Below are 126,800 nucleotides of genomic sequence, written 5' to 3' on the forward strand. Positions count from 1 at the left end.
AAATCTTAATAGAATTCTTTATTAATCTGAGAAAGAGAGTAATTATGAAATGAGTAATTATGATGAGTGTAATACTAGGCTAAGGCTCGCTCGGGTCCGAGGCTTGAAATAACTTAGAGTTTAGATAAAAACGGCTGAATCAATCAGGATGAACTTTTCAAAGAATATGTTATTAAATCCAGCACAATAGCAAATACTTCAAGAGGGAGGAATGAATAATTACATACATTTTTAAAATACAATTTTAATTATTAAATTATCAATAACATACGATAGCAATAAGTTAGAGAATGTACACAGCGCCATCTGCATTGTACAAATTCTTTAATTTATTAATGTCGTTTGTTTTTTATCATCAATATTATAAGTATAGTAAGCGTACCTACACAAAGCCGTCGATTCCACATTTTATATTATAATTCATAAATATTATGTTTATAAATATACAATAATATCTTTTATTTGTGACATTAATATAGACGGCCCTATTTTTCCGTGATATATATCTTTCTTTCTACAACCCTGGTTCTTTCAAGCGTAGCGTGAAAAGCACTTTTGGGATGGTGCGGATTGCAAGCTCAAATAACCGTGGAGCCAAGAATTTACTTATTTTGATCCTTTTATTCATGACATTACAACACTTATACATTGATGTATTACAAAAATATTTATTACATAAAACCTGCATATTTATTAACTTAACTTTATTAACTTATTTAAAATTTTATCAGTAAAGAACAGATTCATACATTCTCATTCATATATAACTGTCGCTGTTTTATTATCTGTATCATTATTTTTATACATAAACAATGATCTCTATAGGTACTTACTTTTGTTATGCACGATGTCTATTTTGAAAAGAATCTCATTGTCGCACAAAGGCAGTGTAAAATGTAAAAAGAAATTTAATAACTAGTTCATTAAGCAAATAATCACTATGTCTTTAAGTAATTTCTAAGGCCCTGTGTAAATAATAACTAAAATTTTTGTCAGTAAATGCATTGTATAAAAGACAGGAGATAAAGAATTAAGATATATATGTTTGAATTTGGAACGCGAAATAGTGTGTACGTGTACTCGTATAAAATTAATTATTGTTTTATAATAACTATGATATTAACTCGCAAAGAAAAACAGTTATGCAGCTGAAAGTAGTCTCTGTCTAACTAAAAGTCCTTTTATCAAATAGTTTGGTTGTGCATTGTATTTTGTATATAAATTAATATATACCTATTAAGAAATTTAGAACAGAATTATAATAAAAATAAAACAAAATTTCGGTTAATTTGAAAATCTCACATTTTGAGCTGGATTATACCATTCCAAGAAAATAATTCTTACTATCTTCGATCACGATGACACGTGAAGAGCGTACAATAGGTTCATAACAAAAGATTCTGTGAAGCTTCTAGAAACATTCACGTCGCCGATTTTTATTATTAACGCTCAGGATTCACTTTACATGTGAAAGTACTTTCAGTATTGAATATTTTATCTATTAGTTCTCTGAACGGAGATAGTTATATTTGACATATTATTATTACTATAGGGATAAAAAAATATATTCTTCATTTTAGTAACGTTATCTTTTATTATTGAAATTGAAATGAGTACCTACTATTAAGAAATATGAATTAAAATTATAAATGTTTGTAAAATTTAAATAATTACTCGGTGCTATAATTTATTTCTCTTGTACCTATAATAAAGTCTAGCCTTCCCTATTTATAAATCTATAATTATAATTATATAACTAGTTATATAATAATATATATATAAATATAAAAAAAAAATATAATTATTATCTTGACATATGTAATCTATATATGTATATTTAAAAAATGTGTAGAAATGATTTATGAAAAGTATATAAAAAACCGAAATAAATATTAGATAGAGTGGAAAACGTAAAATTGATAATTTATGAACATTATATTTTCTGCGAATTTCTAGTATATTTTTCATTTTAATGGCTTTGATACTAAATAAAACCGTTCTAGCAAGTCTTTTTACTGAGACGTCTTCTATGAGTGATATAGATCTCACGTAAAAACTTTGATACTGGTATTTATTTTATCACGGCGTATTAGGAAGCAATTACTTACATATACTTATTTTGAAGGATTTTCGCATGTATAAGGCTTCCTCTCTTAAAACAAGACATTGTTTTCGTGAATGCGTATAAGCTCTTGTCTTCAATAGCAGGAAAATTAATGCATTCAATTTAACTCATATCTCTTAACGGTGTGCCGACTTTTATAAAACGTAGTGTTATTTTTATACAAAATATTGCATGCCAAAACAATCGCGAAATATGTGGACTATTTTATTTATTTATTTATTAAATTTTTATGCACAAGTATAGATGCATATGGTGGACTTAACACCTTGAGGTATTTTCTCCCAGTCAACCATTGGGCAAATAGAGATCTATGTACGAGTGCATTACTAATGTTCTTTTAATATTTATACCATATTTCAAGCAAATAAACAAAATACACTTCATTTCATTTCTTATTTGACTGCTGTCACAAATGACTGTATAACTTAAACTCAACGAATATAGCGCGCCAGCTTATTTGTGGTCCAGAAAAAGCGGGTCACAAACAAAAAAATGTAATATATATGTTCAGGATTAAGTCAGAAGTAAATGCCTTGACCTAGTTTGGGTTCGCAACTTAATGTAATGGTTGCTATAAATAGACGTCAATCTTTATAATGGCTTCGAATATTCTGTTCGTCACGAGGTTCATCTATCTTAAGAAATATGGAGCGAGTTGAAATGTGATATTAGTAGATGTAAATGTAGTATATTGACAGTAGAAACTGGGGAAGGGGGTTGTTAATAATGGGGACGAGTGACCCAATTGTTAGCAATTTACCATGTCAGGCCGATCTCCATGCAGTCTTGCTTAGAAACCATCGTGGTTAATTCTTAGTGAATTTATCACGATGGGTGAACTGACCTGATGTTATACATCAGCCAGCCAGCAGCATTTTGTTAGCGTAGTGGAGCCACCATTCCATTATCTGTTAAAAAAATTAGTATATACCACTATTATAAAAAATATGACCCATGTTAGCCAAATGTCATTAAATCGTAATTAATATAGAGTTATTTAAGCGTTTACAAAAGCATCTACATTAAAGTGCAACCAATTCTGTAATTCATAGTGAATTAATAATCGTTTGAATCTATAATTATATACCTATAGATTTTATACTTTGCATATACAATAATACAAATATCTAAATAATTAAAGCCCGTTCTTTTTTTAACCATCTTTTATTCTTTATTCAAATTATTTATTGCATGCTAACTTGCCAATGTCATTTGTTATTTCCAAAACTTAAAAGCAATAATGTGGAAATTGAATTTGAAATAAATAATGCAGGTGGTCATCCTATCAAATATAATATTAAGTATTATATCAGCCTGTTGTCACTCTCTACTTAAATACAAATGAATGCAATTTTCGGATATTTTGTGTGTAATGTTTTTAAATATCGAATTTTACTTGTTAGCTTTAAAGTCAGTTTACATACTTAATATTTGTTTAGATCTATTTGATTCGGAACTCATAGGATAGTGATTACTCTTATAACGTAGTGATTACTTGCACATATATGATCAATTCAGATCATATATAAATTAAAAATATTACAAATGTAATTTAAATATTTTTTTATTTACAACTACTGTGCACATAGAGGCTAATGTCCTTATTAAAGTACCTGTCTATTATAATTATATTTTGTCCAAAAGAGTTTTTGTTTTTGAATACAATATTTCGTCCAACAAATGGAACGTGATCTGTAAATTTCCAAACCAGAAACTCTTTTCATGTGGGAATGGGATGACATGTACTGTATTATGGAATTAACGTGACCGAGTTCTCTTTGATTGAATTTTCTTTTCAACCGACTTGAAATAGCAATGGTTTTTATTAATGGATTTATTATATATTACACAATATCTTTAATTTTAAACAACATCTTTGTTTTTATTGACATTATTGTAATTGTTGGTAGAAATATTCAAATGATATTTTGACGGTATTTAAGTAAGATTTTTGTGTGAAGAATATTATAATCTATGTACTTTATTATAGGCATATCTACGTATAGACTTACAAGCGTTGAAATGTTTGGTGGCATTGTCCCTGAAGCTTCATTTAATAAATGTTTATATAATTTAAATACTGGCAGGACATAAAATCAGCATAACGGAGAGTCTCACCATTAAAAGCATAAAATGAACAAGAAGTTTGGATCAGTTAATAACTCAGAACTGCCTTTCTGTTTGCATAATAAAATATTTTTGCTAAGATAAATGTGGGTGTCAAGGTCATAACGCGAAACTTAAAATTTGTATTATTTACTGCTTTCCTGTTACACAACTAGAAATAGAAATAATATTTATTCAAATAATAATACATATTATTTATAATTATTCACAATTACATTTATTGTATACTAGCCGTGCCCGCGGTTTCATCGCTATGAAATTTATAGCCTATACGTTATACTGTTGTATAAACTATATGACTGTAAAGTTTGATCAAATCCGTTCAGTAGTTTTTGCGTTTTTGCGTAACAAACATCCATACTCACAAACTTTCGCGTTTATAATAAAAATTAATAAGATTCACAATGTCTATGACTAATATAGTTGTAAAGATATAAAAATGATTAAAATCCCGCAATCATAGACAACTTTGAAGTGTAAACCATGAACAAGTTCTAAGCAACTAACTATATTGCAAATCCAATTACTAATAATTAATTAATTGTTTCGTTACTCTGAAAATGAGCGAGCCACTTGTCATTATAAATTAGAAAAGTAAGATGTCTGAAGTCTCTCTCTGAAATAATTATCTGCGCTAGTCTGAAACAGAAGTGCTGTCACAACCATAAGGATTTGGGAATAAAAAGAAATGAAATTATATGGCTCGGGTGTAAAATATTTTTAATAGATGATAATGGAATGGAATTCCAAATCAGCGGGGTGCTATTGGAAGATGATAAGATGATCACAAAGTCAGATCAGTTAAGTCACCTTGGCCAATTCTCCGAGAACCGCGAAGAATTTTAAGAATACTGTGTGGCTTGACGTTTGATTTGATATGCTAGCATTTGTAAAGAGATAGAAATGGAGCTTCATTATAAATTAGAAAATATGTCTATCTCAAATAATTATATTCTCTACACTTAAACAAAAGGACCGTCACCATACCATATATCTTAAAGTTTTGGAATTAAAAAGAAATAAAGTAATTTTACTCGAATGTGAGGACTTCATCTAATAAAAGAGATAAACATGAATGGATAACTTGATCTCTTTATAAGTGAAGAATATAAGAATATTCCTAATGTGTAATTAAATAAAACACTAATATACATATAATCTCATCATATTGAATTATCGTACGCCAATTAATAATCTTCACCGTAAAATCTAAATAGTATTACTTACTAGATTTTATAACTTTATAATAGTAAATATAAATACATTTTACGTCATAAAATAAATAGACAGACTATAATAAATCTGAACAATATTTATATTAGAGCTAACACAGGAATAAACTTAATCGACTTGAAAAAGTGTCGCAGAAATCCGGTCGTGGAACATATCCACCGTCGAATTCAGTGTCTATTCCTTTTGGCAGTTACCAATCGCAATAAGCCACCATTGTATACTGTAGATATACATTCAGGGTTGCTGTGGGTATTGTAATTCGAAGTCCCAGATTTATGTAGGCGCGCGGTTTTCATTTAATTTATAGTCCCTATTTACAATACCGCCAATTTAGTAAGGATCTGCAAATTGATCCACAGACCTTTTGTATTGAAAGATGCTGCCAATACAATAAATAATGATGCTAGTAAAGAAAAAATATTTGCTTTAATTTTAAATATTTGAAATGTTTATTAACTTATTAACTCTTTATTGGTATGGTGAAGTTATAGTGATGACGTATGAATGGAATTGAGGACTGTACCTGTAACTCTGAGTGGATCTCTCAATTTAATCTATTTCAGATGCCAGGCAACTTGTTTTGTAATCTATTTTTCGATTGCAGAGTGCAACTAGGCCATGAAATTACAGGCATATGACATTTTAATAATCTAGAACAGTAACGTCATATACGTTACCGTTCTAGATTATGCTATCTCGAGTCTCATATTATAAGGCTGTCTGTAACGGTTTTTATGTATAAAGCTGATTGTTTTTAGGTGTTTGCATGTATATAGGTGACCGCTTACCATAAGATGGGGACGTAAACTCATAAAAATAAATTTTAAAAATGCTTAACGAATAATGTGAAATATAATATGACTGTGTACAAACTCTACGAAATAAAGTCTTGCAAGAAGTTTCTAATCTAGAAAAGTATGTGGCAATAAATTAAAGTACTTAACTTAAAATATTTACTGAATATTGTATAAATCAGAACCCCTGCTTTTTCCCTACAGTGAACCCGAAATTTTCTTCATTAATCAACGTTATCCTAAATTGTTTGGGTATCTACTTTTTGTAGCATAATTTTCGTTGTTAATAATTTGTTTTTTCAAGAGGCAAGTTTGGCCAATTTTTGGGAATGATTAATACGCTAAAGTTAGTGGCTTATTAATAAGTATCAAAAAATATCAGCCATGTCACAATAGAACTGCACTTAATATCCATTTAAAAATAGTCAAAAAACTAAAGTTACTGACTTTAATCACTTCAATATTAGTATTTAACCTTATTAGAGGGAACAAAATATAATAGTCCATCACGTTTAAAATTAGTGCTGTAGAAAAAGTTTTTACAATAGTTCTTAAAAAATATATAAAATAATGAATTTATTAGAAATTCCTTTTTTTATGTAAGTTATTTATCTAAATGATATCTATCCTATGTTAAATATAGATAGGTACTTATAACTGTGAATAATTAGGGTAAAAAGATTTCCATATAAAATAATAATAAAATTTATTGTTAAAATGTTGCTGGCACATTTGAATTTATTCCGAATTCAAATTAAAAACAAAATAGCGTTGGAGGCGGTAAAGATGAATTTAATTTTACTTTGCTATTCATTTCATTTCTGCGTTGTTTTAAAATAAAAAAAAATGGTGATCTACAACTTTTTTTCCAAATTGTTGCTATTCCATAAGTAATACTTGTAATCGTATATTTCTTGCATATGTGTATGATAAATATATTTACTTCAATTTTGAATAATGAAGATATTTTGTAAACATTCTTTCCTAACGCCGCGCCGTTTAGTAAATAGTAAGGTAATTTATAAATATTCCAACTTATTAAAATATTTATGCTTATTCTTTCTTAAAGGTCAAGAACTTAATATACAGCTATTTAATTCATAGTATATAGTTTAAAAAAAAAATGTTAACATTTAACCAAATGTTAATATATTTTTAATCATTTTATTTTATTTTCTTTATTTAAGTATATATAATAAAATTAAGACAAATAGACGTACATCTAAGAGTACAGTAACATATTTTTAGCGTTACGCAGACAATAAGTCTTTTTAAAAATATAACAGTAAGAAAATAATATATACAATATATAGGCGATCAATAATTAACTCTATAAAAATATTTATGTACGGTTTGATAGTTATACCTAAAACCAATGAGACAAAAATAATATACAACCAGCCTTAAAGCTATAATAACATAAGTTTTCTTGAGACGTGTGTCATAAATTAGCGATTTGAGGGTAGAATTGTAATGTTTATTACTATGTTTGTTTAGATTGATATGTAACGATTCAATGCACATAACTTGTAGGAAGAAGACAAGTATTAAACAAGTAAGAAAACAAGATTATAATACTACTTTATACTTTAATGTACAACTACGAACCACGGCAAGACAATGTACATATATCAAAAATAGGACGTATAAGAAGATCTGTTACAAAATTATAAATTTAAAAATAATAAGAAATATCAAAAGAATTCCTGGAGGCCGTTCAGCAACCGAAGAGCGTTAAAATTTTTCTATATTTATACAGTACCAGCTTTGGCAAATGTTTTCAGGCACAGTAGTATTTAGAAACAAGTTCCGATAAAATAGAAAGCGAGACATACAAATAACACATAAATAATTGTATTTCCAGATCAAGACCATGCGTACCTAAAAAAGTACAACAGAAGAAGTGTTGTCGAATACTGGGCCTAAAAATCAAAAGGTTAGGTTGCCGTCGAGTAATCACCGAAAAGCAGGACTGGGCTTGTCCCGCGCGGGACATTTAAATTTACCCCAGAAATTGGGACGTCTCGCTTATACCGATATATCTGGCAACACTGTACCCGACTGGTATAGTACCCAAGAGACTGGCCGTATTGTCTCGTTGAATCACGATGAAAATCCCCTGACCTAAATACAGGACAGCATTCGATCGCCATATAATTTAATTCGATTAGATTTAAATACGATATACTCCTAAGTGTACTTTAAATCCGCCTTCATTTAGACCAAATTATCTTGTGACACCCTTCGTATACCTCAAGCATTACTATTCAAGAAGACTAAAATGGTATACCTCTGTACTCAGTCATCGCAGAACTATATCAAGATATAGAACTATATCAAACCCTTCAACCAAAATGCAGCTTATAAAACAAGCAACTTGGCAGACTTAATTTTTTATCACTATCCAGTTCGACTGGCTGAAATACAGTTCTTCTTTGATTTGTGCATTGTGTGCAATTTGATTCAACTTGAATGCTAGCATAGCTTACATCTCAATCTACAGTCGCAATATTATTTTATTCAAAAACCTTAGCCACATCAACGCGTGACCGGGTCTGCCAGTATACATATATAATAATACGGTTTTAACTTGTGTGATAGGATACCATATACTAATAAGTGTAAAGTTAAATATACTTACAAAGTTGTTTTGTCGTGTTTATAAGTGTTTTACCATTGTTAGTGTGTCGATGTACATGATGATGAGATATACAACTACTAAAAAAGCGGGTAGACAGATATGTCGACTTGTATTAATTGTTTACATCCGCCGCTACCTTCAGTCCACTCGTGACCGTGACGTTTGTAACAACGTCGAAATGTCGGGAGCTCATAAATAATGTTATCGTGGTAAATATCCCGTTTATACTGATATAATGTGTCCAATTATAAATAGTGTATATCCAGTTATATATAGTGTTTAAATTGTAATTATTATTAAACGGAATAATGAAAACTATATTCCTAGAATTGTATTCAAACTTAGGTCTCTAGCAAACATATTGCAAATCCTCCTTCACAGTAGCATTCCTTCGAACACTTCACGAACAAGCGTTAAACAGGCCAGCGTGGACAGGTCCCGTATAATAAAGCAATTAATAACACGGTCCTTGGTCCCTTTCATGAATTATTGATTACCTATTGACATACTTTATAATGCCGATCCTGACATAAAAGATATTTCATTTTCGACCTTATAACCTTGACCATTTGGCTGTTAAACATTGTATTTCTTTCCGATATAGATAAACAATGATGGTAATGGCATTATCCCTCATTTTAATCACCGACTCGTCCCCAAAGGCGTTCTAATCCTTAGCTTCGTAACTATTGGTGTTAATAATAATAATCCAGGATAATGTACACAATGCCATCTATTCCCAAATTAAGAAGAATTGATAAATAAATTATAGAGATATTCAAAGACGTTTTTCGCGCCCAGTGTATGTTTTCGAATCAAATGTATCGATTTTTTAATATTCGACCTTGTATATAATTTACACTTAATTATGACTACAAATTAACACAAGCTATTCAGTAGAATTCAGAGAAATTGTGCGAGTCTTAACCTCTTGACTAATGGTTTGATCTACTCAGCTTTTCCGATGAAAATCTAATTACTAATTAGTTAATGACATCGAATTCCTATTTAATTAAACTGATAATAACGAAATTATTTTTAGATAACATTATCTAATATTATTTTAAATTTAAATATTATTTTTAATGCAAAATTGTATTCAAATGTTTCATGTTTCATCATTACCATATATAAGATAATATTACATATCCCTACTATACTAAGCTTCGATATTTTGTTATCAGGGGTTTTTGCGGAAAACCATGTGTAAACTAACTAACAAAACCAATTAGTTGGGAACACTGGTGTCTAACCGTCAGGCGAGTATACTTCTTACCGTATACTAGCCTGGCGTTATGTTAATAGACTCATGATAGAGTGAGGTGAAACCATAGATAAATATAATATGTACATATAGGTACTTAGAGGAGTGCATACCTATTATTAATGTGCAGGTTTTATCATGGTAGCATTTGATTATCACTAATTGATCAATCAATCGAAAAATTAGTCTAAGCTATAGCTGTCTTTACACGAGACGTTTTTATTCGCGCGCTGTTTAGAACGGGAAAGTCAGTGCGGCCAATCATGAATTTCTTTTTATTCATATATTTCATCGGTTCACTTTTTAGCGCTTGATTGCGCATGCGTTCAAGTCATTAGAGATGTGAAATTTTATTTTATATTCCACAGGCTTTATTAATCGATGATTCGTTTAAGATTTATAAATTATCAATAACTACAATTATGTCAGCTCCATAGATGGTGCCATTTAGAAATGACAATGAATTACAAAAAGGCTCTAAAACACGCATGATTGAAGAACGCGGGAATATACGAGCTGATGCGCGCGAGCGTTCTGTTTCGCTCTCGTTCGACTTTACACGCACACTCTTTTCTGCGTGAAAGCCGATTCGCGTATGAAAGAGCGAATGTGTAAAGGCAGCTAAATCACATGTCATTTAAATTGTATACATAGTTAATATTATAAATAATAGAGTGTGTATGTCTGTCTGTTTTTTGTTACCTTATCTCTACTAAACAGCGGTATGGATTATAATTAAATTTTACATGAAGATAGATTACATGAAGACAATTTTTATATGATACACAGCTATTCATTTATCTATAAAAAAGTAAGATGAATTGCTCTTAGTATAATAAACATAAATGTGTGTCTGTCTATTTGTTACCTTCTCACATCTTACGATATCTTTTTTCCGAAAAAATCAGACAATGTCACTGGTAACAGCAAAATTTCTATATTTTTTACGAGCTAGACCGCAAACCAACAACTAATTAGTACACGTTGCTGATGCGATAATATAGCACACAATCTAAACTGGTTTATCAATCCTTCCGGATTTATTGATTATTTTATTTATGAACTCCAACTTGCAATACGTTAACATAAAACTATTTATACTCAGACAGTAACAATAATTTGGACGTGCTGCAGATTTGTAGTAATTAATTTAAATAGGTTATTTATTCTGTGACCGATAACACTTAGAAATTCCTATAAAGTTTATTCTTAGTTTGTTTATGTTCTGATAAGTTTATCCAGTCATCGTTATATTATCTACGACTGATAGCAAGGGTCTTATTGGGTATGTATTTTCTGTATAAACATCTCTTTTAATTGTAATACTTATCTGTCTTATTTATTACTAGCTGTGCCCGGGACTTCGCATGGAATAGACGACAAATGAAAAAAAATCCATTTCATTCCCTATTTTATTTTAACCCATTTATGACTAAAATATAAATTTAATCAATTTATACAAATTTTATATATAAATATGACATATATTTATTTACACTTAGTCGACAGCCGAAAAAATAAGTTTCAAGCTTTAAAAATGACGATACTTCCATACAACCTTGCATCTTCACTTTCAACCCTTTATTCGCCTTAAAAGGTAGTATATATAAATTTCATTTAAATCGGTTCCGAAATTTTGGTGTGAAAGCGAGACAGAAAGACACAAGTTTTTTTCGCATTTATAATATGAGTAAGGATTATTATGCCTTGGAAGTTACTAGTCAGATTTCAATTACCATGGTCGTGAGGTCAAATTTGGCCGACACCAATTAACTTTACACTTTACGTGCTAATTTATATTTCTTGCTGACTCAACAATGAAGGAAACACCGATAACGATAGGCTGGCCTCCCGCCAAGTTAGATTAAAATATATAGCGAAATGTGCGCATGTCAAGTGCTGCGTTTACCACGATTTGATAATGCCTCTGTCTACCTCATTTGGAATAACAGTCGTGGCGGTATATTATCTATACAATTTTCCTTCACGTCAAGTGCTTTACCACCAATAGCAAACTATGCAATATGTACGCAAACAGTTTTGAATCCTGTTATAATAAAAAGTTGTCGGTGGTATAGCGGTTTAGCATGTCGCTTTACTTCCCATGGTCGCGGGTTCGATTCCTCGCACGGTACCAACATTTGTATTCATGAGTATGATTGTTTGTATCGATCTGGGTGTTTTCTATGTATATTGTATATGTGTTTACAAAAAAAAATTATACATGTATTTATATCAGATGTCTAGTACCCACAGCACAAGCTCTGCTTAGCTTGGGACTAGATACTGTGCCTAACGCACCTTTTTATATGATAATTATATTTTTTTATATATTTAAACACCATTTTATCTTTGTCTTTTACCATCAACGACCTTAACCATACAATCAACATCAACGATTTAACCACAAAGTTAGTAATTCATTTTATGGTAATTGCGTAAGATTCTATAATAAACTGCCAGAGTCTACGCTAAATCTTACAGAGAGGCAATTCAAATCTTATATTAAACAAATGTTATGTAAAAAAGCCTATTATAAAATAGATGAATTTATAGATGATAGCAATATATAGCAAGAATAAGTTTATTTGCGGACAACGTTATAATTTTAATTTTCATACTGCTTTCTTGATATATGATAGCATAGCGGCTTTTGTATTGATTGCCGCATGCATCCTTATGTAAAGTGCGAATACTGTAACTACCATATAGTAGGCTCAAAATCACCAAGGTGGAGAATTAGCTTTATCAGCAAATAAAAGTCTAAATTTGGTGTTTTTAAACAAATTGATATTGTAAATATTACTTAACTATGTTCATATTAACTGTACCTAATATTTTTTACTGAAAAAGTAAAGCACATTTATTAATATTTAAAGAAATAACTTCAAAAATCATTTCGGGAACGCGTCCCAAGTACCAATCTTCAAAAACTAACGTTGAAAATATTAATAAAATAAAATAAGTTTTAAATGTTTTTCTTACTCAATGGCCTACAATTTTATCATAAATCAATTAATTATTGTTATTACTAAAGAAAGAAACGAAATTAAAGAAAATCAAGTCAATATATTGTGTCCCGCAGTGTAAGCATCATTCCAGTGAACGCAATTTTGATTCTCAATAAAAATTTTGTTTTTTATCGCAACCCTTAGTTTTCTATGGTATAGTGATGTGAACGATGTAAACAAACGGTTGTCATCTTTCGTTTTTGCCAAAACAATTGAAAATAAGAGGTAAGCATCTTTCAATTCAATATTTATAGAGCGTACATCAATACGTCATCATACCGGGAATGCGTTTCTAAACTCGGGAAATTGAAATATAAGTTTTGTAGTACTTTATAGCAAATAGTAATCTCAAATATTTTACAATAATAAAACCAAACATGATGTCAAAGATTACTGCGATCTAAAAAAGGCACGCTTATTTAAAAAAGTCATTTCGGGAACGGTCATTTCGGGACCGTTTCCGAAGTTGACGGAGGGTTCTCGAAATGATGATGACGTTCCCGAAATGACTTTTTAAATAAACGCAGCCTGTTATTATTACTAACGGTTAATCAATTCAGTGTATGTTGTGCTAACATATTGTTTAATATATGTTTAATGTTATTTAGCAATATGGAGTCTCATATGGCTGAAAAAAATAAAGAAACGTCCGAAATAGCAAGTTAATAAGAATAGTTCGGTTTACTTGCGACAATGGGAGAATCCAATGCCAGGAAAAAAAATTTTTTAGATAAGATGATGGTGAAAGAGAGAGAAATAAAAAGGGCTAAGGATAGAGCCTATTTTTAGAAAAAAAGCTGTAGAGAAAGTTAAAAACATTGATGAAATCAATGAGAGAGTAAAGCAAAATAAAAAATTGGGAAAGGGGCATTAGAAGTATACAGGGAAGAAAGGAAGGCAATAAGGTATAGTAAACAATACTTTGCCAGATTCGAATGATGAATTAAATGCAGAACGCTTTTTAGGGAGAAAACAACGGAAAGAAAAATTGTTCGGAAGGATAGAGCCAAAGCATAAAATAAAACAACAAGAGAAAACAATTCCTAACATAAAATGTAAATATAAAACTTTAAAGAAAAGACTAAGAAGAAAAGAAAAAAAAAGAACAGGAAATAGTTCAGGTACCAACAACGACTCCTAACAGCAAAGTTGACGCATTGATTTAAAATGTCATAGAACCACCTAAAGTGCGCAAAAATCTCTTATTCAACGAAGTACTGACAGCGCAATTAAAAGAAAAGGCCTGTATTTTATGAAAAAATTCCAAAGAGAGGGAAGTCTTCCAAAAATGTGTTAGCGATAGCAAAGAAATATAAACTGATTCGTATGGCTAAGACTTTTATGCCAAAGAAAGAACCAGTACATTGATTCTGAAGACCGATATCAAAATTCGTGTATATAATGACTAAAAAATAATACGTATAATGTTTAGATGGTTTGATTTATTTACATTTGAATAAAAGATTATTGTCTTTGTAATAAAAGTTTAATATGATTATTAAAACTTTCAAATCAGCTGTGTACAGGTTATTAAAAGACTGTAAAGTGTTTTAAGTTGCGGTTTTTGATAATCAGGAACCGTATGCAAAAATGAATAAATAAGTACGATGTTCCAAAAACATTGTTCATGATTTTTAACCCTAAATTGTATCTATATCGTCATTTAAGGACGTCACACGCATCATTCCGTGAACACCTCATCCCTTCCGGGAACATCACCAAACTCGCAGATAATACATGATTATTTTAGATATTTTAAAAAAAGCTCTAATAATATTAAAATATGACGAACTTCTCATACCTAGAGCATGTTAATTAATATACACGACACATCTATTTCTCATATTTAGATAGTTTAGACTAGAAAATAGTCATAATATCACCCATTTGCACAATATTTTGCTTTCTAACGTCTTTATTGGCAATTTCATTAGATTTCTTTAATTTCTATGTATAGGTAACATATATCCGCTATTGAATAAGGAAAAAAATAAATACTTATGTTATATTTTAATATTATTATAAACCTTACAAAAACGTTCCCGTAATGATTTTTTTCAGCGATAGGTCTCTTTAAAAATAAAATTACAAGAGTTGTAATCAATTCCATGCTCTGCCAACGTAAATATTGTTTAAACATAAGTTTATGGATCATTTAGGCTGATCATCAAAGTAATAGCTGCTAGGTAAATTAATCATAAAACAGAACTTGGAATTTGCCACCTTGGTGATTTTGAGCCAGTAATTTTTGTAGCTGTGACGTGGTCGTGTGGAATGAGTAGTCATGCTCACTAAAATGTCCAGCCATGTGGCGGCGTGGTGGGCCGGGTCATTGGGCTCCCTAAAATATGGTCGAGCGCAGTGATGGCTGGCTCATCCGTCATACTCGTGAAACGAGTGCTGCTTGTAGGGACTGGTCTGCTCTTATCACTACGACTGATTTAATCTTATTGCATATTTATATTTGACCCAAAAATTAGTGCTTGTTGGTAGTTTATATTCACACGTTTCGACTTGTAAATGTAAACTTACAAGGATTATTTAAAAGAGCAACACACAAGTTTCTTGCTCGTTCTTCTTGTGATGAGACAGCTTTCCGAACGAGTGGTAGATAAAAAACAAATTGTTATGACTATTCAAAAGTGCTTAAATTAAGTTTATTTGAATAAATGGTTTTCTATTCTATTCTATTCTATTCTTAATTTCTCTTAATATAAAACTATTAATTACATTATACAGTCCTTAAGAAACATCAGTCGTTAAATGATACCATTACAAACAGATATGCGTTTTTTTTATTCTTAGAGTTTTAGAGACTTATGTACAAATTATAAATACAAGGCAATCAGATTTTACCCTAAAACAATTAACTATTTCTCTGGACCAGTGAGAATGCTGCCTTGCTAGCTCTGTCTGAAGGGTCGCCTAAAACACTTTTAAAGGCGCCTACATCTAATCTGTTTATGGTTTGACATTATTCTCCAACAAATATTATTAATGTTTATTGTATTTTAAATTATTATTGAATTTATTGCTTCTAATTAAAATTTGATTATTTTTCAATTAACATTATCTACTCTATTAATTCTGTTATCTGTGCACCTATAGATTTATTTCCGATTTTAAGGAATGCCCCACAAGATGGAAACTGATAACGGTATATAGGTATGAACGGCACCACTGATGTGACAAAATAGATATTGTGATACTATAATATTTGTTTATTTTACATTTGTTATTATTATTTATTACACACAGAGACATATATATATATATACGTAACCAGATATGCCCGCGGTTTTACTCGCATGAAATTTATAGCCTATGTGTCATTTTAAAGTATAAGCGATACCTACTCCTAAAGTAAAGTTTCCTCGGAATTCGTACACTAATTTGCATGAAAAAGTAACAATCATCCATCCATCTGTCTATAAATACTCAAAAACTTTCGCGTTTATTATCTTAATAATAAACGCGAAAGTTTTTGAGTATTTATAGTTATAGTTATAGTTCAGTTTTTTCGCATTTATAATGTGAGTAAGGATTATTATGCCCTGGATACTAGTCAGATTTCAATTGCCATGGTCGTGAGGTCAAATTTGGCCGACACCAATTAACTTTACACATTACGTGCTAATTTATATTTCTTGCTGACTCAACAATGAAGGAAACACCGATAACGATAGGCTGGCCTCCCGCCAAGTTAGATTAAAATATATAGCGACATGTGGGCATGTCAAGTGCTGCGTTTACCACGATTTGATAATGCCTCTGTCTACCTCATTTGGAATAACAGTCGTGGCGGTATATTATCTATACAATTTCCCTTCACGTCAAGTGCTTTACCACCAATAGCAAACTATGCAATATGTACGCAAACAGTTTTGAATCCTGTTATAATAAATAGTTGTCGGTGGTATAGCGGTTTAGCACGCCGCTTTACTTCCCAAGGTCGCGGGTTCGATTCCTCGCACGGTACCAACATTTGTATTCATGAGTATGATTGTTTGTATCGATCTGGGTGTTTTCTATGTATATTGTATATGTGTTTACAAAAAAAAAGTATACATGTATTTATATCAGATGTCTAGTACCCACAGCACAAGCTCTGCTTAGCTTGGGACTAGATACTGTGCCTAACGCACCTTTTTATATGATAATTATATTTTTTTATATATTTAAACACCATTTTATCTTTGTCTTTTACCATCAACGACCTTAACCATACAATCAACATCAACGATTTAACCACAAATTTAGTAATTCATTTTATGGTAATTGCGTAAGATTCTATAATAAACTGCCAGAGTCTACGCTAAATCTTACAGAGAGGCAATTCAAATCTTATATTAAACAAATGTTATGTAAAAAAGCCTATTATAAAATAGATGAATTTATAGATGATAGCAATATATAGCAAGAATAAGTTTATTTGCGGACAACGTTATAATTTTAATTTTCATACTGCTTTCTTGATATATGATAGCATAGCGGCTTTTGTATTGATTGCCGCATGCATCCTTATGTAAAGTGCGAATACTGTAACTACCATATAGTAATTTTTGTAGCTGTGACGTGGTCGTGTGGAATGAGTAGTCATGCTCACTAAAATGTCCAGCCATGTGGCGGCGTGGTGGGCCGGGTCATTGGGCTCCCTAAAATATGGTCGAGCGCAGTGATGGCTGGCTCATCCGTCATACTCGTGAAACGAGTGCTGCTTGTAGGGACTGGTCTGCTCTTATCACTACGACTGATTTAATCTTATTGCATATTTATATTTGACCCAAAAATTAGTGCTTGTTGGTAGTTTGTATTCACACGTTTCGACTTGTAAATGTAAACTTACAAGGATTATTTAAAAGAGCAACACACAAGTTTCTTGCTCGTTCTTCTTGTGATGAGATAGCTTTCCGAACGAGTGGTAGATAAAAAACAAATTGTTATGACTATTCAAAAGTGCTTAAATTAAGTTTATTTGAATAAATGATTTTCTATTCTATTCTATTCTATTCTTAATTTCTCTTAATATAAAACTATTAATTACATTATACAGTCCTTAAGAAACATCAGTCGTTAAATGATACCATTACAAACAGATATGCGTTTTTTTTATTCTTAGAGTTTTAGAGACTTATGTACAAATTATAAATACAAGGCAATCAGATTTTACCCTAAAACAATTAACTATTTCTCTGGACCAGTGAGAATGCTGCCTTGCTAGCTCTGTCTGAAGGGTCGCCTAAAACACTTTTAAAGGCGCCTACATCTAATCTGTTTATGGTTTGACATTATTCTCCAACAAATATTATTAATGTTTATTGTATTTTAAATTATTATTGAATTTATTGCTTCTAATTAAAATTTGATTATTTTTCAATTAACATTATCTACTCTATTAATTCTGTTATCTGTGCACCTATAGATTTATTTCCGATTTTAAGGAATGCCCCACAAGATGGAAACTGATAACGGTATATAGGTATGAACGGCACCACTGATGTGACAAAATAGATATTGTGATACTATAATATTTGTTTATTTTACATTTGTTATTATTATTTATTACACACAGAGACATATATATATATATATACGTAACCAGATATGCCCGCGGTTTTACTCGCATGAAATTTATAGCCTATGTGTCATTTTAAAGTATAAGCGATACCTACTCCTAAAGTAAAGTTTCCTCGGAATTCGTACACTAATTTGCATGAAAAAGTAACAATCATCCATCCATCTGTCTATAAATACTCAAAAACTTTCGCGTTTATTATCTTAATAATAAACGCGAAAGTTTTTGAGTATTTATAGTTATAGTTATAGTTCAGTTTTTTCGCATTTATAATGTGAGTAAGGATTATTATGCCCTGGATACTAGTCAGATTTCAATTGCCATGGTCGTGATGTCAAATTTGGCCGACACCAATTAACTTTACACATTACGTGCTAATTTATATTTCTTGCTGACTCAACAATGAAGCAAACACCGATAACGATAGGCGGCCTCCCGCCAAGTTAGATTAAAATATATAGCGACATGTGGGCATGTCAAGTGCTGCGTTTACCACGATTTGATAATGCCTCTGTCTACCTCATTTGGAATAACAGTCGTGGCGGTATATTATCTATACAATTTCCCTTCACGTCAAGTGCTTTACCACCAATAGCAAACTATGCAATATGTACGCAAACAGTTTTGAATCCTGTTATAATAAAAAGTTGTCGGTGGTATAGCGGTTTAGCACGCCGCTTTACTTCCCAAGGTCGCGGGTTCGATTCCTCGCACGGTACCAACATTTGTATTCATGAGTATGATTGTTTGTATCGATCTGGGTGTTTTCTATGTATATTGTATATGTGTTTACAAAAAAAAAGTATACATGTATTTATATCAGATGTCTAGTACCCACAGCACAAGCTCTGCTTAGCTTGGGACTAGATACTGTGCCTAACGCACCTTTTTATATGATAATTATATTTTTTTATATATTTAAACACCATTTTATCTTTGTCTTTTACCATCAACGACCTTAACCATACAATCAACATCAACGATTTAACCACAAAGTTAGTAATTCATTTTATGGTAATTGCGTAAGATTATATAATAAACTGCCAGAGTCTACGCTAAATCTTACAGAGAGGCAATTCAAATCTTATATTAAACAAATGTTATGTAAAAAAGCCTATTATAAAATAGATGAATTTATAGATGATAGCAATATATAGCAAGAATAAGTTTATTTGCGGACAACGTTATAATTTTAATTTTCATACTGCTTTCTTGATATATGATAGCATAGCGGCTTTTGTATTGATTGCCGCATGCATCCTTATGTAAAGTGCGAATACTGTAACTACCATATAGTAATTTTTGTAGCTGTGACGTGGTCGTGTGAAATGAGTAGTCATGCTCACTAAAATGTCCAGCCATGTGGCGGCGTGGTGGGCCGGGTCATTGGGCTCCCTAAAATATGGTCGAGCGCAGTGATGGCTGGCTCATCCGTCATACTCGTGAAACGAGTGCTGCTTGTAGGGACTGGTCTGCTCTTATCACTACGACTGATTTAATCTTATTGCATATTTATATTTGACCCAAAAATTAGTGCTTGTTGGTAGTTTGTATTCACACGTTTCGACTTGTAAATGTAAACTTACAAGGATTATTTAAAAGAGCAACACACAAGTTTCTTGCTCGTTCTTCTTGTGATGAGACAGCTTTCCGAACGAGTGGTAGATAAAAAACAAATTGTTATGACTATTCAAAAGTGCTTAAATTAAGTTTATTTGAATAAATGATTTTCTATTCTATTCTATTCTATTCTTAATTTCTCTTAATATAAAACTTTTAATTACATTAGACAGTCCTTAAGAAACATCAGTCGTTAAATGATATCATGACAAATAGATATGCGTTTTTTTTTATTCTTAGAATTTTAGAGACTTATGTACAAATTATAAATACAAGGCAATCAGATTTTACCCTAAAACAATTAACTATTTCTCTGGACCAGTGAGAAAACTGCCTTGCTAGCTCTGTCTGAAGGGTCGCCTAAAACACTTTTAAAGGCGCCTACATCTAATCTGTTTATGGTTTGACATTATTCTCCAACAAATATTATTAATGTTTATTGTATTTTAAATTATTATTGAATTTATTGCTTCTAATTAAAATTTGATTATATTTCAATTAACATTATCTACTCTATTAATTCTGTTATCTGTGCACCTATAGATTTATTTCCGATTTTAAGGAATGCCCCACAAGATGGAAACTGATAACGGTATATAGGTATGAACGGCACCACTGATGTGACAAAATAGATATTGTGATACTATAATATTTGTTTATTTTACATTTGTTATTATTATTTATTACACACAGAGACGTATATATATATATACGTAACCAGTTATGCCCGCGGTTTTACTCGCATGAAATTTATAGCCTATGTATCATTTTAAAGTATAAGCGATACCTACTCCTGTAAAGTTTCCTCGGAATTCGTACACTAATTTGCATGAAAAAGTAACAAACATCCATCCATCTGTCTATAAATACTCATAAACTTTCGCGTTTATTATTAAGATACATACAACAAGGAATTACATCAAAATATTACATTTATGGTTGACATCATGGCCGATACCCAGCTGTTACTAACAACTTTTAAATGTTACAATTTAAAATCTAGATCAGTGATCCCTTATTGATGTATTAGGTTTTCTAAGGAATATGTGCTGTGCTAACAGTATAAGCTGGCACTAGTGGTGGATAATGGCATAGACATGAAGTCAGTTCAGTCAGTATATCGTCGGGAACTCACTAGGTATTGATCATGGTGGTTTCCAGAGAGGACTGCATGAAGATCGATCGTCAGATAGTAAATTGCTAACAATGGGAGCATACTATATATTATAGTCCCCATTACAAATAATTTTCTCCACCGCTTCCCAACTTAATGGGTTATTCATCAACAAGTTTAATCAATATAACAAAAGCATAAAGTAAATGAAGCTGGGTTAATCTAATACGATATTTCGTCCACAGGGAAAACATTGGGCGTTCATCATGAATTAAAGATATAAGTTTGTACAAGTTTCAAAGCAATTAATAAAGATCGAATTAATGGACCCCTAATGGATTTTACTAATCTATTTGGGGTCTAACAGTCAGTAGTAGAAGCAAAAAATGAAGGTCATTTTAAATCGCTGAAGTTGCAGTGAAAATATATTTAGTTAATTGTTGATCGCTTTTATGACATAATCACATGAGCAGGTTTATGATAGAAATGTGTATTTATTATAACTGTAGATGAATTGTATAAGATACGTGTGAACTTTTAAGATCTAACGTTACAAATTAAATCTTTAATTTTCTGCTACGCAAACTCAGATTGTAGAATAAACTACTTTTTTATGGTTTCCCTCACTTGGTATGATTAGGAATATGAAGATGCTTTTAGCTCTTATATCCCTAATCTTTCGTAAGCCTATATAGCCTATATAATACTACTATTATTATATATAACATTATTAATATTTTATTTAATTTTTGTTAAATTCCACACGGACGAATTCGCGGGTGCAGCTACACACTAGCTAGCTGCACCCGCGACTTCGTTCGTATGGAATTTAACAAAAGTTTTAAACAAGCATAAATTGATTTAGTTATAATCTTAGTAACCATATCATAACAATAATAATATGATATATAATAATATAGTAATCATAACATGAGAGAATAAAGAAACACATTAGTCAGTAATTAGTAAAAATCACGGGATCTTACCACGGTTTATTTTTATTTAGTTCCTAATATTTCAGCAGTGATTCAACCGCCATGATCAACGGTAAACGTGGTGATTATTACTAATTATTATTTTATATGTATAAATAAAGACCGCGTCGAATTTAAAACAGTACATTACAATATGTAATACTACTTTTGTAAACTAGAGATTACGCGTAATACAAAATATTAAAAATCATTAATTTAAAAGGATTAAAATGGTACATGACACTGACACTTGAAAATTGAAGATATAAAGTGAGGTTTTCCAATAATGTGTAAACTATGTATTTATTTCCTGATAGCCAACACTATGTTTTAACAACTATTAGTCTACTTCATGTATATACGCAACGAGTGCTACTTTCCATCAAATGGAATTATTGGTGTACACACACCCTATCCTGAGAAGATACAAACCATCGCTGCTAAGAATATTCTTAATGTTTTTGTCCCTGACAGATCTTGGTAGCGAATTAAAAAAAAAAAGGCTAGCACAATAAGTCGCAGTGCTACAGGTGTTAACACCTGGCTATTGCTAGGGCTAAAACCCTCAATATAAAAATATATACACCTAAAAACAATTTTATTAAAATTATGCTAATTTTGTTGTTATTATTTACAGAATCACCATAAAATGGACCGCCTGGCCAAAGCTCCCTATGCAGTAGTTCAACTGGTTTTCAAAATAATACAAGCTGTTATTCGAGGGCTGTTGGATACTGCAGTGAACACAGCATTTTATGCGTTACTCTTAATAGTTTGTACTGTATTTTTATTTGGTGTAGGATACTTGTTAATTAAATATCATAATGCTTGATATGTAGCTTTAAAACTAAGGTAATGACTATGTATATAATAAACGATATTTATTATTAAACTATTTTAATGACAAATATTTTATTAGTTTATTTTACCACATTGTTCATAAATCCCACTCTCTACACAATGTGTCCACACTAACTGGCGAAGCGTTTTGAACAACCTTACGAGGTCGCCAGGGAAAGACACTAAGTATATAAGTGAATGCGTGCAGAGCAAGGATAACCCAGGAAACGATGGTTGGACATCCAATATAACACGAAACAAGCACGGTTATGATGATTATGGTGATGATACGTGTTGCTGTTCATGTAGATACAAAGGTGATGGTTCTTGTTCTCAATTCTAAAAATATCTAGTAAATAACAATAACTTTAAATTAATAATATCCCTAGTTAATTCACATAGCTCCATCTAGTGCCAAGCTAAGTTGAGCTTTTGATATTTGTACTAGATAATTGATATAAATACTTAGATATATTTTTTTATAAATACTTGAAAACACGCGAACAATCATACTCGTGAACTCAAATGCATGTACCATGCGGGAAAGTAATTTATAGAACACTAATAACAATTTACTTTTGATTTACTTGTTCTATCTTAGATTTCGATCTAAAATAAAATATAAATAATATAACAACTGTATCATTTTAGAACGTTCAATGTCTTACAGAGAATTTAATTTTAAATTGTTCTTTATATGCCATTTCACCTGAAAAGGTTACGAGTCTATACATATCGACCGGCAAAAATTTCATGCAGGAGATGGAATTCACAGACGTCTTAAAGAGACTTATTCCATTCTGATCCTACAGTGTAGCTCCCACTGGGAGACTGAACTACAAGTTCATTACACTCTTTATATGATGGATTGACAATACCTCTTCTTTTTACTCAGTGTCATTTTACGTCCAATTATTCACATCTCAGTCAAGTAGAATATATATTTTAAAATTTTCGGATTTCTAAATTGATAACTTGTTTTTCGGATACGAGTAGTATAGGCGCAAAACCTAATTTAGGTTTCCGATGGTTGCGAGTTCGATTTCTTACATGATGCAAACATTTGTATTCATGAGTATGATTGTTTGTATCAGTCTAGGCTTTTTTTATGTATATTATGTATGTATTTACAAAAAAATATATATCTATGTATTTATATTTGTTGTTTAATACCCATAACACCGGCTTTCTTTAGTGTGGGACTATGCTAGCGCTGTTTTAATTGTCCCCTGGACAATTAAAACAGCGCTAGCATAGTCCTCATTTATTTATTTCTTCAGATTTTCTACCTCACAATGGCTTACTATCATTAAGTCGCCTCTATAATGTAGTTTCATGTCAGACTCTTTTATTTTGCACACCTCCTGCCTCTGGAACTCACTACGCAAAGACACTATATATTCATCATAAGTTTGTATGTTGTAAGTAATAAAAAATAAGTTTAATTTTACTAAAGTTGTAAAACCAAAGAGTTTTAATTGTTGTCTTTTACTTTACTTTCTTCATTTTTTTATATTTATATCGACATTCGAGCATAATGGGATGCCGCTTTATTTCTGATGGTCCCTAGTTTGATTCTAGAACAGTACAAACATTTGTATTCATAAGTGTGATTGTTTGTGTTGGTCTAGATATTGTCTATATATATTACGTATGTATTTAACATTATAAATGGTTTTAAATATTAATTGCTTGGTATCCATAGTGAAAGCTCTACTTAGTTTGGGATTAGAAATACGACCTTCTTAGCATTCCAAGAAATTCACCATGCGGGGCTCCACCGTGTAGTAGGGAGGGAAAACTCCGAATAGTTCCCGGGACTCGTGACCCGGGTGTAGCTTAATGTAGGTTATTATAATCTAAGAACCAAGGTGCCTTCTACGGTCTTTTGAATATCTACACAAGCTATAAAAAAAAGCTTACCTACTATTATACCGTATTATTAATATTTAACTATGTACAATAATGTGGAGTAACCTTATAGAGCATAAGTAAGTATTTTTTCAATTATTGATTACAGTGTACCTCATGTCAATCTAACAAAAACTAGTAACTGTTAGAAACACTGTAGTAATAATAAAAAATAATATTCCAAATACCAAACAATAATTCCTTTTTTTTAAATTAGTTAATAGCGTTTTTATTAGTAGATATGTACATACATTATGAGGTCGCTTCCTTTATTCAACAAAGATATAAACCCACAAGTGTTTGTAAATTTAACCCATTGTCTCTTTGATTTAGGGCCGACCTAATTGTAAAACAATAATTAGTAGTAAGCAATTTGCGGCACATTGAATGAATTCAGTGGAATTAATTTATCTTAATTCATAGATAAAGACCTTGTTTATAATAAATAGAGAAAGTTTTGGGCGCGCCTGTCCAATAAATTTACCCCAATTATAATGAAAGATATCTTCATTCAATCGACAATAAATTTTATTAGAATATATCTACATAAATAAAAATTAATTGTTGTAAAATATATATATATGAAAAATATATAAAATATTGCTTATGTAATTCTATCAGTATATATTCTACTTATTAGGTATCTACTAACACTGTAATCTCTGATTAGTTTGGGACCAAATGGCATTATTTAAAATTTTGCGGCAGTAAATTATTCTTGATTATAAAAAAAATATTTACTTACTAATCTATTATCTGTTGTAGATTAGATAAAATAATAAATAATTATAATAATATTATATACAGTAATTAAAATTAAATCGATAAAAACCATCGAAAGTAACTTATGACCTGGATAATCCTGAAATGGAGTTAAGTAACTATAACGAAAATACTACGAACTATCTAATATGATAAAACGTGATTCAAATATAAAAATTGAGGCAAAATTATATGATACTAGATGTGCTCGTGGTTTCACCCGCGTTAAATTTCACTAAAAAATATAGCTTATAGGTTATGCTGATGCATGATATTTTTTGAAGCCATATTACTGTAAAGTTTCATCAAAATACGTTTAGTAGTTTTTGCTTGAAAGAGTAACAAACATACATCCATCCATACTCACAAACTTTCTCGTTTATAATATTACTAAGATTAAGGTAGACACTAATCTAATAAATCAAATCCTAAAAACCGTTTAATACCTAAATATGTATGTTTTTAGTTAACTTAAACACACTATAAATACCATAGAACTGAGAAGCTATTCTATTTTGGTGTCGGTTGTAAAATTAAATACATTATTCAGTTCTTATTTAGCATATGTTTACTATGTATAATTATACTAAATATACATGAATACCTATAACATCAAAACTCAATGTAATTTAGTTAATTAACTTTGGGTTACCGTTAATTGGCGTGGTAAATTGTAAAGTATATATTATCGTCTTGTTTTAATGGATGGATAATTTACATTATATATATATAGATATATCCACAACAATATAAGTCTTATCACTAATTATATAGGAATATTTTTCATTAGTTTTAACTTGATTTAAAATGGAATTTTAATATTAATAATAATGATAGCAGTTGTAAATAATTTTTAAACTTGTGTTATTGGTACTAAATAGCTGATAGAAATACTTAAACATAATATTTTTGTAAATACATGTACATATTAAACGTTCTGACCCATACAAAAGATCATAGTAATAAATATGCGAGAAATCGAACCCGCCAGTACAGGAAGGCGGGGTGCTAAACCGATAGACCACCGAAGCCGTTGTTATTAATAATCATGAGATTTATCTCATGATTATTGATAACGACGGTGTAGCTAGATAAAGTAGGTAGATAAGAGATTTTTTTTAAACCAGTAACCTAAGTTACTCCTTATCACATCAGCTACCTACCAATAAAATTTGCGTTAAAATTGGTCCATCCATTTCAGAGAATAGCCGGAACAAACAAACAGACAGACAAAAATTGTAAAAAATGATAATTTGGTATACCGTATTTATATTCATATGCATGTAGTAAAAAATGGTTATTTCAATATTACAAACAGACACTCCAATTTCATTTATATCTATAGATATAAAATTTATAGCTGTTAATTAGATACCTTCAAAAACGGCTTGACTGTTCTTTTTTTGTTTCAGTACAGGGGTAGTTTAAAAAAAATATTAATAAGCTCCTAAAGTTCAGCTAACGACACAAAAAATAAAATATTGGTAATTTTGTATAGGAATCGTTATTTAAAATGATATACTCAAATTAAATTTCTTCTAAAATGGTCTTTAGGGGTTTTTATTTTGAGTTTCATTTATTCTGATATTCATGATCTGCCATTCATTTTAATTTATCCACTTCGCAGAGCTAACCAAAAATATTTACTCGAACAATAAACTGAGCTTCAAGTTTTCGAAACTAAAAAAATCACAAATTTAAGCCAAAGATGTAGTGAACTATATTGTAGACGATACGATATGACCAGAACGCACTGGGTTACCTAGTAACAATTTGGTGCTAAGGAGCTTGCGTTGTAAGTTGTGTTTCGGTTGTAGAGTAGAGTCCTCTACATACAATGGCAACGCATAAGTGAAATCACGGGTGTTTCCTGACAACGTGATGATTTTCATATATACTGACGATGGGTTACCGCTTACCACCAGGTGGGTCGTCAGCTGGTTTGCCATTCCGAATACATAGAAAAAAGGAACCAAAAATATAATATATATACAGTAAATATAATATATACAGGCAAAATGAGTACTTATACAGGAAAAATCGACAAAAACATAGAGGGAAGGGATCAAATAAATCGTAGTGAGTCGCGCTCACTTAATCAAAGTTCCTGTTGGGCTTTGAAACCGAACGGGCGAGAAGTTGTCATTTATCAACAAGTACTTACCGCGACCACTTTCAGTTGCGTCGAAACTAATTAAACTTGTGCGAATCAATCGCTCCCACTAATCCAAAAAAACCGCAGAATTATCAAGGTCGTAATTTAACTTTTAATCGAATTAAATATTTATTTTATGGGTTGTTTAATTAATTACATATTTATTATATATTAATCGTCTCGGTAGTCTACCTGTTCAAAACACCGATTTTCTGTCGACTATTGCGTGTTACTATTCCTCGCACGATGCAAACGTTTATATTCATATGATTGTTTGTAAATGCATAGACAATACACAGACTAACTGTGTATAGTCTATGCATTTAGAAGAAAAAATATACCAGATATCTAGTGTCCATAGCAGAAACTCTGCTTGACTTCGAACTAGATGGCACTATGCGATTTTAATTATTCATGTATATATGATGTGTAAACATATTATAAATTTGGGGTAAGGGTATTATTATTAGTAATGGGGACCTCATAGCTAGCAATGTACGAGAATCATGTGTTTAATTCCTGAATTTGTCATGATGTTCATTTTATCATAACATAACTTATACTGTTGGCGTAGGCGGTTATACCAATTCGTTATTACCCATAAATATGTATACATTTATTGCTCTTTCTATTATTACATTGTAAAGGAACTCGCATAATATTCTATATTCATCATCCAATTTAAATAGTCAAACAATAATAATATTTCGTTAATATTATGCACTAAAATTATTAAGTTAGTATCTGTAGTAGAGTACATAAATAATATTTATTGTCCCGTTAATCATGATATAGCAAAGAGAAAAGGCATTCACACAAAATCAGTACCCCGAAATGATAGGTTGTACGAGAATTCTTGGACCATAAGTAAAATATTGGGTCACAGGCTATAACTCAACCTTTGCCAATGTTCATGACCATGAATGGAAAATATTGGGAAAACGCCATTTCGATTTCCCCAATCGAATTATTGCAAAAGTTGTTCATACTTTATTATAAACTAGCTACTCGCCCTGGCTTCGCACGGATGTACATGTACTATACATATAAACTTTCCTCTTGAATCACTCTATCTATTAAAAAAAACTGCTTCAAAATCCGTTGCGTAGTTTTAAAGATTTAAGCATGCATAAGGACGGACAGAGAGCGACAGCGACTTTATTTTATACTATGTGATGATGATGACATGTTATAGCAGTAATGTGGAACAATAGTCCGGTGTCTATTGACTGTTGTGAGGCAGGGCAGTACTTCAAAGTAAAGGTAATGGTATATTAAGGTGTCTGTGGCTTGCGTCAGCAGAGAATAGAGGACAAAAGACGTTTACGTTATCACGTGACGCCGGTGGTATTACTCATATTGGGAATTAAAATATCATGCTATTTGGCTGCTATATCTCTTTTAAAAGTAGAATACAGCTTACAAAGTCTGGTGATAGAAACAAAAATATGTAGGCCCTCTGTAGATTCGCCTCTATGTCACAGCTTGGAGAGAGGACGGTACACCTGGATCAGATAATAATGTTGAAAGCGTTGAAATAACATGAAAATCGGAATATAAATTAACATGATTTTTTATGTTACCATAAAGATTTTAGTAGTTTATTTTATGAATAGTTTCAGACTATCACTTACAGGTTTCCGCTTGATAGGTACATCTTTTATGATTAGCTCCCGTGGAAACTGCAATGATATATACATACATATATGTTAATGCCTTCTGAACAAAAAGTGTTTATAATTTTTACTGCAAATATGTATGTTTCCTTTAGAATCTTGTTTGGCGTTGTATTTATTATATTGAGTGTATTTTGCAAGCGTGGGTGCCTTACTTGCATCAAAGGAAACGAGTCGACGGAACATTCCACGTGGATAACCTATCAAAGCTTTTGAAATAATACCAAGAAATACGGTGCAAAATATTAAAATAGTAAGTGTATATATGGTAATCATAATAGTGCTCAATACAAACAAACATAAACATTTCACATATATAAATGTATGATTAAGGGTAAAATTTGTATGTAACTACATAGTAATTATATAACTACATACAACATGACGATCTCAGTCTTACAGAATAGTAACGTATGAAGGGTAATACTTTCGTCTCATGATAACGTGATAAGCGACAACTACCATTTACCATCACGTGAGCCGACAGCATAATTGACATTCTTGTAATATAAAAAATAAGGTTAATAATAAATTGTTGACGTATGCACAATTAAAATAAACAATGCTTATAACACACTTGAAGACCGCTAGTATATGTATGTCTAATTTTATACTTTATATTATAGATACTCTAATATATGTATACTAATATTATAAAGAGATATCAAGTTTGTATGTTTGGGTTAATCTCCGATTTTGCTGATCCGATTTAAAAAATTAATTCATTGGTGTATTATCCCCAAGTACTATAGGCTATATAACACATTTACAACGACCAATAGGCGCATCAATGGAAAATGTGGCAGGAAATGTTAATTTTGAGGTCTTGAGCTGCATCCGCTGCGAAAACTGTTCAAGTTGAAGAAATATTTATCATTTAAAAGTCTTAAAACAAAGTCCGCGACAACATGTCTATCTTTTAAGATTTTTATATATATATTTTTTAAATAATATAGTATTTGAAAATGTGTTTAAATAAATATGATATTAAATAAATAAATATTATAACAAATTATATAAACAAGTTTATTTTCTTTCAATAAAGAGCCAATTTTATCTACAATTGCAAATGGTTCTACAATTATATTACTTATACACAGCCTACGCTCTGTCATTGAGTATATTCAGTTCATTCATACATGAATATTGCAATTACCTCGAAAAAATAACGAAATTAAAATTAGGATCATGTTTTACGCGTTCATTAGAGTATAGTAGAAAAAGTTCACAATTTTTAGTTTACCCACAATGATAAACGAATAAACACGAACTATTTTAAGAAATATAAATAAGCCTTCATGTTTTATTTTTATTCATAGATGTACGAGTACAATGGAAAATATCGAAGACTATTTCGGTCAGACCTCATATATTTTGGTTGGTGATAATCATCCAGTTATTTGTCGTCTTTCCTCAGGATTTTATCTGTATACCATTTAGGCTCTTTATAATACATTGCACGCTTGTTTACGCAGATATTCCGCATGAGATTCGTATTTTCACATTGAGGTATTAGACCGCATCTCTACGGAACCTCATGTCTAAATCGTAATATGTATTGCGATTATGAATTTAGAGAAAAGTTTGTTTGACTTGATCTTCTCACGTAGAAAAATCGAGAAACTTTTCAATGTGTTGTTTAGTGAAGAAAATCACAGGTTCTAAAAATTATTTATAAATGTAAAAAGATCTTTTAATAATAAATATACACCCCTTAAATTTTTTTCTTCTGTTTTCTAATACATTATACCTATTTATTTCCCTATACTTGGCCTTTATTTTCTTATTAATTTAAATCTTTAAATTATTTATTACTGTAACCAACACTTTATATTCAACGCATGTATGTTATTCCTTTATTTAAAATGTGTAACGTTGCGTATTGGATGACTGAGTTGCAATGATAGTACCGCAATTGATTAGGATAGCAACGGAAGTTGCGGTGAGTCCTTTATTGTGTTTGTGGATACGTAAATAATACCTCAATGAATTTGTTACAGCTTTTTATTGCGGCAATGACTGTTTTTTTCTGATTAGCTACACACACTTCCTCTTCTCAGGATTTGTCATGTAATGAAAACCTACATTTTATGTTTATTGCTCGCAGCAACCGTTCATCACAATTTCTTTTTATATATGCCACATGGTCTGAAATATAGTGATATACTTTTACTGTAATAGTTTGTTCATGTGACGAAATATTTAACAAATGTGGATTGACCCGTTAAGAAGATATTTTAACCTTAGATCTGACTATTACTGTGTAAAACTATCTTATCTGTGATAAGTTCATCTGTTTTTTTTAAGTAATAACTATTAAGTAAATTTATAGATGGATGGATGGGGAATGGTTTTTTAATGTTCATTATTAACAGTTGAATGGAGTAACCTTCATCATCAAAATATTTAAAGCTCACAAAAAGAGACAGTAATCTGATGCTCATTCATCAGTTTACTGTATAATGAACATAATGTTAAGATCGTTATTCTATTAGTTAATAGCATCGATCTGAGATACTTAGCTTAGCGTCAGGCACTCCTGACCTAAGGAATGCAATAATTTAGCACATCGTCTTACTTCCAATTGAAGTAGGTTCGATTCTCGCGTGATATGAAATTTATATTGATGATTATGATTGTTTGTAATAATTTAAGTATTTTATATGTATTTTGTCTAAAATAGGACAAATTATTAGAATGAAAAGTGACCCATTGTCCTATATATAAAAGCGGATTGTTGTAGAAGGCAGAATTTGTACTATAATAAGTGATATACTTACATACTTTATTTTATAAATACAACATAACTTACAGTATAATAAATAAGTATAAGTAATTATATTCATTAATATCAATATTTATACTTATATTATATTAATGAGTATAACTTATGCTATTAAGGAGTACTTACCAACAAACTGTACTGCAGTTTGGCAAGCCATTGTATAAAAATAAATGTATAAATGTACCTATTTTTATTAAATAAATAAATAAAAAATCACGAATCGAACCTGCTACAATAGGAGGTAAGACGGTGTGATAAAATACTATTGAAAATTGTTTGTTTTTTATTTCATAGCATAAAGTAAAGTGTGAATTTATGTAATAGACAAAAAATGCTATATCCACGATAAATATCATCATAAGCTGGAAAGAGTACAGACGTTTTCATTCAGCACTGGTTTTTATGGGCGGCTTACGTAGCTATTAAAGCCTCCATTAAGTCTGTAAATGAAAACACAAATTGTAAACGAATGTGGCTCTTATTACCAAAAATATTAAGCGAGAGGTTTTGACATGAACAATTTTAGGGCAAAGTTTGTCTTTATTTCTTAATGTCTTTGGTTATTCTAAAATAACATTATTTTCAAAAGTTAAAATTCTCGTGTCATAATGTTAGTTACGACACTAGAATCTTCCAAAACGACTTGATGAAATTTTATATGCATATTCAGTAGGTCTAAGATCGGCTACTATCTATAAGTAATATGGGTTGTCCACCCCTGACATACATTTTTTATTTTATGGAATATTTTTTTTTATATATACATTGAAAAACACATACAACCCTAAATTTTCACTCTTTTTCCATCAACCCTTAATAATAATTAATAGCAATTTTAATTTATATGACATAATAACGTTTGCGGTGTCAGCTGGTAAATAAAACAACTGTCTCTTTTTTTGAGCTTTAAATATTTTGATGATGAAGGTTACTCCATTCAACTGTTAATAATGAACATTAAAAAACCATTCCCCATCGATCCATCTATAAATTTACTTAATAGTTATTACTTAAAAAAAACAGATGAACTTAGCACAGATAAGATAGTTTTACACAGTAATAGTCAGATCTAAGGTTAAAATAAGCTAAGTATCTCAGATCGATGCTATTAACTAATAGAATAACGATCTTAACATTATGTTCATTATACAGTAAACTGATGAATGAGCATCAGATTACTATATAATGAACATAATGTTGTTAATATTTTATCGTCTGTATGTGAAAATATATTTTTTATTAGTGCCTGCACAGAATTGGTCTATAAACTTTGAGGATCATAGGGTGCTTTCGTAAAATTAATATATGGTGTTTGAAATTTAGCGATCATATCGCACGCTTTGTCTGCATATTGGTAATAAAAGAGATAACTATAAAAGGAAATAGGAGTATAATTTTATTTATGACTTTTAGATCCATACTTATTTTCATATAGTATAGAATAATATCCAAGAGACTATGGAAAGTCAACCGAGAGAATGTCGTAATTTCTAGTTACAAAATTAATTACTACGTCGGAATTATGTAAAAGAAAACTAAATTCCCGAATGTCTGTAAGTAGGTATATTACTTCGTAGTAGTTGTTTGGCAGTTTCGTTTTATTTGTTTGTAATTTTACGAAATAATTCGACGATATATGAATGAAAGAAAACATTCAATTATAATCGAAGTTCAATAAAAATTAAAATCAAATCAAATGTAATCAAATATCATTTATTCATGTAGGACATTTTAGCCGCTTATGAACTTTGAATAATTGTAGTTTTTTGTATCAAATGTAATTTTTAGTATTATACTTTTTTTCGTAACGTCTAATTCAGTCGTCAATTTCGTAACGTCAATTACAGATTCAATTTAGAAGAACTACTAAGTAACTCAACTGAATTTCTTAAAAAATTATATTTAACATCTATGAGTATATTGAAGGCTTCAAGCTTGTTGCCATTTCAACCTACCTAATGGTAACTCGTCTATATACAAGAACAGCACCACGGATATTACCGTTGCTATTCCGAAGGTATATACATATAACATCTTATAATATAGATGTTATATGTATGCCATCAACTGAAACATAGCTTATACAGCAAGCTGCTTGGCGGCTGAAATAGGTGAGACTGAGGTATCCACGTAGACGACTCTACATCTGCGGTCTACATCTGCATAAAAGACTATATCGAACTGAGGAAAAGTCCACTTTACATTTATAGTAAAAAAATCTTTATCCTTACTAATATTAAAAATGCGAAAGTAACTCTGTCTGTTTGTCTCGCTTTCACGCCAGAACTATTAAATCGATTTAAATGAAATTTGATAGACAGATAGCTTAGACTTTCAGAAAGAACATAGGCTACATTTTATGCAAAATGTTAAAAGTTTGTTTTTTTTTATCCTAAAAAAAAATTGTATGTAATAACAATATTTTTGAAGCTATAATGATGCCTTTTTTGGGTTATTGAATATTTTTTCTTGGTCAAAGTCACTATAATACGCGGATGAAGTCGCAAGCACAGCTAGTTGTAAATAAATTAGATGGACTTCTTACGTCACTACAGTTGTAAAGGCGGCCTTATATGAGTGAAAATTCACGTGTCACCTTGAACCAATATGTTACACGCCATTTGCTCATCTCCCCTCGTAACCTAATGAGGATGTGCTCAGGACCCTCGATGAAGCGGCTGTCACCCGTCATAACTCAACTATTTCCAGCTCGTTCGCATGTAAAGTTTTACGCGTGTAAACAAATTACTCTTTATATATATCCCATTTCTTTTACAGTTAATAATACCCATTTTTATTCATGATGGTATTTGACATTCATACGATCTGACTGATGGTAAGTGGTCACCACAGGTCATAGATGTTAGTAACAATCATTATAGATCGGGTCTATATTCAAATCTATTCAGTACCCATGGGTAATTAATAGATTTGAAATAAAATTGAATATTATAGAAATTATTGTGGACGTAAACTTAAGTAAGCACTTATGAATGGTCTTTTTATTTACCACTATTAATGATAATAATATTTTTATTTGCCACATTAACAATTTACATTTAACAGATATGAATGGTAAATAATTTTAGTTATAAGTATCTCTTAAAAAATATATAAAATGTTTCTAAAATATCAGACAGACAATTTCCTACAAAGCACAGCCACCTACAGAATCCAGTCCAAACTATCCAGGAACCCAAATCATTTCATCCAAATCGCTTCGCCCCTTAGGAGTGATATGAAAATCATAGAAGAATTATATATATTAAGATAAGCTACCAAATGGTATAAGATGCAGATGTGAAGATAAGAAGCAAACAATTACAGTAATAAAAATCAGTCGCAGTGACCATAATTGCATAGCTGTATTCACCGTTCTGACCATAATACTCGTGCAATTCAATTGTACGAGCTTAAATGCTTAGTGGTGGAAATAGATGAGACCAAAGACATCTTCATTATCTTACGAGTGTCTATTATTACGGTGATAGGATTTAGAAATAGATTTTTTTTTCTGGAACATTTTCTTACATACTACTCTTTATATACATTCTTTGGGCTAGTCTAGTTACTGTGCGAGGTATCGAACCTAGTACTCAACCGCTAGACCACCGAGGCCTGCAAATTTAATGAGTATATGCTGAAATCAATGTGTCTACGCAATAATTTATAGTTGGTATATGAACATAACAATACATATTACAGTAGCTTCTATCTAAAAATAGTTGGCAGGACTACAAAATGAATGGAACTGATAAAGCTATAGAAATTTTATATTTAATAATTCAATGAATATCGATATTAAGCATCAGGTTCACTGTTAATTGGGGTGTATTGTGTTGAGTCTGATTATTTTTTATTATATACAGGTATGATGACATCTATCATATATCATCTATGATAAAATCCAGATTAATGAAGCTATAGGGGGCAGCTACGGTAAGCACTGTTACAATACTTAAAAAAAAACAGTAAAAAGCGAATTCAAAATTGATCAATAGGTACATAATGTATTAAAGTTTATTCATCATATAAATAATGAAATTGTTTTAGTTAAATCCCTTCAATCAGCAATTATTCCAATCAACTTGTTTGAAACAAATTTTATGTTCTTGAAGCCATTAAATTTAAGACAATAATAAAAGTTACGCTCCATCAATCTGCCATTAAATCTATGATTATTTGAATGAATATAGAATCCATTGAATAAAGATTATGTTACTTTTGTAAATAACATTTAACAGAAGAACATAGGCTACTCTCAAAAAAGAAACAATAGTTTACATTCATGGTTTTGATCCCAGATAGGATACTCAGAGACGACGTCAATTATCCACGTGGTATACAGCACTCGATAAGCCCAAATTTCGTTCTTATATTTATGATAGAAAAGTAAAAAAAAACTTATACAAACCTAACGGAAAAAAATATAAATCAATAAAAAAATGTACAGACATATTGCATTCGAATCCAACAAACATATTTTTTTCGAATCCGACAAAAGAGTATATCTATAGCGTATAGAATGATCTAGCTGTCTATTAAATTAATTTGTTTTTTATCATTGTTTCCATCACTAGAGTCTTATACTTTAAAAACTTTTTTTTTTTTTTGTTATCAGCTAAATTCAAACTCACTATCACTAAAGAAGGCGAAAGATTTATGCATTTTCAAAGAAAACCAGTGAGGCTGTAAAGGCCGTCTACGGCCAACAGAATTTGAATAGTTCGAAAATTCCGTTAAAGAAACTACTAAATCCCTTTGTATAATGCTCAATCTGCAATTGAACAGTTCAAGACGATTCGTCCTAGATTCAAAATAGATAAAGGAAACTACATTTTCCTTCTCAACTTAACTTCAACTGGCTCTTACAATTCAAGTCGTTAAAATGTCATTTTCTGCGTTCTGAAGGAAATGAGCGCAATATTTTTTTTTCGGACGTGTTATCGTGTCCTACTTAATCACGGTCCGTGGACATTTCTACGTGAAAACAAAGCCAAAGGTTCTTTATTTTGGACGCAGAAACGGGAAAAAGTAAAATGGACCCACTCGTGGCGTATCCGGCAGGTTGCGATTTCGGCTTTTATAATTTTTTTCTCGTTGAATCCTACCATTTGTCACGATGACACTTTTTTTGTTAGCGCATTTTAATTGTATATACTTACCTATTTAAATAACATTTGATTTTACGCAAATTTATATATTAATTTTCTCTTTTATATTAATAATCTTTTCGTTCTCTATATTCTCACGATATTTATTTAAGTATGTTTAAATACAATATTTGCAACATTGATGATTGTACACCGGTTGCCAGTCCGATGCATTGCCAACTGTCACAGAAGTACAAATATACGTACAATTATTTTCGTGTGTTATAGTTTTGAACTCCACGGCCTTTCTCTCAAAGCATGGCAGTTAATTGATCTGTCACGGGACTCTCAACAGTTAACAGGGAAAACATTAAAATTCTCACTGCAAATATATATGGTAATATAATGTTGAAACCTATAATCTCTATTCCAACTTTTTCGTCCAGATACGTTTGTTAACATACGCAACTTTGTGCCAAGCCATAAATCAACGTTACCTATCCCGTCTCAGTTCTATCCCACGTAGATTTACGACATTCCAAGTTTCTGAGTGGCCAAGATAAGAATATGACAACGGTTCAACTGTCGGAATGTGAGGCTGGCAACTCCACCGTGACACATTATTTGAGGGTCTTTGAATTAGCTTTATTTTAAAGTATCAGATGCGTTAATTAGTACGAATATACGCATATAACAATAATATTATCTCAGGACAATTCAGCGTTTCACACAGCGTCATCTAGTCTCAAGCTAAGCTAAGCTTGTGTTATGGGTACTGAACAACTGATATCAATACTTAGATATCTTTTTTGTAAATACATACATAATATATGTACATAGAAAACACCCAAACCGATACAAACGAACATATTATTGAATGCATAATGTTTGCACCGCGCGAGGATTCGAATAACATCGGAAGTAAGGAGGTGTACTGAACCTCTACACCAACGAGGACGTCAAACCGTCATTTTCTTAAACAATTCGTTAGCTGTAGTAGTCTTCGAAATATAATAATAATAATAATAATAATAACTTTTTATTGGCCAATAAAACACTTTTACATTCAATACACATTACGGCGAACCACACACTAGACATGCAAGTCTGTATCGTGTGGTTCAGAGGAGATCATTACACATAATTGATATGTTAGGTGCTCGGCTGACTTTAATGAAATAACTTAACAATATCATGCAACACTTATGGCGTTATATTACAAAGTATATATATAATAAATAAATATCTATAAATAGTAATAAATATAAAATATATTAATACATACAATAGACATACACATATTAAGTACTACTGAGGCTTTATGTAATTAAAATTCGGTTTGAAACAATTTCTCACATTGATCATAGTCCAGACTTATTAAAAAATCTTTTATTTTTATTTTGGCTTGAGCTAGAGAACATTTTTTTATATCACATGACTTGCTTATTCTATTATATAAATTTACAGCTATATATGGGCTAAAACGTTTAGCAAAGGTTGTCTGTACCATAGGCAGGGGTATCTGAAAAACTCTTTTTTTAACAGGTTTCCATATTTGGTGGAATTCAGTACATCTTTATGAGTGACTAAAGTCACTTTCCTCAAAAATTGTTTCCTAACACTAAGTACTTTGCATTCCTTATATAACTTAGTTGTAGAATACCTATATCTTTTTTTCAGCATTGTTTTAAGAACTGATCTTTGGGCTCTTTCGACTTCAATCATGCTTGACTTGGCTGCACCTCCCCAGCAGATGATGCAGTACGACAACACAGAGTGACAGAGGGCATAGTAAACAGTCATGAGTGTATTTATGTTAGCCGACTCTCGTAGTTTACGCATCACATGAGTTATGTTTCGAATTTTGTTTGATGTCATTGAGATATGTTTTTTAAAGTTAATGTTTTGGTCAATATACACTCCGAGATATTTTGTGTCATAAACTTTGTTTATACATTGGCAGTCGCACGCCACGTTATTCAAACATTGATTGTGAATTTTAATTTGCAACCCTAAAGGCGGTGCTGACATTCTAGTTTTGTGGAAACAAAAATAATTTGTTATTTTAATATTGATAGTTAGAAGATTCCAATCTAACCATTTGGTTATTTGAGCCATTCCTCTTTCGGCTTTTGAGTAAACACTCTCCCATGATTTGTCCCAAAACAGTAAGACTGTATCGTCGGCATAACATATCATTTCACTATTTTCTAACTTAATATTATGTATATCATTTAGATATAATATAAATAGTGTGGGGCCGAGAATGCTACCTTGCGGTACTCCGAAATTTGTGGTATGGGTATTACTTGTGAACTGTCCCAACCTTAGACAGTGCCTTCTGTGGTTTAAGTAGCTGCTGAACCAATTTAATGCTAAACCTCTGACACCTGACTTTTCCAGTTTTTTTAGAAGCAGTTTATTAGACACTGTGTCAAAAGCCTTAGCCAAATCCAAAAACACACCTACACATTGTAATCCTTGGTCAAGTTTGGAGGTGATAGTTGTAATAAGTAGAGACACGGCATCCTCGGTGGACTTTCCTGATCTAAAACCGAACTGTTTAGGAGATAGCAGATTTTGGTTTTCAAGGTATTTAACTAATCTTTTGTTGACAAGTTTCTCCAGTAATTTTGAGAAAGTTCCAAGTAGTGCTATTGGGCGGTAATTATCTGGAGAGTATTTACAGCCTCCTTTATGAATTGGGTATAATAAAGCTGTTTTCCAAGAGTCCGGAAAGATACCTGATACAAAACTAAGGTTACAAATGTGTACTAGAGGTGTTAAAATGAATTCCTTTATTGTTTTGATTAAACTATTGGTTATTCCATCAATTCCAGGAGATTTATCATTTTTTAACTGAGTAATTAGGTCACCTATTTCAAATTCATCAGTCGGAGCCATGAAAAAAGATCCCAATACGCCATCCATTTTAGGCATCAAGTTCTCCTCTTTTTCTTTTAACTTTTCTAAAATATTATTTGCAAGTGTATTACCAGTGGTTGAGAAATGGATATTGCACATGTCAAGTGATGTCTTTTCGTCAATTGAGTTTTCTATGTATAATAATTCTGTTGATTCTTTCTTGTGTGTTTGAATATCACAAATGTTTTTTATTGTATTCCACAATTTCTTAGGATCACCTTTATTTTTTAATAATTGTTCTTCTTCAAATTTCGATTTCAATCTATGTAAAAGGTTATTGCAAAAATTACGATATATTTTGTACGTTGTTTGTATTATTAAGTTTATATATATGTACATTACAGATGGTATGGAATATCTTTCGGCAACTTGTAAATAACCATATAGAGAAATTAATAGATTTCTGTTTAATAAATAAAGTCATAAGCAGAGGGCATGATGGTGTTCCCAGAGAGACGCGAGGACGGTGCATCGTTTCGCATATTTCTGTTATCGTTAACATTATTATGACTCGCCGTTGATGGAAAGTCATATATGAACTAATCCCAGAGATGGTAAGGCTTGTTCCCTACTCCAATTGCCCCTGCTAACTTTAATTTCAAGTTCACCACGCTGTGGATAGTTAAGAATTTCTCTGACTATCCCAACCGGGATAACGGTCGTGAATTTATGCTTCACTTTTACCTTATGACTTTAACTCATTAGTATGAATACCTCTCTGTTGTCAAATAGTTTTGCGGTAAGCAATGTTCCGGTTTTAAGGATAAGATATACCATATTCAAGCCTTCAAAAAAAACCTATACCTTCTTAAAAGGCAAGAACTTATGCATTAAAGAAATAAAAGATAATTTGCAATTAAGGACATGGCATTTTAGTCCTAAAGAATGGCAATTCGTGAGGTTTTATTAAGTCTATAGGCGAATATATTTTCCATCATCATCGGACTCTTGAATCCTCTGTCAAATGCCACACGAGCTATCTAGTAATAGTACTGCTTCTACTTTACAATCGTAATGATTTGGTTTACATTGCCCGATAACTTAAAAAAATAGTATCATTAATTCTGTTATTCAGGACGTTTGTTAATAAAAATCGGTCCTGATGCCGCTCTCAACTGAAAAAAACGGGTACAAAAAGGTATTTCTATTTATTTACATAGATGAATAATATGTAAATGTTTAATTTCCTTTGTACGTTATATTCAGAGAGTACACATAACTGGTTCAAATAATTACTTAAAGCTGAGTAATATGAAGCGTCTGGAAATTCCGCCTTAACTTGTTCTAAATTAAATTACTTCCGAGTCAGGAAATGATTACCGAGGTAATTCAGAGATTATGGGCGGTTCTACTTTTTCACAATATAGTATTTATATTCATATCTATATACCAATTGCTTTGTTATTCAGAGAAATTAAATAGAAATATATTAAACGAATTAGACATCAGATATAGTCTTTTCAGTCTACGTAATTTGTATTACTTGAACTGTGACTTACCTTTTGTATTAATTCAAAGTTTTGCCTAAATTATAGTGACAGGCGTTTGAGACAAAACCAATTTCAATTTTTAAAGCGCTAGACGTTCTAAATTTATATTTTAAGTTTAACTGTAACTTTGTCAATCCTAAATCCATTGTTTATTTTTCTTTTCTTATGTAATTTGATTGATAAATAAGCTCACCATTTATATAGGTGTTACCATTAAGTAAGACTAAGGTGCTATGTCTCAGTACCAGATAATTTCAATAGATATCTTCCTCTTCCACCGAAACTAATCTGTATTTATACAAAGGAAGTTAATGAGCGGCAAAATTTTAGTTCTTACATTTTTTTTATTCCACCTTATTAACCTTAAAAATATTTCACAGCTTTCGAACCGCATCGTATTCGGTCTATTTGTTTAGAAATGAAATGAAATTAAATGAAATGAATTGGGTGAATGTAGTTTTACAGTGATGGTTTAACATAATTAATGTATATTGGTTCTACACATTAATCATTTCTGACATACAATAGACAACATGTGCTATTTATCAGTTGTATTTATGTACATCATCGCAGCCCGGAAGACTACTGGACATAAGCCGGGAGGCCTATGTCCAAAGATCTCCACGACGATCCTTTTAAGTACATAATACAATTAAAATCTCGAAATTGAAATCAACATGTTCTCATTATATATGTTTCCAAAATGTTAGTCAATAGATATGATAACACAGACAGACATACAGGCACGTGAGATATAGAACACCCCTCATTTTTCAAATATATATCTATTTATAATATTTACTGTAACGTATAAAGCAAACAGCATCAATATTGCTACTTGCCAACCACTCCATACATAATTAGCAATTTGAGTACAATTTAATACATACATGAGTGCACTATTGTGTTTTTTCATCATAATAAATAAGCTAGATAACATTATCAGCTAGATCAATAACAACCGCTTAAACCTAATGCCTTAGCCGTCATTACAATGACTATCATCGCCTAATAATAAAAATAGAGTGTTGTTTTACTGTGCCAAATTCCATATTTCTCGACGACGGGGGATCGATATGAAACCTACGTGGATAGCACGTAGGTTTCGTATCGATCCCCCGTCCAATACAAACGGGGATCGATGATATGGCGGCCTGAGCCGAGGTTCGGATCCTAGTAGTGCCCTCAGACTAAACTCGTATCCGTCAGGCGGGAGTTGGTCTTCAGCCGCTCCATAAGTCCTTCGGCGGGTTTGTAGTGCATTCTGCACTCGCCCCCTATCGTCCGGTGAAGCTGTAAAGGCCAGCTGCAGACAACAGTGTTAGAGTTGTCCGAAAAAAAATGGTTTTGTAAAAGTGGGTTCAATCACATAAAATTATGACAGTTACTCTTAATGTTGAACAATCTACAAAGATATCTAAACATTAATTATGGCACTTATATGTTTTTTTAAAACGATAATTAATACTATTTATTACAATTACTCACTTATCTAGTCAATAATCAGAAAAAAGCAAAGAAATTCACGTAGTACATACATAGAAATTCACATGTGTTTAAAATTTTCAGATATTTGATATCTGATATAAGAGTTAAAATACTAAACAGAGAATTCTTTAATGATCATTAAGTATGACACTTAAGACAGTGAGTTAAAATTTCAATATCAAATATAATGAAAACACGGTTTTTAAAAATAAATTAGTACAATTTTAATAATCACCAAAAAACCCAAAACTCCTAATCATTTATCACATAGAACTCTTGTGCACTTATTTTTTTCTTATTTGACTATACCATCTCTATTGTCCCATTCGGCTAGCTGATTCATTTAATAACAACTGGTATATTGGAAATCAACATGTATATTTTTTTATTATACTATATCACTGTATTATTTCTAAATATAAAATCCCTTGACTGAACTAACGCCACACAAGGTCGTTTCCCCTAATAATCGTTTACAGAGTCATACGTTTTACATTAAATAAAAAAGTATACAATCTCAAAATCATTAAATGATATTTAAAACATTATTACTACCTAATATTAAAAATATAGAACGTTTAAAATAGGAATGAAAGGAATTTCTTTCTCTTATATCGTTAACCCAATATTGGTTTAGTGTTGATTTTTTTATTGCAGTAGACTTATTATAGTTCCCACAAATATGATTTCTCAATATAATCTTTGTTATAAAATTTTGGTCTAAATTATCCTAAAATAGCTTATTGACTCTGTGTAAATATCTATAAAAGTAATGTGTACATACACATTTTATTTATGTATAAAGTATTGATCAAAGATTAAATTTGATAAAGGTGCTGTTTTATTAAGTTTGTGGGCCTGATAAATATTACATCATCAATATCTATCGCTTAAATAATAAGTAAACATGACATAAGTTATTAAATTTTTACAATAATTGAGGTGTACCTCAATTATAGGTATGTATGCCTGCTCTACCTTTAACAGGTCTATCATTAATCTTTTACCTTTATTTAATGTTATATATAAAATTCTCGTGTCACAGTTTTCGTTCCCATACTCCTCCGAAACGGCTTGACCGATTCTCATGAAATTTTGTGAGCGTATTGAGTAGGTCTGAGAATCCGCCAACATCTATTTTTCATCCCCCTAAATGTTAGGGGTAGTCCACCCCTTTTTTTTTTTATTTTAAGGCAAAACAACGTTTGCCGGGACAGCTAGTAATATATATTAATATTTATTCAAAAATACATCGGTACAATTTTATAGATTTCGCCCTGTATTATATTATATTATTATATATTATATTATTTATACTATATGTACCGATTCCATAATCCTTGTGCACATCACATTCCTCGCAATTAATAGTTTCATTTCAGTTCATTTCATTGTTACCTCATTTTAAGTAATATATAATATATATATTAAAGGCAAAACAACGTTTGCCGGGACAGCTAGTAATATATATTAATATTTATTCAAAAATACATCGGTACAATTTTATAGATTTCGCCCTGTATTATATTATATATTATATTATTTATACTATATGTACCGATTCCATAATCCTTGTGCACATCACATTCCTCGCAATTAATAGTTTCATTTCAGTTCATTTCATTGTTACCTCATTTTAAGTAATATATTTTTAATTATAATTTGTAAACCATTAAATACTACAGGTGACGTCATACGACATTTGCTTCTAATTACCTACATAGCTAATTACATTTTAGGTGTAATTTGCAACGTTGAGTGATTTTTAATGCCAGCCGTGATCGTGTGAAACAAAATGCCCCCGTAAATGTCAATGTGATATGGCCTAATCCTTGTACTAAGAATGTGCCGTTAAATTAATTGATAAACTTTTAATGACGAGCCATTAGTCACGAGTGTCTCCCATATTGGCCTGGTGTAGGTAGAGACGACCTATTTTGAGCCCACTTTAAAAGGAGGTTCTAATCCCATTATATATGTATTTTTCGTATGCTTATAATTCGCTAATTTTGGAACCTGACATTGAACTGCGAGTGCATTGGAATAACATTATATAATAGTATACTAAATGTTTTTTTTAAATATATGATTTAATATATAATAAATCATGTCGTATCAACATTTAAAGAGTTTGATGGAAGATCGTGGAAAGTGGCAAGAGCTCCACCGATAAGAGCGTACCTCTTAAATTATGAATGAAATATATAATGTCATAAAAAGACAATTGTCATTAAATTTTTATTTGATCATACATAATTCAATTCTGTGAACTAATTATAAAATAATAAAACTAATCTTGACTTACCCCAGTCATAATCATTTTAACGCTTCCACTAGCGGTGATCAGGTTTCAGCACTGAATATTTGTAATTTCACACATGCTAATGATGGAGGGAGACGAACTTCTAGCATTCTATGGATTTACCATACAGGTGCCGAGTCCATCGTGTGGCAGAGAGGGAAACTCGGAGCAGTTCCCAGTACTTTGGGTCGGGATTAGGGTTCCTATGGCGACTTACATCAACTGCTACGCCTTCACTGCTTTTGTTTCTCTCCCTACCCAGCCAAATCTGGTAGAAGCCTGCTTATAAACAAAGTAAAATAATTAAGGAAACTTCCGCAAAATAACGCCGAATTCTATAAAATATTGTTAAGAAACTCTTTACAACCGATTTTGAAGAAAGGAATATAAAAAGTGTAGCCTTCTCTATTTACCATTTACCAAATTCCATGCTAATTAAGCTAATAAGAGGTAACACTTTCACATTTACAATGACGTGTACCTATCTCTATTATTCACTTATATTTATTACTAGCTGTACCCGCGGCTACGTCCGCGTTGTTTTTATCTTTATTTTCTAAAATAAAAGTAGCTTAAGTTACTCCTTATTACATCAGCTACCTGTCAAAAAAAGTCCCTTCAAAATCGGTTCAGCTATTTCAGAGATTAGTCGGAACGTCCGAGGAATAGAACCCGCGAAACCCAGGGAAGGTAAGCGGTGTGCTAAGCCGCTAGACCACCTGCAATAAAAAATATGCTAACAGTTCCTAAAACATCATCATTATACGCGCTAATTCGATGTTGTTTCAAAACTATATACCTATGTATTTAAAAATACAATAACCTGTTAAAATATAGAATTTAACGAGAATCGACTGCAGTTTCCGGTTCTATTAAACATGACCAAAGTAATAACAGTTTTATGGAGACGTTAATAGATATATTAAAACGCACCATTACTCTTCTAAATTGGTAACAATATATCTAAAACGAAGAAAAGTAGTTAATAACTACTATTTTAAGAATATTTACCAAGGCAGACTTACAAAGCTGTCTGCATGGGCCTCTCTGTCTCAACTAATTCAGCCGCTACGCAAATTGCTTTTATTGGCTGTCTTTTGAGCAGAAAAATTACAGAGTACGAAGCTCATGGCTTCGTACTCTGTAATTTTTCTGATCACCTTACCTTACTCACGGACCTTAGTCATCCAGATTGGCCCTAAAGATCACATGATGCTGTGATGTTCGTACAGAATGTTCCAAAAGTCGACTATAAACCGGAAGCAGGAGATAGCGTATATGCGACGGTCTAGCCTTCACTTTGTTTGCTATTACACATATAAAAAAATACCGTACAGAAATGAGAATAAAATATTCATTGCTTATGTACGAAAATAATTTATATATTAACTTTAGTAACTATTGTATGGTTTTAGAAAACATTGTACAATGTCAATTGTGTCTTTTTATTCATAATTTATTGTACAATAAAATAATACAAACAAAGAATCTTTTATGCAAAGCAAATAATTTAATTATTGGTATCCTCATTGCTTTTCGATGATAGGTTTTAGATTACAGAAGGTATGGCACCTGATTTACCGTTCTAGTAAAAGGTAAGCTCAAAACACTTTCATTCATTGATAAGATATTCTATATCATTGGAAATAAGGTAGATATTACCTCACTTCAATTCACCTTACACCGCACCGATGCATATGAATGACGCAGCCAGCTGTGGACGGACAATGAATCATCCGAGACCGACTGGCTTTAACGATTTTAGGATATCGTTTAATAGCCTTATGCCTATAGGTATACGGTTTATTTTACAACTACATGTTTAATGGGTGTAAAATTGACAATGCGCGGGCGCAAATACGCTACCGCCAGTATTTGAAGAGCGTAAATGGTTAGTGTGTTGAATACGGCCGTTGAAGATTGGTGTGTGTGACGATAGTGAGAAACACCGCGTATTTTTTAGTAAGTGTAAATACAAAAACAGTTCATAGTTTTTTTGTGATGTGATGACAGAAACATTAAGATATGTGACGAGGATTTTTTTAATAACAACATTTTATTACTGCCTAATATGCGTGTTTAAAGAAATTAAACGGTATTGGACTGAGTCAATTGAAGGTAGACGCGACACATCAATTTAATAAAAATGTAAGTACATTCAAACTATATTAGTTAGACCTATAACTATATAAATATATTTGTGTATTTTTATACTTATATTTTAAACTTTAGTTAATTCTAATGTAAGCCGGTGTTTCCCTAATACAATTTATCTATGTAGTATTTTTTTCTGTTTATACTTTTTGATCGTATTGTTATGAATCTGAACCTATATAATTTTTATTTGTAAGATATCTACCTACCTATTATATTTATTGCGAAGTTCTTTCAAACATAATTTTAAGACTGGTGACATCTTTTACGGTAGCCTCGCAGTTAATTATTATATTTATGTTATTATTTAATTACCTGTATTATTCGTTAAACTAAGGCAATTGCTAGTTTTGTTTTATAATAATTTTGACTGTCACAGATGTAGATAATTAATTATAGTTATAAAGTATTTGGAATTACTTACATGAAAAGTTATTTTTTTGGCATTAAGTACTTCAATAATTAATATTATTTTGGTTATGAGAACCTATTCAATATTTTATTTTATATAAAATAAAATTCGACCAGTATTAAGCAATGAAACTATTATTTTTTTGCACATAAATAGAAAAACGCTTAGATATAAGGCAAATGTAAAATAAACAATCATACTCATAAAAACAAATGCTTACATTGTGCGGGAATCGAACCCGCGATGATCGGAATGGAAACAGTGTTCCAAACCGCTAGTCCACCGAGGTCGTCAGATTAATAATAGGTACTTAATGTAATATTATAAATAGAAAATAAAAATTACCTTTCATACAAAACTTACCACGTGAGTGTACATTTTATAGAAAATTTAAAAAATTATTCTCCGTTTACCATTTATCTAACATTAGGAAATTTGTTGTTTTCACCTAAGTTTCAGTTTGTTATATTTCTTTATATAATTTGTGTAATTATATGTTCTCCTGTAGATTATAAATGCCATTCTGTTTTATGTTTTCTGTATGTACCTACCTATCTACCTGACATGGTTTAATATAATGACCTCTAACATAAACGCTTCCAAAAATGTGTCATAAATGTCCCATTCTAATCTATTCAAATTAGAAACCTATTTATATGGGACTTATTAATTTATAATTTACGTTATTTTGTAAGATACATAACAACATGTAATAATAATTTTGTATTATAATTAAAATATGTACATATACGTAATATAATATATTTTATTACAAAGTTATAACAATATACATTTTGATAAACTTATATGGTATAAAACATAGCTGTAATAGTTGTGCCATCATTGTACCTAAAATTCATATAGGTATGTAATATATAACAGTATAACCATGAAATGTAACAAAATAAACAATAAAATAACGTATTAATAATATGTTATTTAATATAATATAATAATTTAATACAGATGATTCAGTGCCATACGTACCTATGAGGCTTTCATTTATCTTTATGGGTGGCAAAAAGCAATGGCATCCTATTTTACCTATACCACAGATAACATAATATTACATACCAATACCTAATTTTTATTTTTGAACTATGTCTGCCTTTTTAGGTAAAAGATCTGCCTACGTCATAACGATAACACGTCAAATTTCATTAGGATCTGTTCAACCATAAAAAGGGACCAAACAGACTGACTCGTCGCTAAGATCGCCAATTTGTATAAGATCAGCTTAGTTAAGTTTTGTCATAAAAATTTAACAAACAGACAAACATTTATTGTTACCGTAGGGATGCGACTGTCTTTATAATTATTAATTAAATGTTTCCGTATATTCCTCAAGTAGGAGCTGAATCGGAAGATTGGATATTATAAAAAAGATTTTTAATTTATTTGACATTTTATAAACACATTCATCAACAATATTATAGTCTTACTTGTTGTTGTGTAATTATGTATATAAAAAACATCTATTCAAAAAGCAACACACAAGTTTCTTGTTCATTCTTCTTGTTATGTATCTGGGTTCCAAATGAGTGGTAGAATAAAAAATATGACTATTCAAAAGTGCTGTCATTGAATTTATTTGAATAAAAATTATTTCTATTTCTAACAATATTCATAAATATGGCATCATTAATATTTACATATCTTTCTTATGCTAATACTTATCTATATTCAAACAGAGAAATACTAGTCTGTTATGATATGGTTTTGTGCATGAAAAATAGATTTAGCAGTACAAATTTCAACCGCACAGTTTAGTTGCCAATTTGCAACAATATTGTTAAATTATTGAGAACAACTGCGCATGGAACTGTTAGGTATTTGTTCATTTGCCAATATTCCAGTGACATACATAAGTTTGTATAACTTTAAACAATAGGCCGACCAATGTTCGTTGTCTTGAAGGTCTGAATTTTACGACAATGTAAAATTCATTTGGACACAAGGTCACATTGGCGGCCGTATTACAGATGAATAGAATAGAAATAATCTATATTCAAATAACGGTTGCCATTTACTGTCAAATGAGCCATTTACTTGTTTACTAATTTAATTATATAAAAAAAATGAATAGCCCTCTTTTTATTCTACGGCTTATTTGGAATGCAGTTTCAGTCAAGTAAAATGAGCAAACTTATCTGTTGTTCTTTTAAACAAATAGTGTACAATTTCACATTTTTAAGTCAACATTACTAATCCGTAGTTAAAATATTAAGTAGATATGTGTAACATGTTGGTTCTAATTATGTAATTGTATTATAAATAATTATTACAATTATGGGGATGTTCACAATTAAAACATCTATCTACCGCAAGATAGATGTTTTAATTGTGAACATTTGACTTGCCTATATCTTCTGCGTAGTTTATTTGTGTTGTGTACGTTGGCAATGACAATTTTTTTAACTACGCTAATGTGAATAGAGAAAGAACGATGATAAAATCAGAAAGTATATAAACTTCGTCTTCATATTATACATATAAATCTTCGTCTTCGTATTATACATATAAATCTTCGTCTTGAACCCCTCTATCTATTGCTAAAAACTGCAGTAGTTTAAAAGCAAAGATAAGCGAACATAAAGCGATAACGGTAGCGATTTCATTTTATACAATGTAAAGATGCACCAATTGGCAAGGGACCATTATTCTATGATCTGTCGCTTGTCAATCCATTTTGATACAAAGATCTATCGAATAGATATTTGAAATGACTTTCCTACAATGTGTACATGGTTTATGCAAAATTGCTCGACGCTTGTGATTGCCACTTGGACGTAAATTGATGCATGAAATAATCCGTCGCGAAGTAGCGAGAACAATGTATGGTTTCCGGGAGATTTGCACGTTCATTTCCTTTAGTGAGCTACGTTTGCAATAAAATCAGTTTATATATGACAACAATGCTTAAATTTAATTTTATGTAACCAGAAAGAGACCTTGTACTATGATGTTCGTGTTTGTACCTCTGTTTCTGCTATTCTGGTGCATAGCTACTTGTTTTGTAGGCTGTGTTTCGGATTACAGTGACATTTTGTAGGGGCAGTGAAATTATTGAATACAGAAACTTAACATCTTAGCCCTGACGATTGGTAATTTATAAAGTAATACAAGCGTCACATATTTATTTTGTGATATTCTTGATGCTGGTCATGTATAGTAGGCGATAGTTTTCATTTCTGTCCAGCTGTCACCTTGTTAACAAATTGAATTAAAAATAATAAAATATAATTGTTTCTCATTACGAAATTATATCTCAATTATTTATTACTCTAGAAACATAATGTATGTGTATAATAAAAATGTAATTGATCAGCATCTTTGGAAGATACTCGTTTATTAGAAAAAACTAATATTATAAACTAAAATTTTGAGACTTTATCAGTCTGATAGAACCCAAAACAATAACTTATATCTTTTTGTTGTGGGTTTGTGAGAACTTATCTCGGAAATTTCTTGGACAATATGGGACCTGTTTTGACCAAATTTCCCTTAAAATTTTGCCTTTTTTATACAATCGGTTTACAGACAAAAGATACTCGTACGTGTTCAAAATTGCGGGCTCGCTTATATGATAAAATATCAAGTAGGTATAATTTTTAAAGTAATTATATGCCTGTACCGTCTCAATTAGTTAATTTTTGACCTCATACGTTATTAACTGGTATGATGTTTGGGTTTAATGAATAACGATAAGAATTATAGGCCACTTACATTCAATGATTACATTATTTATATACAAAAAATTGTACTCATTATTTTGTTGTAATGATAAAAAATAAGATATTAAAAATAAGTTAGACTTAAAATTCTTCAATGGGATATAATATTGAAGAATTTGAAGTCTAATTTAGGCTTTTGAAATAGAAATTCACTGTTGTTAGTTCTTCTGAATGTAATGGTACAACAACACATTATGAAACAAATTCTTTTAAATATGTTATCTATGTAATGTTTTGGCTGTTATGATTATTATGATCTTACATTTTTAGATATATTCAATGCGCAGTGTCATTAAAGTCTGTGCCATTTATCAATATAAGGCGATGATTATTTGCTAGAAGAGTTTTTATTGCCTAACGCCAAAATAAATGTGGGTCATATTTTTAGAAACCTTTAGGTAATCCAAATGAGTGCAAATTGAAAAAATCTATTATTCTAAAGTGCATTTTTTTATAATAGAACATCGTGTTGTACTGTGTTGTAATTGGTATACGCTGTCGGGTATACCATACCAATTACCATATAGTACAGGCGGGCGGGCTTGATGTTCATGCTGCTATCGTCCACCAGTCAATCATAATACGATGAACATAAACTCAGATAAGTTGTTTTAAATTTATTTGAATAAAGATTGATACTATTCCTACACCATTGCGCTATCCTATGACATAAATAAGACTAGGAAGTATTGTAACGTTATTTTTTAAACTTCCATATGATAACCCTACCGTTACTATCTCGTTTATATTTGCCAAAGTAATATACTACATTATTTGTCATATTAGTCACACATACTCTATCTCGTCTTAGGTCTCAACCTTGAATAATAATGTTCTTTGTTGAGAATTATTTATTAATTATGATTGTGATTATTCAATGAAATATGTCATGTCAACCCGTTCCGATCCTACTAAGGAGAATGTTTTTATATTCAGAAGTGATTACCTCTCATTAATATAGTTAATCGAGTCGTAACGCGAATAATGTAATGGTAAATAATAATCTCTTAGTTTTATTAAGTGTCAGTTATCTACAAAATTGACTGCAGTTGCTGTAGCTCTTACATTGGCCTAACAAAACGTTCGGTAACTATGAGGGTCAAAGAGCACAGCAGTAAAAAATCGACAACCTCATAACTTTGGGACTACCGTTCATCTGTCGAATGCTGGAACAAATGACAGCATATAGTTTCTAAAAACCTATCTACTGACTGTCAATATTGCCAATGAATGGAACACAGGGCGATAGAAAATCTCTGATTTCTTTCTCCATTTGCAAGAAAATAATCATTAATTTATTATTAATGATTATTTATTATTCAAGGTTTAGTTGACAATAATTTAAAAGCTGAAATATTAAGAACTATCTACTTATTGCTACATATTAGTCTCTAATTTTCTGGCTCTTTTCTTAATTTGGAAGAAAATGTATAATAATACTAATGACAATAATAATTTAAGATTTTGTTGACAAAAATTAAAATTATAAAGATTCAAATATTAAGAACTAGGCATCTCATAAATAGAATCTTTAGTAATCTGTATTGAAGACGTACCTATGTATATGATAAACATACAAACGTATGTTATGATAATACGGGACAGTTATTTCATGTTTAAATGCGTTTGTATAATCAACGGACCCTTGTTGAGTGACTGGAAGCACTGTGTGTGGTATCATAAGCCAATATTATTATCTATTTATTCATGTTGATATTTAATGATACCAAAACCTGCAAAATATTTAGAACTATTTTTTGCACCTACTACCTATATACTTAGTAATTTATAAGTTTTGTACTTCAATGTCCTGACAATCGTTCTTAATATATATATCTCCGTATTCCAACTCTCTTTCTATATTTTCTTTTTACCTTTATACATCTATACATGTATACATATAAATAAAATTGGAGTGTCTGTTTGTAATATTGAAATAACCGTTTGTTACTATATGCATATGAATATAAATATGGTACATACACCAAAATAACATTTTTTACAATTTTTGTCTGTCTGTTTGTTCCGGCTAATCTCTGAAATGGCTGAACCGATTTTGACGGGACTTTTATTGGTGTAGTAACATATGTGGAGTAACATAGGCTACTTTTATTTTAGACAAATAAAGTTAAAATCCAAGCGGACGAAATCGCGTGTACAGCTAGTATTAAATAACTAGTAATAAATAATAACTACAACTCCTTCTCCTCCCCCTATCAAATGTATTTAAATTAATTATTTAACAAATAATACAATTTCAAATGTATTTAAATATATCAATTAATTATCAAACATATAATACAAGCTGTGTTTCGTTCAAAACTGACTGTACGATTTGATTGTATTCTCTGAAGTTTAAAATTAATTACTGGTAGGTATTATTTGGAAAGTATTAAATTTTTATTACATTTTAACGAAGGCAATAAAATAGTGTACCTTAATTAAATCAGCATAAAGCTTTATATTTCAATTGAAGAACAATTTTAAATATCTTTGAAGAAACAAATTCAACATTGAATACTATGGAAAAAGTCACAAAGACATAGGTATTCATTTCAAACGGCATAGGATTTCAATGCACTGTACCTACGTATTATTAATGAGGTTATCGATCTTGTAATGGTTACCTTGGTTACGATCAGGCTAGCGTCAATAAGGTCTTCTGCACACTCATCCACTGTATTACAACTCGATTGATATCGGCCAGTGACTGAACTTTCATTACTTCGGTATTCGATGCAATACTGCTCGATCAGACTGAACTTTGTTCATTACATTGGCATTCGATGCAATACTACTCGATTAAAATACATGATAACTTTTGACAAAATCGAATTAAATCTAATGAAGGATTCGTCGGAATAACGTGACTTTGAGTGCTCTTTTCCACTTTTTGCAGCGTTATGCTGGTTATTAATTTATTGTACTATATTTTAAATAGTTGAGTTTGAATTGATGGTTAAAAATTATTTTAAAACCTATTTTCTGTGATTTTAAGTTGAATCTACTTTGCTGTATGTTGCTTGACAGTTTCGGTTGCATCTATGCGTCTACATGTTTGCAACGTATTGACTACGTAATATATGTATTTGCAAGCTACGTGAGGCGATACCAACGTAATAAACAAATCTTTGTTTAATGTCGCAATAAAGTTATAGTATAATCTAGAAATGTACGAAGGACTTACATCTATTCTTTATTTTTAATATGAATATTTTTTTTATTATAATTAAAATGAAGTGTTTAACGGGTGAATTTTCAATTTCGATATTTTAATATAACATACAGTTTCATCTGTTTTTATATACTTAGATTAAATATCTTCACGTTTTTTTTCTCATATATTTCATTAAGACTTCTGCTTTTTTGTAAAAAGGTACAGACACACAGACGCGTGCATTTATAATATTATATAGAGACATCCTGCAATTTATAGCTTTACCTACATGAATTTAAATAACAGTAACAAGTATTTTCCTTTGGGATACGCCAAGGGATATATCAGCCATTAGCGTAGGTGGGACACCATTCCATCTTCATTCATCTCCTGGGATTTGAACCATCTACGTGCTAAAATTCATTCTAATCCATTTATGTATCATACATCTAGTACACCGTCAGCGCAGGATGGTGCACCATTCCATTAACATCCATTAAAATATTTCTCTGTACAATTTTTTTATAAAGCAAAATATTTTTTTTACATGTCATATAGCAATATACAATTCAATAGTCAACTAGCCCCAAACTAAACAGAGCTTATGTTATGGGTTCTAGATAGTTACTTTTTTGTAAATACATATATAATATACGTAGAAAACACCCAGACCGATACAAACAATAATATTCTTGAAGTACCGTGCGTACAAACACTCATATTCTTGAATATAAATGTTTGTACCGTGCGGGGAATGGACCCGCGACCGCGTAAGGCGGTGTGCTAAACCGCTACACTACCGTGGCCATCATTTATTTATTATTTAAATAGAAATACATATTCTTTATTTTAAAACGTGCTTAGCTTGGGATTTGATGACGCTGTTGGTTCAAATATATTATTATTATTAATAATTTACCTCACATGGACAACTCTAGGTAAGGTGCGTGTATAACTTACTTCATTAGTGTGATCCATCCTTAGTTCAGTAGACCCTTAAATGTGAATTAGTTGTCTCCCCCAATTAGTGGAAGTCGCCTGTAAGTAATTGGCCACATTGTAATGTGTAAATAAATTCAACTATATATATAATAGATATAGACATAATCTTTCTAATAAACTTAATATGTATAAGTACTTTTCAATACTCGTATATTTTTTATTGTACCGCTCATTCGGAAAGCAGTCTCGTCACAAAAAGAACGAGGAAGAAACTTGCGTGTTGCTCCTTTAAATTAATATTGTTCAGCGTTTAGGATTTTGTGTGAATACAAACTACTAAATGGCAAGATTGGCAAAGGTGAATAATTATTACATATAGCATAAATAATATTAAATAATTATAATAACTTGAGTTTTTGAATTAAGCTTATCAAGAATGTACCTACAGATACAGCATAGGTTTTTGCAAAAATATATGAAAATATTTTATTCTATTTATTTTTTTCTTATTAATTTTATTTATATAAAAAATATGTATCTCTAAGAAATATTGCAACCACATTTAGCATAAATTAAAATGAAATTAATATCTAATAATTCACATTATATTAGTTAGTTTATTTATATTCATAGCATATAAAGCTGTTTGTAATGTAATATTGTAGGTCAAGCTTAGGACATGGCCCGCATAACTGGGTATCCCCAAATGGTCCAATTACAATTAATTGTCACTCAGCTTCCATTACAGCTTTGTTCGCTCACTCGTTGTGAATTTGGGAATTGAATTGCGCAGTTAGAAGATGAAGTTACAATATGCTATATTGTACATCTATCTCGTATGTCTAATATATAAAATTATACCTAAACTGCTCTGTAACGGCTGGACCGAATATTATGAAATTTTGTGGGTATTCAGGTCTTTTGAAGAGAAGAAGAGATTGGCTGGCTACTTTGGTCGTCTCGGCTCTAATCGCACAACGGCCTAGATGAGAGGCTGATTGCGGAAAATAGAATCCAATTTACATTTCCAGTAGGTCTTATAATAATTATGATGTATAATATTTTTCAAATGCCTGGACCACACCAAAACATTTGTTATATTTTTTTGGATAAAACTTTAGTTTTTTTTTTATATAATCTAATTTTCATAATCATCTATCTATATATATAATCTTTATTATATATTACATATATGTACAAATAATAAATAAATACAACCCTAAAATTTTCACCCTTCTACCATGAACACCTCTTTTTAATAACGATATTAGTATGAATATTATTTTACGGCTTGAACGCCTAATCCTGTATTAAATTTAAACTATTTAAAGTTGAATAATACCTAATAGAATGAGAATGTTTGATTTCTCAATCGTGAAATCAAATCAAACAAGTGAATAATATTAAACTTTATCAATTTATTTCTATTGAAAGTTCACATCTATTAATTTAAAAGGCTTCACGCTCTATTATAACTTTGAACAAATAACTTTGAATACAGTCTCTAGAAACGAATTAATTTAACAATCAAATTGGTGAAAAAAGTTTCGCCCAAACTGCTTTGTACTCGGGCCTAATTGTGAAATAATTTGTCTGTAACAATTTTTGTTCGTTTGTTGATTTTTCGTAATTATACGATTTAAACGTCCAGAAACATATTTATTCTAATGAGTAGATATGAATATTCCAGGTATTTTTATTTCAAACTGCTGTTACCAGCTTTGTTATTCTGCTTTTTTTAATAAAATTTAAAGCCTATCTGTCTCCACGTCAAATTTCAGAGGATCCATTAAAGTGAGTGGTAAAAAGGGTATAAGCGAACAGACATACACACATATTTTACTACACTAGATGACGCTGTTTGGAATTTGGAATATATATAATTAATAATGAATATTTAAAAAAAAATCTACACCTACCTACATATTGTTAGTTATCATCAAATACTCAAACAGTTATTGCAATACACTAGATATTGCTATGACAAATAACTAAAAAAAAATATGTAAGTTAAATTATATTAAACATATTCACGTAAACTTAAAATGGTGAAATATCTCGGCCCCGGTAGTCTAGCAGTTTAGCACACTGCCTTACTTCCGATAGGCGCCGATTCGATTCCTCGCACTGTGCAAACATGTGTTTGATTATTTGTATTGATGAGAGATTATTATATTAATGTATTTAGCTTTATATGCGCATTAATATGTATATTCATAAATGTAACATTACATTGAATATATTTAGGTATATTATTCAACATATATGATAGTGGATATATCTGTATTTGTTTGACGTCATTATAAACAATCGAGTTACTCACTACCTACTTAGTTTGTACCTAGCAGTAATCACGCTCTAAAGTCTGGAAGGACTTTAATGAAATTGGTAAATCGATAGACTCTATTCTAAATGAAATATAACATTTTTTTGGTCTAATAAATTGTATATTGCTTGAGACAAATAGTATTAATTAAAAGTCGAAATAGTAGACTTTCAATTGATACTAACAATAATACTAAATTATTGCTGTCACTAAGTATCGGTTAGAAAAAGTCAATGGGTCTTTTATGGGAATAGATATAAAAATTTACAATAACATACTGAAGGATATACTAGAATTACATTTAAATAAATTCAAAACATCTGTTAAATTTATTGAGCAAAGCCTTTTATTACACACTAAACGTTTACTTGAATGACAAACGTGCATGGCAATAATAGTTTATGCACGGGATTTTCAATTAATGTTGGTTATAGACACCTATATACGTAGGTACACAATATAAATAAACTGGCTTTAAATAAAAAGAAATTCAGTTGAATTTCTTGCCAGATCTTCTCAATTCTCAATATGTATACGGAACTGGACGGTAGGGAAAAAATGTGAATACAAAATTTGACGTTCATAAGCGACTAAAATGTCCTACATTAATTTTTATTGGATTTGATTTGTTAATAGTAACTAACGGACGCAGTGACAAATGGTGCAAGATTTAATACATATCCGCAGCAACGAACTATGTATAAACAAATAATTGTAGAGCAATTAACTTAGTGACGTTTTATAAGGGTTGCCTTCACCCTTATGAGAACTTTAATCAAAATTGATTATGTTTTATAAATGGACAATAGCCTTATACTAAAAACTTAATCTATGTGTTGATTGGTAATGAGTCCGAAAAAAACCGCATCCATAGTTTGCACAACAAAACAACTTTTGTATTATTTCAAACAAAAGCTGATTGTTGTATGACGGGTACGCATATGCGACCAACAACAACTGAATTGCACAAAAAAATCTAAATGAATCTTTGCAAACCATAGAATAGAAAAGTAAGTTCCTACTCTGTTGTGTGATGCGTAAAGTGCTTATATATAATATTTTGTTTTGTTTTCATGCCTGCAAATGCCTAAATAGTGTGCATATGCTTGTTCTTAGATCCGCAACATTTGGCAAATATTCACAATAATAGTATTTTTTTACTCTGAGATGGCATCTGCAAGCCTACACTTGCGTGTAAACGTCACGTGGCTGACAGTTATATTATATATCATATTTCCTCGCTTTAGATTACGAGTTCAATGAACTACCTACCGATTTGATTGCCAAAGATAATAACCCACTCCCTTAGAAGGTGCGCCTAAAAATGTTTTGTGTATATTTTTAATCTATGGAATTCATGAAAAATATTTAATCTATAAAATTCAATGTTTTGACTGAAATCGAGTAGGCAAGTTAGATTAGTCACTAGTGTTATGTAATAGCCACTTTATTTAATTTCAGATTTATTTATATAGTAACACAGTTATCTAGTGATTAAACTTTGGAAAATTCGTTTTACCGAGTGTCACTGCCTTAACTATATCAGCTGCTAAGTTGCTTTGTAAATTCGGTTGAAGACATAAGGCAGTGCAATTGCAAGATAAAGACATGCCACCTTAGTCCTCTGGATTGACGTAAGTATGAGTGGTATTACGGGCGACATACAATACATAGTGATGTCCGTAGTGATATTTGTGTACATTGGTTACCCCTTAACATCAGGTTAGCCATCAACTTAGGTAAATAATAATAGTAATATAATATCCCTGGACCATTCACACAGTTCCATCTAGTCCCAAGCTAATTAGAGATGTTGTGGGTACTAGACATCTAATACAAATACTTAAGTAATTATATTTTGTTACATATTGTACATAGAAAACATCCTGACCATTATAAACAATCATACTCATGAGTATAAATGTTTGTATCGTACAAGGAATCGTATCTGCGATCATTGGTACTTTCGAAGCGGTGTGCTAAATCGCTAGGCCACCGAGGTCGTCGAATGTAACTAATCGAGAATTAAAAATAAATCACAGGTATAAATAAATTCCGCAACATATTATAATATGTTTAAGGAATAGCTATATGTATATATAATATATAATATTAAAATCAGTGGAATAGGACCACAGTGACTGTTATGGTAATAAATATGTATATATGACTAATAATGTCGTTTACGTGTTGGTATTTCACAATATAAATGATTAAAATTATCAATAACCTACCTTATACAACTTCTATAATAAGCATGCGTAATAATTTATGATAAAATTAATGCATATTAATTCTACCATAAACAAACGTTGAATTTTACAGTAGCTGTAGGTACAGTAATCATGGGAAATATAAATATCAAAAAATAATTATTCCCTTTGTTAGGTATGTTAGTAGGGGCAGTATTACAAATACTTATAATCTTTATAATCCCCGTTATTACTATTTACCTACGACTATTGTAAAATTCAACGCCTGTAGATATGTTAGTAGGGGCAATATTGGTATACGGTTTGTTGTATATAGAAAGTATTTCTAGCCCTAAAAATTACAGGTGTCCATTGCCCAAAATTTCATACGCATGTATATTTGTATTGACATTTGTAGATCGTTATCTATTAATGATAATTAAACGACAATACCAAATAAAACACTTATATCTACAATGTTATCTGTTATTTAATTGAGATAATAGCATTTAGCATATGACAAAACCAATTATTTTCTCCGCTTGGGTTGTATTTTTCTCATCTTTCTTTGACCTGTATGTACCCATATTTAACAGATTCTGAAAAATTCACCCACATTCCTACGACAGCTTTTCTCTAGTCACGATTTTACGATTTTTTCATGTAAAGATGCGTGTGGTACAGTGAAAGAAAACCATTACGTAATCAAAATCTCAAATTGTGTATTCTGTAGAGATACTTATAAAGAAATAATAGAACAACTGAATCCAACTCTGAGACATGACATATAAATCGTGTATGCGTAGCAATAAATCAGGGGAAACGCCAAATCGTGGCTTATCGGATATTTCCACAATGAAATCGTAAGATATATCTGTCTATCTTCAACGCGGGTTTTACACAGAGTAGGCAGAGAAAATGTATAAGAAAATGGCTAAGTTTTAAATCAATTATTGCTTTACCTGTACCTATATCTCTCTAATTATTCTTCCGTTCTGAAGACTTAAATTCTCAAGAAGCGACTTGTATGCATGATAGATCAATTTATGACTCATCTGCCTTCTTTCTCTTTTGCAAGATTAAATATTTTTATACGACTTTTAAAATAATAGTATTGTAAAAATTTTAATTGTATATTCCTGTCATCATTATTATTAGCCTACTGGAGTCTACTACTGCATATAGACCTCTCCTGTGGCACGCCACCGTTGTTATTATAACAGTAGGTAGGTAATACATGAAATGAAAAGATAATGAACTTAAATATTTTCGCGACAATGTGCGTAATTTATTGAATAGTCTTTACCTTCCATAAGCTATTAATTTCAATAACAATTGACTTTGATTGATAAAGTTAGACAAATTGTTAATAAATAATAAAGATAAAGCACCGTATGGGACAATAATAATATTGCATAAATTAACACTGCGTACTAGTCTGAACCCGGCCTATAAATAGAGGTTTATTTTGTTGAGTCTATATTTATACTTACCCAAGCGAATTTAGACAGAGTATTAGTCCTGCCGGTCTACAATGCAAACTAATTTCGATAATGATATTGGATTGCGCTGTTTCCTATTTTTTTAATAATAATAATTATACCTAATAATATAATAGTCAGTAAAATTTTTGTTATGGTTACTAGACAACTGATACAAGTACTAAAAGTATTACATTTTTCTTTATAAATACATACACGATATATATCAATAACATCCGGATCTATACAAACAATCATACTTATGAATACAAATATTTGCACCGTACGTTCCTCGCACCCACAACCATCGGAAGTAAAGCGGTGTGCTAAACCGCTAGATTTTTATATTCTTGAATTAACTATCAACGTATTATATACGTTAAATATACATTTTGTAGTAAATGAGAAATAGAGCTTAATAAAAACATAGTTTCGTTTTAATTATGTTTATAAAAAAAACGGATTAGATTGAATTCGATACTGAGATTAGACCCTAGAGTAGGTCTAATCTTATTATTAGAATTCTCTGGAATTCAATCTCAATATCGATTTCAATTCAATTACATATCTTAGCTTCGCAATGTAATTGAGGATACTAATTATGTTATTTACTGCTACTTTAATGTACAGTAAAATATAAAGTAAAAGAATTCAAAGTTCTTACGAAAGGAATGAGTGAGTACAATAGCGAATCTATCACAAAAGAGGGATTTATTCTAGTCAACCTTTAGACGATGTGGTCGATAATAAATGGAATTACATTGCATGTTTGTTCAACACATAACACCGATATTGAATAAAATGTACTTTTTAGTACAAATATAAAAGTATAAACTTATTACTCTTAGGTAGCGTAGGAGTTTTATACATGCCCTCAATATATGTATTAATAACTAGCTACTCGCCCCGGCTTCGTACGGGTGTATATGTATTATACATATAAACCTTCCTCTTGAATCATTCTGTCTATTAAAAATATGCTTCAAAGTCCGCTACGTAATTTTAAAGATTTAAGCATACATAAGGACAGTCAGAGCGACTTTGTTTTATACTATGCAATGATAGATTAATAACTGTTGACTGTTACTTGAACATCTCAGATCTAGGCTATTTCGGTCACCGAGCAGATTGCTTTGTAAGCTGTGTTTTGCTTGAAAGGTGAGAGAATACAGTGTTAGAATAGAAACGGAGTCATGATATCTTACTCCTCTGGAATGGCAAAGCGTGAGCGATGTCATGGACCTCACTTGATAATGTGATGTCCGTAGTCCTAACAGTTGCTTATGTATGAACATACGCAACTGTTACATAACTTACATCTTCTAAAGTAACTTCATACATACTAATGTTAATTCGAAAGGAAGTGCAGTTCATAGATGTATAAAGATGACTGGTTGCCACATATCATCAGGTGGGCCGTTAGCTTATATTAGCTTAATTGTAATTACATTAAAAATATATTTAATAATGACTTCATTCTAATATAATAAATGCAATAGTGTATCTGTCTTCATTTTTATTACGTTTACTAATAAACACGTATACAAATGTAATGGGAATAAGATTGTGTGACGAAGTAGGATATTAGCTACATTTAGTTCTAAAAAACACAGACGAAAATGTGGGCTACAAAAAAGCTATCGATCAATATATTGTATTATAAAAATAAACTTTATTAAAGTATTTTTGTGTCGTCAATAGCCACATAATATAAAGTTATTAATGGCAATTTAAGAATATGGTAATATACTAAGCTATTACGACAATGCCGATCGATCGGTATTGGTTTCTAGGCACCGGTTGTTGTTCAGAATTATCGCCCTGGAATTAATTCACACTGCACGTTTCATATTAGCTATTCTGTATGCAATTGTACTTGACTGTGGTTAGGTTGCCTAGACCTGAATTGTCTAGGTTATGCTAGTTATGGATCCGTCAAGTGACATATAATACCTTATACAGTGTACTAATTAACTAACTGTCGTACATACATGTTAATAATGACGCGCTTTATACATAAAATGTACCATCAGGCTTCTACAGTTAAGTTTAAAATTTAACGAACCATTATCATATAAAAATTATGAAATAATTCCATTAACTAAAGAGAGAGTTGATATTCTTCAAAGAAACGAAAAGATTTTAATAAATTATAGCTAAGACCCTAACCTATAGCAGTGAAAAAAACAAATCATAATCAGGCTATTCGTTTGGTCATACAAAGGCAGTGCAAAGAAGACAAGGTGCATTACTGTGAATAATATAGGAAAGTAAAAAGAGTTAACGAGTCTGTACCCTCACTCGTCTGTGAAAGAAAGTTATACCTCAAAGTTTCGATTCATATATCTCATGAATCATAGATTTTTGAAATTTTATACATATTTATAAATATTTGGCAGATATAGACTTTGTATAAAACAGTGGGTACCTCTATCTTACTCGTTTCAGCCGTCAAACAGCTTGCTTTTGTAAGCTGTATTGCGGCTTGAAGGAAGAGATGTGACAGTAAAATTACTAGGTACGGGCATTACACTTATGGTTTACGGAATGGCAATAGTGGTGGAAGGATATAAGAAGAAATAGCATCATTCACATATGTGGTGCTGTTCAATTATATTCTATATAGGCTATGGTAATCAATTTACATGCGATGGGTGAATTTGCCAACCCAGTTACACAAAAAACATTTGTTTGTGAACTACTTACATAAATATTTATTTCGGTCCGAAAGAACTAACATGTGGTAGCAGAAAATATATTGGGACCATCTGTCCGTTGCCATTGAGTACGGTATCAGAACATCTTGATAAAGTGGACTTCTGAAACTTATATAACTTTATTGGCGATTCCATTTCAGTCGTAGTGTAGTAGCTTTATTTATTTGAATCTATTAAACATACAGAATTAGTCAACAGCTGAATACATAAATAAGTAATCATATTTTTTATGTTTATCCTCAATACCTTCCTAAACCATTCTTCTAATTCTAAAACATTTGGTGAGTTTGTCAACGTATAGGTACTTCATTTTTTTCGAACTATTCTAATGCTGTTTACCGCAACTGGCCTTTATAGCTTCACCTAACGGACGGTACGCGTACATTTGGCACTCCAAACCCGTGGAAGGACTTATGGAGCGGCTGAAAGTCAACTCCTGCCTGACGGATACGACTTTAGTCTTATGGCATCGTTAGAGGTTCGGACCTCGGGTCAGGCCATGTATTTTTTATCCCCGTTTGAATTGGACGGGGAATCGATCGAGAGGTATGTATATTCAAACCAAGCGAAAGATCCTGGTAAAATTAAAGCTTCAATTGTTTTGTTGCATTGTATTATTATCCTTTATCTAATTACGATAAAATATAAATTAATATTCTACAATCAATTGGAACTGTTCGAAGCCGCGTAGTGTACGTCAGTACTTAATAATTTTATCTAATAATTAATAATAAATTCTGTCTTAATTATCACCTATAAGTACATAAGTTATTGTTATTATTTATTATAAAATTATGTGGAATTATATAAATAATTTTAAGAGATAAATACGCAGCATTATTAGTAAAATATTGTATTTTCATGAATTCTGTGATGGAAAATTGTATTGGAAATAATTAATTATTCATTACTCTTAACCTTGAACTTACTCCGTAGAATTTACTGTTGTAGAAAAAAAATATAGTTGTTGTACACAGTTTATTTATCGATTCAATTCTTTCAATAAGTTGCATGAAGTAAGGTAGCCATATTTTATCATCCTAAATAAACAAAAGATCAAGTATACATAATAAAGTATTTTTTTTCACCCGGGTCAAAATAAATTTTAAACTTACTAAACATATCACTTTCCAAGATCTCACTGACAAGCTTATATCATGTTAGATCCGTGCCATCTTCGTAAATACGGGATATGGGCTTCCCCTTTACGGATATCCCAAATATAGGACATCCCATGACATACGGCACGGTTGGAATCGCTAGCGCTAGTTTCCATAACAGGTAGACCTCTTTTTCATATTCACAATATATTTGCATTGTAATGAACGTTATCTTATCGATTGTTCATCACTCGTGAACAGTAATCGATTGTTAAACGAGCCCCCTATTATAACGAGATTGGTTGCGATATGATATATAGCGTCGCTCTACTAATCCGATTGTTTCCACACCGATAATCCTCTCATTTCTAATGCCGATGGCGTTCTTCAGCGAGCATGGGGAAACCACCTTTCATGTCGCACCTTCATTAGTTAGCCATTGCAATCTAGACCCTATTATCAAGCCATAACGACGAGGTAATTTGTTCTCATCACGGACAAGGTCTTTTTGCTTCTTGTAATGTCATCCAATTAACCAAATAGCTGAATCGTTGCAATTTAAGTCCTAATGCTTTTGAATACGAGTGGAGTTCCGTTTTCGTTAGTAATGTGTTGTTCCGGTGATGCGGTAAGATTTGGATAATGGCTCGACATAAGACGTATGTTTGGTTAAAAAGCGTGGAAATGTGTTTGTTTGTAATAAATTAAGTGTAGTTAGGAAAGTCGACCACAGAGGTCATTCTAGACTAATTTTGCAGATAAAAGCCTGAGTTATTCTTACGAATTAGTATTCGTAAGAATAACTCACTTATAATATAACGAGATGGGAAAGTGAGGAATTTTTTTTTATCGATGAGAATATAGAAGAAAAATATATGACAATTACAGATTTTTATTATTGAATAATACAGCCTATATTATTGAAGCAAAAACTGTGTACCCCTTTTTACAAAAAAAAATCGCCGACGAAAGAGAATGAAATTTCGCACACATAAGTGTGTAAAACTATAAAGTTCATCAGAGAAGGAATGAACAATGCATTTTTTTTATAATTATGAATAAAAATTAGTTATAATAAATTAATATAAATATGGCTGCAATATATATATATATATGTAGTAGTTTCCTTATAAAGGTAAAAGTGGGTTCATTTAGCAAATAGGCCACAGCTGATAAATAATGACATAAGTTGCGGAAAAGGGTTAGGTTGACCAACTTTTCAGAACTGCCAGGGCTGAGCCATATTGGCAATATCGTAATTACTTTGGTAATGGATATGACACCAAAGAATATACTACATATAAGACTGGTTATATAATTTTCGACCTATTTTTATATGTACCTACTAATATTTATTATTATATTACTTATAATATATTATACCTTGTATGTATATATCTGTACCTATATATATCTTATGTAGTGTTAAATCTATATTGGTTTTAGCTTTGAATTAGGAAGTACTACTGATAATGCATAGCTGTAATTTCTTAGTTGTGGCTATGGATCATACGCTCCAGTTGGGGATTCTACTAATAATCCCTATCCTATCCTATTACTAAATAGGTGTTAGAAGATACATAGCTAGGCCTTAGGGAGCGTTTAAGATGAACCTTTTCGTGGTCCTCCCGAAAAATCTTAGTGATGAATTCATGGTATATGCCGTGACAGGCTAACTGGCTAAATTTTGGTCTCATCCCGTTATATTTGGCTGGTGCCTCGCCAGCTTTATACCGTTACAGTATCCACTAAAACAAAGAATTAGAGATTGCAGCAAAAAATTGTATCAATTTTATGGCAGAATATGGAGAAAATCTATACCTATTCATCAGTAGCCAATGAATAGGTTTCGATGATGAATGAAGAATTATGACTTAACTTATTCCGCTAAACTATTCATTTAAGTGAATAAAGAAATATAATCTGTACTAATATTATAGAGAGAGAAAGCGGATTTCGTTATGTGAAAAGTAAATTCTGGAACCACTAGACTAATAATACTTTCACTGATTGAAACGTTACATACATTTTTCAATGACATGAGTTGTAAATATATAAAATTCTCGTATCACAATGTTAGTTACCATACTCCTCCTAAACGGCTTGATCGAATTTATGAAATTTTATATGCATATTCAGTAGGTCTAAGAACTGGCTACTATCTATTTTTCATACCCCTAAGTGATAAGGGTTGTCCATCCAACCCTTTTTCTTGGGCAAAATTTATTTTTTTGTAATGTGGTATTAAAATACATGTAATCGCAAATTTTCACCCATCTACCATCAACCCCTATTTTTTAATAGCGATTTTAATTTATATGGCGAAGCAACGTTTGCTGAGTCAGCTAGTAATATATAAAATACTCACAAAGTTATAGTGAAACTGGGGCTGGCCAATAATCTATACATATAAATAAAATTGGAGTGTCTGTTTGTAATAATGAAATATGTAACCGTATTTTACTACATGCATATGAATATAAATACGGTACATACACCAAAATAACATTTTTTGTCTGTCTGTCTGTCTGTTTGTTTGTTCTGGCTAATCTCTGAAATGGTTGGACCGATTTTGACGGGATTTTTACTTAGTAGGTAGCTAATGTAATAAGGAGTAACTCAGGCTACTTTTATTTTAGAAAAATAAAGTTAAATTCCACGCGAAAGAAGTCGCGGGTACTAGTATAATATAAAGTCCTAACTTGTTTGTAAAGGTGGTAACCCTAACAATCATGTTGACATGCAATGAAAATGGGTTATGTTTATGTCCCCTCTGTATCCCATATATATTCGAGCACACAATCATATCCTGTGCATTTGATAGGATCCGGCTTAGTAGTAAGTAGTATATATATATATATGTATTAACAAAGTGATTTTGTAAGCCGGTGTTGCCAAGTTGGACGTTTTATGACTAGATCTGAACTTAGAAATTTCTCTTAAATGAGACTCCTTTTTATTTATCCAATATTTACCCAGAACACATTAAAAGATTTAGTAAAATATCTTTACAATAAAATAGTACTAAGAGGCTTAAAGGTCTGGCTTCTAGTAGGTACTGTTTAAAGTCATATCAATATAATATGAAGATTTCTTTTTGTTGTAGGTATCTTGTGAACTTTGTAAAAATAAACACAATTTAAGTTCTTGTCTTACTATACAATAGCACTAGATACATTATCTTACTAATAAACTAAACGTGGAAGTTCGTGGGTGTAAACGAATATATGTTACTCTTTTACGTAAAAACTACTGAATAAATTTTAATGAAACTTCACTAAACTTATACATCAGAATAACAGATGGGCTAAAAACTTGACGCATGTAAAACCGCGGGCACAGCTAGAAATTAATAATATTTCAATATCCTACAACAATTTTAGATTAATAAAATTATTTTTTGACTACATTTTGAAAATCTGAAACAGAGTTGGCAACATAAATGCTTACAAATGTCACAGCTATAGTAAATGTAACACTTGCGAGGCCCGTATTTCGCGGAACATAATTAAGATGTATAAGATAGGGGTGAGCCTACCACCATCTCCCAGATTACTCATAACATTTTGTGATAGTATCTATTTTATGCATATTAATATGCATTTTTTGTTAATATCGAGTTAAACATTAATGGACAACTTACCAGTTTTTTTCAAACCCTATAATGAATTATTTTTCGAAAAGTATCTTAAATATCATGGTTTATATCTAATGAAACGGTAGTCTACAGGTACAGATAATAATTTAAACTGTTTTTTGAAATTTATATGTGTATATTTCTATTAACAAATGCCATATTAAAAAAAATAAATTATGCATGATACGAACTGAACGAACTGAAATGAATTTGTTGTGTTTGTGGGTTTGTATGTGTAGAAGTTATAAATGTATTTTCTATGAAATAAAAAACCATAATGATTGAAATCTAAATGCTGTTTCATAACCTATTCTCGTGGAAATTACAATATTTACCTTTATAGTTTATTTGTTATTTCTATACCTTAGTAAATAATAAAAAAAAAATTGTATTGTAGTGATCCAGAACAATTTCGTATTTTAAACTTAAATATAAATATCTCTGATATAAATAATTAAATACATACATAATATACATAGAAATCACCCAGAATAATACAAACAATTTTAACGAATAAACAATACAAATGTTTATACCGCGCAAGGAATCGAAACCGCGACTATCGGATAGTAAGGCTGCATGCTAAACCGATTGAGGATCTGTTACCACAATATTGGCAACATTTTTGCAGGTACATTATGAGTACGTACACTCCTAAAAATGTCTAGGAAACCACAGTAATTATGGTAGATAGCACTTAGATATTTGCGGTTGCAATGAGTTGTTTACAGCATACTTTCACATATTAATGAATACGGAATCAGGAAAACGTAATCCACTTTTTTAATAGATAATGGAACGGATAATTGTCAGTATGGCGCCATTCCTACTAATTAATAAGAATGTGGGGATCTTTCCTATCACGAATTTTTATTAATTTAGATTTAATGTTTGATAAATAAGACTAGTTTTCCTAGTAGTTAGTTTTCCTATATAAATGTATAGGATAGGAAATATTCCTACTCTATACATTTATATAATACTTTATAGGTTAGTTTGTACAAAATTGTTTTACGTTTATAGATGTTGGATAATTTCGTAATTTTAATAATTTAAACATATTTTTTAATTATTCAAAATTGATTTTATTTGTCTTATTTTTATTTCTTTCATTAGTAAAGCCTATCTTCTGGCCACGATTTAGTCTGCATGACCATGATTGACTGCTCGATAAATAAAAAGTATTTTTAAAATTGTCCTTTCATAATGCTACATATTGTCATAATTATTTAGTCATTTAAGCGAGAAACCTAAAAAAAATTTGTCATTTATAATATTAAGACTCTATAAAACCGATACTATATAAAACCGAATAAACCGGAAGACTATATAATGCATGACGTCATGGTATATTCATGTAATTATTGGGCAATAGTACTGACTAACAACGAACCTTGGCCTAATGTGGTCAGGTTCTAAAAATCTTAATATTGAAAGCAACATTAGGTAATGAAAGTGAAATATGCAGACAACCAACCTGTGTAACGACTAAACTCATAACTAATCATTAACTAATGTGAGTTACAATTACCGTATTTTACCGCACGATCGCATACGTAAAACGTAAATTGTGCGTCTATAACTTATAACTTGTATACCGGTATATTTGTCATCACGCTACCAAAGCAAAAAGTTGTTATAATCAAGTTAACAAGCCAATTTCAACATTTTGTGATAATTCACGATATACAATAGGTAAGTACTAACTTTTATAAACAAATAATCTAAAGTAAAATTATATCGGGAAAGAGTTTCTTTTTCAATGGCTAAAATCGTATATTATGTGACCACCTTTTATATAATATCAGCTAATGAAATGGACTCTTTCACGGAACAAAATGAATATTATTTGTTCTGTGAGGTGTATAACAAGCAGATAGGGCCGCTAGTAAGTTAATAGATGTAATTAATTATTTCTATATATATTTGAATTGAATAGTTGACTTCTACGTTTCGGTTTAAAGTTAACGATGGGATGGGAGATCCCAGATGGGGGGAGGTTAGCTTATAATAAATAATTATTATTCCAATTACATAAAAAATATGTATTTGTTTTTTAATACGTGGAATTTTAAAAAGTCATAACATATTTATCGTGAACGAAATCAGCGAATACGAAATTAACTGAAACTCTTAATCAACAAAACACATGACAATACTTTTGCAATACGTTTAACGATACCTTCTTCGAATTATTTACAAACAACTTGTGAAAGAGGTTGTGTTGGAAAAAATTACCTCTATTGTTTTAAGAGTATAATTTAAATACGAACCGAAATATTTAATGACCCTTATACAACTTTTATTTTGACAAATTTTCTTTAACACACAGTTCTTTTTGTGAACACGAACAAAAAAAACATACCTTCATATTCACCTCAGATATGACAGCTGATAAGAACCGGTGGAAGAAGATTACAGATGCGTAGATCCCAAATAATAATAATAATCATGTAATTAGTCTTATCGATTAGAAAAATCAATAATATTTGGCTGTTGTGAAACATAATGCAATAAAGCGGTCAAAATGAAGAAATTCGTTTTGGTGTCTATTTCATTTTCTATAAAAAAAATAGACACTAATCCTTTGCACTTTTAACAATCTAGTTATCTAACCGAGTAATTTTGTCTTTTTAACAAAAGTTCTGTACGTTACCGTTTACTTATATATTCTGTGGTTTAGGGTTTACCTAAGTGAAGTGAAAGTTTAGAATCTGTGCAGGTACTTTTGAAAGTAACTATGGAAATATCATTCCCCTTGGCACAAAAGTGACGGCCATTTTAGAAACTTTTTTACCAAATGGGCATCATTTACAAACTGAACGACATTTTCTACTTTTTGTACATTAAGTTACAAAATTTCGAACTCAAGCAGCTTATAGAAAGTGGCTTTTTAAACTCCCTCTATCGTGGTAAGTAAATTTCATTCAAGAAACATAGAATTTCTTAAATAAATTGTTTACCCATCTAACCTCAAAACGCTCCTCAGGGCATAAAGAGAAGATAGAAAGTCATTCTCTATATGCAGCAATTTGAATTGATAGTCATCTAAATGATTGCGTTCAGCCAATATTGGCTGCTGATGACACATTGACTTGCTGACTCAATTTCACATTCACTTCGTCTCAGGTAGTGAGTGTGACTCACGCTCACTGATGTATTATGATAATGTGTGGGTACGTAACTTGTTACGTGTCGCGTATAACAAAATCCTGTTAACTCCGTTTTGCATGATTTGTCATTAGTAACGACCTAATTTTATAGAGCATGCAAGAATTAGGATGAGTTCACATATGAAATAATACACTATTTATTTCTTTCGACATTTTTTGTGGGTTCTATTTAAGATATTTTGATAATGCTATAATAAAATACTGTATAAACAAAAGTACTGCTGTAATAAAATAGTGACCATGACACTTATTATGGATACTTATTTTGACATAAACAAATTACTGTTATTCTTTTTACACTAGAGACAATAAGACAGAGAGATTATGGATTAATTAAAACATTTTATCTAAAAAAAACACAAGCGTAGTTGCAGTAGTTCCCCGCGAATTCGGGTCCTTTTCTAAGATAAAAGATACTCTTAAATTAAATTTGATTAAGAACTGTTCAGCCGTTTAGTTATGATAAGGTAACAAACAACAAACCAATAAATAGACAGTCACTTTAGCATTAATTAATAAACAAGCAAATACTTTCCAGTGACAGAATTACCACAATTTATTATACGTACTTGTGAATAAAGGTCATTAACATCCATTATTTGAATTTGGCGCGCATTCGCATTTGATTACGTTATTACAATAACATTAAAATATAACGTACGTCTCTTATTGTGATAGTTTCTAGATGAAACAGTATTGCTAAATACTACATTGAAATTGATTATAATTTGTGAAATAATAGCGTAAAATGTTATTTCCTATTTAGGTATAATAATAAAAATTTCTCAAACATTACTATTATTTAGTAATGTGCTGTTATAGTTATTGTGTAACTGTTTGTAATAAATTTTAACAATTTTTAGTGCAAGACTCTGTAGTATAGTATTTCACATAAACAGTATTTATAAAACATATGAATTAAGAAATAAAACCATAATGCTTATTTTTTGTTTAATAATAATTTATGACAACAATATTTAACCAATTGGACATACTGGTCATGATTTATACAGTTATATTTTATAATAACCTAAGCTGTATTCGGAATTCTAATTAATTATTCATTCTTTACTCAATATAAGTTATTCTTAAACGACATAAGTACAAGAACGTGACTAAGCGACATTTTATTTATTTTACAAAAATCCTTTCGATTTCAAATACACGCGGTAGTGAGTCACAGAGGCATAGAAGAGTGTGTCACGACTCACAATAAGGCTGTATTGGTAGAGTACCGTTGCCTGTATATATGAGCAATAAAATCTATAAAACTAATTATATTATATTCTCATTATATTTTTAGGCAGTATGGACAATGCTCTTCGCCTGTCCAAATTGGACGAATTTTAAAAAAACAACAACAGTTATTATATTTTTGTGGATCACTCATTATTATATCATTGGATATAAATGGGTATTCGAAATTTAAATTACTTTTCTGAAATAGAATGTGTGGTAGCTAGTCATTAAATAATATTGTTATTTACAACTAACAATGAGGCTGTTGTGGTGGAATACCGTTACTTTAATATAGTTCAGTCATAAATACTATATAAGTAACTGTATTATCATAGATTAAAGAATATTTTTGTTGTACACTTAATGTATTTGGATTTAAAAAATATATGTGTTCCATATTCAAATTAACATTCGAAAAATATATAATATGCTCAATTTATTACAAATAATCGGAATAAATTACATGAAGGAGGATCATTCCTTCTACATACTCAAAATAGAATAGAATATGGTAGGTATGTCCATCTGTAGATATATATTGAGAGAAATGACAAAGATATGTACTTTCCTACATTAAAGGATCATCATAAAATTCTTTTTCTTGTTATTTCTGATTCGGAAAGGAAGATATTCTCAATTTTGGATATTTTTCGTATATAAGTAGGTATATTATGCGTAATGGATTTATGACTCAAAGCAATGGAATATCTTCTCCAATGTCAAACCAGTTATGATAATAATTTATGAATCAGATAGATTCACTTTATATACCTAGTTCTAGTTATTTTTATAGTACCACTAGCTGATTCCGCAAACGTTCTTTTTACCATATAAATTAAAATCGCTATAAACAATAAGGGTTGATTGTAGAAGGGTGGAATTTTATGGTTTGATGCCATATTATAAAAAAATGAATTTGCATATAAAATTTCATAAAAATCGGTCAAGCCGTTTCGGTAACTAACATTGTGACACGAGAAGTTTTATATATAACAAAATCTTTGAATCTATTTAGTCAAGTTGATAACCTAAAAATGTTTATTCAAATATCTCAACAAATTCACTGCCGCACGGATAAAATTATTCCGGTACCAAAATACACGTATGAGATGTTAGAAAGCTGCACATCAAACAATGGTGTATATTGAACTTCATTTCCGTTGGATGTTGCGCCACATTCCCAGTTCAACTAAGACAACAGCTAAAAGTCACTAATTAGTCATTACCGACCGCAACTGTACCGTTGGCTAGAGATGCAATTGCTTAAAAACTTCAATTGAGACCACTTAACAAACCAACTCGCCAACTGGCGCTTACTGCATCAGGAAAAGGAAACTCGATACATATTTATTTATTTATAAGAATTATATACTTATAGCTTATAATTCAATACATTAAATCAACAGTACATTTCTAGAGAAAGCCAAAAACAGGTTTTCAGTGCCTTAGTAAAAAAAAAATCAGAATGTTGCAAACAGAATATAGATTAATTTAGATGTATAAATATATCTAAATGAATATATTAATACCTGAAATAATATTGCTCTAATTAACCTAGCGGTTTAGTACATCGCTTTACTTCCAATGATCGCAAGTTTGTTTCGCACACTGTGCAAATTTGTATTCATGAATATGATTGTTTGTATTGGTCTAGGTAATATCTGTGTATATTATGTATGTAATTACAAAAATCTATGTATTTATATCAATTGCCTAGTACAAATAACACAAGCTCTGTAAGGTCTAGATGGCGCTGTGTGAATTGTACAGGGTTCCTATTATAAGTTTTTATGTATTCTGAATTAATATTTATATATGGCACTGCTACAATTAGTCTCACATGTACAATTTAGATCTATGTATGTCGCATTGCTACAGATCTAAGTACCTGACAATAGAACACACCAATAACTTAACACCTCAATTAAAAAATATAATATAATAAGCACTCTTATTAAAATTTGATTATTCCAAAAAATATCAATGAATTATATGTACTGATGTATTGATGAATGGTACAGAAATAGTATCTCATATTTGATCTATTTTTTACCTTTGTTTAGTAAATGAAAAGAATTTCCCGTTGCTTTCAAAACAATGGGAAACCTCCTTGCGTACCGTGAGCGCAATTTTCTCTGAACGATATAATTCTGGCCAAATATTAAGCCTAAGATAACTAACAAGGGGAAACATTCGGCCACAAATTGTTACAGGAAAATTGTAGAAAAATAAGATATAATTTTTATTTTATTTTCGCTGTATATTTAAGATGAGTATTTAATTATCATAATTTATAAAATATCCTTAAACACCCAGATTGATAATGTAAAAAGCCTTAAGCAGAATACAACTAATCTGATATTTTAAAATATCGAATACTTTGTTCTAAGTTTGGTAGTAGAGCTTTACTTTCGCCGATCGGTCGGATCGAATCGGTTATTTGTTATCCAATCACTTAAAAATAACCATAGATGTCATTATGAAAGTGTAGTACATATTTCAAACATGTTCTATGTTCTCTACTACATATATATTAGTAAATGAGAAATTAAAGCTATTTAGAAACTTGTATTGTACTTTGATAGTACTCCAGACTGTCATTAGTGGCGGAGTAGCTAACTTTACGAACTATTCGAGCCGGCGACAGATTACAGTCTTATTTAATACCTACACTGGTACCTACATTAAAAACTCACTACATTCTCACTACTTCAACTATAGTAACAACCTCGGTTTTCAGTGCTGCCTTATAGCCTGATTTGGTTGGTGATTTGATTCTCCTATAAAAGAAACATTCAAATTGTATGGTTGTTACTAAGCCAAGTGTTACTCAAACAGTTCTCAGAGTTCTTGCATCCATAAATATATTTAATCGTTGATAATTCTTATTGGCTTTGGGTATTCCCTAAATGACTGGGTCCATCTCACAAAGCCAAGTGGCTTCACCCGTCATTTATTTTAAAAGATCAAACAAAGAAGTTACAAATCAAAACATTATTATTTTTAATTCTTCTTCATTTAACATTCTTTCTAACTTTTTGCTCTATTCCTCGTCCCCTAAAGGCCATAGCGTGGTGTTTAATAGTTTACAATCTTCAAAAAGAACTATCAAATGCATAAAAGTGTTTTCAAATCCGACTGGTAACTCCACAGATTGGAGAGTTCAAATAAACAAACTTTTCTGCTCTACATATTAGTGTTAGCTAATCTGGTCACTCGTTTAGCTCAGTAGTTCTAATATTGATGTCAATAAAAACTACCGTATCTTAGAAGTTAGACGGAATTGCACACAGTGCATAAAGTATCATAAAAATTGGCTAAGTAGTTTCGAAGTGTATTTTCTACAAACATCCTGTTTATATAACAAAGTTTCAGGGGAAACCAATTTTTCACTAAATATGATTAAAAATATGGGTCAACCGTCCTAACACAGAGGTTATATCAAATATGAGTAACTAGTCTAAAGAAAAATAAAACACATATAGCAAGTAGAAATAAGAAAAAAGGGATGGAATTATTCTGTCTGTTAATACGCCGTCTTTTATTCTACATATATTGCTGTATTTATTCATTAAAATAATATAGCGCCGTATAAATGATTTATTTGTTCTTGTCGAATGATTATCATTGATAGATGGGATCTAATATTGAATCTAAAACGTACTCATATATAAAGTCGAAGGTATAAGAATAGACTCGTACGATGGACATCCGTCCATTCAAGTTATTATTAAGCTGATGCGAGTTCGTAAATAGCAACACATAGTAGCAAGTGCAAGTTGTGGTCAGGGATAATCTGGCCCGAAGTAATATACGTGATGAACTTGTTTGTTCTTTTTGTTACAACTTCAGCTATAAAGTTGATATTGCACTAAACTTTTGGTTGGAATAATAAACATATAACAAAAAATACGGCTATTTGTAGACATCACAGAGATTTTCTACAAAGTAGTATATGTGGGTCTTAGTCGCATCTAATTCTATCGCTAAATAGCTTGTTTTGTGTTTCAATGTGAAGATTGACCTATGGCAGTCAAACAGGGCACAGAGGATACGACCTGACACTTTAATCCTTAGAAATGACGAAACCTAAGATCGCTGGAGGTCACTTTATTTACATCACTTTCTTTCGGTTTTTTGTACATTGTAATTTACTAAAGATAAATATTTTTGCAAATTCTAATGTCCAAGATTAAAATAATGCTGCGTATGAATGAATTGACCTCATTCTATTATTTGTGTTAATATCAGAGATATATAATTATTATAAAATATTATGTATAAACTCATTTGCACCGTTACAGTGTTTTGTTATTTTCTTTTGAATGAAAATAGTTAAAACAGTTCAATAAATTTAATTTAATTTAAATTAAATTTTAGGAATTTTTATGAATTACCAATTCCGTAGCTACACTGAATAACAAAAAAAACTATCAACTTAAACTCGTATATGATACGATACCAGCTAGTATAATTACTTAGCTGCAAAGTTTCCTCCTCCAATATACCCAGGAAGACACCTACGTCTAACCTATATACTTCCCGAGTTTGAATAATATGTTCTATTTTAGAAGCAATACGAATTCATCCCATCAAAATATAAAGCAGATCTCCTTAATTCCTACAATCTTCATAATTATCAGATGTGACTTGAGTCAAAATAGCATCACTATATCGTAATGTTCTTTAACTCTTGACTATATTGACCGACGTAATATTTATCATTGTAGGCGTACAATAAGAAGCAATTGTTAGAATCGGACACGTACTTAATATAAGATGGCCGAGTGCGATGCACTGGCAATTAACCAATTTAACGCGACGGTATAAGTGGATAAAATTCATTGTCTCCAATAAACGAGCCCACGGACATTTTGTGGGTGTCCTTTTTATAATTCAACTTTATACAGGCGGTAGTCATTTCCTGGGAGTTCAGTTTGTGGTAGCTGATGAGCCTATTAGAGATGATGCATGGTAATAAATTGACATATTTATTACTCACTTTGTATTTATAATACAGTCATTTGGTTGTAAAAGAAAATACGTAATCTTACTAATATTATAAACATGGAAGTTTGTGATTATGGATGGATATTTGTTAGTCCTTTACGCAAAAACTACTGAATGGATTTTATTAAAACTTTATAATAATATAGCTTATACATCAGAATAACGTAACGTCTATAAATTTCACGCGGAAGAAACCGACTGCACATATACATACATACCGTATCACATAGGCTATAAGTTATATAAAATAAAGTAGATAATATTGCAGGGAATGTATAGTATCTATTTTATAATGTAGAAACCCTACTACCGAATAAAATAAAGATTATTTCAAGAACTGTAGAGTAGAAACAAAGCTTTTAAAATTTCAGATATTAATCTCAAATATTCTATCTACTCGTAGTTTGAAAACTTTTGCTTTGTTATATTCTGTAAGTAAAAGTCGCTAGATTTAAGTATATTTATTGTTTAGCATTGAAAGCATAATTGTGATCTTTTGATCATAAAGTAAATTTTAGTAAAAGAAAGATATTTATTTTTATTAAATTAATTTTAAGTTTGATGATTTAATAATATTTTTGCTGTTGTCTGTTCGTAATAGAATTGTTTGAAAAAAAAGTAGAACTTAAATATAGTATACACTATTCGTTCGTAAAACTATATTCTATAATAGTTTATTCACTTATACAAGTAAGTATTTCGTCATAAATATTTTTTTTCTCTTTGCAATATTGATTTATATTATAATCTATATGTGTACTCAGACTACATAAAGGCCTGCCTATAGATATATAATAATAAAAAAAAACACAGTATGAAGTATATGTTAATGTGAAAAAGACAAAGTACACAAAATACAAATATAGAGTATGTAAGTAGCAACAGGCACTACAAAATATATTTCCATATGATATCGTATCGTGGTAGTTTGAAGATTGTATTACTATATAATTGATACTCAGTTCCTCCCAAAGTCATAACAAAGAGTAGTTGCAACATGAACATTGTATCTTTCTTTGTAATCTTTATTAAATAAAATGTATTTTATACATATAATTTTTCGTACGTTTGGTATACTTTTGTATTCGTTATTTAGTTCGTTATGTAGTTTCAGCCAAAAAGAATGAACAAAAATATGACCTGTTGCTCTTTTAAACAAATTTATAACTTTACATCGTTAAGCTAAAATTTATGTGAATGCAAATATAAGTAGAAGAGTAAAAATATTAAATAAGTAATTGGTTACCAAAATAAATCAGACACAATCATCAGAGCTCCGCCTATAAGTAGCATCTATTTACAAGTAGATGCAACATAATTTGAAACCACGAAATGCTATTGAATATTGAACTTCTAAAAGGCGGTTATAAAATTGAAATTTGTTTCAGCGAAAGATCCATATTACAACTATATTGCTATACCGTAAATTGTACAATAACTATTAAATACTATGTACGTATATGCGTGTACATATTTTAAATGTTTCAGTAAAGAGCTGGCTTGTAAGAAGCCACCAGTAACATGTAGTGTAGTTAAAACATTGACATAAGATTAGTAGAGTCAGGAAGATATTCTATTAGTATGGATAAATACTTTTTTTTTGTAAATATATACATAATATACATAGAAAAAACCCAGACCCATACAAACAATCATACTCATGAATACAAATGTATGCACCGTGCGAAGAATCGAACCCGCGACCATCGGAAGTAAAGCAGTGTGCCAAACCTCTAGTCCACCGTCGACTAAAATAAAATTAGAGGCCATTTACTTGCTTAAAAAATTTTGACTTTAAATTCCACATGGAAAATGTCAAAACATTACCTACAAAATAACAGGGATTCCACAAAAAGTTGATATACTTTAACATTTTTTCGAATATTGATATCTCAAATCAACATGTTATGAAGCTTATCTTTGTCGATTTATTGGTCCCATATAGCGTACAAATTCAGAGAACTGTAATAAAAATTACACTAGTAGTTATGATACTAGATTATTCCCCGATATACATACGTTTCGTTTTATAGTTTTCCTTTTGAGAAATAAACAATATAGAAAATTAAATAAAACTTCGAAATAAGACTACTTAGGTATATAGTCTTACTAGGTATATAAATAATAATATGACTATTTCTTTATATGTTCATGATAAATGAATGAACACTGAAACTATAATATATCAGAGTCTTTTGTTTGTTAAATGAAACATAGCAATGGCTTTTTAACTAATTATAATACTGAATATTCCAAGTAAGAAATGTAGACATCTATTTTCTAATTCAATTTATTGTTAAAGTATTTTTTATATCATTTCGATAGTGTGTATTTCGCACCAAAAAAAAACACTCGTTTCTAATCGTTTACTTTGTTTATTTAACTTTTTATTCTACTTGTGTCAATTAAATATCCTATTGTGGCCATTTTGGTCATTCGTGTTGTATTAAAAGATCATTTTTCCCGACATGTAAAATTTCTTTATACCCATTTATATGAAAATTATGTTGCTGAAACCTGTTTTGTTGTGCAAAAGTGACATGGACCCTTTGATCCCGGGAACCCTTCATGCCAGGATCGCACCCTATTATCAAAGAAGAAATTTACATAACGTAGGTTAGGTACTATAGGTATTAAAAGCAAAGCGTCAAATGGAATAAAAATCTAATGTAATTCAATCGTTTTTTCCTAAATGCCGAGTTCACGCGGCTTATTCGACTGATATAGGTTTGCATCACTAGGAATAAAATATTTTTGTATGAATATGAGAAACAGTTTTTTTAAATTCTATTATGTTTGCAGATGGTCAATTTGAAGCTTCAATTAAAACAAAACAATTTTTGTTCATTAATATATAGTTGCATCATGGGTCATAATTTTGGTTCACTTCTTAAAAGGGCAGTGCCAACACTTTTAAAAGGTAGTATTTATTGTCCAGTGAACTCATAACCACGTTCTCAGATAAACTGCGTCAAATATAACTTAAGAGTTAATACAAGTAGGTACATATCACAATTTTTGACCTAACCACTAACATCCTGCAATTTTTTTCGGTACCTAATTTTGTACAAAACCATGCATATATATCTCCATAATTTTATAGGTAGAATTTTAAATATAGGTTGTGGTTTGAAAAAGGAAACCACAGCGTATAAAGCGCATAAGGGTGCGTCAAATATTGCTCCTTAATTTTTATTTTCAACTACTTTTAAAATTATTTCTAAAATTTAAGCTATAAGTTAATTTAAAAAAATTTACGGTAGAACTCTTTTGATAAAACTAAAGGCCATGCAACTCTACGAAGAATTTTTAAATATCATGTATTTTAAAAGTAAATATTTCAAAATTCTACAGCTACAATACTTCAAACATTGGCACTATCGCTATAGTGTAGCGAGTGTTATCTTGAATCACAATTGTAAACGATATTACTGCCTACCAATAGCCTATATACCATCTATAAACTACACCCAAATACATTGTTGTTGATTTAGTCGGAAAATTACTTACATAACGTCACATTGGTCGCAAAATCGACCTTATTTATTAACAAAGGCTGCATTGAAAAAATGTGACCGCACCTTATACAGGCGTCAAACATACAGGGTTACCAACCTTAAAACTCTATAATATTTTTCTTCTCTTCTTTTTCTTCATACACTATTATTTCATGGTAAAAGGAGAGAATTTATACTGCTGCTGCACACAGACACACACACATAATATACAACTTCATGCGAACAGTAATTGAGGAAAGTAAGGAACATCAGAATTTAAAACAAAATGTAAAGTAGGGCAAAAGCGTAATTTATAAAAAAATCATTATCATACGAAGAACTGATAAAATATCAATTCGGATCTTCAACCTTATTACATTATAGACCACTTTGACCGATTTTCGTAGGTTAAAATCTTGTACAATCTTATAGAAGGCAACTTTTGTTTTTTTATATATATTAAGAAAACAAAATTTGCCTCCTTATAATATAAATATATTATAATATAGTAAATTGGTTCTCGTAAAAACTCGAGAATCCTCCTGAGGTTGGTATCCCTGTGCACATCACTGATGCGTGCAATAGTTTGTGACAAAAAACGCGTTCCGTTCCAGTGGGCACTACCAACATGACTCTAATTTGGAACGATGTATTGAAAGAAGTTCACAGCAACGTAATGTTTATAAATTTTAGCTTTATTACTGAGACTAATAAAGACAACTACACGTTCATAGGATGAACAGAACCATAGTCAATTGTAGATGCTGTGGTGAACGCAACACTTGACATGGGCACATATTGTTCGATATATTTTGAATACAATATGACAAAGGGTGAGCCTATAACCAATACCTTAATCAGTTTCTAAAATCTTCTATAGCGGTTTACTGATTTTGATGATTATGTTGTCATACATGCTATTTTATTACAATATGTTCTAGATATTAAAAACTGTAATATTGTACTCAAATATATATTTTTAATAAAAATGAGAATTAACTATTAAGATACTAAAATTGTTTCAGATTGTGATTTAAATCTAAATATATATAACTCAGAGGTGACTGACGTAGTGATCTATGAACGCAAACGCCCAAACCACTGGACGAGGTTGAAATTTGGCATGCAGATAGATGTTATGACGTAGACACCCGCTAAGAAAGGATTTTGATTGTTAATACCCCCAAAGGGATAAAATAGGAGACGAAAGTTTATATGAAACTTTGTCAATTTTAAACCGATCGGGCTAAGACTTTGCATGTACAAAGCTACTATGACGTATCCCCTAAGAAAGAATTTTGATAAATTTCATCCCTAAGGGAATAAATTAACACGAGCGAAGCCGCGGGCAATAGCTAGTGAATATAAATGAGCACACTCACATAAACAAGTGTTTATTAATGAAATTTAAAATTTATGTATGCTGTATAAACATTTTATGTTTCAACATTAATTTTTATATATATTTGTTGTTTCAGATTCCAAGATGGCGGATTACAACAGTATTGGAAATCATAGCAACGACATAGAGCCCGCAATGGGGCCTAGTGAACTTTCAAAGTAAGAGGCCTTAAATTTTTCCGGATTTTCTGAAATATATTACGTACACTTTCTTTATCGCGAAGAATTTCTATTATAGAGCATATATCAGAAATAATTTGCTAGTGCCCAAAAAATTGCGTATTAAAGCAATCTATTTTAAAAGAAATTACTTTAATATGCAAATGACGACAATTCGACTACACATATAGGTGTCACTTGTATCTTAATTCTAATATTTTGTGCGAAAAAACGTTAATTATGTTGAAAACGTTAATTAACTTCAAACTAAATATTTTTAGTTATTGTTATTAATGCTGTTACCCACAGTTGGCCTTTACAGCTAGAGCGCAAAGTACCATCCAAACCCTCGTAAATATATATGTAGTAACGGGTGTAAGTCAACTCCTCCCTGATTAATACGACTTTAATCTGAAAGTAGATTCCGTTAGATTTACAAATCTCGGCTCGACAGATGACAGGCATAAATTAAAATTAGAGTCAATTAAAAACTTATCAAGCAATTCAGTTTGCTTTACAAACAAGTTTCTTTCATGCTGACTATTGCAGCTTTTATTTTCTACGTGAATGAAATGTTCAAACAATTCTCATCGTAAACTTTTGTTTTAGTTACGAATAATTAAGTTATAAATACACCGGACGATTATTATGAGCTAAGGGCAGAAACCTTTCCTACTTACAACATCCTGCCCGCTTTTATGCCGTAGCTATTCAGAGGTTTGCATTCAACGCAATTCATCTGCTTTATTCTGTTACAAAGGCATCTAAATCATTTCCAACCGGTAATATTACTAGACCTTCTAGAATAAATGATCCTGCTCTTCCTCTACCAGCCGTATCCTCTTTTGTGTTTTCCTTTACAAAAATTAATGTACTTGTGAAATGAATATTGAATATTTGGTATACAACTTCAAACTACAAGACTTTTTATACTAGAGTGCCTAATGATATCAAATTTGTTATTGGCTTACAAAGCCAAAAAAGTTATAAAAATAGATAGTATACTGTATTTTATAGAAAAGAAAATAAAATTTCAAAAGGAAGGGGAAAAAATACGATCTCGCATACGAAAAACAGCAAAGTATCACCAAACTTACTCATCTATAGTGAGAAATATTCCGACGTGTCACATTTAAATGGCCACACTCTCTAGAGTGTAGATTTTAGTAAAATTATAATATGCTAAGTCTATAAATGTTATATAGAAATTTAAAAAAAATCTGTATTTACGAATTTTAAAAATTAGAGACAGTAAGATTATTATTAAAAAAAACTCTCCTTACTACTAATGTAGTGATTGATGATTAAAGGATCTTATTTGAGGGAAGTTCTATAATAATTATACGAAACGCTTCGTCCTCGAGATTACTACTAAATATCTGTAAAATATATAACGACATGCAGTAACGCACAAGTGACACCACTTTCACAGTATTTGGCCATACTGCAAAAGTGGTGTGGTGAAACGCAAAATATAATACTTATTTTATGTAATCACAAATACGTATACTTTAAACGCCATCCAAAAAAAATTGGTCAACTGCTCCTGCTTGTGTCTGACTGCCTAGAATGTTACTTTAACTTTCAAGTTTTTGTAGGTCTATCGTAAGGATTTTTTTACGGATGATAATGGAATGACCTGAGGTTCTACTAACGATAAGCACTGGCAGAGTACTAGTGAAACATAGCAAGACCGAAGTCGGTCGATCAGTTAGGCTGAAGTAATTAATTGATAAGGAAATAATTACGATCGTTTCCAGAGGCATTGCTTTGTAATGTTCATCAATCTAAAGACTTCAAACAATCAATCCCCAAAATTAGTCATTCTTCAAAGATCTATATTAAATAACTAATATAAATCTATTTGATACCCTTGTTTCCATGTTATAATAACGCGAACTTCAAAGATATTTCTGGTTAAATTATATATATATTACTTGGAAAATAATAATTACGCAAACCTATTATCCAATAAGTAATTATAATTATTAGAGTCTGTGTGCGTGTTTCCTTCAATAAACCGCAAACACGTCAGCATCGTTTGTAATAAAGTTGCTGAAGGACTAAATTAAAACACGTTAGTTATTATGTAAGTGTTTAAAATTCCAAAAACGATGACGACCCAGCTAATAAGTGCAACTGTCGCCTATGATATGAACAGTACTATATAAATATCGTGATGTAGTTACGTGATCTCAGTCCATTACTGTAAATTCACTGACATATCTATTTATTAGAACTCTGAATCAGACAGGTATATATTGTGTGTATATTGACGGCCTGTAGTCTAGCGGTTTGGCACTCCTTCCGATTATCACTAGTTCCGTCCACACAATACCATATTCCAAATACCATTCAATTGTATACCTGTATGTATTTATTCGGGTGTTCCATATATAATATATTAAGTTTTTAAAACTACTACGTATTTATAAGAATCATTGTTATAGAAAAATGAACTTTACATGTTATCCCAATGTACAAATATGATAATATGAGTAGGTATCTACATTATAATAATATTCTTAATGTTCATTTTAGTGTTAATTTGACTAGAGCGGGTACAATATGTATATAGTTTATAGCGGTAACAGCTTGAAGCTTTAATGAAGTGTCTTTGAACAATAAATTTTCATGAAAACAATATTTTCGTACTAGTACGCTACTGTTATTCAGTTGTCGACATCAAAGAAACTGCTACAATATATTTCCAGAATGAAACTCTCTACATCATATAACCGTAAATAAGGTTATAAATAATATCTATTTATTTAGCGATGGCCTCAGTTGTCCAGAGGTTTAGCACACCACTTTACTTCCGATGGTCGCGGGTTCGATTCCTCGCACGATGTAAACACGGTGTTTTCTAATGTATATTATGTATGTATTTACAAAAAAATGTCTGAGTATTTATATCAGTTGTATAGTACTCATAACACAAACTCTGCTTACCTTAGGAGTAGATGACAGTGTCACAGTTTTCGTTCCCATACTCCTCCGAAACGGCTTGACCGATTCTCATGAAATTTTGTGAGCGTATTGAATAGGTCTGAGAATCGGCCAACATCTATTTTTCATCCCCCTAAATGTTAGGGGTAGTCCACCCCTAAATTTTTTTTTTATTTTAAGGTAAAACAACGTTTGCCGGGACAGGTAGTTATCTATGTAGATCTATCTTCAGGCCAGAGAATCTATGACTGCAAATTTATTATTAAAAAATTACGTAAATAATTAAAGAGTCTCGGCAATCAAACAGTACCCATTCCAGCATCTTAAATGCAATGTGTTTTATTGTTTATTTTCCAGGTTCTCACCAGGACTCCTAACCTTCGCAGCGATTGTCACCGGATGCATCATGCTCACAGGACTATTTGGCAACCTGCTCACAGTGATCGCTCTGCTCAAATGTCCGAAAGTGCGGAATGTTGCAGCTGCATTTATAATCAGGTACTTTATACATGTGTTATCTAAGTGAAGTAGTTAAAAAGCTGATGGTAAGTGACAACCATCGCCTATAAGTGAACATGAACAGCACCACAGACATCATGTCATCATGTAACTCTCATGTTACCCATCATACCGCAGGGGAGATCTCTTTTTAATGGTATGTTAAACGCCTGCGCTAACAATTTGCGCTGGCGGAGCACCATTGGAGGATGATAAGATGAGCATGAGGTCAGGTCAGTTAGCCCATCGTAGCAAATTCACCAGGAGTATATCACGATAGTTTCCAGAGGGAACCGTGCGGACATCAACCTTAGATGATATATTAATAGAAATCTCATCTCAATTAAAAATCATCTCCCTCTATGTTCATATACTATACCTCCATACTCTATAATTTCATTTGTAAGCTGAAAATTATTACGAAATTAAACTATATAATTTAGGTATAAGACCTGAAAGTAGCCTTGTGTACTTGTGTATGTAATTTTTCAGTGTTTTTATTTATATATCACAAAAATAGCTTTGTTGTACTCCATTATTGTTACAATAGACATTTAAGATTATATAAAATAAAAAAGCATGTTCTCGTATTATACCTATATTTTAAAATAGATCAATATATTTGGGGATAATTTTGATACACTAATGACCAATGGTATCGCATCCTAAATGATGTACTTTTGCTAAATAAAATTCGAGTTACAATTATGACTAAAGTGGATACCCAATTACTTAATTGGACAAGTTGTTGAGGATCAACTTGAGTAACATACATTAAAAAATACATATTAAAAAGACCGCTTTGTTACATAACAGGAAAAACGACATGGCTATTTATGCAATTATATTAAAATTAATTAACAAAAATACAATGGGGTTTTTAATACAAAATAGGTAAAAACATATCGTATCATTATATATATACTTTTTAAAAAATATATTAATTCAGTCTTCGCAAATACAATATATATATAATTCCTACGCGGGAATAGATACTTTTAATAGACAATAAAAAGATCATGTCAATAACTAGTTCACTGTCCTGACTTCGCACGGTTGCTTGTAATTTTCTGAGTTATGTATACATACATTAAGATAATGTATAGCTTGTGTTACTCTGGAATAATATAGCTTTCCAACAATGTAATAATTTTATATGCTGCAATAGTTTCGGAATTTTACGTAACTAAATCTGCTCTCTCTCTTTTTTTTATATAATTTGTATAGAAATAGGTGCAAAAAATTAAATGTACCTAAGAACACTTCTTCTTTGTAACTGTTTAAAAGATTTTCCACCATGGCTGATGTCTTTCCATTGTATATATATATATAATATAAATTTACAATTTAAAAGAATAATTTACAATACCTTTACTTACTACATATATTTCTAGAATAACTTTGAAATGAGTATGTATGACAATTCATATTGTCGAGAATCATGTCTGAATATTAAAAAGGTATGCAATGTTGCTAGTATGTTATTGTATATAATTGCGTAGTATTAACTAGTACTTACATAGGTCATGCAGTTGGTATTTTTCTATTGTTTACCATAATCTTGCAATTATATTGTTTAGAATATTATTGTAATACGAGTCTTACCTGTGCGTCACAGTATAGATATTTTTTTAGTTACATAATCTGTTATTTTTTTCGTAATGCGGTGGTGAAGATATGAATAATTCAATAATTAACACAGTGTTGTATAGGATATCATAGATTGTTATAGACAGTTGCTCTGTTAAAATCCAGCTATCATTGCCTATGGCCATGCCCTTTGCAAAACCTCTAATATATTATCTGTGAAAATTCTTGCCTGGTAGCGCATCCCACAACTTAACTTCAGGGATAAAACTAAAACTGCTTCGAAAGAATCTGTGAAAGACACAATTTGACACCTATTCAGTGAAACCGATCTATGGGTTGAGATTAGATATTCTATCGACATACATGTACCTACACAAACTTTGGATTAGTTCTATTATTAATCCATTTCCAAACGCAGAAGTTTTTTTCAAACCAATAGCATTTCTCTATTTGTGTAAATCATTGAAATTAATTTCTTGGGTCTTTTTTACTGATAGTACTTCTGTGTTGCTCCCACATTAATTTTATTACAAATAGAAATTTATTTCCTTTTATAAAATTAAATATACTTACCTGCTTACTGCGTAATTGTCTGTAACTTTTTTTATGTAATTACAATTTAGAATGGTTAATAAGCTTACCTCTAACTTAATGGTAAACTATAAACATTACCTATATATGTGAAAAGCACCACGGACATCACATTATCATGTGACGTGCGTGATACACATACATTGCTATTCCGAATGACTAAATGATATTCTTCTAAGCATTGCCTATAACCAAAACTCAACTTACAAATCAAGCTACTTGTTGACTAAAATTGATGAGACTGAGGTACTAACAGAAACAACTTTCTACAAGTCTACCCTGTTTGAATATACCTAATAATAATAATAATCTCAGGACAATTCATACAGCGCCATCTAGACCCAAGTTTAGCTAGCTAAACCTTGTGTTATGGATACTAGATAACTGATACATATACATTGATATATTTTTTTGTAAATACATACATATTATACATAGAAAACACCCAGACCAATACAAACAATCATACTCATGAATACAAATGTTTGTGCCGTGCGAGGAATCGAACCCGCGACCTCGGTTGTAAAGCTGTGTGCTAGACCGCTAGACCACCGAGGTCGTCAATATGTGTTAACATCAGCGCAATATTTGTTATTTTAAAACATATACATATGCTATTAGGGTATATACCAGCCTATTGTTTTAGTTAATGAATAAAACAATGGAATACGATATTGCAAATACTTGGTGAGGTTTTAAAAGCAATTGAATTCATAATTAATACCACGTCCAACACACAACCGCAGTACGACTTGATAAAGTTGGCTTATAAATTCAGGACATTAGAATACCAAATAGGCTTAATAGGTGCCATATGACGTACCATTGATACTTCACGACAAAAATACCTATAAGACGATATATCTATAATTCGTGTTCCATGATTGTCTGGAATGAAGATATCTTTTCAAATGGAGGAATGACGTATATACGTCATTCCTCCATTCCTCCACTCCAACATTCATTTATATAGGTGTTTTATTAGGACATGTATGAGACATTAAGTGGGACAGACAGTCTTGTGCTGTCCCAAACTTTTACCAACAGAGCTTATGTAAATATTACTATGATGTCTGAAAAAAAATGTTGTATAATATTTTCTGTTTGTTTGTTTGTTATTATTGTTATATTTATAGTAAAAATATAATTGTTATTTCTTTTGTTACAGCCTTTGCATAGCGGACTTTCTATTCTGCGTGATGGTGCTACCATTCGCCATATCTGGATTCTGGACTCGAACCTGGTCCCACGGGGGTGTACTGTGTAAACTCGTACCGTTCTTGCGGTACGGTAACGTCGGTGTGTCTCTCTTGAGCATTGCCCTGATAACGCTCAATAGGTAAGTGTAGTTTTAGGTTATAAAACGATCACTACTTTTTATACCTACTTTTCTAATTTAATTACAATTAGTGTTTCTATAAAATAAATAATTAATAGTAACAACGTTACCTGCAACTAGTCTCATCATGTCGCGATGGTGTCTTAAGACTAATTTTAAACAATCTCTTTAGAGTCCTTTTAGAAAAATTTGTTACGGGCATATCGTAACATAATAATAATAGGACTATAAAACTAATTATAAACAAACACTTTATTACTTAACACATGCATACACACATGTGCCTGTAATAATAGATGCTCTAATGAATTAATACCTTATTAAATTCAAATTCAAATTCAAAAATCATTTATTCATGTAGGACATTTAGCCGCTTATGAACCTCAAATTTATACATTCTAATGTTTTCTCTACCATCCAGTTCGGTATATAGATCCAATTGAGAAGAACTGGCAAGCTCAATTGAATTACTTTTTTTGTAAGCCAGTTTATATACAATGTATATTTATTTACTGAATTTTCATTTAATGTCAGACATGGACACCTATGGGTCTATGACTAACATTAAATGAAAATTCAGTGCATGAACAAATATTGCCATGCTCACTCGTCATTCAAGTAATTATTTAGTGAGTAATAGGCTTTGCTCAGTAAATATGATTTAACAGATGTTTTGAATATATTTAGGTACAACTAAAAAGTGACCCATCCTGGCTTCGCGCAGATGCATTACAAATCTTTCAATTTCTCGGTTTGTTGTATACTATAATACGCATGTATTTTACATATAACCCTTCCACTTGTATCACTCCATCTATTGCTGAAAACTGTATTAAAATCCGTTACATAATTCAAAAGATATATATATATATAAGCGTACAGACAGCGGCGGCTACTTTGGTTTGTACTATGTTAAGATGTTTAATTGTAATTGTTCTGGATTAGTAAATTGCAATATTTTCTTATACGAGTATACACAAGTTCAATTATCACTCGCTTAAAAATATCTCAATAAAACATTTTTCGGAACATCGAATTTAATGGAAAAGCTTTAAAGTCGATTTCAGTTTATTATTACCTACGATAATTGGCTTTTCCGCGGAAGCTGGAGATAAAGATAAGAACACGTGGGATACGCTACTGTAAACTATTTGCTCTGGTAGTTTAGCATTGCCATAAATTATGGTCTCATTCATTTACCATTTACGATCTGGCATTATGTCATCACTCGTGACTAATGGTTATAAAACAGTAGGTACCTAGGAATCTACTACGTAAACCATTATATTTTTAAAGTAAAAAATACCTACCTAAATTATACAGGTCCAATATTAGCATAATATGACTCACTACTTATGTTTATACTATCATAATGTAAGTAAATTGCTTTAAAATGTTAAGTGCTGCCGCATACTGGACCACCGATCACGGCGATTAGTGGCTACTTTTAGTTGTCCATTAGATTTTAACTTTTACTTTTAATTTTAACTTAAATTAGACATGAATCCATAGATACTCGTACTAATAATCTAGATGGACCAAACCAGGCCCATTATGGGGACAATTATTAAAAGATTTTCTTTTTATTGATTTTTGACTGCTAATCTGCCTTATTTTTTAGTAATTAGCCTTACAGGAAACCCTACACAAACATACCCTTATATTTACATAAAAGTCCGTCCTAGTCTTAAAGTCTCTTATTATATTCATATCAAATTTTATGAAGATCCAGTTAGCCGCTTAGTTATAAATAACAAATAGATGAACAACACTGACATTTATAATATAGAATGAATTAGTTGTGTTAGAAAGACGTTATAAGACAATACTTGTTACATATAACAACCTAAAATCGCCTGCCGCTACTACAGTTTTAATTCGCTGTGTCAGCAAACGTGTAATATAACGGTCACGTTTATGTACTAATAACTGCTAGTAATGGTAAGTAGTTGGTCTGAGTCACTGATAGTGGAACTAATCATCACTCAGTCTGCAGTAGTGTTTAGTAATAAAATGAGGAAGACAATTAAATTATGTTTAATATTAGTTACTATAACTTTTTAATACACTAATAAAATACAAAACTAACTGTTACATATTTTAAGAATTAAATTAATATCTGTTAAAGCTTTTTAGACGAGAAAAAGTATATAGACAGAAAAAAAACACTGTCTATATAGAGGTACTTTATCTATGTTTTTGTATTCATAACATTAGTATTGATAGTAAAAATCAGCGCAAATTGGTAAACGAATTCATAAAAAGCTATTTAATCGCTAGTACTAGATACGAGGAGACAAGAATACACGGCTGTTTTGATCTTTCCCATACCTATAGCACAGATAACATAATATTACATACCTATGGTAAGGTTGGAAGGATCATCAGAACTTTTCATTTTACCTTATAGAATATACCTATATATGGATGTTTAATTGTATTTGACAATGATGACGTTTAAATGAATAATATCTATAACGTAACCTACATATATTATTTAGCTGTCCCAATTCCCTACTAATTTTAATAGCGAATCAATTTCAAAAGCAGTCCTTGCGCTCCTAATTAAAAGTTTGCTCCAAAGGTAAACATGTTTTGAAAACATAATTAGAACATTCCTGCTCATATTTTTGACTTGGTTATTTGTTGGGGAGTTAACAATCAACTTCAGTAGCTGGAGTGAATTTGCCATCCTTTGTGAGTTTTGCTACTTATAAAATACACGTGTTCTGAGAAATTGTTTGATATGATATTCAACCTTAACCTAGAGTCGGACTAAAATATTAACGCAAGAATAATATACAGGATCATTCGCAAATGTAATTGAACAAGTAAATTTGGAACATGCTTTACTTTATTTTATTTATAAGTTCCTGCATGTAATAACGAGAAAAAAATACACTAAATCACCTTAACTCTGTAACAAGGTCTTTCTAACATCTCTTAAAACACTCTACAAACACTCTTAGTCATATTTTATTAATTTTTTAACATGTATATTGTTATAAGATATCGCAGTCCTTTGATAAAACCTCTTTTCCATTGTCGAGTTGAGGTTCGAACTCCCAGCAGTGCTCTCAGACTTAATTAAGTTTAACTTTTAATTAAGTCATTGGGCTCCCTAATTAGGCTGGCTCGTTCGTCATACTCGTGAACGAGTGCTGCTTGTAGGGATTGGTCTGCTCTTATCACTACGACTAATTTAATCTTATTGTATTTTTATATTTGACCATAATAAATGCGTGCTAGTTGGCAGTTTGTATTCACACGTTTCTGGTAAATGTGAACTTACAAGGATTATTTAAAAGAGCAACACACAAGTTTCTTGCTCGTTCTTTCTGTGATGAGACAGCTTTCCGAATGAGCGGTAGATAAAAAAAAATGTTATGACTATTCTATAGTGCTTAAATTAAGTTTATTTGATTAAATGATTTTCTATTCTATTCTATTCTTAATGAAGGATGCAGTTAGATCACATGATCTATCGCAACATAACTAATTGTAGAGATCAACCTGTTAAAGGTTACATTAATTACTGCTAACAATCATCCTCTTTGTGCAATATGATTTCAGAGGAGCGTCATATTGCAAATATATTGTACAATAAAAATTCACCCGAATCTGTATAATATTTTGATTCTTGTGTATATTATATATTTATATATATTATATATTTAAAGAACTAATAATGTTGTATGAAAAATCGAAAGAATAAATTTTAATACCAATTTTACTTTGACTACAACGAATTCGCAAAAACAGAGAGGCAACACTCTCTGTTAAATCAAAGATATTATTTGGTGGTTGTAAAAAAATAGAAAGAAAGGGATAAAGAATATACCATATTCCTGAGAGAATAAAAGAACCTTTTTTTATCTAATACGAATTGCATACAAGTTGACTGGCCGTCCGATGGTAAGCGGTAGTCGTCATCTATATACTCGTATATGAACAAGTTCGGTCATCTTGTGACACCCGTAATACCGCTCATATGTTACCATTCCATATGATTAAGATATCATGTCTCTTATTCTGTAATTTCATTACCTAATCTGCAGCACCCTACTACCACAGATAACGCAATATTACATACTACTACCGAAACAATTTACAAAGCTCACTTAGGTGAGACTGACCCACGTAGATGACTTTTAATAAAACATTAATATTTATCAATGGAGCTTCATTAAACTACCTTAAAAATATCTTGACCTCATCATAAAACACGTCATAATACTAGCCATCGAATGTGCATTAATACTCGTAAACCCAGGAAATTGGGCAGATCCTATAATAATTTGAAACATGTCATTAGGATGGGTATTAAATTTTAATGGACCGTCAGGTCAGTATTAACAATATTATTCAGTGCTGAACAATACACAGCGAATGACGATGATGGACTTAGTTCGTTTGATATTAAACAATTGTTGTTTAACAATATGTTGAACAATAGAACAATATTGTTGAATACAACCGTCTGAAATCCTGCAGAAAATAAAATATCATCTGAAACAATGGATGGCGGTCGTCCAGCTCACCATACTTTTTACTCTATTCTCTACGACAGCAATGGTATTTCTGTTACAATATTGGAAAGAGCAAGTTCTTTCTTAAATGACCAGCAACTCGCCTCCAAGTGCCTTGATGTTGAAAGAAACTTCTTATTTTTGGTATACTTGACTTATTTAATCCCTTTATACAAAATAAATATAAATATACAATAATAAGTGTCAAAATTTATACTTCATATTTTGAAGCTTCTGCCTTTAAGGATTATAGGATTATATACTAACTTTTACTTCTCTAGCCTATAATTTCATTAAAACACTATTCGTATGAATTCTAAAGCGGTTCCGCAAAATCATATATGAATATACTGAAATTTCTATTAGAAAATCCAATTTTGCGTTAAACCGGTATCATTTGTCATTTAAATTTGCTTTTATATCTAAGAATATGGTATGTTATAGAATAATCACTCTTATGTTCTTTGATTTTAGGTACATAATGATAGCCCACCACAGCTGGTACGCGCGCGTGTACCGCAAACAGAATATTGCACTCATGATCGTGTTTTCGTGGATGTTTTCGTACGGCATGCAGATACCAACCCTTGTAGGGGTATGGGGTGAGTATAATTTAGTAATAATACTTTCTTTAAAAAAAGAAATTAGAAATATTTTAATAAAAAAAATTACAGGCCATTTAATTTCTAAACAACGCAATAGTAAACTCAATTCGTTTATAAGTTTAATTAAAAATAGAATATGTATTCAGAAGAGTTAATTAGAACAGATTTTTTTAGTTATTTTATAATTGAATAAAATATATCATTCAGTATTGCCTTATCTTCATCCCATTATTTGGGGTTGGTATTTTATGCATTTCATCTTTCACACAAGCTATACATATATATATATTGGTCTCTCCAGGCTAATAATGTTCCAATATAAAATTAATAGTTATTAATACAGCTCTCGCCATATTTACAGTAATATTTTGTACATTGAGTTTTATAAGTATCGATTTCAGGACATCCAAGCACTAAACCGTTGGTAGTTGGTAAAGTTTTTTCTTACATTTGCTATACAGTAGCAAATATTATACTTACTGAGTTATTTACGTATCTGTTTATTTGCCTATATCTGACATCAAACAGCAATTCAACTATACATACGGTCTTATATAACGATGTGAAGTATAAAAACGAGAGTCAAATCTGTAGTGGAAAAACAAGAACGTAATTGCAAGTCTTTAGCAAAGCGTGAAAGGTCCTCCATCGGACGTTTTACTTGTACACCAGCTAAAATGTCACTTTAACATTTTAAAAACAATTGGACTGAAAAACGTTTGTTTTGCTATTCACATTATTATAGATAAGGATTAATCTTTTTTTCTTATTTATATTAATATCTTCATTTTGTTCAACCTCCCAGATACCAAAAACAATAAGTCGTCAATCGTCAAAAGAGTTATCTATGGTTGTTATTCTGATCGATAGGTTATTATCGTTGTTATAATCCAATAAGCAAACAAAACATTCAGATAACAATATTAATAAATGGTCAATAATATTGTAAGTATATTGTACTCCCAGGAAATGCTCTTCGATAATAATTAGCCGCTACATTTATATGTAAACCCATAAGTCAGTAGTCCAAGTTAATATGACATTAGAAACTATAATATATTTTCTTAAATTAGTAATAAATATTTGGAAACAAACTGATGTTGTTTTCCTTTGGTAAATACAAACACAATGTAGTATTGGGGACAATAAGTGAGTGGACTGTCTGTGCGAAATGAATTTAAAAATGTATACGAATTATAGGTACCAACAGTAACAGTGAAAAGTGACAATAATATATGATGACAAATCGAAAAAAATACATTCAAAATTAATTAAAACAATAAATGTTCTATAAATGTGCAAAGAGTTTACAACCAATCATAAATAAATTTTAATTTAAATTTATAAATTTACCTATCTACTACTTTATTATTACATTTCTTTTACAATCAACATACCTATAATTTTGATAGATTATTATATATTTTTTTATCTGAGCTATTTAAATAATTAATTTCCAAACAACGATGCCCATATATTACTCAGAATACCTGAAACTGTTCCATGTATTTCCTACGCCACCGGGAGAAATGAAATACAATTGAGACTCTAATTATTTTTACTTGCATGTTGACTTGTACTTGGATCTATAATACGGAATAATAAACCTCTCTGCTACCAAGTGCTCTAGACAGCTCAAAGAGCAATTTTATGAGTACCGCTCATAACTTTGAGTTTTGCATATGTTAATATTATTTTACTTTGGTATAATGTAATTTTCAAACAGTATATTTTATGTAATTAGCAACAAGCTAAAGAAACGACCAGAAAAAAGATGGATGGATTGTATGAAAGATGATATGAGAAAAAGGAGAGTATGCTCAGATATGACGGCCGGTAGTGATCAGTGGCAAAGGATGACATACTGCGCCGACCCCTAATAATGGGATAAAAGCAAGGCAATGATGATGATCTATAGATTAAATAACTTACTTATAATTGCAGGTAAATTCGACTACGACCCGGATCTCGGCACGTGCTCCATAATACCTGATGACAAAGGACGTACATCCAAAACGGCTCTCTTTGTGATCGCCTTCATTGTTCCCGCTCTACTCATCTTCATATGCTACGCTAGGATATTCTGGGTGGTGCACAGGTAAATTATATTTTTATTTATTAAAAACAAAAGAATTGTTTTTAATTTGATAAGGTCATTATTTATACGTACGATACCATGATTTTCTTAATTGTACTTATAAAAGAACAATTTCCACACAGAGCCACCAGTCGCAAAGTCAAAAAGCACAAATTATTATTGGTACTAAACATTACAAGTTGTGCTTCGTGGTAATTGAATCTATGTCTAATCTATGTATACTGAACTGGACGGTACGGAAAAATATTAATGCGAAAAATTTTAAGTTTATAAGCGGCTAACATGTGGCTAAATAAATGATTTTTCATTTGATAAAAATACTTTTTTTTACCAATACATACAAACTTCTTTATAAATATAAATGATTACATCTTGCGACGAACCGAAACCTGCCACCTCCGGAAGTAAGGTGGTGTGCTAAACAGCTAGTAAGTAAAAAATACTAGTTATAGAGATATTGAAAAATCTTACGATCCGTCTGTGTTTACAAAGTTTCGTTCAAATTTTGATCAGTTGTTTAAACACAATTGATTAACAATAATCCGAATATCTTCACAAACTTTCACATTTATAGTAAAATTTATAACAATTTTATTTATAGTAAATATAACATTCTAAAAATAAGTTTGAAACGTAAACACTGACGGATCATGTTATTATCGTAGATTAATATTTGTAATTTATATAGCTTCTATTATTTGAAGGTTGTTGACAGTTGGAATAGTAATTTAACTGTAATTAAATCGGGAGACACTGTCCAAATTCATTCATTTATGCGTGGGTACCTCAGACTCACCTATTTCAACCGCCAATCATCTTGCTATGTAAGTGGTCCGGTTGAAATTACAGGTCCTATATCTTAGTACTCCGGAAAGGCAACGCCTGTTTGGTATCGAACGTACAACTTTGTGACTTTTGTATATATTAATACGATCTGTATTTTACTGCTATTGTAAACGCGGATCTTTGTGAGTGTAGATGTATGATTAGATGGATGGATTTTTGTTACTCTTTCATGCAAAACTACTTATATATCAGAATAATACATAGGCTCCAAACTTCGCGCGGGTGAACGCGTCTCACCGCGGGCACAGCTAGTATAGTAATAATAATAATATCTTTATTTACAAATATCTTAGTACAATGTTTTACCTTTAGTCCCGACTTTCGGAATAGGTAAACCTGTGCATAGAAAGTCAATTCCTTCTAGCCATAGTACAAACATGTGTAATGTCTAAATATTTGTAGATAGATATATACCTATATACATACAGGATATAAGATACACATATATATTATTATGTGTATTGTGTCACTCTGGAAAATATATCTATCAAACAGAAAAAAATTACGATACAGTGATTTTGAAGTTTATTTATCTCAGAATAAAAAATCGGCTCTATATAGATAATACAAAGTCAAAAAATGTTATTCAAATATTCAGCTCAGAGCGAAGAATGCGTGAACATCAAAGATCGCAACATGCAAGCCCTGGCACATTGAACAATAGCACCACAGACAAGCGATCCACAATAAAGGATAACCGGGAGACGAAAGCCAAGCGGAATGAGTGGAGGATCACCAAGATGGTGCTAGCTATATTCTTGTCCTTCTTAGTGTGTTACCTCCCCATCACCATAGCAAAAGTGGCCGATAGTCATGTACAATACCCAAGTAAGTATTACTTTTACATGTACATTTTAATAATAATAATAACCCTGAACAATTGACTCATTGCCATCTAGTTCTAAGCTAAGCAGAGGTCGTGTTATAGGTATTAGATAACTGACTAAATATTTAAGTACATTTTTTTTATAAACAAATGTCATACTGAAATATAGTTAAATACATATTATATACTTAGATAACACACAGAAAATCAATCATCAAACATCAAACCATCGGAAATAAGGAGATGTGCTAAACCGCTAGGCCTAAGTCAATGTTCTTATATACCTAAGAGAGAGTATCGTGAAATGATGACGGGGCGTATTTATTTGTGTTAAAGTTTCTTGTAAAATCAACTATTATGTGAAACTTTAACGGGATAACAATTTCGTAGAATATGTTTTTAAGTGTAGTCATTAGTAGATCAATATATACGCCAGAGAAATGTGACAAAAATTGCCTAATAAAAAAGAGGCAAAAATAAATAATTATTTTTAAATTTAGACATTTCTTCCAACTATCTATAACGCTAGTGTTACCCAATTACAAATGTAGATATCTATTTTATATGTTAGCTTTGCTCATATTGTCTCTATTATTATAACAGTAATAATAACATTATATTAGTAATGATGTTATTATTACTGTTTTTCAAAGTACAAAATATATAAATGTATATATATATATATTATAAATTAGTATTTTATACATAGTTCCTATATCCGATTATGTTTTGCAAAATGAGGCGTACAACATTTAACATGTCAAAATAATTATTTTAATATAAAAATTAATAGAACCACTATACGACGGTAAGTACAAAGGTATTAACAGCCACTTTTGTTAACCTATTTTATCATTGCTTATTAATGATATTTTACGACTTCAGGAAACTACAGTTTGTCGTGGAAAATGTGGAGTATCTAAAAAAAGACTGAAAAATTGTGGCCCTGAAGTGAAGTTTAGCAGTATAACTTCCTAATCTTATAATCTTGATATATTATACTACTCAATTTTCGTACTTATTCGTATACGGCTCAAGTTTCACTATCTACCGTCATTTATTTTTGGGTCGGGCTTATAAATGAAACTTTACAGAATTGGATACATCACGCCTAACCTCAAGTCAAGATAGGAACGTCACTGAAGGAAAGAAAGAAAAAATATTTATTCAGTTGTTTTTATTTACAACATAAACAGAAACAAACAAAACAAAGCATAAAATAAAATGTATATATAATCAAGCCTAATTAAACATAGATAAACGTTAATTATATGTGACCTAAAATATATAGGAATAATTTGTTACTGATTTTTTTTTTTTGCATGTATATTATTATATATATATTTCGTCATTAAATGTGTAATTACCTCAAAATCTTTATTTTTTAAAATAATATGAGTTAATTTGTATGAAAATAGAGTGTAAGGACGTTATGAAGTGTTTTTAGCACGTTAAGGACCGCATTGAAAAATCTTATTTCTCACATAGGGACCGGTATTCTTTTTATTGTTAATTATGTGTATTCTTTTTTTAATATGTTTTTATTGTACCTACAATAATTTATGGTGGACTTTATTTTAATTAAACTGCCCACGGATGATCGATCACCCCGGTCCCAACGTGTTAATTTACTGCGGAGTGACCCACCGGTCACTCCGCAACGACAGTGTGGTAGGGCATGTGGTCTTTAGCGTGTTAAAAATCAGTCGTCTTGCCTATTCCACAGTATTCCATATCGCGGGCTACCTGTTGCTGTACGCGAGCGCATGCGTAAACCCGATCATCTACGTCATAATGAACGCGCAGTACCGCGCCGCGTACGCCGCCGCACTGTGCTGCCCTCTGTCGAGGCTGCCAGGTCTCACCAGCGGTGCGTATCCATCGTCGCCCGTCGCATGCCAACCTAAGAAGTCGGAGAGGACTTCAGCACTCGCCTCCTATATCAGAACGTGAAGGTATCATAACATGATAGTGTTGCTGCGAGGTGGTTGGACTTACTGGTTTGGGTGCTCTAACTATAATACTTACAAATGGATTGAACAGTAATGGCACAGAGGATTATATAGAAAAACTACTTTTATTCGCATTTTATTTATCTATATATCTATATAAATCTCTACCAGAGGACTAAGATATTATGCCACATGTCCTGTAACTTTACTACCCTACAGCCCTTCAACCGAAATAACGAAGTTGACTTTTACAAACTCAAATCAAAGTAAAGACACAGTTTATAAGATATTGTAGAGTATGAAAGTAGGTTGTGAAAAGTATAAATATAATAATGATAAAAATTAAACTAGTGAAAGTATAATTATATATAAAAGTCGCAGAAAACAAAGATGCAGATATTGAAAGATTTGTTGACACATCTATCAAAAACAAATAGTTTGTTTATTGTCTAAGAACGATCGAGTATCATAAGACAATGCATGAAAGTAAATAAAGTAAGGTATACAAGTAATATAACAATAGAGTATGTAAAGATTTCCTTAAGCACCGTTTTCTCTATAGCTCTACCTCGTAAATGCTTCAAGATATACTATTATTTCTCAAACAAAATGTCTGATCTAACCCAGAGGAGTTATTACTTTTTAATTTCTAATTTAGCTATCAATTTCATTAGTTTACATAACAACGCACATGAAAAATATAACCTTCCGGGACGATGGTTAATTAGCTGTGTCTGGTCGATCGTAAGGACGTGACCAATTAAGCTCTATAATTTTACTTTGATGAAACTTTATGGAATCATACCTGTGTCTTGAATGCTAATTATTTTATATCAATAGCGATCAATAATATTAGTAGATGGAAGTAAAATTCACGTACCCTATATAATTAGTACCTACACTTGAAATTATAGTTAGCAACAGCTTTCTTAAATAATAGGTCATCACAGATAAAGGAGGTGGAGGAATTAAACATTAAGAAACTAACGTTTCCTTGCTACCGTTTTGATTCCTAACTCAAAAATAATAATAACTTTATTATGGCGCCTCACTTGGCTATACTTTTAGTGGAAGTCAAATAATATAACTACTTCTTTATATCCTATTCGCAACATAACTTTTACTCATCTTTCTCGAGTACATTATTGTACTCGATAATAATAATAATAAAAAAATATGGGTATTTAATAAAAAATAATTTAAAAATATATATAAAAAACTATATTTTGATGACTATATCATAGCATTAGTTATAGTTCAATATTATACAAATTATACACGCCAATTACCTGTTCATTGCCAATTTAAGTGCATCTTTTTCACAAATCTTATCTAAAAATAACTTTAAAATTGCATGCTCTTAAAGCTTTGTTACCCTTTATCGACGTTTGTAACTGTCGCAGAATTTTAACAGCGTTCTATCTAACGCAATTTATGAAAGTTTCGCTCATTAAATTTGCATATAAGCATGTTGAAAATCCAAGCATGTTTGTTAAGGAAAATCATGGAATGTATATATATATTAAGTATATAAGTTAATAGTCTATTCGTAAGATTTTAAGATGTCCTTTTCTAAGATATATCGTTAGAGATATGTCCAAGAATTCAATCAAATTTCAGAATGCAACCAGCTCCGGTTTCACACGGGTTATTTCAATTAATTTGACACTAAATCTATAATAACACATACACACTTAAGTAAAAATATCAATTTAGTAGTCTTTGAGAATATGGCGAATATATAGACAGAGATGGCATCTTTCATTTATCATCTTTCTTCTATAATATGTAGGTAAATACTTCAAGCTGTCGTTAAAAATCATTAAAAATGCTCCCGTTTATTTATTTTATTTAATATTTTAGTATGGTATACCTACGATATGAATCCGTACATATTTTTATAAATTTCAGTTATATGTCTTTATTGTTTATGACAATATTTATAAATTAGTATATTAGAAACAGTTAGCAAGTTAGACTAAATCAATACTACTAGATATTCTGTGTTAAATCTCTACCCATTAGACTAGATTAACTTTGACACAGTCAAGTCAAACTTGCGCTATCTATTCTAATATTGTTGTAACTTAGTTGAGAATAATGTAGTAAATTACTTAGATAATGAATTCTGGAAATCCAATAAGAATTATAAGTACATGTTTATGGTTTAGCCTTTGTTTCGTTAGGCGTTAAATTCATTTATTCAGTTACATTTATTAATAATATATGTAGAATAAACCAGAGGATTAGGTATACGTCGTACTTCCCGGAAAAAAATGTCACCTACTGAATCGAATTATATTTTTAAACAATCTAGAAATGCATTGAAATATATACACAATATTTCATTCAAATCGGACTAGCCATTTAGAAGTTAGGCGACAAACACACAATAGAATTATATACGTTTACATAGTATAAAATAAAGCTGCCGTTTCCGTCTGTACGCTTAGATATTTTAAACTACACAACAGATTTTAATACAGTTTTGAGAATAGATAGAGTAATAGTCGTTAAAGTAAATCAGAGGAAGGTTTATATCTATAATACTTGCATATTATTGTATAGAAAATGAAGGGTCAACCACACATGTCTGCATACTGTGCAATATACAATTGCCGACACATTCAATTTCACCTCATAATGCATTTCACCTCATTACACCATTATTAGCATTCAACCAAGCGGTGTTATTTAGCAAAAACCCCTTATCAATCAATAAATCACTATCATTGTCACAGAACTGTGTACTTAAACCCCCACAGAAAAGTTCTGTAATACACCTGGTGGGTCGCTAGTATTAAGATAAACGACAATTAACTAGTCCTTCATTGGTTTTAGAGAAATGGAACGAGCGTCACGGGTACAGCTTCAGCAACACACGAACGGCGCTCAGCCAAGTGTCACTGGGAGAGTCGAGAGCCGACCCACGGGGAGCCCCGGGCCCGGGCGGCAGATAGGTCCCAAACCAATAGGCAATGGGTCCAACGCACTGGCTTCTTCTAAATCTGGGCCAGTGAAGAACGGCGGGACTAATTCTCCATCGAAGCCGGCCGCAGGAAAACAAGATCCTAAAACCGGATCGTTACGACCCGTTGGGTCAAAAACCGATTCTCGAAACAACAGCCAATTCTCAGATTCACAGCGAAATGGAACTAAAATTGGGTCAAGGCAGAATGTTGGGGAAAAAAACACGAGATTTCAAATTGTTCATTACGATCAAAATGGCATTACGCGAATTTACACTTAGCGATTTATCGCTCGTTGTTATGACATACATACCAAAGAATTTTAATTTAAGATTTTATTACATTACTCCGTCTAGAGTGAAATATAAGTATTGTTTACTTATTTTTATTTTATATTAAAATTGTATTTGACAAGTAAACTTAAAATAAATAATATCCGTCCTACTAACGAGCGATAAATTACTATGGAATAAAATAAGTTATGTAAATAAATATTATTATTAAGTATCATCCTTATGTGCCTTCTAATAGATACGATAAATATATAATTATGTTTTACAACCATACTAACTGACTCTAACTGTTCGGAGTTGTCTATAAAAGTTTGTTATGTTCTAAGTTGGACAAAATTATATTACAACAAGAAAATATATAGGTACTATTTACAATCTTTTATTACACTTACGGAATTGCTGTACAGAAACTGTTACAAACAAAAATAAATAACAACCCGAATAATATTTTATACAAATTAAAATATTTTAAATTAAATATTTATTTTTAAAATAAAACCATAGTATAATATCATAAATGCAAAAGTGTGCCCATTTGTTGTGTTTGTTATCTTTTCATGGACACACGGCAGAACGAATCTTAATGACATCGGTCGGCAAGATACATTCTATAACAACGACCATACATAGTAGATACATATTTTATCTCAATAAAAGTAGACGAAACCACCAGAACCTGGTAGTGTCTAATGAAGTATAGATATCTGCACGAAATATCGAAAAATAATATTTTGCTATAGTTATTTAGAAAATGGAATAACTTTCTCTAAGGGCATGAACCTTCTTAGAACCCATAAGGATTTTTTTGTGTCTTCGACCTTTCTTGAGAAATTGTTTTAGTTTAATATATTTAGTATTATTACAGAATATATATTTTCACTGTATTCTGAATTGTTATGAGAATTTTTACAACCTGTACCTATACGTCTGCGATATTCAGTCTATAGACTTGCAATTTTTTTGTAAACTGTCTTGTTCTATAAATCATATTTACTGTAATTCGCGTATACAGAATGTTATTTATTTTGTACAAAGCATTCCTTATATTCTAGATTGTAAGTCTGACAGGTGATAAAACATTCCAAATAAATATATGCGTACTTTAGTTGTATTATGACCAAAGACGAGATACCTATATTGTATAATTTAATTCATCGAATACCTAAGTAATTATTAAGTACCCATTGTGAATTAATTTTAAGTCCCATGTTGGGCGCCATTTGCAAAATAAAGCAAAATGGAACTTTAAAAAAAAAATGTTGACAACAAAATACGATTATTGATTGATCAAAGAATGTATTCACAGGTACTTGGTACATAATATTTCCGAATAGGTTGGCCAACTCTGCTAATAAATTTTTAAGATTAACATCATGTAGAATAGAATCTATAAATATAAATTAAAAGTTTTTTACAATAATAAATTTACATATCTGCTCCTAACTTCTTATATTAGATTTAAGTTTCAACTTACAAAGTACGTCAACCAGCAAATATAACATTTGGTGCAACATGAACACGGCAAACCCAAAATTGTGGCCGAAACATTATTAAAAAAAAAATATGGGTTTGCGCTTGGTCTTACCTCATATGATGGTAAATGATGTCAAAATCTCAAAATCAAAAAAGAAGAAACTATTCACCATTGGCTTGAAGAATCCAGGAAAAGAAGAATTAATATGTACCAAGATTATTAGCAGTTGGCAACCCTATTTATCAATTATATTACTCCTACGTTTAAACTCAATTACTGTAAACAATATATAAAAAAATTGAAGTATAATATGTATTACCAAATTGAATATGGTATAAATATTTTTAAATTATTACTTATAAATTGTATTAAAATGCCATAATAATTTTAAGCAATAATGACCAATTATAAAATCGAGATTAAGAAGGTATGTAAATACGGTAAGGTATGTAATTATGTAAGTGCCCCTATTTATTTTTCAGAATGTTGAGAATAAATTGTTTTTAAAATAAATTCAATAATGATAATATTTCATGTTTTTTTTCATAAAACCCCAGTTTATTTTTCAAACTATTCTAAAGTAGTTGGCCGTAGCTGGTATTTAGGTACAGCTTCAATGGATGAAAAAGGCTGCAAGTGCCAAGGGCACTCAGGCAAGCCTGCAGGGTAATTTATGGAGCAGACCAACTTCTGACGGAGACGACTTCAGTCTGAGGGTACAAGGTTTAAACCTCGGCTCGGAACGTTGAGGTCGTCTGTAAATGTAAATAAAATTGGAGTACCTATCTGTTTGTAATATTGATATAACCGTTTTTTGTCTGTCTGTCTATTTGTTCCGGCTAATCTCTAAATTTGGCTGCACCGATTTTGACGGGACTTTTATTGGCAGATAGCTGATGTAATAATGAACAACTTAGGCTACTTTTATTTTAGAAAAATAAAGTTAAATTTCACGCGAACGAAGTCGCGGGTACAACTAGTTATAAATAAATATCAAAAGAAACAATCAACTAAATTAGTTAAACACTGCTAAGGATTTTGAAAAAAAATACTTGTTTATAATATTACAAATTTGATTTGATAGATGATGTCTAAGCACAGTACAAACTTGATTAAAAAAAGTATATTTTAATATTACAGACAACATCGATTCTGAATACTTCGAGTAGTGCTAAAATGACTTACATCCAGAGTCGTACAAGATATTTAATAAAAAAAGGATCTGTCAGTTCCGTTGTCAATGCGTCATTCTTTCAAATTATCAATTTATTATTTATATTACAAGTCGGCGAAGCTTAAATATATTTGTTAATGTATTACTTGCAATTAAATAATAACAATATTTTTAATGTAATTAGTATCCATATGGATTAATAAATATAATTTTATAAATATCTGCAAATCGAGTGATATTTTTTTTTAGAAATAAGTGCTAAACTACAATCATCACCATGGATGATGTCGGTAGCGAAATCGGACAGAAAATGCGGGTAAATGTCCTATACATATTTATTATTTATTTAATATAATAGATTTCTAGTAAACTATAATAATCTAATTAGCGGATTAGTTATAACTTCCACAAAAGTATTCAAGTCAATACATGTATTTTTCAATCAATTTTCTGTGCATTTGCAATAAACTATTTAAGACATACGTACATAAAACATTTATATTTTCTATAATAGTAGGTTACATGAGTATTTTACAATATAAAAACACTATAGAATGGTACATAATCTGCAATATTAATAGAAATATATCATGACGATGAAAAATACCACTCAATAATGTTAAGAGTGCAAATAATTCACTTCTTTAGAGCAGTCTCTTAAAAGATAAAACTAGAACTCTAAAGGTATCAATATACTAATAAATTATCAATATACTAGAAGACATTTTTTAATAACCTGTAAACCAAGCAGGATATATAAATCTTATTAATATTATAAATGCATTTGTTAGTATCGATGCATGTTTGATACTCTTTCATGCAAAAGGTACTGAACTGATTTTGATGGAACTTATTGTAATATAGCTTATCATCATAATACATCATCACATCATAATAACACAGGCTAAAAATATCAAGCGAGTGAAGCTGTGGTCACAGCCAGTATGTCATATTTATATATCCTGCTTGGTTAACATTAGCATGTAAACATTATCGGGTATGGGTAGATATCTGATATCAACCTTTAGGAAAACATTTTAGGGACAGGAATATATTTTTTCTATTATAAACAAAATTTTAGTGTAAATTTTCTTTTTTCTTTATAACACAAATAAGAGTATATTCCTTCTTTATACTAGTAACAGGTTAGCATAGAGAATACTTGTTGCATATGATCTATAGGTATATAGACTTATATATTTTAAAAAAATATTCTGAAGTATTAAGTTTTTACATGATTACTCAAATACATGGTGTGATGGCCATATCTTTTTCATAATTATATATTTTAAATGTGTATAAGGACAATATAAACCACAACATTATTTTGTAAGTTGTAAAGTCCAAAATTCCTATTTGACATTAAATGTAATTACTCTAAAAACCAATTTAGTTATTAATTGTTTTAATAGCAATGCTTATTATTAGACATATTTTACCATTATTTAAATATAAATTTCTTAATTATAGATATAGCAGTTATCATGAATTATTTATAATACTTAATGGGAATAAATATCTGAAACCTAAAATACATAGTATATTATGTTATACATATGAAGAAAATTTGTGTAACACTAGCTATTCGCCCCGGATTTGCACAGGTGTAAATTAATTATAATAATAATAATAATATCTCAGGACAATTCACACAGCGCCATCTAGTCCCAAGCTAAGCAGAGCTTGTGTTATGGGTACTATATAACTGATATATGGATACATTTATACATACATGGATACATTTTTTTTGTAAATAAATACATATTAGAAAACACCCAGACTGATCAAACTATTCTAATTTGTATTTATGAATATGACAAACAATCATACTCATGAATACAACCCAGATATCGAGCCCACAATCATCGGATAGTAAAACAATGTGCTAAGCCACTAGACCACTGAGGCTGTCATAAATTATATGTATAAACCTCTTGAATTTCTCTATTTGTTGCTAAAATTTGGAATAAATTCCATTGCATAGTTTAAAAGATCTAAGCGAATAGACAATGTAAGCAACTTCTTTTTATACTATGTAACTATATTCATTTGGTAGCTGGCATATCATCATAATATTCCCGTCCTACTGATGATCTCATGATCATTATTATGATTGTATGGTAAATAATGTGTAATCTTGTTTGTCCTTTGAATTCAAAACAAATACATGCTACAGACTACAGTAAAATGTAGTCAGAATTACTTAAGGGTACTGATACTGAGTATGTTTTTACAATGGCATCTGTAGTAAAATAGATGACAACCTAAACTTGCTAGTAATTTTAGTTGTTTACTAATTACCTGCTCAATCCATCATGCAATGGAATTCTGCACCGTCTCATATTACTTCATTTATGATTTAAGAAATTAATTTAAAAATCAATAAAGATTACCTTTTTCTATAAAGTAGAAATAATAAAGAAGAATTCCGCTTACTGCGCTCAACAGGATCCATAATTAACCTACTTTAAAATATACCTATAATAAATCTATCTATCTACTGTAAAATTATGGAATGCAAAGCTACAATAAATAAATTAAATAAATAAAAACATTAATAATAATTCTATATTATATGTATGTATTTACAAAAAAAACACATCTATTAATTTATATTAGTTGTCTGATACCCATTACACAAGCTCTGTTTAACCTGAAACTAGATGGTGCCATGTGTATTGTCCTGAGACTTTATTATCATAATTATAATAATTGAATATTTATGTAGTTTAGTAAACAATGTTGATATTGTCTGTAAGTATTAATTTGTTTAAATCTATCTTATTAACTGTTGTGTTATATTTTTTCAGTCCGCAATCAAAGCCAAGTTGACAGAACTAGGTTGCTACGTAGGTAAGTGCAACTACCGTATTCTTGCATTAGGCAACAATGATTTTTAATTATGTAATGTCATCATATATCATTTCTACCATCCATCATCATCATGGTAACATCCAAGCTAATGCAATATTGAAATCAAACTTGTTTTATTGAAATTAAAACTTGAATCAAAATTGGTTTGTTGATGTAAGAATATTATCAACAGACTATTTTTTAAAACTTTTCTGTAGAGTAGAGTTGCAACAAGAATGTATACTATCATTCGTTGTCCTACCTTTATGGGAAAAAAAAATAAAGTAGACTTTAATAACCTCTGCTTGTTAGCCATTGCAGTTATATCAAAAATACTATTTTTGTCAATTCTATTCATTTCTCAAGAACTTTTTATAATTAATAGTGTTTATCAAAATATTTGTCTTTACTTGCAAAGCCTTTTTTTTATGGAAGAAGACATTCAGTGTATCAGCACCAATTCTCAAATCTTTATTTGTGTAATCAATTATAATCACGAATTGAAATAATTCTAAGCATATCAAATTGAATGCTAATTGAACCACGGGAATTGCGAAAACTTTAAAATCGTTACTATCTGCTGTTTAAGAAATTACATCACATAACCTTGATCAAAACTTATTACAGTTCCAATTTTTTTTTCCTTTTACAATTTTGTAAACACTCCAGTGGCCTTAGTTTCCACCATTATATTCACTTCACAGTGTTAAAGAAGTCGGAGAACCCTGCGTCTTATTATCGTTATTGAAATAGAAATTTATATCTATATAACTTATTTTCAATTCTTATTATTTAATTTTTTTTCTTATTGTATTTTTTCTGGGGAGACTGAGATTTTTATTAATAAGGACAAAAAAAAGTATTGTCGCACTGCTAAGTACCTTTACTTAGCAGTGCCACAATACTATTTTTTCATTCCAAAGTTTTATAGAAAAATATTATTAATTTTTAAGGGGGTGTGTGTAGTATAAACAAGCCTTTAGGGTTTAGGTCTATGACGTACCTCATCGAGAATAGAGGAGCTTGAAATGATTCAGTCAAGAGACAGAATAGAAGTGTGTATTTATTAAAATGTTTTTTCATATTCTTACATAATGTTAAAAAATTGTAATAAATTGTTTTTAGATGATGAACTCCCTGACTATGTCATGGTAATGGTCGCTAATAAGCGCACTAGGGCACAAATGGAGGATGACCTCCAGCTATTCCTCGGTGACAATACAGAGCTGTTTGTGAACTGGCTCCATCAGGTGCTGAAGAAACTACAGGAAGTCACCGTCACTGCACCTTTGAGTATGTATTGTAACTTACAAATTAAAATATATTTGGTAATGTCCAAGTGTTGTCAAACCGTTGCATAAAAGAATATGTGGATTATTTTTAATACTACCATTTAATATTTATACTATATTCCAGGCAAATAAATACATTAAATTTCATCTCACTTATCTATGCTTATATGAGATACCCATTAGCCTATTATTCGTGAGAATAATAGGCTAATAGGTAGCAATGTGAGTTGGTCAAGTGGTTTGAAGATTTTTAGGCCCTACCTATTTAATGTCCGATTGAAGTATCAATAAATTATATACGTCATAAATGTATTCCAGAATCAATGGAAAAAGAAAAATCATTAACTAAGGAACATAAATCAAAAGATAAAAAAGAAAAAGGAAAGAAAAACGATAGTTTGAAGAAAGCCAAAAAGAAGGAGAAAGAAAAAGCACATCGAAAAAAAGAGGAAAAGAAAAATAAGAAAAAGAGTAAACATCATGAGATGATTAGGCCAAATATACCACCTTTGTTGATGAACATGGAAAAAGAGTCTGAACCCTCCATAACAGATGTATTTGCTGGTCAAATTTTAAAAAATCATGGTATCAATTTAGATACTCAAAAAGAGGAACTGAAACATGTAGATAAGAAGCCTAATATACAAGAGCTGAAGCGCCCTATATTACCTATAATTGATCCTGCATCAATTTCATCACAGGTTGACCCAGATTCACCTGTACCGGTTACTGTACATGAAGGTCAGGAACTACCTAACACAACCAGCGTGTCTATAGTGGAAACACCAAGAGACGAGCAAATAAATGAAATAAACGAAATTGAAGCTAAAATTCAGGGTTTAAAGCAAAAATTAGCAGAGCAACTAGATTCTATGTCTGACGATGAGGATTTTTTAAATATAAGAACTGAAGCTGAAGAGTTGATGAATGATTTTGCTGAAGATGTTTTTCAAGTAAGTAGCAAAAGCTCATTGTGAATTCAATGAGAAGTTTATAAAATTGTTTTCTTAGATATATATGTTGCCTTGGGAGTTGTTAAATTGTATTTGTTGTTGTTTTAGGAAATATCACAGCAAACTCCAGTTGATACACCTTCATTGAACACCAGTAAAGCTGTTTCCCCACCTCCCCCTATTCCAAAACCTCCAGAGACTACCATAAATCCTCCCAAAGAATCTCCTATTGAAATTCTACCACAAATTGAACTGAAGCTACCGAAGAGGCCTGTTAGAGAAAGACTGGGAGCTCGTGAGGAACCTAAAACAGTAACAGAAGTAAAAGAAAAAGTAAAGGAAAAGGGTATACAAAAACGGACAGACAGTCCTGAAAGGTTATTAAAGCTGTATAAGGTAGTAAGAAAAGAGCGTTACTATATTTAGTATATTTATATATTTTCAATATAGTTTAGAACATTTACTGAATATACCAAAGTAGTCAAGAAGTTTGATGAACTTCTTTGATTAGGAGTTTTAATCAATTTTTCATATTCCTAACTTCTATATGCTTGCCTTCTTTATGCTCTATTATTATATACTTTCGTGTATTATTATATTGCGTCCATATTCACTTAAGCATTATTACTAATTAGCTGACTCGGTAAACGTTATCCTATCTTAGTCAATGCTCCTACTGTGAAACGCGTCGTCGTTAAATTTTCTGAGGTTTTCCAATTTGCTATGTAGTTTTCTTAATTATTTGCCTTTAGAACCTTCGTATTAGAAAATAATAAAAAATAAGATAAATTACAAGTTATATCTATTCTACATAGAAGATATAGTATCACATTAAAATAATTGTACTAACACATATGGTTTTATTGTCTGTGTATCTAAATTCAATACTAAGTACGGGTCCGCAATGAACATGAAGCCAGGCCTGTTGGTCCGTCGTGGTAAATTTCCCAGAATAATTACTATGAATCGGGTATAATACCAATAATACGTGAGTCTAACTACAATAATATTGATATGGAACCACTAATGCTTATTACTAACAATTTATTATTACTAACAATACTTCAAATTGTGGTAACATGTGCAATTTTGCAGGTTTACTCCAGAAAGAGAACCAGAAGTCCGTCCTCAAATTAAATCGGCCAAAAGTCGATTAGGTGAACTGCCTGAACCACAGAAGAGAAGCTCTGTTTCTGAAAATACTTCTGATAAAACAGAATTAAGCTCGAAGAGGTTGACTTCAAAGTGAGCATACTTTATTATTTATAATTACTGACGGCCTTGAGGTCTAAAAATAAATATGCTAATAATAATAATAAATATGGTAAATTGCTAGACCACCGAGGCCGTAAGTAATACAAGTTCGATTCCTCGCATGGTGCAAACATTTGTGTTCATGAGTATGACTGTTCGTATCAGTCGGGGTGTTTTCTGTGTAGTTACAAAAAATAATATTTTAGTATGTTTATCACTTGTTTAGTATCCATAACAAGTACATTCTATTATTAATAATACAGTATTTTAATTATTGATTATTTATATCTTCCAAATTTCGACATCTATGTACAGTACTTCTGAAATCACAACTACTTAATCAAGTTTTTAGCTTTTAACCATTCCATTATCATGAAATTAAAAATAACTTACCATCAGGTGTGTTGCAAGCTCGTTTGTCCCCTATGATATAAAAAACTTAAGATGAAATAATGTATACAGGGTGTCGGTGTTAGAAAGCAGGCCGCGTGCGAGTTGCGCGAGTGTAGTGCGTGTGCGTCCTCGACCACGTGGCACCGCGCCTGCACCCGCGCTTCTGCTTCGCGCCGTAGCAGATGCCCACAAAAGCCTACTCAATGTGAGTATAGTTGATAAAATTTACACAAAACACGCACATTAGAAAATTACAAACTAAATATATATATAACAAACTATTAGATATGTTATATGGTATTTTTGTATCTCTGCACGACCTGTGCTTGACTAGTAGAAAATACCGTAAGACGTTAAGTCAAGTCAAGGTAAAAATAAGCCATATGTACTTTTACCTTGATATTTTATGCATTAAAGTTATTTAAATAAATATAGGTACAAAATATTATTTAATGCAATTTGTTGAACATTATGTAAAACTACTTTTATTCTATAAAATTACGCGGTATAAAGCCATGCGACTCCAGATACAATGAGTTAGCAATAAAAATGGTGACAAATGCAAGCTATGAAAATGCTATATGCGACTGTAAAGAAGTTGATATAGAGTAGTTTTTCGGTTGCTACAATGCCCAATAAGTATTCTTACCTAATAACTTATCATATGGTAAGAACACTTCAAGCGGGACCTGTTACCCAATGTCGATATGAACTAGCCGTGTCGCATTATTGACTAGATTAATGTTCTACCTAACTAATGCTACAACATTTATATACCTATAGATATTCCATCCCATTATATCAAAAATGTGTAATCATCACAAAATTGGTTATGAAACTCAACAGATACCCCCTAAAGTGGACCCGGAAGCGAAAAAAGTGAAACGAGCGCTAGTGCGGCCCATGCGTCGATGCGTAGACGCGCAGAAAATTGTTATTCAGGTGCCTGGAGGCAACTCTCAAACGGACACGAATGATAATATTAGTTTTGGTGATATGGACAGCGAAGATGACAAGTAAGTGAACCACTACACTGTTTAATGCGTTTATATATCAAGCAGTTTCTGAAGTACTTAATGAATTTATATTATTTTGTTTATTTCCGCTACAATTGGCTTATGTGAGATCACAAATATTCAGTGCAGAAACTTAACTACTGTTACGAACCCCTCTAATGGCGACCAAACCGCGACTCTCAACTCGACGCCGAACAGTCAACACTAGGCTTCCAAGCTATATCCGAACTCTATTCTATGCCTGATGATGCCTCGTTCAGAGACGGAACATGGGTGTAGATTCAATAACGGAATTTGATCACCATTAGAGAAACTCGTAACGGTAGTCGAGTTTCCGCACAGAATATTTGTTATCTCACACATTCCAATTATAACGGAATTAAACTAATAATATAATTTCATTAAGTAGTGAAATGGACTTTACACAATAACACCTAATTCGATTAAATATAGTTTCTAAAGTATTTATTGAGAGTGAAATTACAGGGCCCTCCCCTTATTATGTCGCATAATATAGATAGAAGTATAAAATCTTTCACGCAAAAACCACTAAACAAATTCAAATAAATGTAAGGCTGCCCGATAGAACCAATTGGACGAATTATACAAAATTAATCTTATTTTGATTTATTAAAGCAAATTATTAAACCTCCTTTGTGGTATGTATTTCAAGGTATAATATTTTAAAATTTCAGAACAACGAGTGACGGAGATAAAGATGAGTATGTACCACCAACAATAACAAAGAAAATCATCAACAATGATTACGTGCCATCATCAATGGAGGGGAGACTGGACAAAAGGCCAGACGAGGGCATTGTTATAGACAGCTTGTAAGTATTTTTTTATTTATTACATCATAAAACTAGATCTATAATAGTATGGTTTGATATTACATTAATACGATAAACTGTACCAGATTTAGAGCACGAATTCCTTAATTGTGACACAAAATCAATTTTTATATTAATAAAAAAACAATCCATTTGTTTGCATTTCTAATTACCAAAATATGGTCGCAAATCCATACGTACATTAAAAAAAAGTAGAAATTTGTCTCTCAATATATCTTTGTCATCATCTAGACAGAAGTAGATAGAACACAGCACAATATTGAGATAGAAAGCTACCGGGGGGGAGGGGGGGGAGGTATTGTTAACAATGGGAACCAGTAACCCCACAATAGATCTGACATAACATTGTTTTATGTCAGGTTATACAGTCGCCTCTGGAAACCATCCTGGTCTATTGACAATGATGTGTTGACTGATCAAACACCATCCTCCACTGGTGCTCTGCTAACGTACCGTTACCGTACCGTTAGCGCATACACATGCAACATACCATATTTATCCATCAACAAAAATACGTACACAATCAGCCGAAATTCATTAATATACATTCTAGAATATTCATGAAGTTGAAGCTCCTTTACCAAGAAACGAAGCAATCTTGATTTTAAGCTATTCATACTAAATTCACCGTTCACCCGACAATATTTTTGTATGAAAATTTCAAAAATATTTTGAAGCTTCTTTTGGCCGGTTCATTATTATAAATACTATCGTTGGCTTAGCTTGGGTCTTACTACTCACCATGTGTAATAGGCTCCTGTGTAGCATGGTAGTGTGATATCTATATAACTTTAATGCACAAACATACGAAAATATGCATGTGGAGGTAAAAAATTATCAAATAAGACAATGTAGTCTGTTTTCATAGAATTATCATATTTTCTTTTAATATTTCAGTAACATTCATAACCCAACAGTTGGGAAAGACAAAAACACACAATTCATAGTCACAATGGACGGCTACCATCCAAATGCTTTTCTCGCCAAGAAATTAATGACAGAAGGCCTGCTAAATGATGAAGATGATGCAAACAAGACCAAAGAAACTCCAACTGCGCTAGAAAGTCCAATAGAAGAGAAACCTAAAGAATCTGATACAACGGAAGATAGAACGGAACAGAAATCTTCGCCGAAAAATAACTTAAGTGAGACTGTAAATGAAAGTGAATCACCTATTAAAATTAAGATAGAAGATGAAAAACCCACTGAAAAGCGTAAAAGCAGTGACACGCTCGCGCCTGTCAAACAAGACACACCTCCAATTAAGAAAAGAAAAGGATCTCCAATTGTGTTCGATGTCATAAAGAAAGAGAAGGAAGTGGAACGAGTGAGGGAGAGAACAGAAAGTGCTAGTAGTGATAACCATGTAACAGTAACAACAACTGTTAATGCGCATAAATATGATGCACTACCACCTTGTAAGTATGATTACACAATATATATATCTTATATATAAAATTCTCGTGTTTGTTACCATAAATCCCTCCGAAGTGACTCGAATTTGTGTAATTTTATATGCATATACAGAGAGTCTGAGAATTGGATACTACCTATTTTTCACATACTTAAGTAATAAGGGTTGTCCACACCTAACAATTTGTTTTTTATTTTGTTGGACAAAAATCTTTAAAAAATACATACAACCCTAAATATGCACCGTTCTTTTACCAACCCCTATTTTTTAGTAGAGATTTTAATTTATACGGCAAAACAACGTTTCCGGAGTCAGCTATGTATCTGCCTGCCTATATGTCTTCTGCTGAAACGAAATTGTCATCTTTGTAACTAACGTAATAAATAAATGTAATGTTTAGTTGATCATTTAAATGAATGTCCATTAATTTAAATGTTTCTAATAATTCTAAATTTTTATACCTCTTTATTATAATCTTATAATAGGTTTATTCTAGACTATATGTACCACCAATGTATCATAAATAAATAAATTAACTAAAAATATAACTTTCTATATTTAAAGCTATGTTGTGGCCAAAGAAAGTAACCATTATCTTAAGACAACTACTGAGGTGTAGCGATTTAGCACACCGACTTACATCCTATGGTTGGTTTGATTTTGACTATGCTGGTATTAGTCTAGGTGTTATCTATGTATATTATGTATGTATTTACATAAAAAAAAGGAAGTGTTATCTCTAGCTTTTAAATACCCATAATGCAAGCTATGCTTAGCTAATGCTATGTGACTTATTCAAGATTATTATATTATTTTGCAGTATCCCAACCAGAGCGCAAACCAGTCTGGTGCCGTGCGTTCCCACTATGTCGTTACGGAGCCGCGTGTGTTTTCCAACATCCGCGCTGTAAATTCGCAGCTGCTTGCACACGACGCGGTTGTCTGTACTCGCACGCGCTGAATGCACCGCTGCAGCCGCTACACGCGCCAGTGTCGCCCGTCCTCGGTCAGTATCTTTTATAAGAACGTATATGAAATTGTGCACCTGCCTATGCTAAGGATATGCGCTGGCGGGGCACGAGTGGAGGATTAGGAGGGATGATTTGACTTCATAAGTCAAATCTGATTGCACATCATGGGAATTCAACAGCAATTAACCATAATAAATCTGCTGTATCTCATTAATAATAATTCCCCCAGACCAACTTATTCATAAACGTTTAAACATCCAACAATCAATTTAAATTATCTCAGTGTTTCGATAATTAAGGAGAACTTAATGAGTACTGGTCAGATCTTGATAAAATTAGTGTAGAGTCAACAAGAAACACCAGTTGTCAAATAGTTACCGCTAGACCACCGAGAGGCGATATCATGCCTTCATGCCCTGTAATTTTACTGCCCACAGAAGTATCTAGAATTATATTTTTCACTGAACTAATTTAAATTTATTTGCAGCATCGCATGTTGTTCCCGCTGCGAACTTCAAGACCATATCACCAGGGGTCGTGCCCAGCTTCTGCAAATACCACCCGAACTGTACGAACCCAGCCTGCCATTTCTACCATCCTAAGCCCTGCCGCTATGGCAAAGGTTGTAACAATAAATCAGAATGTAATTTCTATCACAGCGATTTACCCGCTGGCAAATGGCGGTATCCTGCCTAATACTATTATTACTATATTAGAAATGAATATGAATTATATGCGATTGTATAAAGGTTGATTATGTTAAGTTTTTAAAATAGATGTGTATCGTAAATTATTTGTGATTTTAATTATAGCTACAATTAATAACGTTAGTTTAGTTATCTACTAAATATAAATGCGAAGTTGTGAATCTTAATGAAATTTTAATGTTAAGATTGTACCACGACGACGTACATCTTTTATCTCTAAGAAAACGAATTAAGTCATGGGAAACAACTAGTATAAATTTATAGTTGAATTAGATTAAAGTAGTTTAATTAGCAAATATAATAACACTAATTGGCGATGCCTGCGTTTAGAACATTTAAATACTTTTTTTTTTTATTGGTGAGTTTGGTCTATTGACAGTTTTTTTTATGGATGATAATGGAATGCTGCACCCGCCTGCGCTAACGGTTTACGCTGGCGGGGCATCAGTGGAGGATGATAAGATGAACATGAGGTCAGGTCGGTTAGCACATCGTGACAAATTAACCAAGAATTTATCACGATGGTTTCCAGGGGGAACCGCGTGGAGGGCAACTTGACATGGTACAATGCTAGTATTGGGGTTATGAGTCCACATTACTAACAATCCCCTTCTCCCCCGGCTATTGTCAGTTGCTTGGACCTGTAGCACTGCGACCTATATAGATCTATTGTGATCGGGACAAGAATTGAAGGATATTCATAGGAGCGAAAACATTTATATGCAAAGTTTCATTTAAATCCATACTTGGGATCGTAAATAGCCATTAGGCATAGTTTAAAAGTAAAATTAATAATTTTAAATATGGAACGTCGAAAGAGTTGTGATACTGTTTTGTTTCTGTAGTAAAAGTTAAGTGTTGTGTTATATGCGATTTAAATTAATTGTACTGCATAATCTATTAATTATATGCACATTTTTGTACATGTTATGGCGTCACAATTAAATGCATAAAGTGCGCAATACAATTAAATAATATTTTTTATATTCCCCCAACTATCAGTGTACCTTTAATTACAGTAGTCGCATCCAGTATAAAGAAACAAATGCTGTGTAAATTCAATTTAATTTGGTAATCAAATATGACAATCATGGGCTATTTAATCATTTTGAATAAATAAACATCTTTACAAACTACCAAACTAAGCCGAGGTCAGCGCTTCTTTTTATAGAAATTATATTGACCAAGTCAATTCACACAGTGCCATATAGTTCTAAGCAGAGCTGATACTGATTTAATTTGCACAATACGAGGAATTGAACCCGCGGCCATCGAAAGTAAAGCTGTGTGCTAAACAGCTAGATCAATCAGACAGAACTCAATCTATTCCGTCACACAATAAATTCTATTACTGCGGTCATAACTCAAATGGAAATCTAAACAAGAAAAAAGTTTTTCAGGATTATTGACACAACATGTAGTACCAAGTCAAACAGAGGTTGTGTTATTGGTACTAGACAACTAATATAAATACATAGAAAACACCCAGACGTGAATACAAATTTTCGTACCGTACGAAGAATCGAACCCGCGACCATCAGAAGACGGTATGCTAAACCGCTATACTACGGATACCATCAAATAAAATACGTTAGTTGAATTATATGACGGTGCCAATATTTAGAAAGCGTGCTATTAAAAATGCTCTTTACAATAGGCCCCCTAAATATTATATCCTAAATTCATTACAAACCCAAAAGGATATGTTTTACCTTTTTTATACTAGAGAACGTATACCGATAACACAATCGCTATATTTATATGAGACGCTATAAAACAAAACTTCAAAAAAATGATCTGTTTATCAACCTATAAGTGTTCGATATGATTTTTTGTGCAATGATATCATGAATTGTTATTTGAATAATTACAAGGGCAAGAGTCAGGACTAATTAGCTTAATTTATATGATTCACTATTCATTTTAATAACAATGAACTGTACTTACATAGAAATATCTAAAAAATCCATGTATTTTTTTAATTTCCATTTGACTTCATTATATTATGAAACTTATACATATTTTGTCGCTGAACAGTGCTTATAAAAATATATCTATTTAGATGTTTTAATTTAATAAAATCATTGACACATACATTTGTATTCATAAGTATGAATACAAGTGTGTGCACAATGCAAGTATTTGTATTCATGAGTGTTGTGTTTGTATAGGTCTGGTTGTATTGTATATAGTTATATTAATTGCAACACGGAGCATATGCCCCGGGCGGCAAATTCGGCGGATGAATTATGTATTCATCATTTTTGACGCACCTTTGACAATTTGACCACTGACAGCTGGAGGTCAAGTTAACTGTTTGTGTTCAATGCATTTAAATGTGAAAATATAACTGTTAAAAGCTACAATAATTAACAATAATAATACTAATTCGACAAATTGTATGTTAATATGTATATTGCAAAAATGTTAACCGGATGGAGAGGACGGGCTTGTGTTAGGAGGGCGGCATTTTTTAGTTTTTGCCCCGCCTCGAAAAAAATTAAGATCGGGGTTGTTATTGGTTATTTGATACAGTGTGTCTGTCTGTTTATTACCAATTACGTTTCGATTAATTATGTTACGAAAGTACCTACCTACATTGGTTTCTTTTGCCTTTTGCCGCCTGCGCTAACGGTTTACGCTAGCGGGGCACCAGTGGAGAATAATAAGACGAGCATGAGGACAGATCAGTTAGCCCATCGTGACAAATTCACCAAGAATATATTTATTATTGTTTTTACAATGGTTTCCAGGGGGAACCGCGTGGAGGTGAACCGGACATGATACATTGCTAGCAATAACATCATCAGTCTACCTTACTCACAATCCCCTTTCGCCCCAACGGACATAGGTTATCTTTGTCCTCAAGAAAGCAGACCAAGTCGCGGGTACCATTTAGTTTATAATATTAATTAGTTTTTATTATTCAATCCGGGCGACGTAAGATAGGGTAATCAGTTCATATGATATCTCAGTAGGTAAATGGCCCAAATATAAGAACTGATACACTTGTCGAAATTATCGTAATCATTCACTTGTGGCGGCATCCTGCCTGTTACATCGATAGCGGGTCACAATATAATAATGTGCTTCAAACCGACACCTACACGCCGGCACCCCATCCTTTCATTTACACTCGGTGCGTTCTGAAAGGATCACATGACCTGGAAGAGATACGTGCACCCGTGTGCTAACAACACCCAAATTTAACAAGTAAGTAATATTTTATAATGGACTAAACGAAATATTAATAATCTGTGAAGTTTTAAAGTAACTTTACGCAGAGATTGACTTTGTAAAAATTCGTCTACATGGGTCAGTCTCATCTATTTCATACACTAAACTCTTCTTTTTGGAAAATCACTATTAACATACAAGATTTGATTTTGATCACAAAATAACTGTTAGGTATTAGGTACAGTTAGGAAGTAAAATATCGAGCTCCTAAACTCCAAAATGTAGGTGAAAAGGAATTTCATTCTAGGGATCCTATCCTATCCATCCTAAGTTTTGGCGCTACTTAACGTCATTTTAGGGGTTAAACTGACGTTAAGTGGCCCCTAAACTTAGGTAGCTGTTGTCGGATATAAGTATAAGCAGCTTGCTTTGTAAGACGTTTGGTTGAAGGGTGAAATGAGGCAGTGAAATTATAAGACGTCCTCTGGAATGGAAATGCATGAGTGGTATTACTGACATCTTATTTTTTTTATTAGGTAACTAAACCAGGTACCTACCCTGATTTATCTACACTTTGTACGGATAGCAAAAACTCTGCAATAATTACAAAATTATTGTAGAGTTTTTACATTTTTTTAATTCATTACAGTAGAAAAGAACTAGGTATTTTAAGGTTAACTTAGTAATATTTTATTAAATTTATTATTTTATAATTCAGTCATGTAATAATGTCTAGAAGTCAGTAATTTATTTAAAAATAGTACCTAATAGTTATCAATCTGAGGGCCTAACAGATAGTTTAACTGTAATAAAAAGTATGAATAATACTGATATCTCATATATATATTATATAAATTAATGTTGACATTATTCGAAGCCGTGATTAGTTTATGAAAAACGCAAAACACTGAATACCTACATTCAGTACTTTGCGAAAATTTAATATGAAAATGGCTAAAGCATTATCTATCACAATTGCCATCAATCATTAATGTCTGCACGATGTAACATGGTGCGGTTGTCGGAAGGGGAAGCGGGGATGGGGATTTTTTAATGGTTTTTATGGTCTCCAGCTGGAATTGCGTGGTGGTAGACCTAACATGGTAAATTTGTAGCTAAATTGGTAAATAACGAGTGCCTATTCCCCGTTACTAATAATCCGTCCGGAGATCGGGACCAGAGGTACATTCTTAGTAATGGGGAAATGAAATAATGGTACATTGTTAGCGATAGGGAAAAGAAATAAGACCGACCTCCACGCGGTGTAATAAAATATTCAAAAATCAAAGCGAGACAAAATTCAAATCTGACCTCTTACATTCAAGGTAACTAGGCTACCACAAGTAATTCATATCTACCATATTTTTTTAATCTTGATTAAGAATTTTGCGTTGTCAAAATATCCGCCGAAAATAATATTTCAAGCTTTGTTTATCAAATACTTATCTCTAATTGCTCGCTACATTCAATCGTGCAAAATTCACCGCACTACCTACACAGTTAAATTATTTTTTCTATACATCGAGCGACCTCAAACGAATTAACAAAATGAACCTAAACGCACAACAATAGAGATAGATTTGTATTACCAACTTCCGAATTTAATTATCCTTTTTCGCTTACTATGAAAGTGGATACAGCTGATAACCGACAGATCAATGTCATATCCGACACGAGACGACACTAAGATAAACCGGATAAACAAAGTCATTGTGTCAATGACACGCCTATAATCTAGGTAATAGGAAGTAAGTTATAGAGTAGAATTTACCTTGCACGACTTAATCGGGGGAATGATAAACAGTTTTGAGGGAATCAGAGAGTACCTATAATTGCGCTCGAATGATTTTGATATTTTTGACATATTACTTGAGTACATGACCCCGAGAACATTGTTTTACCAAATAAATTACAATCGCCAATTAAAAATACGGATTGGTATTTTTAAATGACATTTTTTTATTTTCTTATACCACATTATAAGAAAATAAAAAAATGTCAAAAAAATAAAAATTAAATGTTGGAGTGGACAACACTTTGTGGTATGAAAAATAGATAGTAGCCGATTCTCAGAGCTACTTAATATGCATATAAAATTTCATAAAAATCGCTCAAGCCGTTGCGGAGGAGTATGGAATAATAATAATATATATAGAATAGGAAATCCTTTGTTCAAATAATTCAAGCCCTTTTGAATAGTCATCACATTTTTTTTAACCGCTCATTCGGAAAGCTGTCTCATTACAAGAAGAAAGAGCAAGAAACTTGTGTGTTGCTCTTTTAAATAATCGTTGTAAATTTACATTTTTTAATCAAAATGTGTGATTACATCAGTTGTAGTGATTAGAGAAGACCAGTCCCTACACCCACCTGTTCAAGAGTATGACGTATGAGCCAGCCATTACTGCACTCGACCATATTTTAGGGAGCCCAAGGAGCCAATGAGACTAAAATTTTATACTGCAATCTTCTTTTGTTTCGTTCGATACAGAATTTTATTCGGTCATACTATTTTCCGAAGTGGACTGTACAGGTCAGCATTACTTCTATTTTGCGCAGAGCAGTTGTTGATGGATGAGATAAGCCTATGAAATTGCAGAATACGAAGGCATACATCGTAGTCCTTCTGGATGCAATGCACGAGGGCTGGCAATGCAACGGTTCGTCAATAGCGGCATTTAGATTACGTTCTATATATTCAGTGAAACATGCCTTTTTCATAATGCTTGTTATATATATATATATTATACACTTTTTTTTATTATATGTATATGTACTCAAAAATTACTATGCAACAATAATCATAAACAGGTCTTATAATATAAGATATAATGTATTTCCTAGTAGTACAGTCGACTACATAAATTATATATTTATATGTTACCAAAAATCAGTGATACAATTTTACCAAATTAATATATACCTAGTTATCATATTAAAATAACAACGTACACATACAATTGGCTAATATTTAAAAATTATTAAATTTGAATGTTAACATTGTGAAGTATGTAGGTTCATTTCAAAAATATGTAAAACAGGCTATAATTATTTTTCAAACGTAGTGTTTACTACATCACTATTAACAGATGTTCTAATAGTGTACTTACATTTGAATCCCGTAAAATACTTTTGATGGTTTTTACTACTTTTCACAATGTAGGACGTAGATATAGGATAACTATACTGATGTTGACTGTACAACTATGTACATACCTATGTACTTATAAAAAAATTAGGACATATAATTCAAAGAGTGCGTCGTAAACGTGCGTAATGTCAAGGACGCAGTCAGCTGTCACTTGTACGTACATATATGCTATTACGCCCGTTTTTTACAACTTCCTTTTTTAAATAATCGAAACATTTTATTTTTTTATTCATAGATTTTTTTATGTAACTGGAATAGCAAACCAGCTGCCCACGACAACTCAAATATACACACATTAATAGCACCAAGGAGATCAGGTACAATATGATGCCCGTGTTACCCTTTATCATCGCCCATCACTGGCCTGAGCTCAATAAACATCTGCAGATTTTGCACAGCTGAAGAAGAAATGCCACAACCATCTTATGCAGTTGTAGCCCACTCATACATAAACGATATATCTCATTTGGAAAGTATACTCTATCCTGAGGAGATACAAACCATCGCTCCTTTAAATACCCTTCAATTCTTGTCCCTGGCGGGCGAGCACAATAGATATATGTATATAGATTACAGTGCTATAGGTCTAAAGTACCTGACAATAATCCAAATCTCTCAATACAAAAATACCCCTCATCATACCGAAAGAAAAAGATGTTATGCCACCACCTGCCTTACAAAGCAAGCTGCTTGGCGGCACAAAGATAGGTATTTCATATATAACATTGGTTTTTATTATATTAATATATTTTATTTATCAATATGTTTTATAATAGATAATGATGGAATGGTGCTC

General features: G+C 31.2%; 2 protein-coding genes across 2 annotated transcripts; both read left to right on the forward strand.

Moving 5' to 3' along the window:
• Positions 1-47,818: 47,818 nt before the first annotated feature.
• LOC131855576 (G-protein coupled receptor moody-like) lies at positions 47,819-106,888 on the forward strand. Its single transcript, XM_059206854.1, has 10 exons — positions 47,819-48,053; positions 84,155-84,236; positions 87,543-87,683; positions 91,033-91,203; positions 96,207-96,334; positions 98,282-98,435; positions 99,880-100,109; positions 101,834-102,017; positions 104,304-104,318; positions 104,901-106,888. The coding sequence occupies exons 2-10, from the start codon at positions 84,163-84,165 to the stop codon at positions 105,307-105,309; spliced, it is 1,506 nt and encodes a 501-aa protein (XP_059062837.1). The 5' UTR covers positions 47,819-48,053; positions 84,155-84,162; the 3' UTR covers positions 105,310-106,888.
• Positions 106,889-108,072: 1,184 nt separating this feature from the next.
• LOC131855580 (zinc finger CCCH domain-containing protein 14) lies at positions 108,073-120,629 on the forward strand. Its single transcript, XM_059206859.1, has 12 exons — positions 108,073-108,285; positions 110,780-110,822; positions 111,948-112,115; positions 112,433-113,067; positions 113,176-113,444; positions 114,163-114,312; positions 114,784-114,919; positions 115,561-115,730; positions 116,426-116,563; positions 117,482-118,002; positions 118,819-119,004; positions 119,457-120,629. Exons 1-12 carry the CDS (start codon positions 108,247-108,249, stop codon positions 119,663-119,665), a joined length of 2,664 nt encoding a protein of 887 aa, XP_059062842.1. The 5' UTR covers positions 108,073-108,246; the 3' UTR covers positions 119,666-120,629.
• The last annotated feature ends 6,171 nt before the right edge of the window (positions 120,630-126,800 follow it).

Source organism: Achroia grisella, unplaced genomic scaffold (genome assembly GCF_030625045.1).
Source record: "Achroia grisella isolate CSIRO2021 unplaced genomic scaffold, CSIRO_AGI_Agris_v1 utg146, whole genome shotgun sequence".
Lineage (NCBI taxonomy): Eukaryota > Metazoa > Arthropoda > Insecta > Lepidoptera > Pyralidae > Achroia > Achroia grisella.

Excerpts from the sequence above, each read along its gene's own strand:
- LOC131855576 (XM_059206854.1), top strand. The coding sequence starts at position 84,163 with ATGGCGGATTACAACAGTATTGGAAATCATAGCAACGACATAGAGCCC. Across the intron at positions 84,237-87,542 it reads GGGCCTAGTGAACTTTCAAA|GTTCTCACCAGGACTCCTAA; the intron begins GTAAGAGGCCTT and ends TTTATTTTCCAG. Across the intron at positions 87,684-91,032 it reads GCAGCTGCATTTATAATCAG|CCTTTGCATAGCGGACTTTC; the intron begins GTACTTTATACA and ends CTTTTGTTACAG.
- LOC131855580 (XM_059206859.1), top strand. The coding sequence starts at position 108,247 with ATGGATGATGTCGGTAGCGAAATCGGACAGAAAATGCGG. Across the intron at positions 113,445-114,162 it reads CGGACAGACAGTCCTGAAAG|GTTTACTCCAGAAAGAGAAC; the intron begins GTTATTAAAGCT and ends GCAATTTTGCAG. Across the intron at positions 119,005-119,456 it reads GCCAGTGTCGCCCGTCCTCG|CATCGCATGTTGTTCCCGCT; the intron begins GTCAGTATCTTT and ends ATTTATTTGCAG.